Source organism: Notolepis coatsorum (assembly GCF_963971535.1).
Source record: "Notolepis coatsorum genome assembly, chromosome: 7".
NCBI lineage: Eukaryota > Metazoa > Chordata > Actinopteri > Aulopiformes > Paralepididae > Notolepis > Notolepis coatsorum.
Genome location: NC_140171.1, coordinates 143,660,373 through 143,804,551, shown reverse-complemented (window position 1 = coordinate 143,804,551; position 144,179 = coordinate 143,660,373). Strand labels below are relative to the sequence as shown.

General features: G+C 42.9%; 1 protein-coding gene across 1 annotated transcript; it reads left to right on the top strand.

Moving 5' to 3' along the window:
* The first annotated feature begins 55,006 nt into the window (after nucleotides 1–55,006).
* Nucleotides 55,007–100,370, top strand: LOC311232102 (uncharacterized protein). Its single transcript, XM_084318788.1, has 4 exons — nucleotides 55,007–55,087; nucleotides 76,729–76,839; nucleotides 87,493–87,606; nucleotides 99,381–100,370. The coding sequence occupies exons 2-4, from the start codon at nucleotides 76,791–76,793 to the stop codon at nucleotides 100,190–100,192; spliced, it is 975 nt and encodes a 324-aa protein (XP_084174914.1). The 5' UTR covers nucleotides 55,007–55,087; nucleotides 76,729–76,790; the 3' UTR covers nucleotides 100,193–100,370.
* Nucleotides 100,371–144,179: the final 43,809 nt, after the last annotated feature.

Genomic DNA, 144,179 nt, shown 5'->3' with positions numbered 1-144,179 from the left:
AACTACAATTTCGACCGTTTTCGGCTTGCCATTGCTCCGACTGCTTGTTGTTGAATCAAGTAAAATCCTAGGTAAGCATATATTGTGCGTGTGAATGTTGACATGAAAAGAAAAAAGGTTACATTTTTAAATTTTAATTTTTTGGTATCTCACTTGAATCGATACTCGGTAGTACCGACGTGTTTCGGTTAGGTACCTTAAAAGTACCGAATTTGGTACCCATCCCTAGTATTAATGCGGAATTCTGAATTATCGCGGAATGGCGTGGAATTTGCTTAAATTATACATCGGTTTTCATATCAATCAATCTTCACTACGACTCTAAAAACGGTGACACTGCACGGTCAACGGAGTCTCAGAAATGACAGCTACCAAATCCATTCCCGGACTTGCGTCGACCGTAATGCGAGTCTCTTTCTCTCGGAACGCAGTGCGCGCTTACTTGCGTTTCGAGTAACAAGAGTCTCAAGTAGCCAAACGTTACACTATGAAAACTAGCTGGATATTTAGACTGTGCGCCCGTCCCATCTCTGGTCTTTGGAAAGACCAGATGAGGTCAGAGGAGTTTGATAGTATTTACTGAGGATAGCCAGATAATGTTATTTAAACTTAAAAAATTATTATACAGAGAGAAGCTTCAGCAAGTACAAAACGCTGCTGACAGACAAAAGAGAATCCCTCACTGAGAAACACAAAGCGCCTAACCATCACAATGGTGATGTCAGACAAGAGCCTCTATATGGTATAATAAAAAACTAAAGATTGGTAAGAAATCAGTCATATGGGACGATTGGATTAAAAGGGGGATACATGTACTAGGTGATATAGCCGGGGAAGATGGGGTTTTGCCTTTTGAGGATATTGAAGAGGATTTTGATATAGATAATAAAAACTTTTATAAATTCCTACAGATTAGACATTGTATATCGTCATCAATAGGAGGGCCAAAAGTGTGGCCCGATTACTGCAATTCAAGAAATATGCTATAAAGGATGGCGTAGGAAAGGCGGTGCGTCAAGATTTTATGATGTTATAAGAGAATACAATGCACCCAAATTGGCGGGTCTGAGGTTGAGCTGGGAAAACGATGTACGTGAGGATATTACTGAGGAAATGTGGGAGAAACTGGTGTCCAAATGGAGTAAATTCTCTCGTGAGGCGCAATCACAACTTATCTTTTACAAAGTGTTGAACAGAAGCTATTGGACGCCTAGTAAACTGGCCAGACTGAAATTAAGGGACAGTGACATCTGCTGGAGATGTGAGAAGGAGACAGGCACTTTACTGCACATGCTGTACGAATGTGAGAAGGTCCGGAAAATGTGGGATCAAATTGTGATATTCCTAAGTAAGGTTCTGAATGTGAAGATAAATAACGCCCCAATGGCATGTGTTTTGGGTATAGTACCGAAAGGGATTAAACTGCCTAAATACCGGGGAATGTGGTATAGAATGGCCATGATATCAGGATGTAGAATTGCATTACGACATTGGAAATCACCTGTTGATATTACTTTTAAAGAATGGATGGAACTAATGTTCCGGACAGTATCATATGAAAGGGTGACATATAGAGTCGCAGGAAGAGAGGATATCTTCGCTGAGGTGTGGGACAGTTTTCTACACCTGACTGAACGGTCTGGGGATGAATGATTAAGGTGGGGTTTCAGTATTATCAATGATGAAGGTGAAAAATGGGATCTGACCTGATGGTACCTATACTTTATATTGTATTATATATGTATATGCATTAACGTATATGCATCTTGGTTATATATGCACATATAGTAATGTTTTTTTTTTGTAAGTATTTTTTATAATTTCCATGTCTGTTTTTGGTATGTCTGTATAAGTCTTTTGTATGTTTTATATGTCTATACGAAAAAGAAAAAAAAACAAATCTTGGAATTTGCATATTATGCTGTTGAAATATATCGTTGAATATTTGTAAGATTTGTGCAAAAATATCAAAAAAAAAAAAAAAACAATGGTGATGTCAGCCAGAGATGGAGAGAAGCATGAACCTTTAACTCAATCTGCGGCAACCACGTATATATACGCGTTTGCTCGCCATGCGTTGAACGTCCAGCCTGTGTATATATACGTTATTAGATCTTTTGATCTTTTTCCTTTGATCCTTGCGCCTCGCCCGAAGCGATCTGAATCACTTTGGCACAGCCACATACGCTTAAAATAAATTATTTTGTATTATTTAACTATTTAATTATTATTTAGATATTGCACTGAACTGGGCGGCTACGTGGTGCAGTGGGAAAGGCGCTCACCACGAATACTGGAGACTGGGCTCGAACAGGTACGCCTCCCTGTTCGAGCCCAGCGCTCCACATTGCTTTCAGTTTAGCTGGTCGTCCGCACTAATACACATTGGCAGTATTAGGGGGAGGGAAACTGATGGGTGGTGATCGGGCGTTGTGGACAGCGACTCCTACAGGTCGGTTGGTGCGCCTGCGCAGTAGAATCAGGAAGCGACGGGGGCGGGGCCCCTCCAAAGCCCAGACCCCTGACGCTGAAAGATCGAGCCGTGCAGGTGGAAAGATGCGACTGCTGTTACCTCGAGTATCGGAGGGGACTCGTGCTATGTATGACTTAGTCCACATTGCAGCCGGCTTGTGGGAGGCATGAAACAACGTTCAAAGACAGGGGAGGGTTGAATTGGATGATACGAAAATTGGGATTGGAGAAAAATTGAAAATGGGAGAAAAAGTGGATAATAAAAAAAAAGATATTGCAGTTGAACTGAATTAAAAAAAATCATTTAACTGCACTGGCACTTTTGTACGGCAGATGTACAAAACATAATTTTGTATTGTTAAAATCCAAAGGAAAAAATATTAAATGGAGAAAAATTTAAATTAAAAACCGAGAAATCCGAAAACAGGAAAAGTTTAAATGGATTTCATAGGGCCCTTATTACTGTGCATTTAACTGTATATCTTTGGCTGCTTATTTTATATTTTGGAATGTATATACTGTACACACCAGAATGTATATCCCGGACCGTATTTTATTCATATATTTTTTTTTAAGGTATATTTTTTGCGTTTTCCAGCGTTTTTCATGGTCAGACATGACCAACAGAGGAGGAGAGGGTGAACGGGAGAAGAGGTGGGGAAGACATGCGACAAATTATCCCCCGGGAGCGGGAGGTGAACCCGGGATGGCCGCGTAGTTGTGAGAGGCACTATGCGGTGCGCCCTGAGGGCGCCCCTGTATTTTATTCTTTATTCTTATTTGTGACTTTTTTTTGTTTGAAAAAGAATAAAAATTTTCATCCATAAGTTCCTGTGTTATACCGTGGTGAATAAGTATAGTTATAGCGTGGTCAGGGGTAATTCCTGAAAGGCTGAGCCTTATACGTCAATTCTACTATAAACGTTGCCGTTTCTTGCCTGTACACGCTACTATTCCCAAATCAAATCTATATCATAGGTATTATGTTTCATCATGAAAGGGGGGGGGGTTGTTTTTTGATGCTTTGATCGTCACCAACGGCATACGTTGTGGAGTAACGTTACACACATACGTTGCGATCAAGGTGAAGACATGGTCAATTTTTTTTTTTTTTTTTTTATATCTTTCCCCCCTCTTTTTTCCTCCGATTTTCTCCCATCCCAATGTTAGTCGTTATGCCAATTCCCAATCCCCTTCCTGGTCGCTGCGCACTTACCCCCCACAGCCGGTCTGGGAGAGTGGAGGCTATCACGTGCTTCCTCCGACACACGTCTAGCCAATCAACCGCTTCTTTTCACCTGGCAGCGCGGACTCTCACTGAGAGGGTGTAACGTGTGGAAGGATCACACTACCCCCCTTAGATCCTATCCGCGCTTAGCAGGCGCCCCGACCGAACTGTAGGAGTCGCTGTTTACAACGACCCGGACCCACCCCGCCAGCTTTCCCACCCTCTAATACTGCCAATTGTATTAGTGTGAACGGCCAGCCAAGCTGGTGACAACGCCGGAGCTGTGAGCTGGATTCGAACAGGCGAATCCAGCGTCTCCGGTGTTGGTGACGAACGCAATCTCCACTACGCCACCTGACCGCCCCAGGATCAACGCAGGATTGATATCATATAGCCCTTACCATCACTAGGATGAACCCCAAAAAAAATATTCCAATTATCTGATCGAGTCCCAGTATTGGTGTAGATCGTGTCGCCAACATAATCCACCACACATCATGCATCGGGAGCATTTGCCGCTTCTCAATCCGATCGTTATAACCGCTCCATTCGCCCGACAAAGAAAAGTGCACCCGGTGACATTTGACCGTTGCACAGGCCAAGATACAAGGTTTCAAAGAGTGCTCGATACCGCCTGTAGTGGCCGACTGTCATTCCTGGGTGTGCTGACAGCGTCCACGATGCACCCGCAATTACTTTTTTACTCTGTACCAAAGTTGGATGAAAGAGGAAGTGGATGAAAGTGGATGTTAAATGAGTTGAATGTCCTGAGTTATTGCTGGCACGGTTTACAGGGTTTTATTGTTGTCCAAAGGTGAATGATAGTGAATGATGATGAACAGAACAGTTGTCAATTGTTTGTTTACGGGTAAGCAGTTCCAACAGTGAGACAGGTTTGAAAGTAAATCCTCCGCAGGTGCATGAGATTACAGTGATCACCTAGGATACTTATAGAAGTGGGGCTATAATGGAGGTGGTGAGCCCCCTAGTGTTCAAACATAAATAAGACACTATAGTCTACTCTAAACGATATGATATTCTGATATTCTGACAATACAAATCCACCAAGTCGGTTTCTGCTTCTACACTGCCGTCTAGCTGGATGCAGCCGGTATTGCACTTTGGCGATCTCAGACTCATTCCCTATGGTAACACCAAGGTCCCTGGATGAATAATGAATAAAAACAATCAAATAACGAGTTCAAGCGTCTGCTCCCAATAACGAGTAAACTCGTTGTTGGCGGGGAATGAGTTCATGTTTACTGTGAGCGATCTGTAGTGCCAAATTTCCCTCTGGATTAATAAAGGATTTCTATTCTATAATGTCCACTTATGGGGCTAGGCTGCTAAGCTAGTGATGGCTAAGCCAAGTTAAACTAAGCTAATGATGGGTGACGTTCGACAGAATAAGAGAACAAATGTTAAGTTCCAGAGTTGTCGTGGGAACTATAAGCTAGTGTACCAAGTCTTAAACTTTAAAAACATTAAAGCAGCAATTGAGCAGCCTTTGTAGCATTTATGTAAAAAATAGTAGCGGTAGTGAAAAAAAACAAGCCCCTGGCTGTCCTCTCTGGTAGGTATTCTAGCTCTGGCTTGTCATTTGCGTTCGACATACTATGATGCTTCAGCGTGGGCTGAACGAACAACATCCAACCCTTTGAGCAAGTAAGATTTTTGGAAGGGGGGTTGTCTCATACAAAGGTTGATAATGATGATGTAAAATGCTTTACAGATGTGTCGGTTAACCCATAACTGTATCTGAACCGGGTTGTTGTGAATCCAACCCGTTCAGCATGTGCATTTAGTACAGGTCCCGGGTAGGAGGAACCGAGGAAGTAATAAAGGCGTCTCCAAGTAAATTATATTTATTTATAATAAACAGGGGAATGAAACCCACAAACACAATTGTCACGAGGGAAAGGGAGAACAAAACAGGAATATACAATTTGACGAACAAACAAGGCACCAGGGTAACCCTATAACCAATAACCCCACTTAATTGGCGAAAACAAGGGGAAACACTAACCCAGACACAAGTAATCAAGTGTCACAGGACACAACCCAAAACCCACATAGTTGGTAAACTGGTTGACCACCCAGCACAACAAAACGACACAAGGCTATTACTAATAGCAGGAGTGCCACAAGTCACAATCAAACTTACATGGTAGATACACCAGCAAGAACACAAGGAAGCTACTTAGAGGGCTGTACAGTGCAACATATATGAAAATCGGTCTGTGCGATGAATGAATTTACTGCAGTAGCACACATGCGATAGACATTCATCGATACTCATATCGATACTCTTATTTAGAAAATCCTGTGGCAAGTCTCATTTCCGCCCAAGCGCAGCTCCGGTAGCCCATTGAGCCCAACAACAGCGTGTGTAGATGTTACAGCATAGCTCCAGGGTGTGCATTTTGCGACCAGGAAATAGCTAAGTCCCTGCCTTTTTTCCCCGCAACACGTCCAATGCATCTAACATGCTTTGCATCCTCGCCAAAACTAACGTTAGCTGCTAACGGTAACTAAGCTAAGCTAACCCGGCTCAGAGGCAGAGAAAACGGTTCCATTAGTGAGGAAAGGGAGGAGGGGTAGGGATTTCTGTTTCCCTTCGTGTTGTGCATGCGCTGCCATCTTGGGTCAATAGGAAGGAGGATGTAATTACAGAGGAAATCAGAAACTGGGCAAATACTTTTCCATGCTACTGTAAGTACTTAGTTGCTGTCTCCCTCTGCTCCAGATCCACCCAGCAACCTACTGATGATTAAGAGAGAAGAGGCTCAGGACACACTAGACTCAACCATGGATATTTCCACTGGGCTGAAGGAGGAGCCCACAGACCATCAGGATATCAGTATGTTACTTTTCTTGTTCTTGTCTTTATTTTCTCTTGTTGTCTTTCCTCTGTGTCTATAGCTTTCCCTCTCATTCTTTCCATAAAGCCCCAATTACCATAATAAAGTGAGGTATTTTAACATACATTCTTGAAGAGTCTGATAGATGGAAAATAAAATAATAAATGTGTTTCATTACTCTTTATAAAGGGAATAGCTTTGACTGTCTTGCACTAGCTGGTAGACCCTCCTGTATATGGCCGGTCCCTGGTCAAAGTTGGGAATAAATCCATAGGGAAATCTTTTGGTCCAGAGATTGAAGACTTTGCAACATAGATACAATATTCTTAGGTCTCTAGATGTGTGAGGTTATGAATTGACCCTTGTGGATGGTGTGGAGTGCATGACGGATCGCTACATTATGTTGATCCACCACAATGGAACACATTAAATAGCTTACATAAGTATAACCAGCTAGCACAAACGTTAGCTTTTTTTGTTTAGAAAAAGCTCACGCCAACTTATGAGGCTGTAACTGAGTGGCGAGACTACTAAAACGAAAATGTTTAGACCTCTAGTTGACTAAAACTTGACTAAATGAAAAATAGATAAAGGTGACTAAATATGATCAACGAAAAAGAGCATTTGAGACATGAATAAAATTTAAAATAGCTGACGAAATTAACACTGCTCCCTAGATGCAACACTGAACGGCACAGGAAGTCCTTCATTCCGACAGCCATCAGACTCTATAATGCATCACTGTGCCTCACTGAGCACAGGGCAACGGTACAGTCTGGCATAATCTTCCTGGACACTTTTTACACTTATTTAGGGCCCTATGGAATCCGTGATCGCGGAGGATTTCACGGAATTGAGGTATTAATGTGGAATTCTGAATTATCGCGGAATGGCGTGGAATTTGCTTAAATTATACATAAATCTGTTTTCATATAAATCGATCTTCATTACGACTCTAAAAACGGTGACGCTGCACGGTCTACGGAGACTCAGAAATGACAGCTACCAAATCCATTCCGGGACTTGCATCGACCGTAATGCGAGTCTCTTTCTCTCGGAACGCAGTGCACGCTTACTTGCGTTGCGAGTAACGAGAGTCTCTCAAGTAGCCAAACATTACACTATAAAAACTAGCTGGATATTTAGACTGTGTGTGCATCCGTCCCATCTCTGGTCTTTGGAAAGACCAGATGAGGTCAGAGGAGTTTGATAGTATTTACTGAGGATAGCCGGATAGCCAGATAATGTTATTTAAACTTGAAAAATTATTATACAGAGAGAAGCTTCAGCAAGTACAAAACGCTGCTGACCGACAAAAGAGAATCCCTCACTGAGAAACACAAAGCGCCTAACCATCACAATGGTGATGTCAGCCAGAGATGTAGAGAAGCTCAATCTGCACCAACCACATATATATACGCGTTTGCTCGCCATGCATTGAACGCCAATCCTGTGTATATAATATATATTATACGTTATTAGATCGTTTGATCTTTTTCCTTTGATCCCCGTGCTACAGACTCGCCCGAAGCGATCTGAATCACGTTGGCACAGCCACATACGCTTAAAACTAATTATTTTGTATTATTTAACTATTTAATTATTATTTAGTAGTGCTGTCAGGCGATTACATTTTTTTATCTAATTAATTACAGGATTTGTAATTAATTAATCTAATTAACAACAGTCTCACATAGCCCCCCTTCTGGCGGTCAAGGTGAGAGAGGGTGCTGTGCAGTACTTGGGAGACCGCATCGTCAGTGGACCTGTTTGGCCTGTATGCAAATTGCATAGGGTCAATATCACTGGGGAGGGAGTCACAAATGTGATCCTTGACCAGCCTCTCGAAACATTTCATGGCCACAGAGGTGAGTGCCACCGGTCTGTAGTCAGAGACATGTTGGGGAGGTTTTCTTTGGTACAGGGATGATGGTAGACATCTTGAAGCAGGCGGGGACCACTGACTCCGCCAGGGATCGATTAAATATGGCGGTGAACACAGGGGCTAGCTGATTAGCACAGTACTTAAGTATGCGTCCTGTTATTCCGTCTGGGCCAGCAGCTTTTCTGGTGTTCACCTGCATAAATGCTCTTCTCACACTGTGTACCGACAATGAGAGAGCGTCCCGCCCCCCCGCGGATGCCCCCCCCGCCTCCACAACAGCCGACGCGCCAGTGACGTCACTAGCCGTTGAGCTAGTGGTGCCACTGTCTACACCAAACCGAGCGTAGAAAGAGTTGATTTTGTCCGCGAGAGAGGCGTCGTCGCTCCCCATTGAGGGGGCGCTGACTTTGTAGTCAGTTATTGTTCTCAGTCCCCGCCATAAGCCTCTTGTGTCGTTTTGTGCCATTTGTGTCTCCAGTTTATCAGCATATGTCCATTTTGCAAGTTTTACAGCCTTGCGCAGAGTATAGACTGAAGTAGAGTATAGTACTCTTCCATGTTTCCTGACTCTCTGCCCAGGTTATAGGCATAGGTGCGGGATTTCAGAGCTGCTCTGATAGTACTGTCCACCCACGGTTTCTGGTTTGGGAACACCCGCACCTTCTTTGTGGGTACAATACTATCAGCCAGTGTTGTGATGAAGCAGATAACGCTGTCGGCGAACTCGCTGACGTCACTGGCGCTTCCTTGAAACATATTCCAGTCAACATCCTCGAGCGCGTCCTGAAGCGTGGCCTCTGATTGGTCGGTAAAAAAAAATGCCTCACTGTATGTTCCGCATTGTTCCTAATCCAATCTGCGTGGTGGCCTGGTTAGCTTGTAAGCTAGTTTGTATGTTAGCCTGTAGCTTCTCTGCAGCTACATTCAGCGTCCCGCTAGCTTGTTCTACCTGTTGCATCATTGCCTCGTGTTGAGTCTTTTCCATCGGTGTATTTACTTCACCTGGGGTTCCTTTTCTTTCATTCGTCCTCGTGTTCATTCTTCCTTCTTTCTTTTGTCCTCGAATCTTCACTTTTTATTTCATTTTGAATTGTTTTACTTCCTATTTTTGATATTCATTGACCGGGAGCTCTTTCACTTGGCTGCTCACCAGAACGTTGCAAACCGGAAGTCCCGAATTGATCTTTTTACGTTGCATTGATCCTATTGGATCATTGATAATAGATCGATATTTCAATCTGGATCGATGTATCGTCCCACCCCTAGCGGGCGGTATCTGAGAAGTGGGAAACTGAAGAGGGGATTAATAAAGTGACACTACACCATATTACAAATACCAAACAACTCACCTACCTGACGTTTAACATGTAACTACAATAATAAAAATAAGGTACATAAATACAATAATAATGACCAACCTACATCACAGGGCTGAACTTGGTTTTGAGCAGGTGCGTTCTGTTAGTGGATAAAGTAACGTTGCTTTCGTTCTGTACACGGAGCGTACTGAACCCAAGGTCCTGTGCCGAACGGTTCAGTATTGTGTACCGTTACACCCCTAGTATATACAGAATTATTGTGTCTAAAGCAGCGGGCATTGATTTGGAGATTTGGCCCGATCCATACATGTGTGACTTGGCCATAATAAGATAATTTATAGGCCTGATATTCTATGTTCTATATTCATATTTTAAATTGCATGTGTCCGGATGGCAAAATTCAGTACTGCATCTACAAAACCTCCTGTAAATCATCTGCCTTTTATTCATTTGCATAGATTATTTGTACACGTGTTCTCAAGAATGTGCTGAATGAGCTCAGTCGCACATTTTTCATGTCTGGTCAATCTTAGCATGGTGTTATTTACCATCAAAGAAGAAACATTTATATTCTCCTTTTTGGCTCGTTACAATTTACTCAAGCCTAGTAACGGACACAATATTTCTGACACTGGGAATACATTCCCCGAGATCCATAGATGTCTCTAGATGCCAAGAACATGCAAATGGACCTTGTAGAAGTGGAGCAATCTTCCATTTACTTAGGTATGTATTTTTACACGAATTTCAGAATATGGCTAGGGCTTAACCTCTTTAGCCCCGAGCCCTATTTTCTAAGTGAATGGAAGATTGCTCCACTTCTACAAGGTCCATTTGCATCTTCTTGGTATTTTAATTTTATTTCTTTATTTCGCACCATTTCAGCAAAACACAAACAGTAAAAACATTGACCATGACAGAAAGTGTATAAAGGTGCTGAGTAGAGGCAAGAGACCCTGATGGGCCTATACGGGGCCTCAACTCATTAAATCATTGGATTAAAAAAAAGAAAAAAAAATCTAGTTATCTATTGACCTCAGTGAATGTATTCCCAGTGTCAGAAATATTGTCTATACTAGGCTTGCTTAAATTGCGATGACACGAAGGAGAATATGAATTATGATTTTTCTTTGCATCTTTGCCAGTGAATAACACCATGCTAAAAATGACCAGCCACAAGCTTGTTCAGTACCTTCTTGAGATCACGTGTACAAAAGATCTAAGGAAATTAATAAAGGGAAGGTTTTGTAGATGCAGTACTGAATTCTGCCATCCGGACCCATGCAATTTGAAATATTATTATAGAATGAGGCCTATAAATGACCTTATTATAGCCAACTTGCACATCTATGGATCGGGCCAAATCTACTCTTTCCAATGGCAGAGTTCAATTTGAACCAAGAATGAAATCTACTGTAAATAGTCTGCTTTTAATTTTTGCGACAGGTCCGCCATTTGAATCCGTTTGCAACACTGATTGTTGCTAAATGTTCACAGAAGGTAGACACACTAACTGCACTCCAATCTATGCCAATAACGTTCAGTTTTGTGATATTGTATCCCGAGAAATAAAATAAATTCATACACGTCATTTGTTTGCAGGAGGCTAGAATTCCCTGGGTACTGTAGTCTTTAGAAATGTCAATGCTCATTGAGAGCTCTGGATGCCCTGTGCTCATAATTATGACTACAAATCATCATCATTCGCCGACGGCCACTAATTCAAAATGGCGGATCTCCACGAAAATATTATCACATTTCAAAAACTAAAATCTCACTAATAACACTTTAACCTATTGGTAAACAAATGTATTGCTGAAAATATACACTGACTGCTGTTGTGACATAGTTAGGATGTTTACTCTTGGATATATTTTGGGGGAAAAACGCAACATTATGTCATACAGTCTAGACAGATTGATTTATGACGTGACGTCATCTGCGGTCCGGTACCCGACCGCACGGGTGGAAGAGGTCAAGAGGTTAACCTGTTGAGCCCTAGCTATATTAAAGGACAAAGTGCCTTTAATTTGTATTTAGTTTAAACTTGGGATTATTAAAAACTAGTCCTGAATTATGTGGTTATTTTGTAGACTAATGTTTCATCCAATTTACAGAAAACATACATTGTCATATATATCGTTAAAAAGATATGAAATGTCCCATAGCGTGATATAAGGTTTGATCCATAAGGTGACACTTGAATCTGTCATAACCTGAGACTAAAGGGGCTTTAGTCCCGGACTAAATTAAACTGACCTTAACCATAGCCATGATGTAACCACTCCTGCTCCAGAAACTGGTGCTTGAAACAAAGTGGTTTAAGTCTAGAACTGTACACGACTCTGGACTACACTGTGTTCTTAAACTATAAAATCCACCTACATACCATTTATAAACCTCTTACATGCAGGAGCTGTACGTTAACTTTTTTTGCACATAGCACTGGTGCTACAGAGGTTGATAGTTTTGTAGCACAGACAAAAATCTTGTAGCACAAGTATAAAACGTGTTATATTTGTAACGGTCACAAATGTGCCTATTGTATTTGTGTTATTTAGTTGCAGTGCCATGTTTGGCTGTCATTTTCATGCTGACAAGTTGACGTCACACAGCCAGACACATTACGTGTAAGGAATTATGGGATTTGGTGTTGGGTGTATGGACTCTACTAGGGGTGGGAATCGCCAGTTTCATCACGATACGATATCGATTCTTTGGACAACGATACGATATTAGCCGATATCTGCCACGATACGATGCAGGTGCCTGCAATCGATATGAGACGATATCATAAGCCCATTTAACACAATCGGTAACATTTAGATCAACTCAAAAAAGGTAACTAAAATATAATTTAAAAAAAAATTATTTACCTCTTCCAGACTTTTAAAGGAAAAACAATCTATTGTTTTTAATACGAATATACCTCCTGTTCACTGTAAAGTGCCACATTTTGATATATTGAGCTTTAAACTTTAAGTAAATTTTTTTCGCAACACTCAACCTAAAACCCCTTCCTCTCCCAAGCCGTTCCTGCAATTGTTTTATGTTGCAGGATGATCATGAATACATTTATTATGTATTGTATTTTTTATGTTTAAATATCAACATTATCTGTCCACTCACATTTACTATCAATATAATATACTCGTCTGACTTCATCTGATCTTTTCAAACGCACACACACACAGAAGGGAGAATGCCTGCCCCCCCCCTCCCTCCCTTCCCCAGTCCTCACTCTGCCTGTCTGCTGTTCTCTCTATGGCTCTGAACAGGTAACAACATAGCTTGTTGTTAGCTTACGCTAACGTAACGTTAATTTCGGTCTTTAACACGACGTGGTCATAAAGGAATGACGATGATTGCAAAGCATGTCTGATTCATTTGACCCGTTGTGGAATAAAACGGCAGGGATTTGTTTTGGGTTGCAACATAGGCACACTAGCCTTGCTCTGTTTCAATGTCCGCGTTCCAGACGCTACTGCTACTACTGAGACGAGTACTGCTGTGTGCTGTGGAGCCGAGCGGATACGACTCCACAGGATTTTCAAAATAAGTATCGTTATGAACCGAACGTTGCTAGCTACCGGAGCCATATATATTATGGCTGGAGCTGCGCTAGGGCGGAAATGAGACCTGCCACAGGATTTTCAAAATAAAAGTATCTATGAACCGAATGCCTATCGCACCAGTGATACTGAAGTAAATCCATTCATCGCACAGACCGATGTTGCTGTAGCACGTGCAACATATATCTCGCACTGTTCAACCCTGCTTACGTGGAAATGAAAGCTGTATAAAATCACAATCTCGCCTTCTTCTGACACTCTTCTCCATCCAGATACCTGTCCTGTCAAGCCTGGGAAGAAACCAAGAGGCTTGGGTGGAAGAAAAGGTCTCTGCTGGGACCATTGTGGGAAAAGCTTCAGTTCAAAGTCGAATCTCGATAGACACCAGCGCATTCACACAGGAGAGATGCCCTACTCCTGTGACCAGTGTGAGAAGAGCTTTGGTAAACTGTCTCATCTGACATCACACCAGTTAATTCACACAGGAGCGAAGCCCTACTCCTGTGACCAGTGTGAGAAGAGCTTTAGTCAACTGTCTAATCTGAATTCACACCAGAGAATTCACACAGGAGAGAAGCCCTACTCCTGTGACCAGTGTGAGAAGAGCTTTAGTGAACCGTCTAATCTGAATTCACACCGGAGAATTCACACAGGAGAGAAGCCCTACTCCTGTGACCAGTGTGGAAAGAGCTTCATTCGACGGTCTCATCTGAAAACACACCAGATAATTCACACAGGAGAAAAGCCCTACTTCTGTGACCAGTGTGGGATGAACTTTAGGTGTCAATCTGATCTGCGAAGACACCAGATAATTCACACAGGAGAAAAGCCCTACTCCTGTGACCAGTGTGGGATGAACTTTACGTGTCAATCTGATCTGCAAATACACCAGAGAATTCACACGGGAGAGAAGCCCTACTCCTGTGACCAGTGTGAGAAGAGGTTTAGTCGACTGTCTAATCTGAAAACACACCAGATAATTCACACAGGAGAAAAGCCCTACTCCTGTGACCAGTGTGGGATGAACTTTAGGTCTCAATCTGATCTGCAAAGACACCAGAGAATTCACACAGGAGAGAAGCCCTACTCCTGTGACCAGTGTGAGAAGAGGTTTAGTCGACCGTCTCATCTGAAATCACACCAGAGAATTCACACAGGAGATAAGCCATATCATTGTAGTTTTTGTGATAAGGGATTCAGTAGATTAGCATATTTGAGTAAACATGAGAAAATTCACTTGGGAGGTACCATTTTAACTAATGTAGCAGGCATTTAAAACCATCCAAACTCATAATACACAACACACCGGGAAGAAGGTCTACTATTGTGACCAGTGTGGAAAACACTTCAGTACATCATTACAGCCATCAGGCCATCAACAATCATAACAATAATAGTGGTAGTAATTTTTGGCTGTTCTTTTTAAATGAAAAACTACTACCAAGAGCTTTTGACCTGCACAGAAGCCTCTGTGAGAGAGAAGCAGTACTAGCATAGACACGGTTTTCATTGACAACAACAGTTGTGTTTCTGTCGCTCTGAGGAGTGAGACAGGCATTGTGGATGTTCCTGGGACAATATGTCATGGTATAAGAGTGAACACACATTGGGCCTCATTCATCAATACTCTTATTATTTTTCTTATATTCTTTCTTACCTGTCTGTTAAGAGAAAAATAAGAAAAGCCACCGCAACATTCATCAAGCTGTTCTTAAAGTCCAAATCCGTTCTTACCCAGGTGTGTTGAATGATGAATCCCACCTGTTCTTAAATTGAAATGCGCGTTCACGCTCAATTCATTTGCATACAGACACGCCTCGCCTGCTCCTTATGAGGCGTGTACTAAACAGCTTGAGAGGTTTGGCATTGCATGCTGATCCATTCAACAGGAATTTGTGACTGATCTCAAAATGACATTAGATTCAATCTCATTCGATATACAGCACAAGTACAATACACCAAATAAGAAAACATTGCTGAATCCCAGTCAAGAACAAAATAAGAAGAAATGCTAGTTAACTCTTTCTCTGCCATACCCGACATCTCGCCATGCGTTGAACGCCAAAACCAGAGTTTTTCTGTTTTACCGGACGTAAAACATGCTTGACAAAACGCAATCACAGTTTTGCGTTAAACCCCCCCCCCCCCATGATTTTGTGAATGCACATATGTACATGGTATATACCTTTGATTTGGAGCTTCAGGCGATCAACCATAACGATTTGGGTTTATTGCATATAATGTGTCATCTCGCAATCTATAAAAAAGTACTGGATTAGGGCGGCTAGGTGGTGTAGTGGGCAAGGCACTCGCCACCAATGTGTCGTACGAGGAAGTCAGAGGTAAGCGACAGCTGTGATTGGAGGATCAAGAAAAGAGGGCAGGGTTTTGAGACGGGTCCATTGGCAGTATTAGAGGGTGGGAAACTGATGGGTGGGGATCGGGCGTTGTGGACAGCGACTCCTACAGGTCGGTTGGTGCGCCTGCGCAGTAGAATCAGGAAGTGTCGGGGGCAGCGTGAGCCTCCCACGCGTTACTCCTCGCCACTGAGAGATCGAGCTGCGCAGGTGAAAAGATGCGACTGCTGTTACCTCAAGTACCGGAGGGGACTTGTGCTATGTATGACTTAGTCCACATTGCAGCCGGCTTGTGGGAGGCAAGAAACGGCGTTCGTGACAGGGGAGGGTTGAATTGGATGATACGAAATTGGGATGGGAGAAAAATATAGAAAATGGGAGAAAAAGTGGATAAAAAAAAATAAAGTACTGGATTATTCTGGAAATGGGGCGATGTTTAGCGTGTAACAAACTACAGTGTGTAGAAATTAACTAATTAGTCAGTAATGGACTATGAACAATACCTGTCAAATGAGCCATACTATTGTCTCCATAGCTATAATACAGAACACACGATGGGTCTACAAACATCGCTAAAATTGTCAACTCTGGCGCCATTTAGTAAAGATGGCGAAAGCTTATGGCAGTCAATGAGTTAAGAATGAAATATGTGGGTGGCGCAGCGGGCAACGCGCTTGTCACCAACGCAAGAGACACTGGTATCGAGCCCAGCTGTCAGCGTTGCTTCCGGCTTGGCCGGCCGTCATACTAACACAATTGGCAGTGTTAGAGGGTGGGAAGCCGGTGGGTGGGTCTGGGTCGTTGTGGACAGCGACTCCTACAGTTCGGTCGGGGCGCCTGCACAGCGAGGGAAGGATCGAAGAGAGGTAGTGTGACCTTCCACACGTTACTCTTTCAGTGAGAGTCCGCACTGCCAGGTGAAAAGAAGCGGTGGGCTGACTGGAGGAAGGAAGCATGTGATAGTCTCCGCCCTCCCAGACTGACGGTAGGGGGTAGAGTGCGCAACGAACAGGAAGGGGATTGGGAATTGGCACAACGACTAACAGAAAAAAGGAAAATCAAAAAAAATAAGAAGAATGAAATCTGTTCTTTTATTGCTTCGTGAATGTGAATTGTTCTAGTCACTAAACGAATCTAGTGTTTTAAATACTGGGATCATAGGAACTTTCTGACCTCAGTATGGGGTGACCAGCCAAAAGCCAAGATGGTTAACAAACACACTGTACACACTGGAGGGGGAAACCGCTTCTGTTATGGATTTTTATATTTTAATGTGGACACTTTATTATTTTTTATCTAATGTCACGCATATTATCAGCATTCCTAGTACTACACAAGAAGTGTTTATTCTAGAGTAATGTTCCATGTATTGTCTTCATTGGTATTCTATTATCACATTCGGGCCATTGGGACTAGACGGGGCCCACTCTATACGGCCAGCATATCAAAACAAACTTTCATCGTGCGTGAGGCTGTTTGTAGAGCTAAATCTATACTTTATATTATTGCTATCTGTCATTGTCAATTGACACTATAACCCGTCCCTTCAATATGCCTTAAATAAATATTTTTTTCATCAATACGTTCCCATTTTATAGCGTCGTGAATATGAACGTTATAGCAGAATGTTCTGGGGTATTTCCTGGAACGCGAGATATAGGGTGCTAAGTTAATAACGCTCAATCGAATGGCGTTTCGGCTATAGACAAGCTAGAGCTAAAACTCAAAATGCATATTGTCTGTATCATGGTCCACCATGAATGCATGAAAGGGGGGGGGGGGCGGGGGACGTCGTTTCTGATTATTGATTACCAATAACGGCATTAGCCTCAGTAGCCTTATTCGCTGATCGGCTGGTTGGGTATGATAACAAGGCCTGATCAGCATGTAATTTACGTGAAAAAGCTCTTACCTATGGCCGGTTGGACTGCAAAAAGGATTTCCCAGTTATCGATCGCCATCTGGTAGATCCATATGTCCATTGGCTGATGATATATTCCTTTACTGCATACTGAATTCAGCGTCCCAAAAACGATTCCAGGCCATCGGCTACACGCATAGCTTTAGGCTAACAGAAAAGCCCATTCATACTAAAAAAAAACACCGGTCTGTAACATGGAACACTGCATTATCGAGACAGCGCCCCTACGAGGGTCTGGCCGGTAATGCACTTTTCCAAATTCCAAGAGTAGGGTAAATCTGCAGTGCCGCTCGGTGACATTGAGTAGGATATTACAATGGAATAAAAGCCAAAACAACCTTACCACGTATATATACGTGGTTGGCCGTCAAGCGTTGGATCCGAAACACGTCTATTCTTTTACCAACGGATTTCCAGTTCGCGTTCTCCGATCTGATTGGCCACTGACGTTTCTGGTGCGATCTGATTGGCCACTGACGTTTCTGGTCATGTGACATGTGCGCCCAATCGCGTGACGCGCCCATTTCCGCCTCGAACAGCAGCAAACTACCTAACGCCTAGTTTATCACTGGTTAAGCTTAGGCGACTCTTTCGAAGTTTGTTAAGGTTAGAGTATGGAATCAGGGCTGGTGTTCTATCGCCCTGCTTTAAGACAAACTCTAACCTTAACCAACTTCGAAAGAGTGCCTAAGCTTAACCGGTGAAAGAAACAGGCGTCACACGATTGGCGCGACCAGAAATGTCAGTGGCCAATCAGAGCGCAGAACGCGAACGCGGAACTGGAAATCCGTTGTTAAAAGTATTCAGGCATCCGAAACACGTATATATACGCGGTTGGCCCCGAATGTGTTAAAGGAATGGATGTCATTTTGACATTTTGGGAACCCTGGAGTTGGACAAGAAGATGCATACCTTTTTCTTCTCTGTGCATGCAGTAGGAGTAGGAAGACGTTGGGAACTAGGCTAATGGAGGAACCTACTTCCAGTGACTGACACTAAGCTAGGCTAACGGTGCGTGTCTTCCTACTCCTACTGCAATGACAGAGAAAAAGGTATGTATCTTCTTGTCTAACTCAAGGGTAGATGGCAAATAAGCGAATTTCCCAAAATGTTGGAGTCATTCAGTCTTAAAAATACAGTGTTAAAAACAACGATGCATCTCAAGTTAAACTCAACCCATGTACACTCTTTAACCCCTTTTATGCACATTTAGCATAAAATGCCTGACGAACTACATTCAGTTTCAGTTGTCTTTTTTATTCATGATCATGTTCACTTGTCGCTTGTGTGAAACGACTCATGTCTCAATAGCGGTGACTTGCAGCCTGACGTTAGTTTCCTAATTGGTGAAACGAACTTCCCATACCGCAACAATTCTTTTACCAAAAAATCATCGCTAATAAACGGTGGAATGTTTGATACCGTTAATCTTGTTGATGGTGTGTTGAGTGGCAATACCAAGACAAACCTGTCATCGATAACACATGCTTCAACCACTCTATTCACTTTATCAACGTTATCCACAAAAATCACCATGTACCATTCATTCTAGCAGCCGATTTAATGCTGCCATGACTAACAACTTTTCCGACTGCCAAACTGCAATCTTCCACTGAACAAGGAAAATCAGGCGCAACTTTAAAACCATGTTTCCTAGTGAGTTTGGCAAATTCCAACTCAGCGTCAGCCCGCCGACCAGCACAGACTGCCCGCACACACAATAACAACGCTCTTTAATTAACACTATGTACCTATACCGTGCAACAACTAAACAACGTTTACAGCATCTATACAAATAAACGTTAGAAAGATAGAAATATAGAGAGAGAGATCAGCCTGTAGTTTAAACAGCCTGGCATGATGTTGACTTGTAGGCGCTACAGGCCATCATTTCACTGATCTCTTGTAATGTTGAGAAACTTAGCTCTGTGCTGCATCCTCTCACCAGGCTCCACCAATGGGGCAAGTGTTTTAGCCTTCAAAAACCAGGATACATGTCATTTTCCAAGACAGGAAGTTAACTAATCCGATGTGTCTTTGTATGTTCTACTGAGGATATGGTTTGTAAGTACAATGTATCAGAAATGACGAGTGTCAGAGGCCAGTTACATGTGTTCATTGTATTTCAGCAATTGATCTGTTTTAGATTAGGATTAGGTGTAACATTGATTGATTGATTGATTGTAAACGTTATTAACAGATTGCAGAATGGGTACAATACAGTATGGCTCAATACACACAATTGTTAAGGGGATGCAGACCAGAGAAAGACCTTCGTCTTGTTTACATCAGGGTCCCCCATTTTCAATTCATCATCAGCCCCCCCATTGAGTGCCCACGACGACAAATATAGTTTTATTTTTTTATTAGCGATCTGAATTCATATTTCATCAACCAAGTCTCCCGTTGGTACACCAGCCCCTACAGGAGCTCAGATTGGAAAAAAGCGCCCCTATCGTCTATCTCTGTGTAACTGTCTAAGCGACTGACCTGGGATCTGTAAATCTGTAGAGGTGGAGCCAACTGGCTCCTTGTGCTGTTGAGCAGTCTGCTCAAGAGGGATGGAAATCAGCCTGGAATATATATTTACAGCAGCCAATAATCAATCAATAAGCGTGATCGATTCAATAATCTTTTTGGATAACATCTGATCTCGGGTAAGGAATCTATTTGACCAGTCTTAGGATAATCAGACCTGTTTTCACGGAGATTTCAGCGTTTGCCCTATGTGTGATTTGGCTGTGATCGCTGATGAGGAAATAAGATAATCGATTTTTCAGATCGCCTCTATAGCGTGCATACATACGTACACATATACTATCGATAATCTAGCGTTTATTTGAAAACTATTCATAAATAGGCTGAAAAATTACAACGTTTTTGTGTATTCTAGAATATTCCAGTAAATGTCTTATCACGGAATCTTTATATTTTCCTTAAACGAGGGCTTTTCAAAATGCTATAAAACGAAAATGAACCGATAAAAAAACAATCCTTTTCGACAATGCCATAATTTAAAACATAGATTAGGAGTTTTTAACGCTAACATTGAAGTGGGTGGCGGCATTCAAGGAGGTTCCGGGGCACCGAGCTCCGGCACGGAAAGTGTTAAGAGACAGAGATCCTAAAAGAAAATATATTCATTCGAGGGGGAAGAAACTGTACATTGGAGGGGGTTGGGTCGGTGGGTGGTTGGGGGGTTAGGACATTTACCGGGGCTAGTTTAGAATCACAGCCTCCCCGTAAGTGCTCTTTGAGGGTGGTTTTGAAAAAAAAATCTACCATCTAACTGCTTGTGAGCAACCTTTTGCACAAGTAACTAACTATTTTGTCATTGTGTGTATATTGACAGTAATGGCCGTACTATTGAATGATGAAACTATCAAAACGTTATAGGGTTGGAATACATTTTTTAATTAGAAAGTTAATTGATCCAAACTTTGAAACATTCTCATTAGAATGTATGATATGCTAATAATATGGATGAGTTGTAAGCGTCGACCTACTTTGTATGAAAGGCTTCATCCAAGTGCAACAATGATCATTTTTAGAAAATCTTCTGTTGCCGCGTATCATGGAACTGTTCAAATGTACAAGCACACCCTTCCCATTTAAGTCTCGTATTTTTTTTTTTATTCTTGAAGCGCATGTGAACTCATATAATTTATGTTTTGGCAACATTTTGGCTAAATATGCTTCGTTTTGTATGCGTGTATACAGAAACCATTCCGTTGCTTTTGTTGATAATCATTCATTTCATTAGTGCTGTAATTTCAATTTCTAATAAATATGCATGATCAAGTTCAACAAAGTATTTTATTTTGATATTCCACATTGAAATTACGCGATACATTAACACATTGGGTGCTAACCCGCCGTGCGTTGGTTGCCAATAACGAGATTTCTCGTTATTTAATCGTTATTTCTTTTATTAGCGATAACTATTCATTTTTCATCTGTCCAGCCTGATATTATCATTGGGAATGGCTCTTGAGCTCAAAGGGCAAATACCGCCCCCTATCGTCTCCCGGATGGTAATGCACATCATTGGATTGGAGTCGATGGGAAAATGCATCAGAAAAAAACTCCGCCCCAGCGTTTTTTTTCATCCGAAAATTTACTTTCTCCCCCCCCCCTCCTTTTTCCGTTTTTCTCCCATCCCAATGTTAGTCGTTTAGTCTAGTACAGGGGTGCCTTGAGATTTAATTTTATTTAATTTTTTTTTTATACTTTTTAGATTACAGAAAATTATCACTAAAGTGCTGTCTGTTGCAGCTGCACTGTTTTCCATGAAAATACCATATTTGGATAAGTTTGACTATTTCTCAAAATCTGAAAATCATTATTTAATAAAACACAAAAGGATCACCAAGTTACTCTGGATAAAAAAAAAACTTTATAGACAACATTGAGACAAAGCTTCCTGACACATCTCCATCCAAACTCTTGGAAGAACTCATTGAAATCTCATCTGATACCACCTGGAGAGCTAGTTTCAGAGTGGTGTTGAGTACCAAGTATCTCATGATGTTAAGGTGTTGATACCATTCAGCACCACATATCTGTGTGAAGCTGGCTTTTCATCCATGACCGCTCTGAAAACAAAATATAGGGCCAAGTTGAGCCTTGAGGATGACATGCGTGTTGCCTTGTCAAAGATCTCTCCACGTATTGACCGTATTATTAGCCAGCAGCAGACCTCTCATTGAGCTAGAAATGTCCACGGAGTGAACGAGTGCTTATTTTCTGTATTTATTTATATTTTTTGAGAAATGGTAACTTGGTGGTGATTCTTTTCTTTTAAAAAAAATACATGATTTTCTGTTTTTGAGAAATGGTCACACTTATCCAAATATGCTATTTTTATGGAAAAGTGTGCAGCTGCAACAGATAGCACGTTAGTGATAATTTTCTGTAATTTTATTTAAAGAAATATGCTATTTGATTTACTACTACAAGCAGTGTAATGTCAACAGTACTAAGCCATTTAGACCTGAAACACCTGTTAATAATGCATTATATAGCCTGCATATACACACAAATGTGTTTCCCGGTTTCTTAACACTTTGAGTGCCACTCACGGCTTTTCTCTGGTTTACGCCCCGACCGTTGAATGCCACGGTCACGAGTATTCTCGGGTATTTATTTGTATTTTTTTATTAGCGATCTGAAATCATATTGCATCACGCATACCGTTGAAGATCCAGGGGCCGCCGGCGCTCAGATGTGAAAAAAGCGCCCCCTATCGTCTCCCAGATGGTAAATCACCCTTTTGGAATGGACTCAATGAAAGTGAATGGGAGAACGGATTTCTGACTCCACATTTTACTTCTCACTGATGCAGCCGGGGTCTACCAGAGTTCATTCTGGAGCCTCTGAGCCACGGCGAATATGGGTTATACTGTACACACGATGGATCAATACATTTATCGATTTTTTCTAATGGCGATCGGAAATTGGAATAAACCATTTGGATACCATCTGACCTCAGGTAAGGAATCTATGTTATCAGTGTTAGGATTATCAGACTCGTTTTCACGGATATATAAGAGTTTATGTGATATGGCTGTTTTGACTGTAAAAGCCATGAGGAAATAAGAGCAGCGATTATCACACATATATGTGTATATCTTTGACCCTCAACATGGGTCTAGACACCTCATTTGTTCAGTTATCTGCAATATTGGCTGAGAATCATGAAACAATTTTTTGCGATTTACATTATACACATATACTATCGATCATCTAGCGTTTATTTGAAAACTATTCATAAATAGGCCGACAAATGACAACGTTCTGGAATATTCCAGTAAAAGGCGATTATCATAGACATGGGTTGTTTTTCCCCGGAAAACGGGTGATTTTCAAAATGCTATCAAACGGAAATGAAGCGATAAAAATACAATCTGCCTTGCCAATGTTGACTGGAAAATGAGTCTTTGATAAGCGATGGGCAGATAAGACACATAGCCATAATTTAAAACATAGATTAGGCGATATTAACGTTAACATTGGCCGTGGATGGTGGCATTCAACGGGGTAAAAAGGAAAACACTGCCGGCACTGAAAGTGTTAAATAAACATTATTTTTTAAAGCAAGCACTTTTGTCATCATTGTAGCAAAAAAGACGGGACCGGAAAAGTCTTTATCGTATGTAGGGGGTGCCCTGGAATATTTTATTGAACACATGGGTGCCGAGAACCCCTGGTCTAGTAGATAGAGGGGGGTATCATGCATCCCCCGGAAATATACTTCTAACCAGACTTTCTAGAATGGAAAAAAGGTGAAAGAAATTATAGGCTATGTTAACAAGTTGTCAAGAGTGTCCCATGTATCATTTATATGCAAATTAAGGACTCAATTATCAAAAAATCGCAAAAAATAGTTTCATGATTCTCAGCCAATATTGCAGATAACTGAACAAATGAGGTGTCTAGACCCATGTTTTGAGGGTCAAAGATCACAATAACACTATCCCTAGAGTGATCACATGTATTTGTGGTCTGACAGTGCAATGGGCTTCAAGTCAACGTCAAAATTATCGAACAGCCTAGGGGAGGAGAAGACATAATCAATTCTGGAGAAAGTTTTATGTCTCCCGGAGAAGAACGAGTAGTCTCGCGAGGTTGGGTTGAGTACCCGCCACATATCCATAACCCTGTGTCTTTAGACCAGCCACGTAGGGCCGCGGACGCCTGCTTTTGATCGTGGGTTACAGCATCTCCGGATTTATCAATCAGTGGATCCCACATGGCATTGAAATCAGCATCTCTGTAGTGAGTGCAGTATAAAATTGTGCGTCATACACATTAGGGGCGTATGCAGCTATAAGAGCAATTTTCCTGTTAGTGTATTCGATTTTCGCTATAGTGATTCGTCCTTCAGCATCCGACCACACGTACAATAGTTTAATATTCAGTTTCCGCTTAGCCACTATGGCTACCCCCCGGGATCTAGTGCTAAAAGAGGAGGAGCCTATATTATAATATTCGTTTGCAAGTTTAGCACTGTCAGCCTTTAAAAGATGCGTTTCACTCCGCAAAGCCACATCGACCTCCTGTCTTTTCATCCATGTAAGTACACTTGTGTGCTTATGTTGAATATTCAGCCCCCCTGAATTCGAGATCAAGATGTTTAAGTTAGCCATAGTCCAACCAGGTTGCAGTATGATTGAACGTTATTCCCCTGAAGTAGAGCACATATATACACAACCCCCGTTGAGGACCTGTTGGGCGAGAGCAGACATACAATAGAGCGAGCAAAAATAAATAAAAAAAACAAAAAACCCTGTGTGTCCCCCCCCCCCCCTCAAATATCTTGTCCGATGTCGATCAAACAGCAACCAGGACCACATTATGTAACTTTACCATTCTAACCAGAATTGTATATTGTAACAAATTTGGAATATGGGGATTCCCCCGTCTCTCAACAGAGTATCAATCTACGTCAGGGGTAGGCAACCCTAGGCACGCGTGCCTGCATAGGCACGCGGGGGCATTTTCATAGGCACAGAGGGCAACATTAAAAAGAACTATTATTATTTTTTTATTTTTTTTGCTTTAAAATATTATAGTGAAATATTTTGCACTGTTGTCTCATTTATCTTGTTGAAATCCTCCCACAGGTTCTTTTTACTACCACATATTTAATTGAGACCCTTTATTTGTTTATTATTTCAATTTAGCTGGAAATACATTGCTACATCATTCAGTAACATTTGCAGAGCCTTATAACAAAAACATTATTACGGTCACCATTGTGACCAGTGGGATTAATCAACAAATTGTATTATTTATTTTTCTATTTCATTGAACATTGCACATGTTAAAAGCTATTTTTTTACTCAAAATGTGAGTATTAACAAGTCAACTTGTGTTCTTAAAACAATGACAATAAACATAGTTTTATTAGGTTGAAATAATGTGGTTGTGTACTTATTTTTCTGTTAACTTATTATGGATTGAAAACTGAACCTTAATGCACAGTAACTGAACTCAATATTTTTAAGTTCTGGTAACTTATTATTATAAATTTTCTTACAGTGTAGTCTTGCGATCAATCAAACTTATTTACACGATATACCTCACATTCACCCTCCATTCACATCCTGGTGTTCTCCTGGTGTTCTCCATTAGGCCTGTAGGTGGAGCTATGACAGTATTAATATTGTTAATAACAACAATAACAATGATGTAATAATGTAAAGATTATCATTAAAAATACCTGATTATAAGAAGAAAATAATTACGATGCATGGAATATTGTTGAGGCACACTAGTTACAACTATATTTCAAACAGGCACTCCATGTCAAAAAGGTTGCTGACCCCTGATCTACATCTATATAGAATTCAGTGCATAGAATATTATTCATACGAAAAAGGCACATGAAACATAGTTAGTCCGAACTGAACTTGATTAAAGTGACGTACTCTTAACACATGTCGAAATAACACCATTGTGGAAACAAACCCCGATCATTACCGTGCTGTCCACGTTGAGGCGGCGCCGGCGACATACTTGTATTCTGTTATGACAAGAAGGAGAGTTAAATGCATAACATTGTCCTCGGCGGTAGGATTGCCTCGACCTGCCACTCGCATACAGTTCGTTGCAAAGGGGAACAATCCCCTCGAATGGACGGATCATAAGCATATTCAGTCTGTTTGAGTGAAGACTGTGATCTTCATCCCGCCCGGTTAGAGTCTAATAAAGATAATAAACAAACGTAACAGTCCTCACGCCGTTTACTGGACAGCTCAAGTGTTGGATGATAAAAAGGGCCAGAGATAAATAATAATGAAAAAACTGATAAAGAGTATAGGGCGTCTGAATTACATTCAATTAGGCCGTAATCATGTTCATGATTGCAACAGTACCGTATAGAGAAGTCAGGTATTACCGTCTTGAAGGATGAGTAAGCAGCGGATGAAAGTGACTACCACAATGCTGGGCTGGCTAGCTAGCCGGTGTGCTAAAAGCACATGTGCAGTGAGGACTGTAGCTTGGTTAGCTTTATGCTAGCCGCCCACACGTGGAATCAGCTCCGCTCCTATAGGGATGCTAGCCTGGATAGCTAGCATGTTAGCACGCCACGCGTGAAGGCCGCCTCAGGTACGCGCTCCAGCACCTCACTACCCATCGCTCGGCACATGCTCCACCGCGCCCTGTCCGCTCCCCCCCGTCGGAACGACCGTGCTGCTTCTTCGGATGTAGTCCTCCGCCTCAGATGGTGACTTGAACAGCCGGTTGCACGACACCTCTCCCCGACCGTCTTTACCTTTAGTGTTGCTGGGAATAGCAGAAACACCTCCACAGCTCGCTCTCGTGCCAGATCCATAGCACCTGCGAATGCTCTTCGCAGTTTAGCTGTGTAATCGCTAACGTCAGCGGCGAATCTCAATGTACAGCCATTCACAACCGGGGGCTTCTGTCTGGCCTCTCTCAGTATTTGCTGTCTCGTCTGGAATCTCAGGCAGCAGAAAATGAATGTGCGAAGGTTTGCACGTCCTCCCTTCAACTGGGTGGCGGGTCTAAAAATCCTATGCGCTCTTTCGATCTCAGGACGAGCTAGCTTTGGAAACCATTTTGTGACCATTTCCCCAATGTACCCTATCGGTTCGTCATCCTCCATTTCATCAGGCAGTCCATAAATTCTCACATTGCATCTCCTCCCACGGTCCTCCAGGTCTGCCGCCTTCAACTCACAATCACGTAGCCTGTCCTCCAAGTTTAATATTCCCGCGACGTTGGTTTCAGCCGACTGCACGACCGCGGACATATCTTCCTCCGCCACGGTTAATCAAGTGCTTATTTCAGTCACCTCCTCCTGCAATGCATCCACCCTGCCCGCTAGCTTAGCCAAGATAGCGTCCGTTTCCTCTCGGAATATCGACCTGATGAGATCCCTATCCACTTGGTTCAGGGTTCCCAACTTGCTCTGCGTATGTTTAGACATAATTCCAACTTCTGGAAAATCAAATGGTTTAAAAATAAAACGTATTCAGGGATAATGTGGCCCGGTTGCAGAGCACCGAAAAATCAGCCAGCCATGTGCTGTGGAGCGGAACCGGAAACCCTGACATTTACGTTTTCTAAGCAAATATACTCTTTTTGCCGAACCACTCCTCTCTGGGCTCAGTGATTTCACGTCACCAGTGCTACTTTCTATCTAACGTGAGGCCAGTGTTTGTTTACATTTTCATTTCATTCAAAGGATCCCAACCGAGGGTGGATACGTGGTGCAGTGGGAAAGGCGCTCACCACGAATGCTTGAGACGCTGGGTTCGCCTGTTCTAGCCCAGCGCTCCACATTGCTTTCAGTTTAGCTGGTCGTCCGTACTAATACACATTGGCAGTATTAGGGGGAGGGAAACTGATGGGTGGGGATCGGGCGTTGTGGACAGCGACTCCTACAGGTCGGTTGGTGCGCCTGCGCAGTAGAATCAGGAAGCGATGGGGGTGGGGCCCCTCCAAAGCCCAGACCCCTGACGCTGAAAGATCACGCCGCGCAGGTGGAAAGATGCGACTGCTGTTACCTCGAGTATCGGAGGGGACTCGTGCTATGTATGACTTAGTCCACATTGCAGCCGGCTTGTGGGAGGCAAGAAACAGCGTTCGAGACAGGGGAGGGTTGAATTGGATGATACGAAATTGGGATGGGAGAAAAATAGAAAATGGGAGAAAAAGTGGACAAAAAAAAAAAAGGATCCGAACCGATTGAAGTTTATAGATACCATGACTGTGGTAAGTTTTAAGGGGCTAGCGTTACACAATAAATGAGTTATAATAATACCACGAGTGTGGATCCACTCGCCCAAACCCTATAGCCATGCATCGCAGTCATGAAAGGGGATAACTAGGTTGATAGTCCAGCAACGTTGTGACTGTCCTATTCATCAATCTCACAATATTCGCTAACGTTAGACAGATGGAATACAGCCTTCCATCTAAAAACATAAATGAAAACTTACCACAGTCATGGTATCCATAAACTTCAATCGGTTCGGAATCCATTGAATGAAATGAAAATGTAAACAAACACTGGCCTCACGTTGGATAGAAAGTAGCACTGGTGATGTGAAATCACTGAGCCCAGAGAGGAGTGGTTCGGCAAAAAATAGTTCAGAGTATATTTGCTTAGAAAACGTAAATGTCGAATTCAATTATTTTTTATTTCTCCACGTGGTAAATACACAGGTCACAACAGGAGTTGTATTTGGAGTGTATTTCGTGACTGTAGGGAACTTCAGGGTAAAGGTCTGACCCACTTCCAGTGATGAAGCTAAGCTATGCTAACGGTGCGGGCGTTTCCTAAGCCTAATGCATGCAGAGAGACAAAAAAGGTATGTATCTTCTTGTCTAACTCCAGGGAAGATGTTAAATAAGCTAATTTCCCAAAATGTTGGAGTTTTCCTTTAAGGAAGGAACTGATTTAAGTGATATAGGGGTAATGGAGCTAACTAGGGGAGTGAGGAAGGTTTGTGGGGAAGTAGAGTGTGAGGGCTGGGCCAGCACTGCACGCTTCCCAACGGAGACGAGCCAAACAATCAGCTTCATGCACCTGAGAAGAATTGCAATCAGCTCGTCGGGAGAGTTCAAGGATGCCGACTGCCTTCCACTTGTTGCTAGTTTGTGCTGTGTACTGCCGTGAGATGCATCGTGTCGCTCCCCTGCTTTCCCGTGGATGATTCCTGTGCGTTCTCTTTTCCTTCCGTGCTTCCTTGTTTTTTTTATTTCCCGTCTGCAGTTGCCCTGGTGAGACTGTACTCTGTTGACATTATTCCGCTGACTCTGTTTTTTCATCGCCTTCGGGTTGTTTGAACATTACGTCACAGGCCTCCGTCTTTTTTGCCTACGGGTTCGCTTTAGTTTTTCCATTAAAGGGACAGTAAGACATTTTATTACTAGATGCTGTTTTTTCGCCTACGGGTTGTTTTACTTTGGACCTGAAAGAAGAAGTGTTGTCTTTTCTGTTTTGTAAAATAAATACGCGCCTTTTTTGGCTAATGCTGAATACCTGTCTTGTGTTGTGCTGTTGGGGTCGCATACAAACCATAACAGTACGAACTAGCCAAGTCGACAACCCCAGCCGGCACAGACAGTGTAAGAGCAGCCCTGGTCGATCAGATCCAGCTGACAAACGCCCACACCCAGCAGCTAGAGGCGGCCGCGGTTGCTGTGCAGGGCCTCCGGGCCCAAGTCCAGCCACTCCAGACCTCTATGGATTCCCTAACCGCCCAGCAGGCTGCGCAGGGGGATCAACAGGCAGAGATCCTGCAGCAGGTGCAGGCTCTCACGGCGGCGCTTAACACCCTACTGTCAGGCCAACCTGTTGCTGGAGCCCCAGTTAACCTGTCGCAGCTGACCCCGCTCCTCCCAACCCAGCTCCCCGAGAGCCCCATCTCTCTAGCCCACGACTGTTTGATGGTAACTTTGAGAACTGTGCCACGTTCATCATGCAGTGTGAGCTTGTCTTCACTCATCAACCCAGCATGTTCACGGTGGAGGCTACCCGGGTGGCTTACATGATAAACCTGCTCACAGGCCGAGCAATAATAATAATGCAGGACCTCTTTAGAGGTCTTTATTCGGCATGCAGCAAACTGGACAGTGGGCCACTGCTTCCTGGTCCATGAGGGCCAGTTTCTGTTTCTCCTACATAGACTTTGTGGCGGAGCTCCGGAGGGTATTCCACCATCCAGCTTGTGGCCAGGAGGCCCAGGACCCTGGAGTTCGGCTGGGCAGTTTCCAGCAGGGCAGTGTCAGTGTCACTGACTACTCGCTGGAGTTCAGGCTGGCCGCAGCCGAGAGCGGTTGGAACGACCAGGCGTTCGCGTCACATTCCGGAAGGGCCTCAGCGAGACTGAGGGATCAGTTCGCCACCCGGGATGAGCCCGCCTTGCTCGAGGACCTAATCAGCCTCGCCATCCGCATCGATGGACGCCTCCGGGAGAGGAGGCGTGAGCGAGCCCGACATGGACCCCCAACCATTGCCCAATTTTCCAGCACTCGTGACTGGACTGCTGCTCGTCCTGCCGCTCCTGCGGCTTGTATGTCCTTCACCTTCCAGCCCGTGACCCATGCAGCTGGGGCGCACACGCCTTAATCCGGCCTTATGGGACATCGACTCAACAGTTGTCCTACCCGGCCAAAAGACTAGGCTCGCTGGGACCCCGGGAGATCCTGGTGAGCTGCCACCCTGCTCCACTGAACCATCTGATGAGCGTTACCCTGGCCTGAGCGGACCAGCGGCTCATGGTGGGTGCACTCGTCGACTCGGGGGCTGATGAGTGTTTCCTGGATTCTGAGTTTGCCACCCAGGCTAACATTCCGCTTGAGACACTCGAGAAGCCCTTGGAGGCCTTCGCGCTGGACGAGCGCCACCTGGCCAACATCACCCAGCGCACCTGCCCTGTCTCCCTCACCATAGCAGGTAACCATGTGGAGAGACTCCAGTTTTTTATTACCAAGTCCCCATTAGTCCCAGTAATTCTGGGTCATCCCTGGCTCACGCAGCATGAGCCAAACATCGCCTGGTCCTCCGGCACCATCATGGAGTGGAGCTCCTCTTGTCATGCCCAGTGTCTTCAGGCTGCAGCTCCTTCTCACATCTGCAGCTCCTTCTCCCAACCCCCACCCATTCCAAATGCTGAATCGAGAACCTCATCCTTCACTCTGTCATCTTTCTCTCTCATTACAGAAGCAGAGACCCTGAGACTGGTAACGTCGAACCGTCCGACTACTTGCCAGCTGGACCAGCTACCCTCCCCACTCCTCCAGACCATAGCACCAGACATCCTCCCATTCCTAACGGCAACCATCAACTCCTCACTCAACTCGGGGGTGGTCCCCACCTCCCTAAAACAAGCCAGAGTCACGCCGCTCATAAAAAAAACCAACCCTGAACCCTACCATCATAGGCAACTACCGTCCTGTCTCTCTTCTCTCCTTCCTTTCTAAAACACTTGAACGTGCTGTATCCAACCAACTTACTGCTTATCTCTTACAGAATGACCTCCTAGACCCTAATCAGTCAGGCTTCAGGACTGGTCACTCCACAGAGACAGCCCTCATTGCGGTCACAGAGGCACTTCACTTAGCAAAAGCGAAAGGCCTCTCCTCTGTCCTGATTCTCCTAGATCTATCTGCAGCCTTCGACAGTCAACCACCAGATCCTCCTTGCGGCCCTCGCAGGAATGGGAGTGGCTGGCTCTGCGCTGACATGGCTGTCATCATACCTCAATGACCGCTCCTACCAAGTGTCATGGAGAGGGACCCTGTCGGCCACCCGCCCCCTGCGGACGGGTGTCCCCCAGGGCTCGGTTTTAGGACCCCTTCTCTTCTCCCTCTACACTAAATCACTGGGTAACATTATCACCTCTCATGGCTTCTCCTACCATTGTTATGCCGACGATACTCAACTCTTCCTCTCCTTCCCTCCCTCAGATATCCACGTCTCTGAGCGGATCTCGGCCTGTCTGTCCGACATCTCCGCCTGGATGACGACCAACCACCTCAAACTGAACCTAAGCAAAACAGAATTGCTCCACCTGCCGGCCAAATTCTCCCCCCTAACCGACCTTTCAATCACAGTCGAGAATGCAGCTGTGACTGTGTCCCCGACCGCCAAGAACCTTGGTGTTGTCCTCGACGACCAGTTGAACTTCTCTGCTCATATCGCAGCGACGACCAGAGCCTGCCGATTCCTCCTGAGCAACGTCAGAAGGATCCGCCCCTTCCTGACGAAAGAAGCCACCCAACTCCTCGTCCAATCAACAGTCATCTCCCGCCTCGACTACTGCAACGCTCTGCTTGCTGGCCTCCCGGCCACTGCCACTAAGCCTCTTCAACTCATTCAGAACGCAGCCTGATCTCAAACCTACCGAAGTCGGCCCATGTCACCCCACTTCTTAGGGACCTGCACTGGCTCCCCATTGCTGCACGAATCCGCTTCAAGGCCCTCCGACCTAGCATACCGTGCGGCAAAGGGAACCGCTCCCGCCTACCTCCGGTCAATGGTCTCTAACTACACACCCTCAAGACCCCTACGCTCTGCATCTTCTGGCTGCCTCAGACCTACTCCTTTCCAAGCTCCGGGAGGGTCATCAAATAGAAGTCGCCTATTCTCAGTCCTTGCCCCACAATGGTGGAATGAACTACCCACCCCAGTTAGGACAGCCGAATCACGTCCAATTTTTCGCCGTCGACTAAAGACACACTTCTTCAACCATTATCTGAATTAAAAAAATATAAATAAAAGATATCTAACCCTAACTAACCGTACTGTCATGCACTTGTCCTAATAAACTAACCTACACTGTAGCACTCAACACTTTGATGAACATTGTTGCTCAGCTGATAGAGTTGTGCCCTTCCTGATGGCTTGTCGTACAGAACTTGTAAGTCGCTTTGGATAAAAGCGTCAGCTAAATGACTAAATGTAAATGTAAATGGATACTGGATTGGGGGCTATCCTGTCTCAGCGGTCAGCGTCGGACCAGAAGATCCATCCATGTGCCTTCTTCTCTCGCCGGTTCCTTCCTGCTGAGAAGAACTATGACATCGGGAACCGGGAGCTGTTGTCAGTGCCTTGGAGGAGTGGTGCCATTGGCTGGAGAGGGCAGAAGAACCATTCACCATTTGGACTGATCACAAGAACTTGACATTCATCCGCGCATCCAAGAGCCTCAACGGTCGGCAGGCACAGTGGGCCAGCTTCCTCAGTCGGGTCGACTTCTCGCTGACTTACCGTCCTGGGTCTCGCAACACTAAGGCCGATTCCCTGTCCCGGCTACACACTAAGTAGGATCCAACTACCGGGGATCCGACTCCCATCCTCCCTGAGGCCAGAGGGGCATCGAGACCGTGGTCAAACGTGCCTTGCGCTTCCATTCTGCTCCAAGCAACGTACCTTATCGTCGCCTGTTCGTCCCTGACTCTGTCCAGTCCTGGGTTCTTCAATGGGGCCACACCAGCCGCTTTGCCTGCCACCCAGGTGTCCACCGCACCTTCTCCTTCCTGGCTCATCGGTTCTGGTGGTCCACCATGAGGAACGACGTCAGGGAGTTTGTGATGGCCTGCACAGTCGGCGCCCGCAGCAAGGCCTCTCACCAAGCACCCGCCGGGCTGCTGCAGCCACTCCCCATTCCGAGCCGACCCTGGTCCCATGTGGCGTTGGACTTCGTCTCTGGTCTGCCTCCCTCCCAGGGGAACACAGTCCTTCTAACGGTGGTGGATCGTTTCAGCAAGGGGGTCCATCTGGTGGCCCTTCCCAAGCTTCCATCGGCTCCTGAGACGGCGGACCTCCTGACGAGCCACATGTTCCGCCTCCATAGCCTTACCCAGGATGTCGTCTCGGACCGGCGGCCAGGGGTGGATTTAGGATTGTAGGAGATCCGGGGCTTAGCCCAGATAGGTGCCCGCGTTAGCAAGCACGGATTTTTTTTACTTCGACACCACAACCTTTAACTTATACCACCACCTTAAAGCGGACAAAAGGCACTAGAGAACACTTAAATTCACACCCTTTAATTAATGAAGCAAACTATAATAATTTATAATAATAATAATAATAATAATAATAATAATACACTGTTTGTATAGCACCTTTCATACAAGAATTGCAGCTCAAAGTGCTTCACAGCAGTACAAAAAGACAGGCATAAAATGAGCACAACATTGGCAGATCAAGAGCAATGCATAAAGTGCAGACATAAAGCATAAAATAGATAGCAGCAAAATAGACAAAGTCAAGGTAAGACATAGAACATTAAATCACATCATTTTTCATATTAGGATCTAAGATCTAGGGTTAACTCGCCGAACGTTGAGCGCCAGGACCCCCAAAAACCAGAGTATAGTCGGGTTTTCATCGTTGTTTCTTTTATTCGATATTTCCATTCATAAAGACATTCTGGCAGCCTGTGTTATCACTGGGGATGGGTCTGAGATCTCAAAAGTCCAATACTGCCACCTAACACCTATTGCTATTGCACTCCATTTGAAACAATGTGGCTTGGTGTCTGTCATTTTGGAAATGACACCAGACCACCCTGAAACTACTCATATTCATGAAGGTATAAAACGGAAATGTATGGATGGAAAAATGATCAGTTTTTTGCATCTTGACCGGAAGAAACTCAATGACAATCGACTATATTAGATCCATAGCTATAATATATAATATTGCTTTAGGCCTACAAACACAGCCACGTATCCCCATGTTAAAAGGCGCTGGCCTTTCAACAGTAACAGTAAACGGCGCCATCTGGCGCTGAAAGTGTTAATAGGCGTCTTTACGGTTTGATTATCACTGATACAAAGTAAAATGGTGCAGTGCAATAAAATTGTTAGTAAAATAGAATAAAATAATGCAATAGTGCTTTGCAATAAAATAGTTATCATCGTATTTTTTCGGGAGGCCGGTAAGGAGTGCATTACAGTAGTCGAGTCGGCTTGAGATAAAGGCATGGATCTGGTTTTCAGCGTCCTTTTGATTTATAAATGGCCGTACTTTAGCTATGTTTCTAAGGTGGAAGAATTATGTTTTTGTCAATTGTTGATTGTGATTTAAAGCTTAGGTCTGAGTCTACCATAACACCAAGACTTAACTCCCTCAAATACAGTTAGCAGCTGGATAGACTACAGATGGAAATTAGCTTCTGCTAAATCTGGTGCAAACATATTTTCATGTAACAATGATTCATTGTCAAAAAAAAAAAAAAAATTTAAATAGATTCTGGGCTTTTCAGAAAACATTCAGGGCTTGAGCCCAAGTAGCCACCCCCTAACCCCGCCCCTGCCGGGGGCCCCAGTTCACTTCCCAGGTATGGCTGGCTTTTTGTAAGGGATTGGGGGCCTCTGTTAGTCTATCCTCTGGTTATCACCCACAGACTAACGGGCAGACGGAGAGGATGAACCAGAGCGTGGAGTCTGCTCTCCGGTGTGTTGCCGCCAAGAAGCCTGCATCGTGGAGCCGGTTCCTCCCCTGGGTAGAGTACGCCATCAACGCCCTGGTTAGTTCTGCCACCAGCCTCTCGCCATTCAAGGTATTTCTGGGCTACCAACCCCCTCTCTTCATGGCGCAGGAGTCGGAGGTGGCAGTTCCCTCCGTGCAGATCCATCTCGACCGGTGTCGACGCGTCTAGGAGGTCACCAGGGCTGCTCTGCTCCAGGCATTGGAGCATGCCAGTCGGGGAGCTAACCGACGCCGGACTCCAAAGGTTTGTCACAAATAGGGAGTCCACACGTGATACCAAGTTAAACAAACAATAATTGAATATACAACAGAATGTGGGTTTCGGAATTGTCAAAGGATTCCCAGTTGAGTGTTGATACAACCTGTCCTGGGAGATGGGAAAAGCAGACAGAGGGGTTAGACAGGGGAAACATATATACTGTGAGTGTGCAGGCAGCTCTCTGAATAATACCATTCAACAGGGTAATTGGGTTAACGACCTACCCACTCTATCATGCTCTCTGAGTCAGAAGACTCCCCATTTGCAGGTAGAGTGGGGGTCGTCACACCCTCCCCCTAAAGAAAGGGGTTCTACCCTATTACCAAATTACTTTTTACCAACAAGCTAACCCATCCCAAATGTAACAATAATATTTTTATTCAAGAGGTGTTCTAACCCTAAATACAAATCAAATTAAGCAATTTAAGAGAGCAGGAGACAGTAGGGATTACTTACTTACGCCTGCTACCCCTTCTGGGGCATAGGCCGTCAACAAGTGATCTCCAAGCATCTCTGTCTTGAGCTGTTCTCTCCAGTTGGTTCCAGGTCATCTTCATGGTCTTGGTGTCTGCCTCCAGGTCTCTGCGCCAGGTGTTTCTCGGGCGGCCCCTTTTTCGCTTGCCCTGCGGGTTCCATGTTAGGGCTTGTCTGGTGATGGTACTTGCGGGCTTTCGCAGGGTGTGGCCTATCCAGCTCCATCTGCGTTTCTTAATTTCTTCTTCAGCAGGCAGCTGGTTTGTTCTCTGCCAGAGTTCGCAGTTGCTGATGGTGTCTGGCCATCGGATGTTGATGATCTTCCGCAGGCAGCTGTTATTGAAGACCTGCACTTTCCTGATGGTTGCAGCTGTAGTTCTCCACGTCTCTGCTCCATATAGTAGGACTGCCTTGACGTTGGTGTTAAAGAATCTGACTTTGGTGTTGGAAGTCAGTTCTTTTGAGCTCCAGATGTTCCGTAATTGCACGAATGCTGTACGTGCTTTTCTTATTCGTGCTCTAATGTCAGCATCTGTGCCGCCCTGCTTGTCAATAACACTGCCAAGGTAGGTAAAGGCTTCAACTTCTTCCAAAGCCTCGCCATCCAGCATGATTGCGTTGGTGTTGTTTGCTGCATTGGTCTTGAGGATCTTAGTCTTGCCTTTGTGGATGTTGAGTCCCACTTGCGCGGAAGTGGATGCCACGTTGTTGGTCTTCTCCTGCATCTGTTGTTGGGTGTGCGACAGTAGTGCCAAATCGTCAGCATAGTCCAAGTCGTCAAGTTGCGTCCAAGGTGTCCACTGAATCCCGTACCTTCTCTGTGCTGTGGAGGTCTTCATTATCCAGTCAATGGCCAGCAGGAAGAGGAAGGGCGAGAGCAGACAACCTTGTCTGACCCCGGTCCTCATTTGGAATGCCTCTGTGAGCTGCCCTCCGTGGACCACCTTGCATGTCAGTCCCTCATAGGAGTTCCTGATGATGGAAACAATCTTGGTCGGCACCCCGTAATGTCGGAGAAGCTTCCAGAGGGTCTCTCTGTCTAGGCTGTCAAAGGCTTTCTCATAGTCCACAAAGTTTATGTACAGGGGCGAGTTCCACTCTATCGACTGCTCCACGATGATGCGCAGCACTGCAATTTGGTCTGTGCAGGATCGGTCCTTGCGGAAACCAGCTTGCTCATCGCGGAGTTGTCCATCGATGAGGTCCTTCATCCTGTTCAAGATTACTCTGTTAAAAAACGTTCCCTGGCACTGATAGCAGTGTGATCCCTCTGTAATTTGCGCAATTGCTAAGGTCGCCTTTCTTTGGGATCTTGATGAGATAGCCCTCTTTCCAATCTCCTGGCACATCTTCTTCCTCCCATATCTTCATGAAGAGTGGGTGGAGCATCTTCACCGTGGTTTCTATATCTGACTTCAGTGCCTCCGCAGGGATGTTGTCTGGTCCTGCAGCCTTTCCGTTCCTCAGCTGCTTGATAGCCTTCCTAATTTCTTCCCTGGTTGGTGCGTTGCAGGCTATGGGTAGGTCTGTGTCAGCCTGTGCGATGTCTGGTGGGTTCTGTGGTGCTGGCCGGTTTAGAAGTTCTTCAAAATACTCCATCCATCTGTTCTTTTGTTGCTCCTCTCCCGTTGTTATCGGTCTTCCCTCTTTGTCCTTCACAGGTCGTTCTGGTTTGCTGTACTTTCCTGCCAGCTTCTTGGTGATGTTGTACAGTTCTCTCATATTCCCTTCTCTTGCTGCTTGCTCTGCCTCTGTTGCCAGGTCACCCATATACCTTCGCTTGTCTGCTCTGATGCTCTTCTTTACTAGCTTGTAGGGATTAGGGAACAGACAAAACAAGAGTTGCATATTAGATGAGCACATACAAATTCCAAAATTCTACAATCAAACACATGGTCCAAAAATGGATATTTTTATCTACAGAGCTAAATGGTGTTTCCAACCAAACTATCATGGATACCCCACATACGGAATTCTACATTATCCACTTGGTTTAAGAGTTTAAGCCTCTTCGTGTATTATGAAATTAGTCCTATGCTTATACAGCAGTCAATGAATTAAGGCCAACAGGTAAATGGATAATACACCACACAATGAAACGCCATCAAATCAAACAAAGCAACACAATTTCAGACGCAAATCATCTCCAACACCCCTGCTGACCGGTCACCCTTTTGGGGAACAAACGAGACGAGAAGAACACAGGATGTTAAAAGATGATCTGCACTTCAAACCAATGGAGTCAACCCTATAATTTAAATGGTCAACCACGCCCAGACGCATGTCATCAGGTGCTGGAAAGTTGCGGGCACAACAACATCATCCATCTCGGCACAACAACTTTTTTTCCCTTCTCTTTCTCTTTCCAGTTCTCTTTTTCTTTCTTTTTTCCCATTTTCATTTTCTCCTTCCCAACCATCTCACTCTGAATAGTCTCATCCTGAACAGCATTGGGACCACCAACTTTTTGACCAAACCTCAGGTCGTTAGGGCTAAACCCTGTGATCTCCTGGGCGACCTCTCTGGAAGCCAGTAGGAGCCATGGTAGTCCCTTCTCAGGAACGGATACTGGAGAAGTGGAACAGAGCGAAACATTATTCTATTCCCTATTATAAACCCCCCCCCCCCCTTTAGATGGGCAAAAGTTGGTTGGTCTTAGGAGGTCCACATGAAATGTTACTGCTTTCTTGCCTTTGGCAATAACATTTGTCTCACTTATTCTTTCAAGTGGCACAGCGTTAACTAATAGCTCTTGTAAAGCCGGATCAATATCCCGCTCTTTAACCGAATCAGTCTGCGCCACGGACTGTAACGGGTCAGGCAGAATCAAACTAACATGAACAGCCTCAACATCCGCGCCCCTGGGTAGCACCCTGCGCATCACACGTTGCTGTCATTTCCTATGTCACAGCACAGGCTGGATGACCCAACGACAACATTTGATATGTCGTCTAACCTAGGACTAGGAGAGACTTGGGTGACTACATTTTGGAGAGGCCCCTCGGCCCACACCCCGGCAAGACCGTTATCCGGGATGATGTCCACACCATCAACAGGCAACTCTGCGTGAAACGAGATAAATAATTTTAGCAGACCAGTGTGTGAGGGAACTGGCCAGAAGAGCAGGTTTGACCTTGACAAACCTTGGACGACGAGAAAACAAAAGGTCTAGCTCCCTATGCTGCAGATCTAATTTGGCAAGCTCAGCCTTTTGCTTAATCTCCTCCAAAGCTAACACTTGCTCTTCTAAGACCAACTGTTGTCTGTGCTTTGCCTCTTCTAAAGCCAACTCTTGTCTCTGCAAAGCCAACTGCCGTTTCAGAAGATCTCTCTGTTGCTCAAAACTGAGTGCCATAGTGCACTATTGGCCTAAACAAAGTGTGCCACACTCAAACAAAGTGCCATACGTCACTGTTGGCCTACAAACAAACAAAACGTATGCTGGGACAATGAAGCGTGAATACCAAGAAAAAAAACAGTCTGACCAAATGAACCCCCCCCCCCCCCCTGACTAACTACTGAACCTAACTAACTAACTAACTAACTACCTACCTCAAACCTCACTCTTCGTGCTACTACTTGTAGGGGGTAATTATGCACTGAAACTCTCTGGGCAGAAGAAGTACCTGTTATACAGCCACTCCTGTGTGCCAGAGACATGCTCCCGAGAGGACACAAGCAGTGGTGCAGTCGTAATATGGGAACTGGTAACACGCCACGCACGCCGGACCGCCGGTACGTGCATGCGCACAGAACAGATTTTTTTTTTTTTTTTAAATAGCGAAGCTGAAAAAGGTAGCAGGAACATTAGAACAGAGAACATTAGAACATATACAATTAGTCAACTGAATGCTTTGTATCTTGTTTGCTAATTCAGGTTAAAGACAGCCGATTTAACCAGCATATTAAGAGAGCAAGACTGTCTATCTGGTGTATGTTATGATTAATTGAAAATGGGGGACCCTGATGTAAACAAGACGAAAGTCTTGGTCTGCATCCCCTTAACAATTGTATGCATGTATTGAGCTGTACTGTACTGTACCCGGGCGTTGGAGGTCGTGCAGGTATAGCGAAACTAAGTTTGCTTTGGATAAGCTGATTCTGAAGCTGCAACTTTCTTCTCTTGGGGAGCGGCGGTGGCATCGTTGGTTCAGGTTGCGTTGCAGGTAGGAACATGATACTGTTGTCAAATGATCTGTTTATATCGGTTTGTATTTGCGGGCGGGGGCGTGGTTGAAGACGCGCTTTTGTTATGGGTGGCCGGGTGTACTCAAATGATGTGTTTATATCGGTTTGTATTTGCGGGCGGGGGCGTGGTTGAAGACGCGCTTTTGTTATGGGTGGCCACTGGCCGGGTACTTAGCGCACAACAAATGGATAGAGCGCATCTTTGTGCGCGCGTACTTCTGCCTCAGTGATCATCTAGTAACACGGCGTGTAACCGCGTGTGACCACGACTGCACCACTGGACACAACCGCCTAAAGGTCACACAAGACAAGTCCCCCTATTGGGAACCTGCAATCTTTGCCTACCTGGGGATTAGTGGTTTCCAAAACATACAGACTGTCATTAAGGTATCAAACTCCAAAGCCTCAACACAAGCAATAACAAACAAATTAACAAATCTCTATACCACAAGAAACCTGCACAAAAACAAACTGCTACTTTCCCCAAATCCCAAACTATCAAACACCCCAAGAACAAAGATCAAATCACATGTGCTTACTCCCTAAAGGTGCTCCCATAGTCGAGCGGACTGTACGCGGACTGGACTCCGCGGAGGTCCACTGGACTCATTGAGCTTTCATAGTTGATCGGACCTCCACGGAGCAATTTCCTACATGTCTCGCGCCAGTTTACTACATTTAGTTTTTACCACAAGATGGCGATGGCGTCGAGGGCTAATCTCAAACTCTCCTCGCGCGGTGTCACATTTAATGCAGGTCATGGTCAACAAAGACCCCGAGCAGCGTTTTGTGTGACACCAAGTGGGCGCCGCGGACGTCCGCGCGTCAGAAAATAGTAGCTTCGCACTTGGACTCTGCTTTGGGTCTGCTTTGAGTACCCTTTGGGTCCGCTTTGAGCCCGCAGGAGTCTGCTCCGTGTACGGTCCGCTCGACTATGGGAAGGGCTTAACACTGGCATGCAAATAATTAGGCCACAAACAAATTCTAGCCAACGGGCTACAAATACTAGCTGCAAACCCTCAGGTCACAGACACCAGTCCAATTAAGTAGCCTAAGTACTTTTCAAATTAGCCCTCCTGTACTCAGACAGAGCCCAAACAAAGTGTCCCAACAGGAACCAAAATACAAATGCCAGCCAAATTCCAAATGCTAGAAAAATTATCAAGCACAAATACCAATTTCACCACACTAGGCCAAATTACAAACAAAGTCAATGTCTAATTACCACAAAAGGTCCTCCAAATAGCACTAGCCCCCATATATGACAAACCAGAGGTTTGTCACAAATAGGGGGTCCACACGTGATACCAAGTTAACAAAATAATTTATTAAACCTATCTAAACGAACAATAATTGAATATACAACAGAATGTGGGTATCAGAATTGTCAAAGGATTCCCAGTTGAGTGTTGATACAACCTGTCCTGGGAGATGGGAAAAGCAGACAGAGGGGTTAGACAGGGGAAACATATATACTGTGAGTGTGCAGGCATCTCTCTGCACTGCACAGGTGAGGGTAATTGGGTTAACGACCTACCCACTCTACCATGCTCTCTGAGTCAGAAGACTCCCCATTTGCAGGTAGAGTGGGGGTTGTCACAGCCGGCATACCAACCAGGGCAGAGGGTGTGGCTGTCCTCCAAGGATCTCCCACTTCAGTCCACCGCCAAGAAGTTGAACCCCCGGTTTGTCGGGCCCTTTGAGATCAGGAGGGTGCTCAGTCCCACGGCGGTGAGTCTAAGGCTTCCAGCCTCCATGAAGATCCATCCTGTTTTTCATGTGTCCCGTGTCAAACCTGTCTCCCTCAGTCCCCTGATGTCTCCAGCCCCAGATCCGACTCCTCCCGAGATGGTGGATGGACACCCCCAGTGGAAGGTTTGCCGGCTTATGGACGTCCGACGCCGAGGACGGGGGTTCCAGTACCTGGTGGACTGGGAGGGGTACAGCCCCGAGGAATGTAGCTGGGTCTCCCGCCAGCTCATCATGTACCCTGCCCTGATCACAGAGTTTCACCATTCCCATCCGGACAAGCCAAGGCCAGGCAGGTCGCCAGGTGTCTCCCATGGAGGCGGGGGGGGGGGTACTGTGAGTGCTGGGCCAGCACTGCGCGCTTCCCAATGGGGGTGAGCCAAACAATCACCTTCACGCACCTGAGAAGAATTGCAATCAGCTCGTCAGGAGAGTTCAAGTATGCCGACTGCCTTCCACTCGTTGCTAGTTCGTGCCGTGTACTGCCGTGAGATGCATCGTGTCGCTCCCCTGCTTACCCGTGGATGATTCCTGTGCGTTCTCTTTTCCTAACGTGCTTCCTTGTTTTTTTAATTGCCCGTCAGCAGTTGCCCTGGTGAGTCTTTAACGGACTATACTCTGAACATTGACATTATTCTGCTGACTCTGTTTTTTCATCGCCTTCGGGTTGTTTTGCTTTTGCCCTGAGAGGATACGTTTGAACATTACGTCATGGGCCTCCGTCTTTTTCGCCTACGGGTTTGCTTTTGTTTTTCCCTTAAAGGGACAGTAAGACATTTTATTACTAGATGCTGTTTTTTCGCCTACGGGTTGTTATATAGCGTATTGGATCGTGCTCTGCCCCCCCCCCCCCTTTCCCAATACAATATAATTTTGTTGAAATAAAGGGTCCCTTCTTTGAGGGACGGTTTTTTGTTAGAACAAAACGTGTGTTTATTCACTATTTTGCGTATGGGTGCGAAACGAGCAATACAGAGCCTGCAGCTAAAGTGCTGTCTGGCAGCGTTCTTGTATGAGTTATGCAAATTCATATGGTGAACATGTTTTTTGAACAAACATATCCTCTGAAATCTGCGTTGGTTGCTATTTTGTTAACTTGCAACACTTGTACGTTTAGCACGTAGCTAAGGGCTTACTCCACCGGTATTCTCTTTACGTGGGAAAGGTAAACATGGCGGTTTCCTTGTATAATGAGAGTTGTGCAATTCATGTGGTAACACGTTTTTTGAGCAAACGTAGCCTCTGAGTCTGCAACTGGTGTGCTATTGTGGTAGCTTGCAAAGCTTGTACATATAGTATATAGCCAAGGGCTCCAAGTCCCTCTCTTCACTCCGGTATTTCTCTTTACTTGGTAAAGGTAAAACTAGCGGGTGGCAAGTTATTCGCACGTGAGCCAGAGCTGTGGATAAAATCCGTCTTTTACACAGACAAGGTTAACGGCTGTGCTTGGCGTGCAAAATGTGAAGCGAATACGCTAAAAGTGTATGTGCTTTCATTTATGACACACTGTATGGCTGGTGCCACGTCTCTGTCTTCAAGTCAAGTTAAGAGTTTTATTTGTCACGGCATACAAGCATACAGTGAAATGCGGGCGGTCATGCCTGCAGCGATGTGCAACACAAGTAATAAGACGGGAATGAGAATAGGACATTTGTGCAATAATACAATGTGCAATAATACAATGCAATAATACAAGTAATAATAATAACAGGTATATGTACATAAAGTTTACAAGAGCATGGTAAGACATGCTAAGGTCCTGCGATGCAATACACAGTTATCTATGGATGAGGCACTGGGTCTTATGTACACTACTATACAATGCTAAGCTATACAATCTACAGTTATACTATGTGTCCTTATGCTAGCTTGCTATATCCTTCTGTGCAGCATGTGTGTGTGTGTGTGTGTGTTCATGCTAAAGTGACTGCTTAGTGTGTGAGCGTATACAGTGTGTGTGTTGTGTGTGTGCTTGTGTGTGGAGAGTTCAGTGTTCAAGACTCTGATGGCCTGGGGGAAGAAGCTGAGCCGAAGTCTCTCTGTCCTAGTTGTTGGTGTTTGCAGACGTTTGCCTGACCGCAGCAGCTTGAACAGGCTGTTGTTGGGGTGATGAGGGTCTTTCCTTATTATGATTTGCACCTCTTGTTATATAAGGCCTCTAGTGACGAAGGGCATTTTTTTTACTTTTTTTTTTCTTTTTTTAGGCCCCTCGTCACTAGAGGCCTTTTGGAGGCCCCTCGTCACTAGAGGCCCCACATTTTATTAAATTTGTTTTCTTATTTTGGAGATCGATGTCATACTGTGACACTGAAATGAAAACATATTTCATCAACTAAAATATTTAGTCAACAAAAATATTTCATCAACTAAAATATACAGTACGTCACACCCTGCCGTCTGCAAGTGGCTAATCTTGAGTATTTTTTTCTCCTTCAATAAAAAAAATCTCCACATCCCAGCCTCGACGCCTGAATACTTTTACCAACGGATTTCCAGTTCCGCGTTCGCGTTCTGCGCTCTGATTGGCCACTGATGTTTCTGGTAGCGCCAATCGTGTAACGCCTATTTCTTTCACCGGTTAAGCTTAGGCACTCTTTCGAAGTTGGTTAAGGTTAGAGTTTCTCTTAGAGCAGGGCGATAGAACACCAGCCCTGATTCCATACTCTAACCTTAACCAACTTCGAAAGAGTCTCCTAAGAAACGTCAGTGGCCAATCAGATCGCACCAGAAACGTCAGTGGCCAATCAGATCGCAGAACGCGAACTGGAAATCCGTTGGTAAAAGAATAGACGCAGCCCCGACACGAATGAGGCAGATTGGGATCATTATTCATGACAGACAGCAGAGACACGCCGGTGCTGATAGCGGATATCATCAAGCTCCCCCTAGTGACTAGGGGCCTCCACTACACACTAGTAAAAAAAATAAAAGAAATACGAAAAGAAAATATATATAATCAGATCCTCATCCAGCGTTTACTTTCACAGCATCTATAATGACTACTAGTATCATCTCATCTCTTCTCTATCTATTTTTATTAAATTTTTTGTATTGCAAATAAAAATATGATTGATTGTTTGATAATGAGAGACGTTGAGTCTACGTGACACTGACGTCCAGGTCCAGGGGTCACTGTCGGGTCAGGTCAGGTGACCACTGACCGCAAGAATTGTACTTGCAAGTTGATCAAGTAGGCTAAGACTCGAGTAGTACTGTATGATCATATGAGACAAAAAAAACATGGATAAAAAAGTTAAACGGTGGGAAAGCGGAGCTGCTAAGTTAAAATCTAAACAGGAAAAGGACAGAGAGCGCGTTACTTCGGCAAAGCATACAGACTATCTCTACTATTTTCACCCCGTCAGGTAAGGAGGAGGATAGCCCCCTGGCTAGCACTAGTAGTAGCAGCAACGTTAAAGAGGCTGAGCCAGGCGCCGCGGGCAGAGAGGACGAGAATGCTAACGTTATTATTATTGATGCTAGCGACAGATGCTAGCTAGTTCAGCCGGCCCACCACCACCAGTGGCTGCCACCTGTTCGTATACGCCCGCCGCATCTCCACAGCCCAGCTCCAACACCAACACGAATGGCTCTGACTCTGAGGCAGACCGCGATGATGACAGCCCGCCGCCGGCGGTGCTTGAACGTGAAAACCAGGAGGATTGGTTGGACAATGTTACGTCTTTTTTTTTTTTTTTTTTTTTTTACGTGTCATATAAAAACGCCACTGTGTGGGTGGGGGGGCCTCCACAAGAATCTGGCCCGGGGGCCTCTGAATTCTTAATCTGGCCTTGTCTATGTGTGTTTTTTGTGTGTCCATGTCAGGTCCTCTGAGATGTGGACCCCCAGGTACTTGAAGCTGCTCACCCTGTCCACGATTGCCCCGTTTATCCGCAGTGGTGTGTGTGTCCCCTGCTGTGTTCTCCTAAAATCCACGATCAGCTCCTTGGTTTTACCAATGTTCAGGAGCAGGCTGTTCTCCTGGCACCAGCGTTCCAGTACCTCAACCTCCTCCCGGTAGGCCTTCTCGTCATTGTCAGAGATCAGCCCCACCACCACTGTGTCGTCCGCAAACTTCACTATGGAGTTGGAGCTGAACTTGGCCACACAAGTTCAAGTAAACACTTCATTTATTGCTTCGTATCAATGTGGGGTGGTTGAGGGGGGGTGAACAATAACCCCCCCCCCCCCCCCGGGATATGATTATATCCCTTACAAAACTGACTTTGGACCGGGAGGTTGTGGTTCAAAATCGAACGCTCCTCTCTTGCTGAAAGCAGGGCTTGTCAGTTTCCTTGACGTGCGTATCCTCACTCGTCACAGGGGGAGGGGGGGGGCGGATTCCCTGCTTCCCACACCAACTTAGGATAGTGGGTGGGACTAAGGGTTCCCCGGCCATTGAAGACGTCACAGGCTTCACGTTTTCTTATTGGCCGAGAGATGTATCCGTGAGTTACAGAATGTGCACTGCAGGCCACTGACATTGAAAATGAGAGATAAAGCGATGCAGCTGTTGTCCTTCTGATCGGCTTCCTCTTAACGGTTGTATGTATTGGGCTGTTATGCCCATTCTGCAATCTGTTAAATAAACCTTTTTCATTTATTTCACTCACGTTTGAGGTCTCTCTGGGATTAACCCGGCGTCTTCCCCTCTCACATAGAGAGCGGAATTGACAGGGTTTTCTTTCCCAGGCTCTGTATATAGAATCCCGTGTCAGTGTCTTTCGGAACCGACTGCCTCCTGGTCGTCCCAGACAGTGGGGAGAGACGTTGTAAAGGGCTTTTTCTTGTTAGAAATTCGCCACCACCATTCTCGAGTCTACACGCTGTTCATAAATCAGCGCTTGGTTTTACTGGACCGATATCGGCGCTGGCCCAGGCGTGTTTTTCAAATGTTTGATTTCGCCTTTGGGACCGGCGCGCCCTGGTTTGACCAACGACATAAAACGGCGTTTTTTATGCGGTCGACCGGGAAGGGGGTCTTTTATCTCTACCGAGCGCCAGTACACTAGGCTAGCTCGATGGCTCGCGCGCATCTCCGGGGGGAGATGACCGGGTAGGTCAAACATCGGCGGGGGGGTTTCACGTGCGTTGGGTGGGCCACCGGGAGCTGTGCGCTTGCGTGCAGACAGTCTTGGTGGCGCCCCCTGTGATGTTTTTTTATCGAAACGTGTACCTAACCCCCTCTCCTTGGAGAGGTGCGGCAGCGTGTAAGGACACAGGACTAATCCTGGTCACGCCGGACCGGATCAGTTTAACCCGTTGCCCGCCGGGTCGCAGATACGTTCTGATTAACCCGAAGGGCCTTGAGCTTTTCCGGGGGGGAAATGACAAGGCGGGCCGGATGCCACGGGGGTTGATGTCATGAATGTTGTGTGTCATAGAAATGCCACTACGAGTTAAAAATGGGGGACCCCGATGTAGACGAGACTAACGTCTTCCTCTAAGGGGGATCTACATCCTCTTAATAGTTGTATGCATTGGTCCATTCTATGTTGTACCTTTTTTGCAAAACTGTTATGTGGGTTTTGTCCTTTCTCCATTCATTTCACCCCTCCCTCCCTGCTCGACCGGGGGGTGGGAGGGGGCCATCGGGGCGCTGCTTATTATCAGTCAACTCCTCTGTGCACCCCTGTGTAGTTCCCGGTCCTCCAGGCACAGGTCAGGCCTTGCCCTCGTTACCTGTTGGCCTGGGTTAACCCGTTTTAAGCCTGGAATGCCTTGAACTGCATTGTATAGCCTGTGTATACGCGCAGTTGTGTTTTCCGGTTTTTAATGGGTTAAGGGAGCAACCCTTTTCTGTTGGAATGGTTGTCTTCCCGGTATGCCGGTATCGGAGTCAACTCTCTGGTAGAGCCTGGGTTTGACCCCGGCTCCCCGAGGGTATGCCCCCGCATGTTTTATGACGTCTGCCAATTGTGTCGAACTCTTTCTCTGAACCCCGACCCGCAGGATTAATAAATTGGCGGGATCAGGGTTTGTGGCGAGGTTAGTTTACTGGCGGAGTCAGTATCCCGACCCCTCAGAATGCCTCATGGGTAGCGTCGGGGTCTAGATGACCCCAACCGCACGAGGTGTGGGAGCTGTGACGCGGGCTTATGTTTTCACGTACGTTCCCTGGTAGCGTGCGGGGCGCGCAACCGAGTAGTCGCGGGCCCTTCTGTCCCGCGGTCTGCTCACCCTGTGCGTTTGTTGGGTGCTGTTCCCTCTTCGCACAGTCAGTGTCCTGTCCCCCTCCCACCCTTCACTAGGGGGGGTGGGGCGGCCCGGACCCTCCCCGGTATTCTGATGGTTGTGGGGGACCTCAGCAGGTACATTTGTCGGGCTCTTAAAGCTCTGCTCCGCTCTTGTATTCCAAAAGTGAGCAGAGCACGATCCAATACGCTATATAACGAAGGTTATCCTATAACCCTAGTTATGAGTATTGGTGAGTGCTCTGCTCTTCACTCACTGAGGACCCCTATTGGTCTTCCGTTTTAACGGTGAAAGACTAGGGAAAGAGCAGGACTGCGTCCACACCCCTCACTTATATTCGTGAGCGGATGTGGGCGTGGCCGGACAGGTGTAGGTGCATTGTTGCTGAAAGTTTTCAAAATCACAGAATGTGATGGGGAACATTCCAAAAGTGAGCAGAGCACTCACCAATACTCATATAACTAGGGTTATAGGATAACCTTCGTTTTACTTTGGACCTGAAAGAAGAAGTGTTGTCTTTTCTGTTTTGTAAAATAAATACACCCCTTTTTTGGCTAACGCTGAATACCTGTCTTGTGTTGTGCTGTTGGGGTCACATACAAACCATAACATAGAGATTGCAAAGGTGTTAAGAGATGGAAGGCTGTTGGTAAAGTGTAAGGACGGAGCACAGAAGGATAAAATGATGAAAGAGAAAATTATTTGCGGGTGTGGGATAGAGGAAGTGCGAGTGTTTGGTGAGCGAGGCGCAAGAGGGGTTATTTCAGGGGTGGCCCTGGGAGAAGACAGGGAATTTTTTTAAAGAGCTATTAAGGCGAGACACGCCAGGTGAATAGGCAAAAGAAATATTTGAATAGATATCACTATGGAAATGTCCCAGTTTGTTATGTACATAACAACTAAGAGAAAATGTATGCACATTTTCTTATGTTTATATATGCAAAATAGGCGTTACCTAATTAAATATGCACTAATTTGCATATGACATTAGGGTATAAATACCAACATTGGATGATGCCAGATTAAAAAAATTTGTTTCACATAACATTGTTGACACATAACACAGTGAACTTTGTCCAGAAGGGATTGTGGCTATGTCTTTTTATCATCCCATAAATCAGGAAATGCTGTCTACAGTCATAAAAAAAAAAGATTCGCCAGGTTTTTTGGTATAAATGTACTATAAATCAGGCTATGAATGATATATCAACAAACCCCTCTGGACAAAGATGCAGGGTATATATAGGAAGAAATGTGGAAAGTATGGTGTGTGTAGGTGCTAGGGAAATGGTCGTTGTTTACCCAAGCATGTAAGAAAAACGCATAACTCATTTTTGGGAAACCGCCTTCAAAGTTCTGTATTGTAAAATGCCATACATTTTTATTTGAAACAGCTATTTACAAACACAATGCCTAATCAAACCATTAGTAATAGACAACCTAAACACGGCGGCGGCGGCGCACCGGTCTAAATCACATTGCATGCATGCACAACAAAGGATAATAGTGATGATCTAGCGTTGATTTTCAGGAAGATCCGATCAGGCGAAAAATGACCGTGTTTATTGAATTACACAAACGCTGTTTTCGTGTATTTTCCCTGGAATTGCTCAGAAGCGGCTGGACTATGTTCATATTCAAAACGGTATAAAACAGAAATGTACGGATGAGAAAATAATCTGTTTTTTGCACATTGACCAGAAGCAGCTCAAGGAGACTCAACGGCGTTATTAGACCCATAGCTATACTATAAAATATAGGTTTAGCTCTACAAAGTACAACTATGTTTATATGGGGTTAATGGACGGCAAGGCCAGGTCACTTCCCGGAAGGGGCGTGGCACTCAATGTGTTAAATATGTGCAAATTTATGGTTGCAATCAGGCTAAATGAAGTAAAATAAACAACTAAATGTGTGTTATTGACGTTTTATTGTCACTAGTTTCATAGAAGACATGTTTAGGAAGCAAAATATAACAATCTCAAAATCAACAAATAATTATATTTGCCTATTCACCTGGGGTGTCTCGCCTTAACACATTGAATGCCCATCACGAGATTTCTCGGGTTATCAGCCCGCGGGTTGAATGCCCATCACGAGAATTCTCGGATTTTTTTTAATTAGCGATCTGAATTCATATTTCATCAACCGAGTCTACCGTTGGTAATCCTGCCCCGCCAGGCGCTCAGATGTGAAAAAAGCGCCCCCTATCGTCTCCCAGATGGTAATGCACCATTTTGGATTGGACTCGATGAAAATGGATGAGAAAAAAAACTCCGGAATCCACATTTTACTTCTCACGCATGTAACCGGAGCCGATCAGATTCATTCTGGACCCTCGGCACAGCGTGTAATATGTGTTTTACAGTATACGCGTGGGATCAATAAAAGGATCGATTTTTGGAATGGCGAACAGGAATTGGAATAATCCATTTGGATACCATCTGATCTCGGGTAAGGAATCTATTTTACCAGTCTTAGGATAATCAGACCCGTTTTCACAGAGATATAAGCTTTTCCCCTATAATGTGATATGGCTGTTTGACTGTAAGATCGATCAGGATCTGAGAGAATCGATTTTCAGCGCGCGGCACCAGCGGCACATGTACACATATACTATCGATAATTTAGCGTTTATTTGAAAACTATTCATAAATAGGCTGAAAAATGACAACGTTCTAGAATATTACAGTACAGGGCGATTATCATGGAATCTTACATTTTTCCGTGAAACGAGGGCTTTTCAAAATGCTATAAAACGGAAATGAACCGATAAAAAAACAATCCGCTTCGACAATGTTGACTGGACATGAGTCATTGATAATGCAACGGGCAAATTAGACACATAACCATAATTTAAAACATAGATTAGGCGATATTAATGCTAACATTGCAGTGGATGGTGGGCATTCAAGCACTAAATGTGCGCCCCCTGCTGGGCACTGAAAGTGTTAAAGGAGGAACAGTTGTGGATATGAAAAGACTAATGGCAAAGCGAGATGGGGTGAAAGTGGAAAGTAAGTCGGTGATGGTGGCATTTAGAGATAGAACGTTGCCAGAGAGAGTAATGATAGGGTTCATGAGTTTCACAGTACGTGAATATATCCCTCAGCCTATTAGATGCTTCAAATGTCAGAGGTTTGGCCATGTGGCCGCAGTTTATAAAGGTACTAGACAGAGTGGTGGAAAGTGTGGGGGGGGACCATGAATATGGACTGTGTGGAGAGGGTGCAGTGAGGAAATGCTGTAATTGTGGTGGGGACCATACAGCTGGCTATGGTGGCTGTCCTGTCAGTAAAAAGGCGGTGGTAGTACAACAGTCAACAGGTGAAAGAAGCTAAAAACATGTCATATGCTGAGGCTGTGCAAATAGTGGATCTAGAGAATAAAAAGGAAAGCAGTAATCGGGGAAACCAACAGGGGCAAGAAGTGATTCATTCAGAGAGGCTGCTGGATCAAGTGGTGATTAATTCAGAGAATTTGGTGCTTTTCATACCATATGTAATCAATTGTGCTGAGCAGGCTAAAAATATAACTGAGAAAATCTAAATCATTGTGAAAGCTGCTGGTAAATTCCTAAACATGAGTAACCTGTCTTGGGAAAAGATAAATAATGACCTCAATAGAATGGGCGAAACTCCGGAGTCTACCTCTCTGCCATCATCGATAGGTCTAAGTCAACCCTAGTGGCAGTGGTGCGTTGGTGATTTCATACCTGGTTGCACTGTGTTTTAATGATGCCACGTGCACACACGCTCCCGGGCACGTGTGCGCGCTCCCGCGCATGCGCATAAATGTTCCCTCACGTGCGCACAGAATAAAGACAATGCAGGTCCTGGGCGATTTCTCTGACCAGGCGCTGGAAAGGCAACTTGCAGATCAGCAACTCGGTGGACTTCAGTGCAGCCAACAGGCTCTTGCAGCTTCGGCCTATCATGTTTATCCCGTTAGCAACATCAGGTCACCGTATAATTAGATTTAGCTATCTTGTTAAGACCCATTTATAATACTATGGTGTATTGAACATATTATCCTTGATAGGCCTACGTGCGAATCTGTTGCACCATCTATCTACATTCTACACCCTCACACAACTCTGTTGCTTTTTCGGGAGTAGCGGGGAACATAGGACCTTTTTTTTTTAGTCGTGACGTGTACGTTTGAGAGAATGAAGCAAGCTGACATGGTCGGCCCTCACACAACTCGGTCGCTTTTTCGGGAGCGGGTAGCGGGAGCAGGGAACATAGAACCCAGGGAATATAGGACCCTTTTTATCGCGAGCGGGGAACATAGAACCCGGGGAACATAGACATGTTCCCGAAACAAGCAAGAAGAGGACATTTTTACAAGAATGAGGTTGAGACATACAGGGTTGAACAGTACGTTAGTAAAGTAAAAAAAAAAAAAAAAGCATACCGCTATGTGAGTGCGGTGTTAGTCAAGAAAAGGTAGAACATGTCATAGAACAGTGTCCATTATATCATTTTCATTTTATTTATTTTCATTTCGTTTGTGTTTAGGTTTTATTTTTTATTTTTATTAGGTTTGTATATGGTGGTGATGTTAGGGTTGGGTATTTTGTGTTTTTTATTTTTTATTATTTGTTTCTTTTCTTTGCTGGGTCCTTGCCTTATCCGCTCCAGTTGCCGGGTTGTACAGTAGGTGGCGGTATGCGCCTTTCTGTGGTTGCGACCCACCATTAAGCCCATAGAAGAAGAAGAAGAAGAAGATTCATTACACAGACGTGGACAGGTCTCTACAATTCGTAGCCGCATTTCTGCAGACCCCTCTCTGATTGGTTGAGCTCCATTTCTGCAGACCCCTCTCTGATTGGTTGAGCGAAGCCCCTCTCTGATTGGAAATGTACTACCAGATTCGCGTATAAAGTTATTTCGTGTGACTTCGCGGTTTATTCATAACGTTATGCACATTTCACAACACAGCCAGCTGTCAGAAACTGTACATTGTAACGTTGTTATTTCGCGGCCTGCCCATTTGATGTTCCCAAATAATATTCAGAAAGTATCACAGAGACTTCTATTGACCAAGGAATTAGTTATTATTAGTAAGACATATTTCCGTAGCAATTGACCACCAGACTCTTTCTCTTAAAACTTTGAATCTGAGAGAGCTCTGGTCAGCGAAGCCGGCGAGCGATTATTATTGGTTTTTAATGACAAACCCGAAGACACTCTGATGTCACGAGACCGCCGCCATCTTGGTATAGGGGGACCATACGGATTTCTACCATCAAATCCATGCATTGAGCTCCGTTTTTATTACATGTTTTATCACATTCTTGTTCATTTCATAACATTTTCATACGAAAATATTGAGGCCAACATGGCATTTCACTATTTCGAAAGCCTTTCTGGTGAGATATGAGTCAAAGAAACTCCCCCCGATTACCACGACCACAACATCAGAGCGAGTTAGCCGAACGATAGCCACCAGCCACTTTTTCCTCTGTGATGGTATAAAACTTCCGATTTGGATTTCTGTTTTTGTCATTAGTATAACGCGTAACACAGCAGCTCTTTGGCATTGTGAAGGACTGAAGAAAAGTCTGCTTGATTGTCTTTAATTTGCCGCTTTAACTATCCGTTTCTCCACTAAATAGTGTACACAATGTACCAGGCGGGGCAGTTTCCCCCCACGCTGCAGTTGCGTAGCAATAACAGACAGGAAGTTGACTTCGAGAAAGGCACACACAACATATTCCAGTTAACGGTATATTTTTTTAATGATTCGTTATGGCGTAATCAATACTTCCATGCGTATAAATTGCGTTCGCGACCTCCATGTTTTGGGGCTATTCGTCAGAAAACTCGGATCCGGGATTCGGCTCCCATCCGTCGGGCAACATTCCTGATGAATTGAAAATGGGGGATTGATTGATTGATTGATTGATTGATTGATTGAAAAGTTTATTAACAGATTGCAGAATGGGTACAGTACAGTACAGCTCAATACATACAATTGTTAAGAGGATGCAGACCTGAGAAAGACTTTCGTCTTGTTTCCATCAGGGTCCCCCATTTTCAATTCATCATATGACACACATGACATACAGATAGACAGTACTGCTACATCTATACATTTATGACATACCAGATTTTCAAATACAGTACTGTTTGTGATACTAAAAAAATCCAGAAGAAGAGTATATACATTTGACATAGAAACTGTGCATTGGGGGAGGTTGGGTAGGTGGGGTGGGGCTGTACATTGGAGGTGGGGGGGGGGGGACCCTGATGTAAACAAGATGAAAGTCTTTCTCTGGTCTGCATCCCCTTAACAATTGTGTGTATTGAGCTGTACTGTATTGTACCCATTCTGCAATCTGTTAATAAAGTTTTCAATCAATCAATCAATCTAAAACAACTGTGGGTTTTCAGCCTCTCTCTCTGGAGCTTAACGGAGTTTCGACTCCTGGCTAGAGGAGCTTGTCGCGGCTCATGCGCATGCGCGCGCTCTGCCAATCAGAGAGGGTCTGCAGAAATGGCATCAACCAATCAGAGAGAGGGGTCTGCAGAAATGCGGCTACGAATTGTAGAGACGCGACGTGGACGAGAGCAGCAGCGCGTCCTGTGTACAGTGTTTGATTGATTCTTCACTTCTATGCAGGTAAGAATGTGGACAATTGGGTTTTCGTTTGGTTGCTATTGTTATTGCTTTTTACATGTTGCAGTGTTTGTGAAAATGCCAATGACTTGCTCATTTCAATGTAAAAGCGAGTTGCCTGGTTGGATAGCATAACAGTTAGCCGTCGATGTTAGCTAGCGAGCATACCGGCCTATAATACTAGTCTAGACGAAGGATACAGGTTGTCCAGCTGCTGCTGTTCCACATTGCAATTCGTACTTGTGTGTAAGGTAGTGTCATAATGAAGCCAATAAAGTAATTTCATGTCTTTTTACATTACTTCGCGCCCGATTTGTTTTCTGGCCTGTGGTATTATGAGGTCAGGTTTACCAGCTAGTAGCTGCTATGCTATTGCTAATGGTACCCTATGCTGTTGCTAATGGTAGCCTATGCTATTGCTAATGGTAGCCTATGCTATGCTAATGGTAGCCTATGCTATTGCTAATGGTACCCTATGCTATTGCTAATTGTAACCTATGCTATTGCTAATTGTAACCTATGCTATTGCTAATGGTAGCCTATGCTATGCTAATCGTAGCCTATGCTATGCTAATCGTAGCCTATGCTATTGCTAATGGATGCCTATGCTATTGCTAATGGTAGCCTATGCTAATGGTAGCCTATGATATTGCTAATGGTAGCCTATGCTAGCCCATTGTATTGGCACAGCAGAAGGGAAGCTATGCTGACCTCGGTAACAGTGGCTGAAAGTAAGTGAACTTTTGTCGAACAACAAATCTATTTGGAAACATAAAATCTGTTGGAAACCTCACATAAAACATGTCCAATCTAAACTCTCACGAAGCATTTCAGTCATGAGTAAAGTAAAGCACATTCTGGATAGAAAAATCACTCTACATTCTCTACTGTTCACTTGTTTTACCATATTTAAATTACTGTGCTGAAGTCTGGGGAAACAATTATAAGTCTACACTACAACCACTTTTTATACTCTAAAAGGGCCATAAGGATAGTTCACATTGCAGGTTATCGTGATCACACTAACATATTGTTTTTGGAGTCAAAGACATTGAAGTTAAATGATCTTGTGGAATTTAAAACGGCACAATGAATGTATAAAGCAAAAAGTCATGCACTTCCAAGAAACATTCAAGAATTGTTCTTTGATAGGGAGGGGGGTTATAATCTGAGGGGAGAACACAATTTAAAAGTGCTAAATGTACGCACTACCATGAGAAGACACTGCATCTCGATATGTGGAGTGAAACTGTGGAACAGTCTAAATGTGGTGCTAAAGAAATGTCCAAACATGAGACAATTCAAACTGATGTATAAGGAAATTATGTTCACAAGGTACAGGGATGAGGAAGGGACTTGATATTCAGTGTTTACATTTTTATTTTCTTTCATGTTTTACATATATATTTTTTGTTTTGCATATATATATTTTTTTTTCTTATGTTTTAAAATAGTACTCATTTGAGTAGTGGAAAATGGGTAGGATTAAATAAGTGTATACTTCTTCCTACTCCTTTTCGAACATGTAGATTTGTGTTTAGCTTTTGTTGTTTGTATTCATTGCATGTTTGAAAAATAAAGATTTCAAATCAAATTTGTTGTTGTAAATCTAAAATCTAAAATTCAGTTTAGTTTCACTCAGTGACACTGTCTCTGCTAATTGAGCTGAGTCAGAGGCAAGTCTTTGTGTTTAAAAGCAGCTCTTTCTGTGTGGAGAATTCAGTTTTGTATCGACACAGCAGAAGCCAATACTTTGGTTGAACAACATTGAATCCTACTGCATGCTACCAGTTTGTGAAAAAACTAAAACTTAAACATTTAAACTACCTAGAAATGCTACCTACTGTATATAGGAAGCTTCCTTGCATTTGAGACACAGGGATTGAAGGGTATGCACTACAATTACCTAGGCAAAGGGGACATGAATAAATAACTTAAATGTTTCATGATCTATAAACATGAATAATAAAATAAGTTCTGTACATTATTATGAAACGATCTTATAAACACAAACAACCAATGTAATTGGCATAATGTTGTTTGTGCGACAGCAAAAAGCACTGACAACATTGCATTAATAAGAGTTTAACATTCTCAACATAAACTAACCGGCCCATATTTCTTGGGTTTCAAGGTTTTGATAATCCAGCCAGATCACGCAAACAAGTAGGCCATTTGCTGAGCTACAATTAACCATTTTTAGTTGTTAAAACAAACCAATGTATTAAGTCACAACATGCTCATCACAGACAAGCTGGATGTGGCCAATGTTTTTTTTTTCTTTTTTTTTAAGTCTACTCTTTATAGCATATAGCCTGCCTCTAGTCTAAATGTCTATCTTTAGAGGATGACATGAATATTGTTTGGGATTCGTCAAGCACGCATTCATTATTGAAAGTGAAACACAGACAATAGGCTACTGAACACTGTTTATTGACGCTTGCAACTGGCAAGAACACAGAACAAATTGTTCTTGAAACAGTTTAGCCATTGCCAGCCCAATTCCCCCACTGCTGCAATAATATTTGCCCCATTATCGGTAGTAATACAAGTCAGTTTGCTCTCATCCAGAGACCACTCTTGGAATGAGCAGCGAAGGGTTTCGGCCAGATATTCTTTTGTATGGCTTTCTGGTGTGAAAACGGTCTCCAAGCACAGGGCTTTCAGTTCCCAGTCGGAAGTGAGCCAGTGCACCGTGAGGCTCATGTAGGGCAGTGTTTCCCAACCGGGGGTACGCATACCCCTAGGGGTACGTGGGTGGTCCCCAGGGGGTACATGAAAAGATTAAAAAAAATATATATATATATATATATATTGTTTTTTTACCAACTTTTTTTTTTTTTTTAAGTTCTGAGGAAAGAGACATTCACATCAGCATTTCCTATTAATTCCCACAGTGGCATAAAAAAGTGTCTTTTCAGTATATAGATTGTCCGTCAGTATAGTCATATACTGTGTAGCCTGCCTGCTTGCAGTTGTGATTTTTTAGAGATGAATCATCGTTTAATAATAATGTGTGGCAAACAAGGTATGTTTATCTCCGTTATATTAGTGAGAAATAATGCAACCTTGGCCCAAAAAGCGAGTACTCCTGGACATTCCCACATCATATGTATGTATGTTCCTATGACTTTTTGCGGACATAAAGCACATAGGGGCCTTTGTAAAAATTTTATTTGACAAGAGTTTACTGGGTGACAGATAAAATCTTCAGTTTGTAATGAGTTAATTGATTATTATAATTACGAGAGGTTAACGGAATATTATCCCATACATTTTTTTTTTTTTCTTTTTCACAGTTTCTTTATTTTCCCTTCAACATGAAACAAGACAATACAATACAATAACAATACTAATAAACAAGACATCACAGGACAATAACAGTAATAATAATAATAATAACGACAATGACAAGACCAGTTAAATCAGAATAATGAAAAAAAAAATAGTCATGTATAAATTAAATATATAAATTAATAAGAATATATATATATACATACATATACATACACACATACACATATATACATATATACATGCATATACCCACATGTATGTACCATAAGGCGAGATTACTTGAGCACCCGTCATCTCCAGTATCGACAACCAAGGTCCCTACCCTGTGAGGACCCCAAATCCGGCACCCCAGCGAGCCAGAGCATCATGCCTCTTTAACACTCCGACTCACCAAGACCTCGAATCAGGGGCCCCCACCAGTCCGAGACCGCGTCTTGTTTGCTTTTCTCATATTTTTATATTCAGAGTTAATGATATTGTTTACACTGTTCATTTTTTCTCATACGTATTTTTAAATAAACAATAATAAATAATAACAACAATGACAACAACAACATCATTGTTATACAATAGACAGGCCTCTTACGCGTCTGTTGTACAACTTCTTCCACTAGGGAAACCCACCTCCAAAAAATACACAACCGGGGATAGACATCCCAAGACCCCCGGCCCCCACCCCTCCCCCAACCAAACAGCAAAACCACCAATCGACACGGCCAGCGACAGCATGCGGATATATTCACATACCGCCACTAGCCGTATCAATCAACAGCCCCTCTGCTCAATCGAGAAAACAGCGGAGACCAAAGGTCCCGGAAGATCCACCCCCGGCCGCGCTCCTCCAAGGTCAATCTCTCCAATGGAAGAAGCTGGGATATCTGATCTTGAAACATCTCAAAAGTGGGCGAAGAGTCATTTTTCCAAAACAGGAGAATACATTTCTTGGCAAAGTATGTTATAACAATCAGCAGTCTATATTTTTTTTGATCCATCTGGATCTCTGGTAATTCATTAAGTAAATAGGCACATGGGGACAAGTCAAATTCCGTTTCTAATACAGATTTTGTAAATAAATGAATACAATTCCAGAATCGTTTTAGTTTATCACAGTGCCAAAACATGTGTAGAAATGTTCCTTCGTTAGTTTTACATCTAGGACAGTTTATTGAATTATCTCTAGACATTTTATGCATTTTTATTGGAGTTAAATACAATTTATGGATACATTTAAAATTTGCTTCTTTGATTTTGTTACTTGTAAATGGAAAGTGTATTCTATCACAAATATTTAGCCATGTATTTTCTGCAAATTTCATGGTTAGGTCTGTCTCCCAGATCCTCAACAAAGGCAAAAAAGATGAGTGACATTCTTTGGAGAAGATGTCATACAATTCACTAATTTTACCTTTAATTGTGGTCGATGACATTAGTATTTCTTCTATTTCATGTAATTCTAGTCTTAGTTTATTTTCTCTTCTCAGTATGTGTATAATGTTTCTCATTTGTAAATATTTAAAGAAATCAGTATTTGGGATGGCATATTCTGTTCTTAAATCCATAAATGATTTTAACTGCATATTTGTATGAAACAGGTCTTTGAATTGACTTATCCCCAACTGAGCCCATTTGAGTATATTAATTGATCTTAGATGTTTATCTAGATCAGGATTGTGATAGATAGGAGAGTATGGAGGTACAATTGGTGATACCCAGTTTTTTTGAGCAGTCCTTCCAAGCACATAGTGTGTTAAAGACAGTGAAGCAATTACCTATGTTTCTTATCTTTTTAAATTGTTTTATAAATGAGAGTCCAATGGTAACGCCAACGGGTCAACAAATTTAGCTTCTAACTGAAACCACTGTGAGTCCCGTCTTCCCAACGACCATGACAGTACATTTCTTAATTGGGCTGACCAAAAATAATGTTGGAGGTTGGGGAGACCGAGACCTCCCATGGATTCTGGTTTCATAAGTGTCAATAACTTTATCCTAGGCATTTTGTTGCACCAAATAAATTTTGAGATGGGTCTATTCATAGATTTGAAAAATTCTGTAGATAAGTAACATGGTAACATTTGAAAAAGGAAATTTAGTCTTAGAAGGACGTTCATTCTTATTACATTTATTCTTCCCAGCAGAGATAATGGGAGTGTGGACCATTTACACAAATCAGTTTTTATCTTTTCTATTAGAGGACAATAGTTTTCCCTGTACAAGTTCTCTAGTTGCGGTGTAATGTTTATTCCCAAATATTTAAACCCTTCTGGAGACCAATTAAAAGGATATGTTTTATACATCGTTTCAGTTGGGGTCATATGCAGGAGACAAGCATTTGATTTATTAAAGTTTAACTTATATCCAGAGTATTTTCCAAATTGTTCTATTTCGTTATATAAGTGTGATAAGGACTGTTCTGGGTCTTTTATGTATAAAATAATGTCATCTGCGTATAAGGATATTTTATGTTCCTCCTTATTCATTTTCAGTCCTTTAATGCAGGCATTAAAGCGTTCCGTCTTGGGACGGATATCCGTCCATTTGATTTGGAGATTCCGTCATTTGATTTGGAGTCGTGACGGATTTTAACCTGAGCCAATCAGAGGCGTCAAATATCCTTTTTTCCCCTACCGCGGCCGCACCAAACAGTCATTTGCGAGCAATCGGCAAATTCTCAGGCAAATGCAACCAACCAGAAGGCGAGATTGTTCTGAGTTTACAGCCCTTTCACCCGCCTCCGCTGTGCTCAGCACCAATGGGAAGCGCCCATTTTGAGACTCTCTAGCGTCTAGCTCTACTCGCGAGTAAACTTGACTCATCAACACCATGCGGCAACTTTTTACGAGACCGTAAGTTCATTTGACTTATTCTAGTCTAAAGAAACATATATATTACTATTGCTATTGATAAATCTAGGTAACGTGAATGCCACAAAACGAATGCCTTTTGTTAATCAGAACGTTATTTACGCAACAAGCAGTGTGTTGTTGTCGTTGTTGTTGTTGTTGGTGGTGTTTCGTGTGTGTGCTTGCGCCGCTCGCTTTCTGATAAATGTATGAATGTTGATAAATCTAGATAACGTTAATGCCACAAAACGAATGACTTTGTTAATCAGAACGTTATTTGCGGTATCAATTGTTTTTAAGCTCAATAAACGTCTTTCTCCCATTTGTCCGGGAGATCTCTGGGTAACAGTACTGTATATTTGCATATCATATATGTCACAAATGTAACATTACTATATACCTGTATGTCATGTATGTCACTATGAATTGAAAACGGGGGACCCTGATGTAAACAAGACGAACGTCTTTCTCTGGTCTGCATCCCCTTAACAATTGTGTGTATTGAGCTGTACTGTATTGTACCCATTCTGCAATCTGTTAAATATTGATTGATTGTTATTAACAGATTGCAGAATGGGTACAGTACAGCTCAATACACACAATTGTTAAGGGGATGCAGACCAGAGAAAGACTTACGTCTTGTTTACATCAGGGTCCCCCATTTTCAGTTCATCATAACATATATGACACACATGACATACAGATAGACAATACTGCTACATCTATACATTTATGACATACCAGATTTACAAATACAGTAGCCTATTGTTTGTTTGTGATACAAAAATAGTCTAAAAAGAGTATATACATTTGACGAAGAAACTGTACATTGGAGGTGGTTGGGTGGGATGGGGGGGGGGTTGTAACTATACATTGGATTATCGACAAAACCTTACTTGGTCCCAAGAAGAGGGTCTCGTGTATTAAATAAAGTTTTCATTCATTCATTCACTCTGGATCTTGTAAATCCAGTAGCAATACACACAATTGTTAAGGGGATATAGACCAGAGAAAGGCGTTTGTCTTGTTTACATCATCAGGGTCCCCCATTTTCAATTCATAGTGACATTTATGACATACACAACATACACATGACATCATGACATTTATGACATAGGGACATACATGCCTTACAGGTATATAGTAATAGTACTGTTACATTTGTCACATATACGATATGCAAATATACAGTACTGTTACCCAGAGATCCTAACAGTAAATATATACATATGATGAGGAAGAGACTGTACATTAGGAGGGGGTGAGTGAGTGGGTGGTAAATAAATATATACAAACGGTGGGGAGGAGACTGTCCATTGTTGTTGTGGCATAATTGCGAAACGTGTTTAGTCCCTTGTTTGTATGATAACAAGCCATTTAGTTCATGGTTCAAAGTGGGGAGGGGTGCTAGCTCGCCATCAATCAGAAGCTAGCCACAAGACTTGCATTCACGCTCTCCAGCACACAACAGTAGGGTCTCTATAGTCACAGTCAGGACAGTAGGCTCGCTCTACAAGTAGGCTCCCTTAAAACGCTAACACTATTAAAAAAAAAATACAGTAGAGGTTAAAATAAGAATATGACTTGGCCAGAAAAAAAGTTCAGTCAGGAGATTTTTTTTTGCTTTAATCCCTGCCTTTAATGTGAATATTGTCTCGTACACATGACGCCAGCAATTCAATCACCATCGCGAAGAGTGAACTCGACAGTGGGCATCCTTGTCTTGTCCCTCTCGTTAGTGTAAAAAAAATCAGAGGAAGCTCCATTGGTAATGACAGCTGCTTTAGGATTTTTATAGATTGCTTTAATCCAAGCGATAAAGTTTGGTCCCATATTAAGCTTGTCAAGTATAGAAAAAAGAAAGTTCCATTCAACCCTATCGAAGGCCTTCTCTGCGTCCAGTGATAGGAGCAGAGAAGGGCTCCGACTGGTGTCCAAATGGTTTATTACATTTAAAAGTCTCCTTATATTGTCAGCAGAATATCTCCCTTTTATGAAACCTGATTGGTCTGGATTAATCAATTTAGGCAAAATATCTTCTAGTCTTTTTGCTAATAATTTGGTTATAATCTTGTAATCGTGATCTAAAAGACTAATAGGTCTATATGATGAACAATTTAAAGGATCTTTGCCACTTTTGTGCAATACTGTGATATGTGCTAAATTCATTGATTGAGGGAGTATTCTATTGTGACAGAAATTATACATCATTGCCATAAAAATGGGATGAAGTTCAGTCCAAAATTCTTTATAAAATTCAGCAGAAAAACCATCTGTTCCTGGGCTTTTATTTATGGGCATTAACTTAATTGTGGCCAGAACCTCTTCTTTTGTAAATGATGAGTTAAGGTATTGCTGGTCTAATTCAGACAATTTTGACAATTTCTTATTTTGTAAGTACTGGTCCAGTTGTTCTTGTGAATGAGAACTTTGAGATTTGTAAAGTGTATTGTAGAATTCAAAGAAAGCTTGATTAATCTCTTTAGGTTGATATGTTATATTATCATTGAGATTAATTGCTTTAATAGTTCTTTCAGTTTGTTCTTTCTTTAATTGATGGGCCAGTAATTTACTTGGTTTATTGCCAAATTCGTAATGCTTTTGTCTAACGTAATTCATTTTTGTTGTAATTTCGTTTGAAATATTAAGGTTTAATTTGGCCCTGGCCACAATTAATTGTCTCCAATTGTCCTCTGTAGACGCTGTCTTATGAAGTGCTTCACATCTTATTACTTCTCTCTCAAGTTCTTGTGCTTGTGCTCTTTTTACTCTCTTTTTAAATGAACCATATGAAATTATTAGTCCTCTTAAAGTGGCTTTTGCAGCCTCCCAGATAATGTTAGGGTCAATGAGGGGGTCATTATTTTCCTTTATGTAGTTTGTAATCCATGTTCGCGTTTTTACTTTAAATTCTTCATCTTGGAGTAATGAATTATCAAATTTCCATTGTTTGGTGAACGAGTTGTTCCTATTAAACTGAATAGTCATGCATATTCTGGCATGATCTGATAAAATGATTGGGCTAATTTCACATTCCTTTATCATGTATATATATTTTGAGTAAATAAAGGCATAGTCTATTCTACTATATGAGTTATGTACATTTGAGAAGAAGCTGTAGTCTTTAATGCCTGGATGTAATTCACGCCAGACATCAATTAGGCCACTTTCTGCACATAACCCTTGAAGAACTTTTGAGGATTTGGAGCTATGGTTAGTTTGACTAGACTTATCCAATGCTGTCATTGTCAGATTAAAATCTCCCGCCATCACTCCAAAACCTTTACAGTTTTCATTGAACAGCAACACCATGTCAGACATAAATGTGGGTTCATCGGCATTGGGGGCATAAATGTTCAAAAAAGTAATGGATGTTCCCCAAATGCAGCCTGACACCAAGACAAACCGTCCGTTTGGGTCTGTAATTGTTTTTTCTACTGTAAATGGTATTGTTTTGTTAATCAAAATAGCCGTTCCCCTGCTATGACTTTTACATTCTGCCAATTTATGCAGGCATTGTAATCCTTTACATCTATGTTCCAGACAGGGGTATTACCTGTAGTTATGTTTAGTTTTCCTTGTATTTAACATTTATGCCACTCACTATAATCATTAAAGGATGAACTGGTAACAGGGTTCGTACGGGTGCTGGAAATCCTTGAAAATGCTTGTATTTCAATGTGCTGTTTTCAAGGTTTTAAATGTGCTTGAATTGTGTATAAAGTGCTGGAAAGTTATTGAAATTGTAATTGCACTTTATACTTTCATAATAAATCGGGATCTAACTGAATAGTTTGTTTTTTAGACAAAGAAATAAAATAAGTCGGAGCGACTCGAGCGAGCCGATTTTGCGTTCGCCTTTCACGCTAAATGAAATGTGGCTGGGCTTGACCCGTAGTGTTTTTTTACCTGTGCCGTCTGAGAACAGCGCGCGCAACATATGCAGAAAGGACTTGCAGATCTTTACCATCTTTCGAGCCACATGAAAGGTGAGCCAATGAGCATGGATGTTATTAACGTGTCTCGGCCTGGCTCGCCGAGTTTGAGACTACAAGACTCCACACCTGTCTCCGTAAATGTTTGTTATAAAAAGACCACTTCAATAATCGAAATAGTCAAGTAACAGGCAGAATACACAATTGGAATTACAAACTCGAGCAATGGGCTAACGTTAGCTGCTAACCAAGTTATCCATGAGGACTATGCTAAGCTAACTAGCGTTAGCTGCTAACCCTGGAAAATGCTCAAAGCGGACTCCACAACACTAGTTCCATTCTTGAGAAAAGGGGGAGGGTTATATTGACAACGCTTGACAACAGAAGTTTAAACATAACTTCATATTTATTGGTTATTAGTTTCTTTATATCATCCAGTTTGCATCTCCGTGTGTTAAACTCTTCCTGTTTACATTCGAGTGTGACATCATCACCTACGGCAGCTTAGACCAGTGGTTCCCAAAGTCGGGGTCGCGACCCAAAGGTGGGCCGCGAGCAGCCACGGGAGGGCCGCGAGATGATTTATAAAAAAAAAAAAAAAAAAAAAAATTGTCAGGCCACTGAACTTAGAAGCAGGCCAGGACAGTGTTTCTAGTTGTATTCTAAAATTCTATTCTATTGTATTCTAAAATGTGACTATGTGGTTTTATATTAACTTAATAAATAAACAAACGAAAAATCTACTTATTTCAATGAACATTTCAAACTAAATAACAGATTATGCACATAAAACGCTGAAAACAACCGAAGCAACAATAGTATTTTAACACTTTGGCTGCCTAAGATTAAATTCATGATATACCATAGATTGCCAGCGCTATTTGTCTATGGAGAAAGTCCCCTTCTTTGCAGGGCTATAACTTTTTAAATTCTATTGCTACATTGCCATTATTAGGGCCCATTCAAAGTCCTATATGTATTGTTCATTGTGTAGCAACGTTAAACTTTTTCATTCACATATTCATAGTAAAGTATGGTCTAATGTATAAGTATGTTTTCATCTCTTTCTGCAGCTTTCTCCAGAACGTGATATATAGCCCCAAATGCATTATATTGATGATGAAATACAGTTTGATGGCAATCAGCGCGATATAAAAAATTCCAACTAGACGTACTTCTAGAAGTTACTACACGTCATCTGATGTTGACCGGATGGGCGAGGGGGCGTTTATAATTCCGTGGGCAGCGTTATACCAATCATCTAATGTGGGTCAAATGTTGATAATAGCAGTTAGTATCGAAGACGGTAACGTTACACGCTGAAACTCACCCCAGTCTCCGCGCGCCGTTGGGCGATCATCGTCGAGTAGAAATCTTATCATTATGGGATATATTTTTACCCGGTCCATCTCCAGCTTGTATAATGGTATATACGTCCAAATCATGTTGTTTATCGAGTTATTGCCAATCGATCACCGTGTAGCGTGACGAGCCAGAGTCCCATGAACTATAGCGAGCGCCCGGAAGTACTACGGTCGTCATGACAACCTCTATTCAACATCCTGTTTGGCGATTGCGCCGATCGGCCACCAGATGGCGCTCCTGAACCGCCAGAGAGCTCAGTGGGTCCTGCTGGTGGATCTCAGGCCAGCGGAGGGGACATATGAATCCGATCGCAGATTTTTGAAATATTGATATAAGGACGACGTAACGCGTCCTCCGGCAACTTTAGCATGGCCAGCAAAGACGTCTAAAGACGGGTCCCGGCACTCAAAATGTTAATGAGGCTATTATCATTATTATTTTGCAACAAGTTAGCCCTCTCATAAATAGCACATATAAATGAATAACTAACTTGAACTAACTTAATAGGATTGAAGAGATATTTGGCTTAAAAAATCGGTCGCCTGGCAAAAAAAGAAAAAAAGCCTGACGATGTGCATTGGGCCGCAGCTCTCTGACGCCTTATTTTCTGGGTCCCGGCCTGAAAAGTTTGGGAACCCCTGGCTTAGACGATCAAAACGCAAACCTAGAACAAAACCCGAGGGGGGGGGGGGGCTCTCTCGTGCGTTCTCGCCCTCGCTCTCTCTACATTCAATGATTTAGCCAAACGTTACAGTATAAATTACTAACTGGATAGTTGATGATATAAACATTTAATTTCATTATCTGAAATATTCTAAAATCATTAAGTCTGCTATAAGCCATTATCCCTTTGTGTGTGATTATTATTTTCTCACAGTAGTGTATATATATGTGTTTGGCTAAAGTGGATAGAAAACACAGTACTGTGCAAAAGTCTTAGGCACCCAAGAGTTTTTATATAAATGGTCTTAGATGTAAATAATTTTTATTAGTGTCAGTAGACTACTCTTAGTACATTTTCATTAAATTTTTTTTAAGCATCTTCATGGTTTAATAATGCAAACATATGTTGCAGGGACTTATTATAATCATCATATTGGCGTGACTGTATGCATCAAAGGGTTAAATCAAGCATTTTTTTTAAGTGCTTTGGAGGAAATGTCAAAATATCGCGATATCATTTAGAGGCCATATCGCCCAGCCCTACATCAGGGTCCCCCATGTTCAATTCATCATGACATTTATAACATACACGACATACAGCTATACAGTACGTTACTGCATAACATATCGGCTCAGCCAGGTTATATTTGATGCCAAGTCTACATCATTCTGGTTGTTTATAGCACAATAACATCTGATTTAATGTGATGGAAGAAGTGAAATAATCATTTTGAGTAAATATTTAATTTACCACAGCCGCATAAGATGCTGGAAAACCTTGAAAAGTGCTTGCATTTTGCCTTGGAAAAGGTGTACAAACCCTGTAAATGATATAATCTTAGAAATTAAGTAAAGTTAATAGTAGGGATGCCCCGATCACGTTTTGCCACCGATCGTCGTGAGCCATATCGGCCGATACCGATCCGATACGATCGTTTTTGATTAAAAGAAATTAAAATTAATTAAATTTTTTTTTTTTATAAAATATATATATTATATAATTAGACTTGTACTTGTATTATCTGCGAGACATCGCCACCACGCAACAAGCTCCACTGTCTGTCTGTACTGTACTCTAGTAGCCTCCAGCTATGGCCAGGATTCTCCGGAGCTGCAGCTGGACCTATACTCGAGTAGCCTCGAGCTACGGCCAGAATTCTCCGGCGCTGCACCTGGACCCTATTGGTATAACGTTACTTAACTGTGCTCAGCAAGCCCTCAGCTCGAATACGCATCGAATCAGTGTTATAAGACATTGATATCAGGAGCCATCTGTAGCTACTGCTAGCCGGATATATAACGTTAATACAACGCCTCAGTGAATTATTTAGTTCAATGGGACATTTCGTTTTGAACAGTGAACTAACTTGCGCTAACGTGAGCTAACAGCTAACAGGTATCATACACATCTCTACTATACTTGCTGGAGCGTTTGTTGATATCAGGAGCTATCGGTAGCTGGCCGGCTAGATACCGTTCGGTTAGACAATGCCTCATCATGTATTAAACTAAAAATGAATAGTTGACTGGGTCATTTTGTAACGGTAGCTAAGCTAACGTTAGCTCAGGGAGACGCCGTCCTCCCGTGTCCCGTCCCACTAGACTAGAGTAGACCCGTGTTTACATGCGTGCGGGAGGGGCTGGAGGGATGAGCAGACGCCGCACAGCTCCCGGTGTCTGAGACAGAACTCAGCGACAGCGAGTGAGATCGGGTTTGACGATCGGCGAAAATAAAGCATTATCACCGATCGCATATTTATACTGATTATCGGCTGATAATCGATCGGGGCATCCCTAGTTAATAGTACTGCGTGTTAAGCATAACAGATTGATTGATTGCAAATTGTATTAACAGATTGCAGAATGGGTACAGTACAGCTCAATACACACTTGTTAACACATCCACCACCAAAAACGGCTTACGACGGGTTTCAAGGTCATGCGAATTCCGCCATTCCACGGCGTACGACGTTATTGAGATATTTAATTTTTTATTCATAATTCCCTCACCCAGCCTCTGCTGAGACAGTGGGACTCGGCACAACCGTGCAACGCTTCAATACCGCCGCCTGGTGGATGATCGGGCAAGTTACAACCGGAAATGGATCTCTGGTGATCTCTGTGCATCTGGGAAATGCGTCCGGCAGGCACATATTGTTGCAGGACTCTAGATACACATCCGTGTATATGGATCGCTGCCATAACTCAATAATCTATATGATTTGGGCGTTTATTTCGCCATACAAAGCGGAAATGGATCTAGTAGATCGCGTCAAATAAGTGGGATCTTTTTACTCCGGTCTCATCGGTGAACGGTAAGAGGACAGTAACCTTACTCTCAGCGTGATTGTTTATTATTAATGCAAACTGCTCTGATCAATATATCACCCATACTACATAAAGCATTTACTGACTATCACGGAATTATAAACGACCCCCCCCCGTTCATCCGCGCATGATGAGTCATAACGTTTAGGATCATGTACAGTTGAAATGTTTAATATAGCGTGTATCGGCAACAAACGGCAGTTGATAATCTATATATGCGTTTATGCCTATAACTCACGTTCTAGGAATTACTGCAGAAAACGATAAAAACATATTTATATTCTAGACGGTATTTTCGTATGAATCTATGAATGAAAAAGTAACGTTCCTACATCCTGAACGATAGATCGATGTTGAATGGGCCATAGTAATTAGGGCTGGGCGATATAACGATAACGATAAATATCGCGATATATTTTAATAATCGATATCGAATATCGAAATTAAAAAAAAAAACGAAAAATCGTTTTTTTTTTTTTTATATAATTTTTTATTTTTTTTTACCTGCAACAGGGCAGTTTTAAAACCAGAGGCAGTGGACAGACTTGTCTTTCTTGCCTGCAACTTAAAGTAATGGCTTTGCTTGTCCAAATGACAATACTGACCAAATTAAGATTTCTTTTTCTCTTGTCCATTTATTTTGTTTGCTTTCTAATTTAAAATACATTTTGAAACCGTCTGTACACAGTAGGCTATGTGTGCTAGCAGAACTAGACTCCAGTCACGAGTCACAGTGCACATGTCCACCAAAAAAGCGCCAAAAGATCGAAAATAAACTAGCAGAGCCAGAACTGTTCAACTCCTCTGGAGCCACAGCCAGCAGAGAAGCCGGTTTACTTTAGCTTTTAAACCAGCTGCAGCCTGAGAACTGGAGTGTGAGGGGATGTAACACTAAAGATGGCGGCAATGACAAAGAATTGCTGCAAAATAAACATACATCTGTTGTTAAAAAAAAAAAAAAAAAAAAAAATTATACTTATAACAATTCGATAATTATCGATATCGAAAAATAAAATTATCATATCGTTATCGCGATATGATTTTTTTCCATATCGCCCAGCCCTAATAGTAATGTCAATTTAGCAATACAATTTAAAAAGTTATAGCTCTGCAAAGAAGGTGAACATCTCCATAGGCTTAGAGTGGTGTCAGAGAGCGGTATGAGAGGGGCAAACTGCGTGGCAGTTAATGTGTTAAGGGGATGCAGACCAGAGAGAGACTTTTGTCTTGTTTACATCAGGGTCCCCCATTTTCAATTCATCATAAAAATTTTTTTTTATCGAATTTCATTTATTACATTTTTTCAATTGCAAAGTAAAACTTTGTCAACATGTTTTATCTAATAAAATAAAGTTCAGTCTGTTCATCTCACTTCAATCTTTTTTTTTGCAGAACATGGTATTTTCTCAAGCAGACTGATGTAAACACTGTAATCTGTGTTGCATGTACCTGACAAACCGAACTGTTTGTATTAGTCATATTCCAACTTAACTGAATGCACATGTGTGTTGACTACTGTACTATTACAGGTATTGAAATGAACAATGCAACTTCCTTCTACGCGCGGTTTTGTGCAAACAGTGGCACTGCTAGCTCAACGGCTAGTGACGTCACTGGTGCGCCGGCTGTTGTGGAGGGGGGGGGGCATCCGCGGGGGGGCGGGGACGCTCTCTCATTGACGGTACACAGTGTGAGAAGAGCATTTATGCAGGTGAACACCAGGAAGGCGGCTGGCCCAGATGGAATAACAGGACGCATACTCAAGTCCTGTGCTAACCAGCTAGCCCCTGTGTTCACCACCATATTTAATCGATCCCTGAAGGAGTCGGTGGTCCCTGCCTGCTTCAAGATGTCTATCATTAACCCGGTACCAAAGAAACCCTCCCCAGCAGGTCTCAATGACTACAGACCGGTGGCACTCACCTCTGTGGCCATGAAATGTTTCGAGAGGCTGGTCAAGGATCATATTTGTGCCTCCCTCCCCAGCGATATGGACCCTATGCAATTTGCATACAGGCCAAACGGGTCCACTGACGATGCGGTCTCCCAAGTACTGCACAGCACCCTCTCTCACCTGGACCGTCAGAAGGGGGGCTATGTGAGACTGTTGTTCATTGACTACAGCTCAGCGTTCAACACCATAGTCCCCACCAGACTGGTGGACAAGCTGATCGAGCTGGGTCTGAGCGCCTGGGTATTGGACTTTCTGAGTGAAAGACCCCAGGCGGTCAGGGTGGGGGGTCAGACCTCCAACACCATCACCCTGAGCATCGGGTCCCCCCAGGGCTGTGTTCTGAGCCCCCTGCTGTACTCACTATACACACACGACTGTGTGGCCAAGTTCAGCTCCAACTCCATAGTGAAGTTCGCAGACGACACGGTGGTGGTGGTGGGGCTGATCTCGGACAACGACGAGAAGGCCTACCGGGAGGAGGTTGAGGTACTGGAACGCTGGTGCCAGGACAACAGCCTGCTCCTGAACATTGGTAAAACCAAGGAGCTGATTGTGGATTATAGGAGAGGACAGCAGGAGACACACACACCACTGAGGATAAACGGGGCCACCGTGGACAGGGTGAGCAGCTTTAAGTACCTGGGGGTCCACATCTCAGAGGATCTGACATGGTCAACACACATAGACACAGTTGTAAAAAAGGCGAAGCAGCGCCTCTACCACCTGAGACAGTTAAGGAAGTTCAGAGTATCGGAAGATACTCCAGTCCTTCTACTCCGGAGCTGTAGAGAGCATCTTGACTGGAAACATCACTGCCTGGTATGGTAACAGCACGGCACAGGACAAGAAGGCCCTACAGAGAGTGGTGCTCTCTGCCGAGCGTACCACGGGTATTGCACTACCTCCCCTGCAGGTTCTATACAACAAGAGGTGCAAATCCAGAGCCTGCAGAATAATGAAAGACCCTCACCACCCCAATAACAGCCTGTTCCAGCTGCTGAGGTCAGGCAGACGCCTGCGAACACCAGCTACTAGGACAGAGAGGCTTCGGCTCAGCTTCTTCCCCCAGGCCATCAGAGCCTTGAACAATGAACACTGAGGGTCACAGAACAAACACTGAACCCTACACACACAAGCACACACATGACACACACGCTGTGCACGCTCGCACACTAGCAGCCACTTTAACATGAGAAAGCACTCACTCATGCTGCACACGCCCACACTTATGGCCACAAAGAAAGGTCACTTTAAAAATAGTATAGTAACAGTGTATTGCACTACCTAGGGACCTAGCATGTCCTTCATGCTCTGTAAATAACTATGTACAAATACCGTGATGTCCCACTATGTTACCTGTTTATTGCACAATGTTGTCTATTGGATTCTATTATATGTTGTACTACTGTATTGCACATCGTTGCGGGCAAGACCACCCGCATTTCATTGTATACTTGTATGCCGTGACAAATAAAACTCTTGACTTGACTTGACTTATACAAAAAAAAAATATATATATTTTTTATGAATAATTAAATATCGATATTGCGGGAAATGAGTATTGAAACCATTTTAAATATTCAGAATCGATATGTATCGAAAAATCGATATTTTTGACAACACTACTGTATACTGTATATATACTGTAGGGATTAGGGGTGGGACGGTTCACAAAATGGACGGTTCGGTTCGTATCACGGTTTTGGGGTCACTGTTTTTGGTTCGGTTCGATATACGTACATTTTTACAAAAAAAATGTAACACTCAAATCTAAACATGCTTCTCATTTATTAAAAAAAAAGTGTTAGTGTTTACAGCCTTAAATAATGTTTGGCACACAAAGACCTAACTGACTGAAAAATATAGGCTACATTTGTCAAAGTATTAACTTAGTGCAAACAAACAATATGCTCAGCCAGCACTAGACTTTCCTTTCTTTAATATAAACACAAAAAACAATGTCAACCATGTTTAAATTCCCTGATTGTCAGTTCTTAATGGAAATATTAGTTTTCGGCTTGAAATTAAAGTGCAGTATTTGAAATACAATGAAAGGAATATGGCTGGATTTCTTATAAAAGGGAAAAGTGTCAGTTATTTAAAATAAATAAATAAACAAATTAGAAGGCCATCAATATACATGGCAGCATACATCAAACTAACACACACCCACTGTACTGTTTAAAAACAACACTGCTCTGTTCATTCTATTTTTAAAATACGTACATTATCTGTCTACATTTATTTAGACTAACATTATTTAAATATTGAGTGCAACTGTGGTGGATTACGTAATTCGGTGAGTTGGAACTATATGGGTTGGCGGGTCCCCACGGACATTTTAGCGTGTGGGACCTTCAGCTCCGGTAACGTTGGGAGGAGTTCATAACATCAACAAGCAGCACGAAAGCGGCAATAGTCCCGGTTGGAGTTAGTAAAACACAGTTGTATGTTAGCCTTCTTGGATGTTTAATAAACGCCTATCATTGTCTTTAAACACCCCGCCTCTCAGACTCCCATTTCCTCCTCTGCTAGCTAGTAGCTACGGTAACATTTCATTGACTGTATTAGCTGGCGGGCTACCATAGTTAAAACGTGCGTTGTGTTGTACAAACTGCTAACGCTATGGCAAGATGTGTGTAGGCCTATGTAATGTTAATGGCTATGTTTTTAAAGTCATAATGAAGATTGATTTATATTGTGCTTGCCATTTTTACACAAACTGACTAGCACCTGATTTTTTTTATTTGCGCGTCATCTGAACCGTACGATACACAGACGCCCCGAACCGTGGGGGTCGTACCGTACGGTACACGGTTCGAATGCGTATCGTCCCACCCCTAGTAGGGATGTAACATCATCAGCTTAAAAAAATTAACCGATAGGCTACTGCTTATGACCGCAAGTGGGTGTTTCTTTATATAAGAAAAATACGTAAATGTAATTAAACCTTGGCATTAAAAGGTCTTAATCTGAATTTACTAATGCCTGTAGACACAAAAAATCCGGTTGTGGGAGGGATCTGGGGTCACGTGGAGTGTGTTATACGAAATAACAACGGCTAACTTGACTGTTTCAGAATCAAGATATTTGCATTGTATAAAATGTATTATTGCTAGGGATGTCCCGATCAATTTTTTTTGCTCCCGATCATGTGATTTTGAGTATCTACCGATACCAATCTTTCCCGATCCGATCTAAATTTTTTTTTTAAATGTAAATAATTTCTTTCTTCCATCCCAATTTCCCCTCACCAATTCTTCCTTCAATTCTCCCCTCCCTCGAACGTTGCTAGACTATGCCTCCCAGGCTCCCACTGGTCGGCTGCAGTGAGGACCAAGCCTTGCATCACGTGTCCCCTCCGGTACATGAGGAGGCAGCTGTCGCATCTTTTCACCTGAACAGCGCAATCTCTCAGTGGCAAGGAGTAATGCGTGGGAGGCTCACGCTGCCCCCGATACTTCCTGATTCTGCAGTACAGGCGCACCAACCGACCTGTAGGAGTCGCTGTCCACAACGTCCAATCCCCACCCACTGGCTTTCCCACCCCTAACACTGCCAATGGACCCATCTCAAACCCTGCCCTCTTTTCTTGATCCTCCAATCACAACTGTCGAAGCGACAGTTGTGATTGGAGGATCAAGAAAAGAGGGCAAGGTTTGAGATGGGTCTATTGTGTTAGTATGAACGACCAGCCAAGCCAGTAGCAATGCCGAGAGCTGGGCTCGAACCCAGCATCTCCTGCGTTAGTGGCGAGCGCCTTGCCATTAGTAACCGATTTGACGCATTTGTCAGAAACTGGTGAAGCGAGACCGTTGCCTCAATAGTCCCTCGAGGGGCTCGAGGTGGCTCGAGCGCCGGTGGCTCACATTACATTCACCCTGAATGTTGACGTTATCCAGGTGAAAAGTTAACTTCATTCAAACGAGGCATTGCAACCGGAGTAATCTAACAACTGAACTGAAACTAAGGCCTCAGTATGAGTTTAAGACGTGAACATGGTCATGTTTGTTTATATAAAAAAAAATCCAGATTAAAAATAAATAAATAATAATAATTCTATCCCGATTTTCTGAAAATCACCGGATCGGGACATCCCTAATTAATTTATTTTTTTTATCTTTAAAAAAATTATAAAAAATGTATCATCTGGTGATCCCCACTTTGGGAACCACTGCTGTATATGGCCGGTCCCTGGTCAAAGTTGGGAATACATCCATAGGGAAATCTTTTGGTCCAGAGATTGAATACTTTGCAACATAGATACAATATTCTTAGGTCTCTAGATGTGTGAGGTTATGAATTTACGCTTGTGGATGGTGTGGAGTGCATGACGGATCGCTACATTATGTTGATCCACCACAATGGAACACATTAAATAGCTTACATAAGTATAACCAGCTAGCACAAACGTTTGCTTTTTTTTTGTTTAGAAAAAGCTCACACCAACTTATGAGGCTGTAACTGAGTGGCAAGACTACTAAAACGAAAATGCTCAGACTTGTAGTTGACTAAAACTTGACTAAACGAAAAATAGATAAAGGTGACTAAATATGATAAACGAAAAAGAGCATTTGAGACATGACTAAAATAAAAAATAGCTGACGAAATTAACACTGCTCCCTAGATGCAACACTGAACGGCACAGGTTCTTCATTCCGACAGCCATCAGACTCTATAATGCATCACTGTGCCTCACTGAGCACAGGGCAACGGTACAGTCTGGCATAATCTTCCTGGACACTTTTTACACTTATTTAGGGCCCTATGGAATCCGCGATCGCAGAGGATTTCACGGAATTGAGGTAGGCGAGACAGCACCCCCTAATAGGGAAAATAAATACTTGAATAGATATCACTATGAAACTTTCCCAGTTTCATATAAACTAAGAAAAAAAATATTAAAAAAAATATTAAAAAAGAGTAGCAATAATTAGGGATGATCCGATCAGGGCCGATCGCGTGATCGGATCGGGACATCCCTAATTATTGCTAATCTTTTTGTCTAATGACTCCAAAATGATTGTCCCTGTCTATACTGTGGAGACGGAAATAGAATCGAACCAGGAACCTTCTGATTACCAGACGACCGTTCTACCTCCTGAGCCCCTGAGCGCTTGCTGTTTCCCTTTGTGTTGTGCATGCGCCGCCATCTTGGGTCAATAGGAAGGAGGATGTAATTACAGAGGAAATCAGAAAGTGGGCAAATACTTTTCCATGCTACTGTAAGTACTTAGTTGCTGTCTCCCTCTGCTCCAGATCCACCCAGCGACCTACTGATAAATAAGAGAGAAGAGGCCCAGGACACACTAGACCCAACCATGGATATTTCCACTGGGCTGAAGGAGGAGCCCACAGATCAGGATATCAGTATGTTACTTTTCTTGTTCTTGTCTTTATTTTCTCTTGTTGTCTTTCCTCTGTTGCAGCACAGTTGTCTGTGTCCATAGCTTTCCCTCCTCTCATTCTTTCCATAAAGCCCCAATCTGTGATTTTCCTTTACCATAATAAAGTGAGGTATTTTAACATACATTCTTGAAGAGTCTGATAGATGGAAAATAAAATAATAAATGTGTTTCATTACTCTTTACAAAGGGAATAGCTTTGACTGTCTTGCACTAGCCGGTAGACCCTCCTGTATATCAGGGGTTCCCAAAGTTTTCAGGCCGTGACCCAGAGCCACGACCCCCACTATTATGGGAGGTAAAAAAAATATATATTTATTTTGTAATTTTTGTTTTTATAAATGGAAATGTATGGTTGAAACATGCAAACGTTCAAACTAGGGGTGGGAATCACCAGTTTCATCACGATACGATACAATATCGATTCTTTGGACAACGATACGATATTATCCGATATCACACAGTCTGCCACGATACGATACGATTAGATTCAGGTGCCTGCGATTGATATGAGACGATATTATATGCCCATTTAACACAATAAGTAACATTTAAATCACCAAAAAAAAGGCAATGGAAATATCATTTGACATTTTTATTTTTGAGCTCTTCCAGACATTTAAATGAAAAACAATATTGTTTTCCTCCTGTTCACTGTTTTTGGTTAGTTTTTCTTTTTTTTCGATATTAATATCCTATTCACTGTCAGAGCTGTATTAAGGTGCAGTACCGGCCAGATCCTGTTAGTGGGGCTATCCCGAGAATGCACCCTCCTTCCCAGTGCCCACTTCTCTCTGCCTATGGCTCTGGGTTAGCTTGTTAGCTTAGGCTAACGTAACGTTATCTTCGATCTTTAACGCGACGTGGGCATAATGGAGTGGCGAGGATTGCAAAGCAGGTTAGATGCATTGGACCCGTTGCAGAATAAAACAGCAGGGACATGTTTTGGGTCACAGAATAGGCACACTAGTCTTGCTCTAGTGACGCTCTAGACGCTACTGCTGTTGATGTTAAACGGAGTTTCACAACACTGGGCGCGGGGCGATGACGTCACCATCGCCGGATTTTCAAAATAAGAGTATCGCAATATGAATCGATCTTTTTACGTTGCATCGATCCTATTTGATTATTGATAATAGATCGATCTGGATCGATGTATTGTCCCACCCCTAGTTCAAACACACACACACTAATAAGCATTGGAGGCTTTTAACCAGGGCCCGACTGGGGAAATCATTCGGGCCAGGAAATATAGTGCGAAATATAGCCCCAGTCAGGCCACTTTTTAAGCAGGGGGTCTGGGGGTCCCCCACCAGGAAATTTTTTGTTACAAAGACTTAATTTTTCTGCATTCTGGTGTAGGAATCTTTTTATTTGTACCCTTTAAATGCCAGTGTTTGTGATGGCATCACAAATTATTGTTAAAAAAACAGGCTAGCAACAAGTGCCTGCGATCGATATGAGACGATATTATATGCCCATTTAACACAATCAGTAACATTTAAATCAACAAAAAAAAGGCAATGGAAATATCATTTGACATTTTTATTTTTGAGCTCTTCCAGACATTTAAATGAAAAACAATCTATTGTTTTTAATACAAATAGACCTCCTGTTCACTGTTTTTGGTTTGTTTTTCTTTTTTTTCTCTATTATCTTATTCACTGTCACAGAGCTGTATTTTGGCTGGAAAAGCCGTCCAGATCCTGTTAGTGGGGCTATCACGAGAATGCACCCTCCTTCCCAGTCCCCACTTCTCTCTGCCTATGGCTCTGGGTTAGCTTGTTAGCTTACGCTAATGTAACGTTATCTTCGATCTTTAACGCGACGTGGGCATAATGGAGTGGCAAGGATTGCAAAGCAGGTTAGATGCATTGGACCCGTTGCGGAATAAAACAGCAGGGACATGTTTTGGGTCACAGAATAGGCACAATAGTCTTGCTCTAGTGACGCTCTGTGTGCTGTTGATGTTAAACAGAGTTTCACAACACTGGCCGCGGGGGCGATGTCGCCGGATTTTCAAAATAAGAGTATCGCAATATGAATCGATCTTTTTACGTGGCATCGATCCTATTTGATTATTGATAATAGATCGATATATCGATCTGGATCGATGTATCGTCCCACCCCTAGCAACAACACTGATTTAGATGGATTTTCAGTTTTTTTGTAATGTCAGATTGAAAATAATACTCACTCTTACCATACGGGACTAAATTGTCCTCTTTAACACTTTGGTTGCCATGGGTTAAATTCATGATATACCATAGGTTGCCGGCTCTATTTGTCTATGGAGAAGTACCCCTTCTTTGCATGGCTATAACTTTTTAAATTCTATTGCTACATTGCCATTATTAGGGCCCATTCAAAGTCCTATATGTATTGTTCATTGTGTAGCAACGTTAAACTTTTTCATTCACATATTCATAGAGTATGGTCTAATGTATAAGTATGTTTTCATCTCTTTCTGCAGCTTTCTCCAGAACGTGATCTATAGCCCCAAATACATTATATTGATGATGCAATACAGTTTTATGGCAATCAGCGCGATATAAAAAATTCCAACTAGACGTACTTCTAGAAGTTACTACACGTCATCTGATGTTGACCGGATGGGCTAGGGGGCGTTTATAATTCCGTGGGCAGCGTTATACCAATCATCTAATGTGGGTCAAATGTTGATAATATCGAAGACGGTAACTTTACACGCTAAAACTCACCCCAGTCTCCGCGCGCCGTTGGGCGATCATCGTAGAGTAGAAATTTTATCATTATGGGATGTCGATTTACCCGGTCCATCTCCAGCTTGTATAATGGTATATACGCCCAAATCATGTTTATCGAGTTATTGGCAATTGATCGCTGTGTATTGTGACGAGCTAGAATGCCGGGACCTATAGCGAGTGCCCGGAAGTAATACGGCCGTCCAGCACAACCTCTATGGCACTTCCTGTTAAGCGATTGCGCCGATCGGCCACCAGATGGCGCTCCTGAACCGCCAGAGAGCTCAGTGGGTCCTCCTGGTGGATCTCAGGCCAGCGGAGGGGAAATATGAATCCGGTCCCAGATTTTTTAAATATTGATATCAAAGACGCTGTAAAGCGTCTTCGGCAACTTGAGCATGGCCGGGAATGACGTGTTTAAGCGTTTCCCGGCACCCAAAGTGTTAAAAACGCCATTAAAAATATTACTATATGTTGAAATGCCACTTTTTCTTTCATAAATCTTTTAATCAACTTCAGCCCTGATACTTTAAATGCCAGTGTGTGTTATGGCATATATTTGCAATATATCAAATGCAAAGTAGATTTTTCTGGGGGGGATTATTACAGGCTAGCATGTGTCGATGATTAGCAACAACACTGATTTTGATGGATTTTGTTTTTTGTAAGGGTCCCGCCTCCACCAATCGCATGCGGCTCCCTTTGTGTTTGTGTGTGTGTGAGCGAGAGAGAGATAGTTCTCCAACTTGTGTGAGTTGCAGTGATCTCCTGGTTGTTCCCCACCTAGGTTATATAACTATTGCGCCGCTGCAACTAGAAACACTGGCCTGGCCTGCTTCTAAGTTTAGTGGCCTGACTGCATTTTTTTTTTTTTTTTTTTTTTATATCTTTAAAAATAAAATAATTATTATCATCTGGTGACCCCCACTTTGGGAACCACTGCTGTATATGGCCGGTCCCTGGTCAAAGTTGGGAATAAATCCATAGGGAAATCTTTTGATCCAGAGATTGAATACTTTGCAACATAGATACAATATTCTTGGGTCTCTAGATGTGAGGTTATGAATTTACCCTTGTGGATGGTGTGGAGTGCATGACGGATCGCTACATTATGTTGATCCACCACAATGGAACACATTAAATGGCTCACATAAGTATAACCAGCTAGCACAAACGTTACCTTTTTTTGTTTAGAAAAAGCTCACGCCAACTTATGAGGCTGTAACTGAGTGGCAAGACTACTAAAACGAAAATGCTCAGACTTGTAGTTGACAAAAACTTGACTAAACGAAAAATAGATAAAGGTGACTAAATATGATAAACGAAAAAGAGCATTTGAGACATGACTAAAATAAAAAATAGCTGACGAAATTAACACTGCTCCCTAGATGCAACACTGAACGGCACAGGTTCTTCATTCCGACAGCCATCAGACTCTATAATGCAGTGCTTCTCAAACTTTTTCTGTCAGGCCCCCCTTTGGCGGACCAAAATATTTTGGGCCCCCCCCCTCGCCACAACAAAATAGTCATGAAATGGGCCATGTTTAAATGTATTGAAATAACACCAATATCGTGACCTTTCAAATTGACAACACCTTCCCTCGCGAGAGCCACCTTGCATCGCTGTGAAACAGCACTGCAGAATGGTCAGCTCCCATCTCCTCACACAGCGCAGAGAACAGGCGCGCTTTCAGGGGTCGGGTTTTGATGAAATTTACCATGTTTATAACTTCTGTCAAAACCTCATTCAGCTCAGGGCTAAGCTGTCTTGACGCTGGCGCCTCTGTGATTTTACAGTGCGTCCATTGCGCGTTTGGCGAGACCCCCTTGATGAGCGCCTGTAGCCCCCTCCTTTTCCCTGCGCACCGTCAGAGCAAAAGCCCACACAGTTCTCCCATTTCAGTCCATGTTCTGTCAGGTAACGGTCAATAATTTTTAAGAGCTCATCAGCTGTCGCTCTGTTTTTGACATATTTGCAAAACAGCAGATCTTCACTCAGTGACTGGGAATTTACAAAGCGAACATAGGAAATAAGCAAACAGTCTTTATTGCTGTCAGTCTTTGACAAGGCAACACGCATGTCATCCTCAAGGCTCAACTTGGCAACACCTTAACTGCTGCATCATGAGATACTTGGTACTCGGAGAGAGAGAGAGAAATGTTCGCGCTTTTCCTCGAACCACTTGCTATCGCACTAAGGACTAACCAGGACATCAAAGGGGTAATAGCGGGACAGGTGGAACTATTTTTATATGCTGATGATATCTTATTGGTATCCAGCAATCCCCAAACAGCAGCTGGGGTCATTGGAACTGTTATCGAGTCCTTCTCAGAAATATCTGGATACACAATCAACTGGAGCAAATCAGAAGCAATGCCTCTCTCTAAATGCTGCCCCTCTGATATCAGGAGGGGATGGCAGTTCAGGTGGATGCCGTCAGGGTTGATATATTTAGGAATAAAGCTGATCCCAGGTCTGAAAGAGATAGTACAAGCCAATATTGCCCCTATAATCGAACACGTTAGTGCTCTTACCCAGAATTGGGCCAAGATGAATATGTCCCTCCTTGGGAAGGTAAACTTAGTAAAAATAATATTGGCTCCCAAATTAAATTATATCCTATATATGCTGCCGCTAACCCTCCCAACTCAGTTACTCAAACAATATGACAAGATAATTAATGTATATTTGTGGGGGGGCAAAATGCCGCCATTTGGTCGGGCCAAAATGTATGCAGCAAAGGAAGATGGCGGCTTATCCCTGCCTAAGCTAGACTGGTATCACTATGCGTTCTCACTCTCCCAGCTCTTCAAATTGAACCACTCGACTGAAGAGGCACCTGCTTGGGTCAAGATGGAGGAGGAAATGGTATATCCCTCATCTCTGGAATCCTTCCTGACACAATCAGACGGACTTATACCTTTTAAGAACCCTCTACTGCCATTTGCCAGGGAAACTTGGAATCAATCGCACAGGCTGACTAGTGATAACTCATATCGAACTACACGAGCCTCTATATGGTTTAATAAAAAACTAAAGATTGGTAAGAAATCAGTCATATGGGAGGACTGGATTAAAAGGGGGATACATGTACTAGGTGATATAGCCGGGGAAGATGGGGTATTACCTTTTGAGGATATTAGAAAGGACTTTGGCATAGATAATAAAAACTTCTATAGATTCCTGCAGATTAGACATTGTATATCGTCATCAATGGTTGGGGCAAAATGTGGCCCGATTACTGCAATTCAAGAAATATTTTATAAAGGATGGCGTAGGAAAGGCGGTGCGTCAAGATTCTATGATGTTATAAGGGAACACAATGCACCCAAATTGGTGGGTCTGAGGTTGAGCTGGGAGACCGATGTACGTGAGGATATTACTGAGGAAATATGGGAGAAGCTGGTGTCCAAATGGGGTAAATTCTCGCGGGAGGCACAATCACAACTTATCCTTTACAAAGTTTTAAACAGAAGCTATTGGACGCCTAGTAAACTGGCCAGACTAAAATTAAGAAACAGTGACATCTGCTGGAGATGTGAGAAGGAGACATGTACTCTACTACATATGTTATACGAATGTGAGAGAGTTCGGAAAATGTGGGATCAAATTGTGATATTCCTAAGTAAAGTTTTGAATGTAAAGGTGAATAACTCCCCAATGGAATGTGTTTTGGGTATAGTACCGAAAGAGATTAAACTGTCGAAGTACCAAGGAATGTGGTATAGAATGGCCATGATATCAGGTTGTAGAATTGCCTTACGACATTGGAAATCACCCATTGATATTACTTTTAAAGAATTGATGGAACTAATGTTCCGGACAGCATCATATGAAAGGGTAACATATAGAGTCGCAGGGAGAGAGGATATCTTTGCTGAGGTATGGGACAATTTTCTACACCTGACTGAACGGTCTGGGGATGAATGATTAAGGTGGGGTTTCAGTATTATCAATGATGAAGGTGAAAAATAGGATCTGACCTGATGGTATCTATACTTTATATTGTATTATGTATGTATATACATATATTGTATGTCCGAATGGTGTATCTATGGAATGGCCACTTTCTCTATCACACTCTCACATACGCATATCTAGCCGCATACGCATGTCTAGGACACACATACTCGTATGTGTACATAACTGAATTACACACACTCATATGCACATGGCTGAGATATACATGTCAGAGGCACACATACATGCATATACTCACATGTAGGAAGCAGGCATATACACACGTACTTATTAGAGTTGTTCCGATACCAGTATCGGAAATGCCGCCGATACTGCCTAAAATGCTGGTATCGGCGAGTACCCTCTAATAATGCGCTCCGATACCATATGACGTAATTTATCAACAACACTGCGGTCTGCTGAGTGAGCATTATAAAACAAACGTGTTTTTAACCGACCGTGAATTAAAGTGTCAATGCTGTTTGTCATTTTAACAGCAGATACTTTCTTAAATGCCATCCTCCCGACAGAGCGGTGTTGACGGGGAGCTCTGATGCGTTCGCTTGGTGGTGTTATTAGCATTGAACAGCTAATCGAAAGCTAGCGTTAACTACGAAAAAGAAAAAGACAAATCTTGGATGTTGCATATTATGCTGTTGAAAGATGTCTCGTGAATATTTGGAAGATTTGTGCAAAAATATCAAAATAAATCAAAATAAAGTCTATTCAGCTATGCACAGTTCACGCAGGAGGCAAATGTATTCCTAATACCATTATTTATTGTTAACTTTTGTCAGACACAGCCACAATGTACAAAGGGGTAGCACTAGAACTAGCAAACTCTTCCACACAACTCATACAATGCAAGGGGCATTGAGAACATAATAACTAACATTCTCAGAAAATTAAGCAAATGTACTTAATTCACACTCGCACTCTCTTCTCTCTCACACTCACTCTCTCACACTCGCTCTCTCACACACACACACACACACATACACAGCAAGCAATTGTCCTTCATTCTCTCTCTCTCACACACTCCCTCACACACACACACACAGCATGTTGCTGTCCATTGACAACTCGCATAAGCAGGGCCGGACTGGGGAAATAATTCAGGCTGGGAGATATAGTGTGAAATATAGCCCCAGTCAGGCCACTTTCTAAGTGTGGGTCCCCACCAGGAATTATTTTGTTACAAAGACTTAATTTCCTGCATTCTGGTGCAGGAATTTTAGAAATGTTACCCTCTAAATGCCAGTGTTTGTGATGGGCATCACAAATTATTGTTAAAAAAAAAAAAAACATATTCAATAGATTTTCTAAATGTCAGTTTGTGTGATGGCATCACAAATTATTGTTAAAAAAACACAAAGTAAAATATTTTCAATATATCAAATGCAAAGTACATTTTTCTGGGGCGGATTATTACAGGCTAGGCATGTGTCAATGATTAGCAACAACACAGATTTAGATGGATTTAGTTTTTTGTAATGTCAGATTTAACAACTCTTTTCAGAAAAGTGGGGAGTATTTCATTTTTTATCTGACATTACAAAAAATCAAAAAATAAAAATGGTTATGATCAGGGCTGAAGTTGAATAAAAGATTTATGACTTAAGACTGCATTACTCTCTGTCACAGTGATCTCCTGGTTGTTCCCCACTTAGGTTATCTAACTATCGTGCAGCCGCAACTAGAAACACTGGCCTGGCCTGCTTCTTTTTTTTGTATCCACTTTTTCTCCTATTTTCTGTATTTTCCTCCCATCCCAATTTAGTCATTATGCCAATTCCCCCATCCCCTTCCTGGTTGTTGCACGCATGTGCCCCCCACTGGTCGGTCTAGGGAGCCCTGAAGTCCATCACATGCTTCCTCCGATACATAGGAGACAGCCAGCAGCCTCTTTTCACCTGACAGTGCTGACTCTCATTGGTGAAGTGTAACGCGTGGGAGGTCACACTACCTTCACCATTTCCCTCCCTTGCTGTGCAGGCGCCCTGACTGACCTGTAGGAGTTGCTGTTTACAACGACCAGATTACCACCCACCGGCTTCCCTCCCGCTGACTCTGCCAATTGAGCCAGTATGCCGACCGGCCAAGCCGGAGGCAACGCTGACAGCCGGATTCGATACCAGTGTCTCTGCAGTGGTAGACAGACACTTGGTCCGCTGTGCTACCCGGCCGCCCTTTGGCCTGGCCTGCTTCTAAGTTCAGTGGCCTGACTGATTTTAAATTTTCTAAAATTTATTTTATTTATATATATTTATTTTTAATTTTTCAAGTACCACCAAGTACCACCAGTGGTACGCGTACCACAGTTTGAGAACCACTGCCATAGACGGTTCCGTGTGTGAATTACATTAATCCACCACCGTTTCACAATTACTGTGTTGCACTCGATATTTAAATAATGTTAGTCTAAATGTAGACAGACAATGTACGTATTTAAAATAGAATGAACAGAGTAGTGTTGTTTTGAAACAAGAGGCCTACAGTGTGTGTTAGTTTGATTTATGCTGCATTTTATATTGATGGCCTAGGGCTGGGCGATATAACTATAACGATATATATCGTGATATATTTTAATAATCGATATCGAATATAGAATTTTATTTATTTAAAAAAAAAAAATTACCTGCAACAGGGCAGTTTTAAAACCAGAGACAGTGGACAGACTTGTCTTTCTTGCCTGCAACTTAAAGTAATGGCTTTGCTTGTCCAAATGACAACACTGACCAAATTGAGATTTATTTTTCTCTTGTCCATTTATTTTGTTTGCTTTCTAATTTAAAATACAGTTTGAAACCGTCTGTACACAGTAGGCTATGTGTGCTAGCAGAGCTAGACTCCAGTCACGAGTCACGGTGCACATGTGCGGTGGGTTGTCCACCAAAAAAGCGCCAAAAGATCGAAAAGAAACTAGCAGAGCCAGAACGGTTCAACTCCCCTGGAGCCACAGCCAGCAGAGAAGCCGGTTTACTTTAGCTTTTAAACCAGCTGCATCCTGAGAACTGGAGTGTGAGGGGATGTAACACTAAAGATGGCGTCAACGACAAAGAATTGCTGCAAAATAAACATACATCTGTTGTTTAAAAAGATTTATTTTATTTTATTTTTTAACTTATAACATTTTCGATAATTATCGATATCGAGTGATATGATAACATTATCATATCGTTATCGCGATATGATTTTTTGCCATATCACCCAGCCCTATGATGGCCTTCTAATTGTTTGTTTATTTATTTTAAATAACAGTGACACTTTTCCTTTTGATAAGAAATCCAGCCAAATTGTATTTCAAATACTGCACTTTAATTTCAAGCGGAAAACTAATCTTTCCATTAAGAACTGTATGTATATCGAACCGAACCGAAAACCGTCACCACAAAACCGTGATACGAACCGAACCGTGTATTTTGTGAACCGTTCCACCCCTAATATCAGTATGTTACCTTTCTTTCTCTTATCTTGATTCTGTCTTCTCCTTCCTCTGCTCTATCATATTTGTATGTCTCCATAGCTTTGTCTCTCATTCTTTCATTTCATCAAACTCTGTTCACATGTAGCCTAACTATTTGGTGCACTTTATTTTGCTGTCTCCCTCTGCCCCAGATCTACCCTCAAATTCATATCTGCTACCAAGAAACATGTCTAACATGCCAGAAATCAAAGCAAAGTGACTTGATTTGCTGCATTTCTCACATGTTAAAATGTATTATATTGCTAATCTTTTTGTCTAATGACTCCAAAATGATGGTCCCTGTCTATACTGTGGAGACAGAAATAGATTCGAACCAGGAACCTTCTGATTACCAGATGACCGTTCTACCTCCTGAGGAGGATGTAATTACAGAGGAAATCAGAAAGTGGGCAAATACTTTTCCATGCTACTGTAAGTACTTAGTTGCTGTCTCCCTCTGCTCCAGATCCACCCAGCGACCTACTGATGATTAAGAGAGAAGAGGCCCAGGACACACTAGACCCAACCATGGATATTTCCACTGGGCTGAAGGAGGAGCCCACAGACCATCAGGATATCAGTATGTTACCTTTCTTTTTATTGTCTTTATTTTCTCTTGTCGTCTTTTCTCTGTTGCAGCGCAGTTGTCTGTCTCTGTCTGTGTCCATAGCTTTCCCTCCTCCCATTCTTTCCATAAAGCCCCAATCTGTGATTTTCCTTTACCATAATAAAGTGAGGTATTTTAACATACATTCTTGAAGAGTCTGATAGATGGAAAATAAAATAATAAATGTGTTTCATTACTCTTTATAAAGGGAATAGCTTTGACTGTCTTGCACTAGCCGGTAGACCCTCCTGTATATGGCCGGTCCCTGGTCAAAGTTGGGAATAAATCCATAGGGAAATCTTTTGGTCCATAGATTGAAGACTTTGCAACATAGATAATATTCGTAGGTCTCTCTAGATGTGTGAGGTTATGAATTTACCCTTGTGGATGGTGTGGAGTGCATGACGGATCGCTACATTATGTTGATCCACCACAATGGAACACATTAAATAGCTTACATAACGTTCGCTTTTTTTGTTTAGAAAAAGCTCACGCCAACTTATAAGGCTGTAACTGAGTGGCAAGACTACCAAAACAAAAATGCTCAGACCTGTAGTTGACTAAAACTTGACTAAACGAAAAATAGATAACTGTGACTAAATATGATAAACGAAAAAGAGAATTTGAGACATGACAAAAATTTTAAATAGCTGACGAAATTAACACTGCTCCCTAGATGCAACACTGAACGGCACAGGAAGTCCTTCATTCCGACAGCCATCAGACTCTATAATGCATCACTGTGCGGCTGTGCCTCACTGAGCACAGGGTGACGGTGCAGTCTGGCATAATCTTCCTGGACACTTTTTACACTTATTTAGGGCCCTATGGAATCCACGATCACTGAGGATTTCACGGAATTGAGATATTAACACAGAATTCTAAATTATCGCGGAATGGTGTGGAAATTGCTTAAATTATACATAAATCGGTTTTCATATAAATAAAACTTCACTACGACTAAAAACTGTGACTGCACGGTCTACGGAGAGGCAGAAATGACAGCTACCAAGTCCATTCCGGGACTTGCGTCGACCGTAATGCGAGTCTCTTTCTCTCGGAACGCAGTGCGCGCTTACTTGCGTCGCGCTTACTTGCGTCTCGCTTACTTGCGTCTTTGGAATGACCAGATGAGGTCAGAGGAGTTTGATAGTATTTACTGAGGATAGCCAGATAATGTTATTTAAACTTAAAAAATTATTATACAGAGAGAAGCTTCAGCAAGTACAAAACGCTGCTGACCGACAAAAGAGAATCCCTCACTGAGGAAAACACAAAGCGCCTAACCATCACAATGGTCATGTCAGCCATAGATGGAGAGAAGCATGAACCTTTAACTCAATCTGCGCCAACCACGTATATATACGTGTTTGCTCGCCATGCGTTGAACGGCAATCACATATATACACGTTATTAGATCGTTTGATATTTTTCCTTTAAAGTGCCACTTGCAGGTTAAACCCTACTCTTCAATTATGGGTAGTTTACATCATTGGTATCTAATTTCATTATAATTTTTTTCCCATTTGACGCCGGAAATGCCACTCCGAAAGGGTTAAAAAGGTCCACGCACGAATAACATGTACGGAGCAAATGAAAAAGCTTATCAGACGCTAGCAGGGCCGTGACGTCACTCCAGGCAACTTATGCCTTATGCCCGTCCGGGTCAAAGTACTACTGGCTATCTTTATCTGGCTAACGTTACCCCGCTAACGTTAGCATTATGGCTACTGTCGTGACCATTTTAAATCGGGCATGTAAAAGAGTTTTGGGAACATGTAAAATGAGCAGGTCCTCTTCTCAGACCTGTGGGGCAAAGCACTGCACACGCATCATGCCGGCTAGCAAGCTACACGTCACGGCATGTTGATACGATAGCAGCCCCTCGAATAGCACTCTGTGCATCACAGTCACGAAACGGGCTACCACGATAGCGATTAGCTAACTAACTAACGTTAACGTTACAAGCTCAAACACCTTTTAACTACTACTATTGTCGTGTCCATAAGTTCCCTGGTAGAATACTTGTGAGGACAAAGGTAAAAGAAGAGAGAACCATTTTAAATCGGGCATGTTAGGAGTTTCGAGAATGCTGGGTACCAAGCTAGCTAACTTAGCTACTAACGTTATATACACACAATATGTACAACGACACAATGATTTACATTATTACAAATATGGTAACGTGGTTGTGGCTTTTACAAATAGTGGTTAGCTTTAGAGATGAATGGCTATGATCACGGAGCAATAGTGTTAGGTGAAACAGATACATTTTCATTCATTCACTCCTCGGCTAGTAGTAGCAAGGCTCTCTGCTTCCTGCCACTACCTGCCTGTGACTCTCAGAGTCCCTGCTGCCCTGCACCTGGTGTGACGTCATCATTAAGATGACACACTCACGTTATGAACCATGGATTAAAATATGGACGTGCGTGGTGGTTGTGTTTGAGTCGACAAAAAATGTTTGATTAAAAATGCTAAAACTGGGTAAATTTCGATTTTTTTTCCCCTCTTCATGAAAGTCACCGTTGGCCTAGTCTACATTTTTTATTGAACAAAAATACAACCTGCAAGTTGGCCTTTAATCCCCGCGCTACAGACTTGCCCGAAGCGATCTGAATCACTTTGGCACAGCCACATACGCTTAAAACGAATTATTTTGTATTATTTAACTTTCATTATTATTTAGATATTGCACTGCACTGGCAGTTGAACTGCATTGAACTGAATTAAAAAAAATCATTGCACTGCACTGGCACTTTTGTACGGCAGATATACAAAACATAATTTTGTATTGTTTCTTTTTGGTCAAACTTAAATCCAAAGGAAAAAATATTAAACAGAGAAATCCGAAAACAGGAAAATTAAAAACTGAGAAATCCGAAAAGATGGAATGGATTTCATAGGGCCCTACACTTATTACTAGGGATGCACCGAAATTTCGGCCGCCGAAAGAGTTTTTTTCACCGAAAATATATCACCGAAACAGAAACAACCTGTAACCTAACGCGTGTTGTTGTGATGATGTCATCAAAACGCGGATTCAGTCATTACATGTGCAATGTGAGCTCTTCAGTCCTGAGTTCTGCAGCTTGTGATAACTCCTCTTGGGACTCGGGAGTCGCGCTGTTTCTATGTAAACTCTGCGGCAACGAGTCCAATAAATGCGTCTTTAACATGCTTTATATCCTTATTTACTATATGCCCGTCGCGGTTAATCACTGAGTGATCTAATATGCATATTATTCAGAGCGAGAGGGGGAGGGATTGTGTTTCTCACATTGACGCTGTCTGTCGTGCGTCTACTGTGCCAAAGTCAAGAGAGCACATTCATCTGGGGACTAGAAATGTGCGCTCAGTAGAGCACAGATGTCCGCCATTCTCTCTCTCTCCCTCTCTTTCTCTTTCTCTCTCTCTCTCTCTCTCTCTCTCTCTCTCTCTCTCTCTCTCTCTCTCTTTTTCTCTCTCTCTTATTCTCATTTTCGGTTTTCGGCCAACTGTTTCCTATTTTCGGTTTCGACCAACTGTTTCCCATTCGGTGCATCCCTACTTATTACTGTGCATTTTACTGTATATCTTCGGCTGATTATTTAATATTTTGGAATGTATATACTGTAGGGCTGGGCGATATGGCCTAAATATGATATCATGATATTTTCTGACCTTTCGGCGATACACATCACAATGTTTTTCATTTTTTCCCCAAACAATAATTTTTTTTATGAAACTACTCCATATTTGTATGTCTCTAAATGTTTTGATGAATTGAAAATGGAGGACTCTTATGTAAAAAAGCCGAAAGTCTTTTTCTGGTCTTCATCCTCCAGTCCACTGTTGTTGTATTGAGCTGTACTGTATTGCACCCATTCTGAAATCTGTTAATAAAGTTTTCAATCAATCAGACAAATGTATAGAAAAGCTTTTATTATAACCATATAACAAAAAATTATATTTATGAAAATGTTTTAGCCCTATGCTTGACTTTATTATTTTAGGCATGGCAACAAATAAAATCATAATAATCACCGATATGAACATAGGCCTATTTACTTACTTAAAAAAAGGAAACATCAAGAAATATGTTTCCACCATGCCATGTGTGTTTTTATTTTATAATGCTCATGAGTCATGATTATTGCTGAAGTCTGAGTCATACAATACTCACTGGCTTTCATAACCTAACAGACTAACTTGTCTTGCTCAAGACTTGTTTATGAGTTTTAATAAGAGAGCACTATCTCTCTCAACCAAAGCAATGCATGGTAGACTGCAACAGAATTTTTTGTATTGACAGTCGATTCTGCCAATTACGTCACACCGCTTGCACCCCTCTGCTGTTCTTACCACCAATCGGCAATCGCTTATTCGTTGTTTTACTTCCGGGAAGTCCGCCATTGATCTACACAAGTATCAATAACGTTAGCTCCCCGCCACCCACGAGTAGACTACCAGCGCTCCGCAGGAGTACCAAACAAGGCACGATGATTTTACTGCAACGAATGTTATAATAAAAGCTTTTCTATACATTTGTTTGATTGAAAACTTTTAACAGATTGCAGAATGTTCAGTACTCTGAGCAAAGGAAATAACTGAGATATGAATGACCAACAATGCTAGCTATGGTCGGGTAAATATGCTGATGTTATTGAACATGTAACTATTAGTGCTGTCAATCGATAAAAATATTTAACTCTATTAATCGCATGATTGTCCATAGTTAACTCGCGATTAATCGCAAATTAATAAATTTTTTTTAAATGTTTTACCTTAAACAGATCTTTTTCAAGTTCCAAGTTTTTATACTCTTATCAACATGCGAGTCAACAAATGCTTGCTTTATGTAGCCATTTAACACAAAAGGATGACCCTCATGCATTGCAAATTATGCATCAAATTCAAAACAGTGATGCACAAAATAACTTAGAAAATAATAATTTAAAACAATGAATAAAGTGTGCATGAAATAATAGGGGAAATAAAACGTTAGGAACTTGTTACATTCACCCACACAAGGGCTGATTAATCACACACCCCCCTCTCTCTCTCTCACACACACTCTCCCAGCTCTCTTTCTCTCTTGCCCCTTCCTCATCTCTCTCACCCCCCCCCTCTCTCTATTTCACACACACACACACACACTTCAGAAACAAACATAGTATCAATGAGAGCATCAATAATACACCTGAGTGAAGTCTAAATATTAGTATTTTTTGTGTGTTAATCTTGAGTTAAAAAAAATAGTGGTAACTCATTAATATCGCGTTAACTTTGACAGCCTTAGTAAATCGTTAATGAACTGTACCCGATATTTATATAATATCGTCATATCGCCCAGCCCTAATATACTGTACATACCAGAATGTATATCCCGGACCGTATTTTATTCTTTTTTTATTTAATTTTTTTTAACTTTCCAGCGTTTTTCATGGTCAGACATGACCGACAGAGGAGGAGAGGGTGAACGGGAGAAGAGGTTGGGAAGACATGCGACACATGTGACAAATTATCCCCCAGGAGCGGGAAGCTAACCTGGGGCGGTTATTTGTGACTTTTCAATTTGAATACCTTAACTCATTGGCTTCCAGCCATTAGACGGGCCCCGTGGTAGCACTGCCACGCTTTAAAAGATAGGAGTGTGTCACCTTGTTTGTAGAGCTATTGTGGAAGTCAATAAATGAGACGAGCAGACGGAGTATCGAGTCTCTGAACTTTACTTCCAAACAAATCCAACAGAACCACGGTACACTGTACAGCCACACCCACACCCTTAAGGGCCCGCGTCCATTTACTGCATTTTTATGGCCGCAAGCGTCTTTTTTCAATTGATCCCAATGGGGACAGAGCGTATGCGGCCGCATGCTGCAGCCTATAGGAAATGCGCTGCAGTCTGCTTCTTTTTTCAGCGCCTTTCAGCTTTTTCTTGTGGCCGCACCCAGCGTTTAAAGTTGAACCTTTCTGAACTTTTCAGAGCGATGCGCTGAGCTCATTTTCAGACAACCAATCACAGCCATTCATATCTACCACTCTGTTTGTAACCTGACACCGGAGCTGCCAGCCTGTCTTGGCTGTCTACCCACAAGAGACGGGCCATTGAGATTTGCGACAAAGCACAAATACTCTAATAACTACACGAATACACTACTAAAAAGCTAATAAAAAGCAAAGGGCGAACTGTGGTGTCAGGCAATAACTATATATATAATTAATATACAATAAAGTGTATTAAAATATGCTATGTGCAAAACCGCGGCAGTAAAATAGGTTAAAATTATTATTACAAGATGGCTGTCATGTAGTTGTCGCTAGAGTTCTTTCTCTCTCGTCATCAGGTAGGTTGGTGACTGACAGCTCGTTGCCATAGCTACAAAAGGCTCGCGCTGCGTTTTTTTTTCTCACCGCAAGCGCTCCACCCCAGCACTACCGGCGCACTGCCAGCGTTTTTCAGCTGGAAATGTGAGCTAGGTGGACGCATGCCCTAAGTCAACTCCTCCTTACCACCCAATCAGTGTCCATTCTGAGGTGAGACACCTTCATCTAGTGTCCACCACACTATAACTATATTCTATATTATAGCTATGGATACAATAATATGGCCCATTTGACATCACCTATCTATCTTTCAATATGTGAAAAAAAAAGAAAAAAATCATCCATATGTTCCTGTGTTATACCGTGGTGGATATAAGTATAGTTATAGCGTGGTCTGGGGTAATTCCCGAAAGGCTGAGTAATAGCCTTATTAGGGCTGGGCGATTCTTGCTAAAATGTGAATCACGATTTTTCTCTAACAATTGAGATCACGATTTTCACGATTCTTATTTTTTTCAGTGCTGTACAGTGCAACATATATGAAAAATCGGTCTGTGCGATGAATGAATTTACTGCAGTAGCACACATGGGATAGACGTTCGGTTCATATCGATACTCTTATTTTGAAAATCCTGTGGCAAGTCTCATTTCCGCCCAAGCGCAGCTCCGGCAGCCCATTGACCCCAACAACAACAGCATGTGTAGATGTTACAGCATAGCTCCAGAGTGCGCATTTTGCGACCAGGAAATAGCTAAGTCCCTGCCTTTTTTTTACGCAACATGTCCAATGCATCTAACATGCTTTACATCTTCACCAAAACTAACGTTAGCTGCTAACGGTAACTAAGCTAAGCTAACCTGGCTCAGAGGCAGAGAAAACGGTTCCATTAGTGAGGAAAGGGAGGGGGGGGGAAGCCTCAGGCTCTCTGTCCCTCTCTCTACGTTCAATGATTTTAAGTAGGTGAGGTCAGAGGAGTTTGATAGTATTTACTGAGGATGGCCAAATAATGTTGATATTTAAACATAAAAAATATAATACATAATAAATGTATACATGATCATGCAACATAAAAAAAATCGTAGGAACGGTTTGGGAGCAATGTTCCCCCTAAGGTGTGTGTGTGCGCGCGCGCACATGGCCAAATGCTCCCGCGCACATCTGAAATATGTCGCGCACTGAAACGTTTGTGTAAAAAAAAATAACGTTTGTTTGGATGCACGTAAATCACATGTTCTGGGTTGGCTAGCTCTTGGATACGATCCAACCTATTGCGTGGCACCACAGAGAGACGCTTTAGTATTGGCGTCTGTGATTTACCTACACTTGACACAACACGCAACCACATTTTCACAACTTTTATTTAAAGGGGAACTATTTTTTTAACTTTTTTTTTTTTAGCGTTTATCGCTTTTCTGGTCAAGTATGACCGACAGAAACAGGTTGAAACGGGATGTAGAGCAGGGGAAGACATTCTGAGAAATGACGGCGGGTCCGGGAATCGAACTCGTGTCCCCCAGATCCGTGACGAGCACGGTTTTCCCCGACGCAGAAATAGCGCTGAGATATGCGGTGAGCTACTGGAGCTCCCCAAAGGGGAACTATTTTACTATTTCTTTCACTATTTGGGCACTTTTACACAATTCCTGTGGGTTTATGGAACACCTCTGTAATTTTTTTTTTTTTTAATTCATTGTTTTGTATTTCTAATCAAGTACTCAAAAACAGCATTTTTCTACCTCAAGATCTTAAGCCGTTTTGAGCCTGGGCTCCAACCACAGTGGGCACTGTGTGGAAACTCAGCTGATTATCATGTAGCGGTGTCTCTCTGACATCACAAATCAGCACATTTTCAGATGACTCAGTTCAGTGAGGGTGAATATTGTGAGAGGAGAATTGGAAGAATGCGCCAATATGAGAATTAGAGACATAGATCATATTAATATAAGTCCACATAGCTAGGAAACAATGCTAAACACTGAAAAAGGCCATTTATAAGATAGTTCCCCTTTAACTACATTGCAAAAGTAGTATACTTTTCAAAAAAAGTGCTTCATTTATGTGCCACATCTGCAACATCTCCTGCAAAAAGTGCTTCATTTATGACTGTGCAACAACTGCAACATCTCCTCTTCAACATTTCAATATAAAAATAAAATAAAAAACAAACAAGTGCATGATGTGCATCTGAACATTCTAACATCAACACTTGAACAAAAAACACATTTATAGTGCAGCTGAGCTTATGAAAAAGTGCTTCATGTCTGTGCAACAACAGCAAATCACAGCATCTTATTAGCACTTATTGTCGACTCTTAACTCTCAAACATCAGGGGGGTGGGGGGCAGACAGGCCTAGCCTACATACACACATCTAATGAGAGCGATTGCACTTCTTTGACTGGGCAATGGCAGAGAAAGAGGGTTCATAGGAAGTGAGGGCTACCCGCAAACAGTGATGCAAATGCTCATTTGTCAAGGTGGCATGGTTGCTTGTTTTAATGGCATTCATGTGAGAGAAACTGGATTCACAGGTGTATGTTGAGCCAAACATTGTTAGCACAGATATTGCCAGCGTTTTTATTTTGGGGAATGTCTTGACATGAATACACTTTATCCAAAATGTTGTGGTGGATTCATTCTCAAGTACCTGCTTCAGAGCAGATGATGCTTGCATGTCAATTATTTCAAGTTGCAGGAGACCTTCATCAATGTGAAGTGATGCAAGGAACTCTTGTCCTTTTGTGGAAATAGCAGCTACATTACATTGGCAAATGGGTTGCTCACAAAATGCATCAATTCTCTGGACATGTCAAATTCATCAAATCGACTTGCAAAGTTTTCCCTCAATTTATCAATGAAATCTGTCATTAATTGAGTGACTTTTGGCTCAATTGTGCGTGTTAACATTGACATGAAAAGAAAAAAGTTTAAAATTTTTTTATTTTTTTTATATTATCATGTAATCTTTGGCGGGCCGGTCAGAATCATCCCGCGGGCCGGATCTGGCCCGCGGGCCGCCAGTTGAATAGCCCTGCAGTAGATTGTGTGTGTGTGTGGGGGACGGCAGGCGTTGTGTGTGTGTGAGAACTTTTTTTTTTTTGCCTTTTGACGCTACACAAATTGATGGGCATTTATCGGCGACTGCTATCGGCACATTTGAGCTTATCGGCCGATAGGCCGATAGCAGTCAACAAGGCACTTATCGGCCGATACCGATACCCGACCGATATATCGGTGCACCCCTACCTAAAACCCCTTCCTCGCCCAAACCTTTCCTGCAATTGTTTTTATGTTGCATGATGATCATGAATACATTTATTATGTATTGTATTTTTTATGTTTAAATATCAACATTATCTGTCCATCCTCAGTACACTTACTATAAATATACTATACATCTGATCTTTCCAAACGCGCGCACACACACAGAAACAGAGAATGCCTACCCCCCCCCCCCTCCTTCCCAGTCCCCACTCTGCTGTTCTCTCTGTCTATGGCTCTGAACAGGGTTAGCTTGTTGTTAGCTTACGCTAATCTAACGTTAATTTCGGTCTTTAACACGACGTGGTCATAAAGGAATGGCGAGGATTGCAAAGCATGTTGGATGCATTTGACCCATTGCGGAATAAAACAGCAGGGATTTGTTTTGGGTTGCAAAATAGGCACACTAGCCTTGCTATGTTGCAATGGCCGTGTTGCTGTTGAGCCGAGCGCATACGAATCCACGGAATTTTCTAAATAAGAGTATTGCAATATGAATCTATCTTTTTACGTTGCATCGATCCTATTGGATCATTGATAATAGATCGATATATCGATCTGGATCGATGTATCGTCCCACCCCTAGCGGGCGGTACCTGAGAAGTGGGAAACGGAAGAGGGGATTAATAAGGTGACACTACACCATATTACAAATACCAAACAACTCACCTACCTGACGTTTAACATGTAACTACAATAATAATAATAATAATAAGGTACATAAATACAATAATAATGACCAACCTACGTCACAGGGGTGAACTTAGTTTTGAGCAGGTGCCTTCCGTTAGTGGATAAAGCAATGTTGCTTTCGTTCTGTACACGGAGCGTACTGAACCCAAGGTCCTGTGCCGAACGGTTCAGTATGTGTATATACAGAATTATTTTGTCTAAAGCAGCGGGCATTGATTTGGAGATTTGGCCCGATCCATACATGTGTGACTTGGCCATAATAAGATAATTTATAGGCCTGATATTCTATGTTCTATATTCATATTTTAAATTGCATGTGTCCGGATGGCAAAATTCAGTACTGCATCTACAAAACCTCCTGTAAATCATCTGCCCTTTATTCATTTGCATAGATTATTTGTACACATGATCTCAAGAATGTGCTGAATGAGCTCTGTCGCAAATTTTTCATGTCTGGTCAATCTTAGCATGGTGTTATTTACCATCAACCATTGGTTCGTTACAATTTACTCAAGCCTAGTAACAGACACAATATTTCTGACACTGGGAATACATTCCCTGAGATCCATAGATGTCCCTAGATACCAAGAACATGCAAATGGACCTTGTAGAAGTGGAGCAATCTTCCATTTACCGTGTCCCTCTCCCTCTCTCTCTCTCTCGCTCTCTCTCTTCCCCCCGCCAGTCGCAGACTGTGGGTAACTCTCACTCAAAGCGCTTATGGAAAGAGCCCATCCAAAAATAGCCTGATCATAAAATATAAAACAATGAATTCTTTTGACTCTCAGGAATTGTGTAAAGTTGCCCAAATAGTGCAAGGAATAGCAATGCATGTCCCCTTTAAGTCTAGAACTGTAGACTACTCTGGACTACACTGTGTTCTTAAACTATAAAACCCATTTATAAACCTCTTACATGGAAATGAAAGCTGTATAAAATCACAATCTCTGTCTCCTTCTTTTTTTTTTGATCCACTTTTTCTCCATTTTCTATATTTTCTCCCATCCCAATTTCGTATCATCCAATTCAACCCTCCCCTGTCACGAACGCTGTTTCTTGCCTCCCACAAGCCGGCTGCAGTGAGGACTAAGTCATACATAGCACAAGTCCCCTCCGGTACTTGAGGTAACAGCAGTCGCATCTTTTCACCTGCGCAGCTCGACCTCTCAGTGTCGAGGAGTAACGCGTGGGAGGCTCACGCTGCCCCCGACACTTCCTGATTCTACTGCGCAGGCGCACCAACCGACTTGTAGGAGTCGCTTGTTCACAACGTTCGATCCCCACCCTTCAGTTTTTCCCTCCCCGTAATACGGCCAATGTGTATTACTGCGGACGACCAGCCAAACTGAAAAACAATGTGGAGAGCTGGATTCGAACACGCGAATCCTAGCGTCTCCACACTGGTGGCGAGTGCCTTAGACCACTACGCCACCTAGCCGCCCTATAATCTCTGTCTCCTTCTTATGACACTCTTCTCCATCCAGATAGCTGTCCTGTCAGGCGAGAAGAGAAGCCCTACTCCTGTGACCAGTGTGAGAAGAGCTTTAGTAAACCGTCTTATCTGACATCACACCAGATAATTCACACAGGAGAGAAGCCCTACTCCTGTGACCAGTGTGAGAAGAGCTTTGGTCAACTGTCTAATCTGACATCACACCAGAGAATTCACACAGGAGAGAAGCCCTACTCCTGTGACCAGTGTGAGAAGAGCTTTATTCGACTGTCGCAACTGAAAAGACACCAGATAATTCACACAGGAGAGAAGCCCTACTCCTGTGACCAGTGTGAGATGAACTTTAGTAGTCAATCTTATCTGCGAAGACACCAGCTAATTCACAGAGAGAAGCCCTACTCTTGTGACCAGTGTGGGAAGAGCTTTGTTCAACTGTCTAATCTGAAAACACACCAGATAATTCACACAGGAGAAAAGCCCCACTCCTGTGACCAGTGTGAGATGACCTTTAGGTGTCAACCTGATCTGCGTCGACACCAGAGAATTCACACAGGAGAGAAGCCCTACTCCTGTGACCAGTGTGAGAAGAGGTTTAGTCGACTGTCTCATCTGAAAACACACCAGAGAATTCACACAGGAGAGAAGCCCTACTCCTGTGACCAGTGTGAGAAAAGCTTTAGTCGACTTGACCATCTTAAATTACACCAGATAATTCACACAGGAGAGAAGCCATATCATTGTAGTTTTTGTGATAAGGGATTCAGTAGATTACCATATTTGAGTGAACATGAGAAAATTCACTTGGGAGAGAAAGTAAAAAGAAAAAGAAAAACGACAAAATAATAAATGCTAGTTAACTCTTTCTCTGCCATACCCGACATCTCGCCATGCGTTGAACGCCAAAACCAGAGTTTTGTGTTTTACCGGACGTAAAACATGCTCGACAAACGCAATCACAGTTTTGAGTTAAAAAGCTTTTGTGAATGCACATACCGGTATGTACATGGTCAGGGATGTGATTTTTTCGTTTTTTAACCGGATTTCCGGTTTTTCTGACCTAAAATAAAAATTGTATGAAAAAAAGATTCATAAAAATTTTTTATTGTAAAAAAGAAATGTAATTTTTTTTTATTTTTCCACCTGGTCTAAGTGAAACGCGAAAGCAACATTTATCAGACCTGCTATTCTTGCATAACAGATTTTCATTGGCTATCGATAATGTTAGCGGTTTTGAGTGGCGCGAGATGCTGTAAAGACATCAACACACTAGGAAACACTGGATTGCTTTTGTAAAACTGACCAACCAGGGAAGGTTACTTGCAAGCAGTGCCACAGTCTGCCACTCAACACTACAGCTCTGTAGAAACATCAAACTCTTAAGCATGAGGTACAGAAGCCAACCTAGACATAACCAAGAAGCTGAGATTAAGACATGTCACCACCTTCATTCTCAAAATCAACCTGAAAGCAAAAGAAAAGCAAAATAGTCCATTAGTCCAACTGCAGGTAGGCAAGACTTCGAGAGGAGGCGGTTACAGGTGTTGCACAATCTGGTTGCAAAGAAGAAAAGATAAGGTCCTAACATTAGTGTTTGAGCCAGGATGACTTGGGAGGGGTCAAGACGACCCCCTTTAAACATTTTAGGGGGACACTGATATATTTGATTCATTTTCTTTGTCCCTTTCCTCTCCAACCTTCCTCTTCCCTGTGAACAGTTCAATATATACAAATAAAATGTGTTCATTCATTCAAATGGAGTGTTTATAAAAAAATATATATATCATTTAGAAAATGTTCAGGTTTTTTTTCATAAAGCGCAATCACATCCCTGATGGTATATATACGATATACCTTTTGATTTGGAGCTTCGGGCGATCAACCAGAACGATTTGGGCTTATTGCATATAATGTGTCATATCTCGCGATCTATGGAAAAATACTGGATTATTCTGGAAATAGGGCGATGTTTAGCATGTAACAAACTACAGTGTGTAGAAATTAACTAATTAGTCAGTAATGGACTATGAACAATGCCTGTCAAATGAGCCATACTATTGTCTCCATAGCTATAATACAAAACACACGATGGGTCTACAAACATCACTAAAATTGTCGACGCTGGCGCCATTTAGTAAACATGGCGAAAGCTTATGGCAGTCGATGAGTTAAGAATGAAATCTGTTCTTATATTGCTTCGTGAATGTGGCCCATTGTTCTAGTCACTACACGAATCTAGTGTTTTAAATACTGGGATCATAGGAACTTTCTGACCTCAGTATGGGGTGACCAGCCAAAAGCCAAGATGGTTAACGCATTCGGCGCCAGACCCGAGATATCCCGGGTTAACTCGCCAAGCGTTGGGTAGTTTATTCCTTTATTCGATATTTGTATTCATTATTCATCCAGGGACCTCTGTGTTACCATAGGGAATGAGTCTGAGGTCGCCAAAGTGCAATACCGGCCGCATCCAGCTAGACGGCGGTATCGAGCACCCTTTGTAACCTTGTATCTTGGCCTGTGTAATGGCCAAATGTCTCCGGTAAAATTTGTCCTTGTCGGGCGACGGGAGCGGTTCTCCCGGTTCCATTGAAGCGCGTCAAATATCCCCGATCCATATGTTGTGGATTATTCCGTGGGCCAAATGGACATTAGATGTACCAGATGGCGATCAAACAATTGGAATATTATTTTTGGAATACTCACGATCACAGGTAAGAACGATCTGACATAAATGTTAGCTTGATCCTGCAATGCTTATCGGGCTGAAACGACCGCCCCCCCTTTCATGCATTCATGATGGAACATAATACCTACAGTATGATATAGATTTGATTTCGGAATAATAGCGTGTACAGGCAAGAAACTGCAACGTCTATAGTGGAATTGACGTATATGGCTATAACTCAGCATTTCATGAATTACCCTAAACCGCTCTAAAACCATACTTATATTCACCACGGTATAACACGGGAATGTATGGATGGACGGACAAATTAATTCTTTTTCACATATTGAATGATAGATGGTGATGTCAAATGGGCCATAGTATAGTATCCATAGCTATAATATAGAATATAGTTATAGCTCTACAAACAAGGTCACGCACTCCTATCGTTTAAAGCGCGGCCTAGCTACAGCAGGCCCCGACTAATAGCTGGCGCCGAGTGAGTTAACAAACACTTTGTACACACTGGAGGGGGAAACCGCTTCTGGTATGGATTTTTATATTTTAATGTGGACGCTTTATTTTTTTTATCTAATGTCACAAATATTGTCAACATTCTTAGTACTACACAAGAAGTGTTTATTTTAGAGTAATGTTCCATGTATTGTCTTCATTGGTATTCTATTAAAGGAATGGATGTCATGATCATCTTTAGTGGTTTTTCTACCATCTAACTGCTTGTGAGCAACCTTTTGCACAAGTAACTAACTATTTTGTCATTGTGTGTATATTGAGTAATGGCCGTACTATTGAATGATGAAACTATCAAAACGTTATAGGGTTGGAATCAATTCACTTTAAATTCAATCAATTAAAAATTAAACAAATTGTTTACTTTATGATAGAACATCCATTCACATTTACTTGTCATTAGGTTGTATAGTAAAACCTTTTCATGACGGAACTTGTACAATATTTAAAATAAAATATACATCTTATTAAAAAGTGAATTGATCCAAACTTTGAAACATTCTCATTATAATGTATGATATGCTAATAATATGGATGAGTTGTAAGCATCAACCTACTTTGTATGAAAGGCTTCATCTAAGTGCAACAATGATCATTTTTAGAAAATCTTCTGTTGCCGCGTATCATGGAACTGTTCAAATGTACAAGCACACCCTTCCCATTAAGTCTAGTTTTTTTTATTCTTGAAAAGCGCATGTGAACTCATTTAATTTTTTGGCAAAATTTTGGCTAAATATGCCTAGTTTTGTATGTGTGTGTGTATACAGAAACCATTCCGTTGCTTTTGATAATATTCATTCATTTTATTGATAACAGTGCTGTAATTTCAATTTCTAATAAATATGCATGATCAAGTTCAATAACGTGTTCTTTTATTTTGATATTCCACGTTGAAATTATGCGATACATTAAGTGTGGGCTCGCCAAAAAAAAATCCTAAATGAAATGGGGTCGTGGTATAAAAAGGTTTGAGAACCCCTGGTCTATACCATTACAGTAGCACACATACAACTCCAGCATGGTGAGTGCCCCCCAGTGGCCAGTTAGTGCCATGCTTCACCCATGCTTCACCCATGCACTACAGGGGACATGTTCTGTTCTGTTACAATTATTTATTTGCCTATTTCTTCATACTGTGTGGTCCCTAGACAGTCTTGGAATTATATATTAATTATATTATATTGGAAATTACTGTAAACCTGAGACTCTTAGAGATCTTGTGGATCCATAGTAGCCATTTCAATGTATTGACCACTTTTTTAAAGTATAAGTATTTGTCATCAGATTAACACATGCGACCCACAGGAACACATGCACTGAGTCGCTGACGAAATGTTCTCTGCACTGTAGTCCTGATCTGCCATCTACTGTCAATATTTATGAACCAGCAGTCATACCAAAATCAGTCACTGAGATAGAGGTTGCAAATATAATTACATCCCTCAAATCCTCAAGAGCTAAGGATATATATGGCATGGACACACTCATGCTGAAAGAGAAACTCCTCTATAGTGAAGTCACTGACCCATATAATCAATATGGGTTTCAATCAAGGAAGTTTTCCTAACCCATGGAAGCCTGCAGTTGTGGTCCCTTTATTTAAAAGTGGTGACCCTCTCATGACATCCAATTACAGACCCATCAGTATTCTACCCATAGTGTCCAATGTGTTTAAAAAACTGATTGCCAAACAGGTCACTGATCATCTCAATAACAGCTCCTTCCCACTGCACCCAATGCAATTTGGATTCAGGGCTAACCATTCAACAGAAACAGCAACATGCTTCAGAGAGAGGATACAGATTGACATCGTGTCACATTATGCAAAACACTTGATTGATTGTAACCACGCCCCCTTTTGGGCCCTCTGATTGGTCGAGAGGTTTAAGGAGGCGGGACTTACAGGTATGTCATACCTTATAAGGGCATATAGCCAAGTTTGATGGATTGTAACCACGCCCCCTTTCTGAGATGATTTATGACCCCTTAGGGCTTCTCTGATTGGTCGAGAGGTTCAAGGAGGGGAGGGACATCTGGTTACGGAAGGGGAGGAGTTTTCAGAATTCTTTTTCAAAATAAAAGTTTTTTTTTAATTTTTTTTCAAAATAAAAGTTCTTCAAAATAAAATATTCAAAAATACGTTTTTTTTATTGTCAGAAATAAAAGATTCAAACGTTTTTTTTTTTCAGATTGTATTTGTGTATTCCAAGGTTTTCAGATTAAACATTTCACAATATGTTTTTGTGTATCTTAAGAATAAGTATTTGTGTATCTTAAGAATAAGTATTTGTGTATTCCAAGGTCTTAAGAAAAATACAATATCATCACAATATGTATTTGTAGGGAATTAAGAATAGGTGTATGTATCTTCAGAATAAACATTTCAAATGTGTGTGTATCTTAAGAATATGTGTATATCTTCAGAATAAATGTGTGTGTATGTGTGTGAGTGTGTTCAGACACTTGTGTGTGAGAATTAAGAATAATACAATGTGTCTGTTTAAGTAGAGAATGCTTTCTTCCAAATGGTATGGTTTGAGCAGAAAGCATTCTCCCCTATTGGAGAATTATCCGACGTTTTTCCCAATATATTTATCATTATTATCCTTCATTATTATCATGAGTAACATTTATTGTATACATTTATTGCATGAGTTAATTATTATCTGGTGCCGCCTAGTGGATGCACTTTGGAGTACATATTGCGACTCTGAGCAGGTAAGCTGTCTCTGCGCCGGCGCGTCACGCTATTTAAGTGACACTCTCAGCCTAGACTGTAAGGTGAAAAGCCCTGTGGGCGAACTCTTGACTGGCCAACGGTACGTAGAATTATATGCGCCGTTAATATCCGCATTTCTCTTTAATTCATATATCTAGTTATTAATTAATGCCGTTTATTTCCTTTCCTTTGTATAGGTAAATAATCTGACTACATGCTGACTAGTGTTGGAATGAACACTGACTATAGACCAGGGGTCTCAAACTCGCGGCCCGCGGGCCATTTGCGGCCCGCGGGATGATATTTTGCGGCCCCCTACTTGACGTCAAAGTGTAGTGTTAATGCGGCCCGCACGCAACTGTTTGCTGAGTCGTTGCGCGAGAGTTGGACGTTTTATGGGGCTGCGGCACTGCAGATATACCCTACTCCAATGATCCGCACGGACATTAGACGGTGTTGCACTCGCTACTCAGTCTGTAGCAGTCGCAGAGACTCTGGCTAGTAGTGACATTCTCTTTTGAGACTCCGCCTCAGAGACTCTTATCCTTTGGCACTTGGAACTTGCTGTACTTTGCTTGCAGGTCTGCAGCCATTATTGCTGGATAATGAATAGCACCAACTTTAGCCACGGGACCGTTGTCAAGCTAAGCTAGCTGACCTAGCTCGTCTTCCCCGCAAGGTTTTCACATTGACATTTGATAACGTTAGTCAGCTAACGCTAGTCAGTAGCTACTTGACTTAAATACGATTCACCGTGGGTGCATTATTGTTGATAGACGGACAGAGTGTCAGGTCCTGGAGAAAGGACAGGCCATCATCTGATTTGATGTAACGTAGCTAACGCTAGCTTTTCAGCTAATGCTATAATAACACCAAGCAAAACACATCCCGTCCGAGCTCCCCGTCACACGCTCTGTCGGGGACAATGGCATTTAAGAAAGTGTATCTGCTGTTAAAATGACAAACAGCATCACACTTTAAAACACGTTCATTTTATAATCCTCACTCCGCAGGAGATAAATGACGTCATGGGATCGGAGGCTAGAATTGACATGTATTGATTGATTGATTGATTGATTGATTGATTGAAAACTATTAACAGATTGCAGAATGGGTACAATACAGTACAGCTCAATACACACAATTGTTAAGGGGATGCAGACCAGAGAAAGACTTTCGTCTTGTTTACATCAGGGTCCCCCATTTTCAATTCATCAGGACATATATGACATACAGATACCAAGTCCTCACTCAGTGGCAAGAAGCCATTCTCTCTCTGATGCATACATAATAAAATAATGTATGACTGAAGTGATGGAGACCATGTTTGAAGGCAAACAAAAGCAAATCCCCCTCAGATCGCACAGCAACCAGAATAAACAGCTTTGTGATAGAATAAAAAAAATGCACAGTGCATTTCCATAGCTGTGGATGAGTCCACTGACACCACTGAGAAGCCTATGTTCTGAAGAACCGTTCATGTTCTGAAGAACTGTTCATGTTCTGAATTGTTATTGCTAAAGATTGAGACGATTGGATCAGTTGTACTTTTTTTTGGAATACTTGAAACCCTTTTTTTGTGGAATATTTGATGCGGCCCAGCCTCACCCAGACTCTACCTCCAGCGGCCCCCAGGTAAATTGAGTTTGAGACCCCTGCTATAGACTGACTAACGTCTGATTGTATGCTGACTGACTAAACGCTGACTGAATGTACATGCTGACTATAGACCAACTACATGCAGACCAACTAATGTCTGGCTACACTATCAAGTACCGGTTGCTAAATTGCAACCTAACTATCAACAAACTATCATCAGAGACGACTTGGTTGAACATTATCCACTAATGCTTGGATGTAAGCTACTACTGACTATCAGCTACAAGCTAACCACTTGTTTAATTGACCACCTGGTGATTATTATAACAAGGATGAATTGGATGCTGGACATCAAAGTCCTAATAAACGAACATTCTTATAAAGTCCGAATTGTTTCAATGGTTTAAGTAGAGTCATTTCATCCAAACCCTTCCAAGGGGGACATCTAGTTGACTCATTGACTGAGACTGCTAGATAATTGGACAATTATTTACCGCACGCGCCCGCTACGAGACGGGACGGACGGAACGCAGAAGGAAGTGCCGCGTGGGATACCCCTCAACGTCAAGGTGGAACCAGGACGGAGCGGATACACACGCCGGGGCACATTGGAGAGGACGCGGTCAGCTCAAGGGAAGTGAAACGTTGATGTTGACTGCTTATTGGGTTGGAATCGCCGTATACCGCCCACATGCTGGTTGCTTGAAGTAGTGGGGTCGGCGAACACCATCAAATGTTAATGCTTAACGCTAGCCATTAGCCAACCAATGCTAATACTGCTAGCCACCAATGCTAACGCTGTTAGCCAAAGACTGCTAACACTGCTAGCTGCCAATGCTTAATGCTAGCCATTAGCCAACCAATGCTAATACTGCTAGCCACCAATGCTAACGCTGTTAGCCAAAGACTGCTAACACTGCTAGCTGCCAATGCTTAATGCTAGCCATTAGCCAACCAATGCTAATACTGCTAGCCACCAATGCTAACGCTGTTAGCCAAAGACTCTATCGCCCTCCAGGTCCCCTCGATCACTTCATAGATGAGCTGGACATGCTTCTAAGCTCCTTACCGGAAGATGGTACCCCGCTCCTTCTATTGGGCGACTTCAACCTGCCTGACTCATCTCAGTCGGTCCCAGTGGTCTCCCTCCTACAACAATTTGACCTGACTCCCACTGCCATGCCTCCCACCCACAAAGCAGGCAACTCCTTGGATCTCATATTTTCCCGTAACTCCAGCATCATTAACACCACGGTAACTCCCCTACATGTATCTGACCATTCCTTCATATCCTTCTCACTAACTCTCATGCTTAACCGAAAGGTCTTCACCCCAACTCAAACCGTCTCACTCAGACGTAACCTGGCCTCCCTATCCCCCTCCACCCTCTCCTCTGACATAATATCCGCTCTACCTTTGAGTGACACCTTCTCTGCTCTCCCCACAGAGATGGCAACCTCCACCCTCCTCTCAGCCCTTGCAACCTCCTTTGACAAGCTCTGTCCCCTCGTTGAGAAACCTGCCCGCCGTTCCCCACCCAGTCCATGGCTGACGGATGCAGTGAGAGAACAAAGACAGGTCCTGAGAGCGGCTGAGAGGAAGTATAGAAAGTCACGCCTCACTGCTGACATCGACACATATCACAACCTCTTGTTAACATTCTCCAAAACCATTACTAATGCCAAAGCTTCTTTCTTTCACCATAGGATCGAGGCCTCTGCCAAGAATCTACGCAAACTGCATGCTACCATGTCCTCCCTCCTCACTCCCCCCCCACCCCCTCCTCCCTCATCTTTTTCTGCCGAAGACTTTGCGATCTTCTTTGAGGAAAAAGTGGAGAACATCCGCAGCGCCTTCTCCCAACCCCCACCCATTCCAAACGCTGAATCGAGAACCTCATCCTTCACTCTGTCATCTTTCTCCCCCATTACAGAAGCCGAGACCCTGACACTGGTAACCGTCCGACTACATGCCAGCTGGACCAGCTACCCTCCCCACTCCTCCAGACCATAGCACCGGACATCCTCCCATTCCTAACTGCAACCATCAACTCCTCACTCAACTCGGGGGTGGTCCCCACCTCCCTAAAACAAGCCAGAGTCACGCCCCTCATAAAAAAACCAACCATGAACCCCACCGTCATAGCCAACTATCGTCCTGTCTCTCTTCTCTCCTTTCTTTCTAAAACACTTGAACGTGCTGTATCCAACCAACTTACTGCTTATCTCTTACAGAATGACCTCCTAGACCCCAATCAGTCTGGCTTCCGGACTGGCCACTCCACAGAAACGGCCCTCATTGCGGTCACAGAGGCACTTCACTTAGCAAAAGCGAAAGGCCTCTCCTCTGTCCTGATTCTCCTAGATCTATCTGCAGCCTTCGACACAGTCAACCATCAGATCCTCCTCGCGGCCCTCGCAGGAATGGGAGTGGCTGGATCTGCGCTGACATGGCTGACATCATACCTCAACGACCGCTCCTACCAAGTGTCATGGAGAGGGACTCTGTCGGCCACTTGCCCCCTCCGGACGGGTGTCCCCCAGGGCTCGGTCCTAGGACCCCTTCTCTTCTCCCTCTACACTAAATCACTGGGTAACATTATCACGTCTCATGGCTTCTCATATCATTGTTATGCCGATGATACTCAACTCTTCCTCTCCTTCCCTCCCTCAGATATCCACGTCTCTGAGCGGATCTCGGCCTGTCTGTCCGACATCTCCGCCTGGATGACGACCAACCACCTCAAACTGAACCTAAGCAAAACAGAATTGCTCCACCTGCCGGCCAAATCCTCCCCCCTGACCGACCTCTCCATCAACAGTCATCTCCCGCCTCGACTACTGCAACGCACTGCTAGCTGGCCTCCCGGTCACTGCCACCAAGCCTCTTCAACTCATTCAAAACGCAGCGGCCCGCCTGATCTCAAACCTACCGAAGTCGGCCCATGTCACCCCACTTCTTAGGGACCTGCACTGGCTCCCCATTGCTGCACGTATCTGCTTCAAGGCCCTCGACCTAGCATACCGTGCGGCAAAGGGAACCGCTCCCGCCTACCTCCGGTCAATGGTCTCTAACTACACACCCTCAAGACCCCTACGCTCTGCATCTTCTGGCCGCCTCAGACCTGCTCCTATCCAAGCTCCCGGAGGGTCATCAAAGAGAAGCCGCCTATTCTCAGTCCTTGCCCCACAATGGTGGAATGAACTACCCATCCCAGTTAGGACAGCCGAATCCCGTCCAATCTTTCGCCGTCGACTAAAGACTCACTTCTTCAACCATTATCTGAAATGATTAATAAAAAAAATAAAAAAAAATATCTAACCCTGACTAACCTTACTGTCATGCACTTGTCCTAATAAACTAACCTACACTGTAACACGCAACACTTTGATGAACATTGTTACTCAGCTGATAGAGTTGTACCCTTCTTGCTGTCTTGTCGTACAGAACTTGTAAGTCGCTTTGGATAAAAGCGTCAGCTAAATGACTAAATGTAAATGTAAATGTAAAAGACTGCTAACACAGATTTTTATCATCAATTACTAACGGCCTCGTATGAAACCCTCCACCTAGACTCTATTTGGAGGAGGGATATACCAGACCTGGAAATAGACTTTGAGTGGCAAGAAGCCTGGGCAAATGTTCGACTTGCATCAAGGAACCCGGACCATCAACAAATCAATCTTAAAGGACATACTTGACTCCTATAAGACTGAACAGAATGGGTCTTAAACAAGACTCCAAATGCTCCTTATGTACAAATGGGGATGAGGGGACATTTATGCACATGTACTGGGACTGCCCACCAGTTAAGATATTCTGGAAAGAAGTGACCCAGCAATTATCAAATCTCTTAATTCTGAATATACCTGTACACCCCTCTGTATTACTGCTGAATGATGTTTTTGAGTATGCAGAACATCCACAGCGAAAGAGATTGGTTTTATCTGGTATCACAGTGGCTAAAAAGCTGATAGCATCACGATGGTTTCAACCGGAAAAAATGTGCCGGAAGGTCTGGATTCTTACATATCTCGATGTGATTTATCAAGAAATATCTACAGCAAGAATTTTGGGTCTTAATGAATCCAAAATGACAATGTGGTTAGAAGTGGTGGAGAGAATAAAAGCTAGCATATAATGGTAGTGTATGGTTAGGAACAAGTTATAATGGTTGGATTATCCAATGGGGGGTCCGGGAGGGGGGGGTACGAGCTAGAGCATATGTGTATAGGTTTTTAGATAACAGGTATTAGGGGTATATCCTGTATAAGACAATTAACTAAATGGTGATTTCATTGGATGTGCACTGTCAACTAATGCTTGTATATCTTATCGTGTGTTGTCATGTTTGTTTATGTGTTTGTTTAAAAAATAATAAAAAAATAAAATACAAAAAAAAGACTGCTAACACTGCTAGCTGCCAATGCTTAATGCTAGCCATTAGCCAACCAATGCTAATACTGCTAGCCACCAATGCTAACGCTGTTAGCCAAAGACTGCTAACATTGCTAGCCAAAGAATGCTAACACTGCTGGCCACCAATGCTAGCTAAAGAACATTTCATTGACACCCATGCCGTGGCTGTGTTGAACCAAGCAACTACGTTGTTGCTCCAAACGCTGTGAACATTATCATTGACACCCATGCCGTGGCTGTGTTGAACCAAGCAACTACGTTGTTGCTCCAAACGCTGTGAACATTATCATTGACACCTATGCCTTGGTTGTGTTGAACTAAGCAACTACATTGTTGCTCCAAACGCTGTGAACATTATCATTGACACCCATGCCTTGGCTGTGTTGAACCAAGCAACTACGTTGTTGCTCCAAACGCTGTGAACATTATCATTGACACTTATGCCTTGGTTGTGTTGAACTAAGCAACTACATTGTTGCTCCAAACGCTGTGAACATTATCATTGACACCCATTCCTTGGCTGTGTTGAACCAAGCAACTACGTTGTTGCTCCAAACGCTGTGAACATTATCATTGACACCCATGCCTTGGCTGTGTTGAACCAAGCAACTACGTTGTTGCTCCAAACGCTGTGAACATTATCATTGACACCTATGCCTTGGTTGTGTTGAACTAAGCAACTACATTGTTGCTCCAAACGCTGTGAACATTATCATTGACACCCATGCCTTGGCTGTGTTGAACCAAGCAACTACGTTGTTGCTCCAAACGCTGTGAACATTATCATTGACACCTATGCCTTGGTTGTGTTGAACTAAGCAACTACATTGTTGCTCCAAATGCTGTGAACATTATCATTGACACCCATGCCTTGGCTGTGTTGAACCAAGCAACTACGTTGTTGCTCCAAACGCTGTGAACATTATCATTGACACCCATGCCTTGGCTGTGTTGAACCAAGCAACTACGTTGTTGCTCCAAACGCTGTGAACATTATCATTGACACCTATGCCTTGGTTGTGTTGAACTAAGCAACTACATTGTTGCTCCAAACGCTGTGAACATTATCATTGACACCCATGCCTTGGCTGTGTTGAACCAAGCAACTACGTTGTTGCTCCAAACGCTGTGAACATTATCATTGACACGCCTATGCCTTGGCTGTGTTGAACGGTGCAAATACATTGTTGCTCCAAACGCTGTGAACATTATCATTGACACCCCTATGCCTTGGCTGTGTTGAACGGTGCAAATACATTGTTGCTCCAAACGCTGTGAACATTATCATTGACACTCCTAAGCCTTGGATGTGTTGAACGGTGCAAATACGTTGTTGCTCCAGATGCCGTAAACTATACTATGAATGGACTAACCAAAGGCTGAAACGGTGCTCATTTACTCTATCCTACTTGTTCACTCTCATTGTGGCCATTACCAGGTTTCAAGTGAGTGAAGAAGCTGTAGCAGTGCTCACCAACTCTATCCTATTTGTTCACTCTCATTGTGGCCATTACCAGGTTCAAGTGAGTGAAGTGAAACTACGTTGACCCACTATACGGTCCCGTCGTTATCTCCTGCTTGGAGCAGTGTCATTGTAATCACACTGCTACACGCCAACTGTACGAACTGTGCTTCTGACTGTTAACCCCATTGTTTACTACTGCCTGCGACCAGCAACTCAGCCGCAAAAGGAGCTCCAGTTGGGGCAACGGCTGACTGGGACAAGATGGAAGGTGTAGATGTGGAAGAGCTAAAGAAGAGGCGTACTGCGGCGCAAACAGCTTTCACAAGGAGAGCCAACCAAGTAGCTGACAATGTTGACACTGCATCGCTAGCGGAGCTCGTCAATGACAAGAAAGCTCTTCAGATAGAGTTTGCGAAGCTCGTTGACACGACGGGGGACTATGTTGGAGCATTGGAGGAGGCCGACGGAACTGCGCATGCTACCGTGATGGCCGACGCCACAGCAAAGAAAGATGGAAGCAAGCAGAGGAAAATGGCACTAGAGAGGAAGATCTTCTCGGAGGTATGGTCCCGCTTCGTTCAAAATTAGGCCCCCTTGAAGCAGAGTTTAAGGAGGCCTTGGAAGAGGCAAAGAGGCTCAGCACCCAATGGGCACCCCAAGACAAGAGAGCGTTGGAGGGGAACAAATTGGAGAGAAGACTTCGAACAAATGATGAGAGAGTGGAGATACCTTCTTCCAACTCCCAACATATCTGAATTAGAGAAGCGGTACAGGCACTTGGACGAGGAAAGAGCAGCACTGATGGACAAGTGGTCGACCCTCCTAGAGCCTGGAGGAAAGGGTGACACTGGATGTACTTATGAGGGTGAAGAGGATATGAGGACACACAACATTGAAAGGGGCGGTGAAGTAACCAGCCCACTTGATATTTCAAACGAGGTTCTGCAACGTGCCGCGGAAGCTAAACCTTCCCCGTCCACCAACGGCAAAAGTGAAGTCCTTCACATCCACTCGTCATCTCCTCAGCTTGACAGTAGTCAATCAGAGGGCGCTTCCAAAGACTCTCCCTTACCTTTCGGGAGCCACGAGGGGACCCCGAAAGCAACCCATCTCCAGCTTGGAGCAAAGACCACAAGAAGTGGACCTCATGAGTATACCGACAGGAGTTCGCTCCCACGGGTAAGACAACCCGGCAGCGAACCCTATCTTTACCAGAGCGCTGACCTCGCTATCATGCCTCAGTTATGAGGTGACCACACCACGCCATCAGGCGATGAGGGCGCAACGCGGGAAGGTCTCGCTCACCACAGAGCCCACCAGGGGGCCCGACCAAAGATAAAGCTCGCCGCCATCAATCTGCCCAGATTCTGTGGCGACAGAAGGACCTATTGGCGCTGGCGGGATAATTGGGAGGACCTCCAGGCTTTGGCCGAACCATCAGGATTGCCTGTATGTAAATTATATCACCTTCTTGACAGCGTAGAAGAACCACTGAGAAAAGAACTCGGGCTGGATCGCTGCAGAACAGCGGACAACGTTTTCAGGCTCCTGGACAACCGCTTTGGAGACAGGAGCACAACCGCAAGTCTGATCCTCAAAGGTCTGGAAGAAGTGCCTCCAGTACGGAGTAACCAGCCTAGGCCAATGATTGACCTGGTCCAGGCAGTGGAAACCGCACTGTACGACTTAAAAGACCTTGGGATGGAGGACGTGATCAAAAACCACCTAACTGTTGCCACCATAGAGAGAAAACTGCCTATAGGCATGAGAGAGAAGTGGATCTCCTATGAGCGTGACCCCGCGAATGGCGTCACTCCCGCAAGTTACTTTGACAGACTCTTGTCATTTCTGAAAGGACAAGAAAGGATCCTCGAGAGGCTAGCACAGTTGGAGATCGGAGCCACCCACGCTGGCGAAAGACCAACCCAGCGTGAAAGGCTGAGCGACAGGGGAGGTGATAGACGGTCATTTACAAGAACGACAGCGAGCGAAGTAAGAAGGGAGCCCCAGAGGGACTCGTGCACCATGTGTGGAGAGGAAGCACATGGGAAAAGACTGTACTTCTGCCCGGCCTTCAAGAAGGCTAAACTACTGGAAAAACGAGCCCAGGTGAAGAAAGCTGGAGCTTGCATCAAATGCCTCGCTTATCACGGGGCCAACGGCCTATGCGAGAAAAGGTTCCTCTGTAAAAAAGATGAGTGTGTAAAGGGGGTCAACCATCATTTTCTCCTCTGCTCCAAGACACAGAGCAGGAACGAAACAACCAATGAGCCCAGCGCTCGTAAAGGGCTCCGAGGCCTTACGGCTGAGCAGGAGAAGGTGGTCACAGAGTTAAAATTGTCAACGCTCCAAATGGAAGCATTCAAGAAAGCCTTCACGAACAAAGCGACCTCCCAAGTGTACGCCAGCAAGAGCCTGTTGGACAAGAGTGGCATAAAAGAATACCCAGTCCTCATGATGCTCATGGACGTCACGACAAGAGGAGGAGACTGTGTTGGAGCGTTGATGGACCTCGCCTCCGACACCAACTATATCACACACAGAGCCGCCAAGAGGCTCGGGCTGGCCGGCGAACCTATCACACTGGTCGTGTACGGTGTTGGGAAGATGGCAGTCAGAGTCGATACCAAGAGGTATGTGGTGGCAATAAAAGTATGGACCCCGAAGGGGACCTTGAGAGCCCACGAAATGCTCTGCTACGGCCTTGAGGACATCGCCAAAGTAGACAGAGTGGTGAACTCCGAGAGACTAGAAAAGTTTTTCCCATGTGTCAAGCTGGGAGAATTGACCCGGCCTGATACCATTGATCTGCTCATTAGCACCCGGGAAGGTCGCCTGGCCCCACAAAGAATGGAGAGAGCCGGTGATCTGGTGCTATGGGACGGCCCACTGGGCAAAACTGTGAGCGGTGCGCATCCGGACCTCTTCGAAGAAGTAAAAATGACCACGCGTCATTCGTTGACCCACTTCGCACGCTCCATGGGAACAACCATCACGAGAGAATGCAAAAACATCACGGTAGACTTAACCAAGAGGAAAAGCATGAAAGAAGCAGTAACTGCCACAAGCAACAAGGAAGTCTTCGACTGGCTGAAATGGGACAGCATCGGAGCAGCCTGTGACCCCGTCTGTGGGGGATGTCGCTGTGGCAACTGTCCTCCTGGAGGAAAGGAGATGACACTGGCTGACGAGCGGGAGCTAGAGATCATCAAGGCTGGCTTGACCTTCAAGGAGAAAGACTCACACTGTGGGGACTCCCACTGGGATGCAAAATACCCCTGGAAGGAACAACCAGCATCTCTCCCTAACAATCGCCGAGCTGTGGAGTCGACCTTCCTCAGGACAGAGAAGCGCCTTGAGAAGGATCTTTCATGGAAAGTAGCCTATACCAGGCAAATCCACGAAATGGTGGAGAGAGGAGCTGCCGTGAAACTAACTAGGTCTATGATGGACCAATGGAAAGGAGCAGTATGGTACGTGAGTCACTTGACCGCACCGAACCCCCACTCCGTCACCACTCCAGTACGAATCGTCTGGGACAGCAGCCAAGAATACAGAGGTGTAAGCATGAACAATATCCTACTGAAAGGTCCTGATGTGCTGAACCAAATCCGTGCAGTACAGTAGAACATGCAGCCATCGGTGACATCAAAAAGATGTATAACTCAGTGTGGCTTGAAGAGGAGGAGGTTCATGTACACCGTTTTCTATGGAGAGACTCACCGCAAGACGAGATAGAAGATTACGCCGTCGTCAGGGTGAACATGGGAGACAAGCCGGCCGGATGTATTGCCCAAGTCGCTATGCGAGAGACCGCATACCTCCCTCGGTTCTCCCATCTAACAGAGGAAAGATCTGTCATCGTGGACAACAGCTACGGAGACCAAGGCACAGACACTAGTTCTACCGAACCAACTTAAGGATGAAGATAACAAGGCTTTGGGAGTCGGCTACCTTGTTCAGGAAGATAAGCTCTTCATAATGGCATCCATCAACTTTTCCCGGAGAAGGCAAAAGATGAGGATGGAAGCAGATCTAGCCGAAGAAAATATCAGAGAGGACGCCTAACCCTCTGACTCGCCGAGTCCTACTCAGCCAAGTCGCAGGACTGTATGATCCGATTGGTCTCGCAACTCCACTCAAGCAGAAGGGAGTGATCCTAGTGAGAAGAGCATTCCAGGAGGCTGGAAAAATTACCAAGGACACTTGGGACCAGCCACTATCAGAGGAGCTCCGAGAGAAAGCAGTGGAGTTGTTCAAGGAATATGCTCGCATGAGCCGCGTCACATTCCCAAGAAGTATCACGCCCGCCGGCTGGTTGGGCAAGCCATGGGGGATCACGTTCTCAGACGGGCTGTGATTCCTATGGCGCAGTACTGTATCTACGATGGGAGACGTCTGGGGGAGCAGTTGCCCGGCCAGTGGAGTCAAAAGCGAAGCTGGCCCCTCTTGACCTTAGAGGTGATCCAGTAAAGGCGGAAATCTGCGGGCGGTGTTCGCATCCCATCTAAAAAAGTATGTGCTTAAACATGGAAGAATCAAAATCGAAAGATGGTTCCACTTTGTCGACAGTCAGACAGTGCTGGGAGCCATCCAAAGAGAAAGCTATGGCTTTCAGACATTCTTCGCGAATTGGGTCGGAGAGATCCAGAAGGCTGGTCCCATCACTGATTGGTGGTGGGTACCAGGAGAACGCAATATTGCTGACCTGGTCACAAGAGGCCACTGCTCCCCAGAGCTACTCGGAGAGGATTCTGCGTGGCAGTGCGGCCCTGACTTCCTCGCCTACCCCGAAGAGGAATGGCCAAAGAAATCAGCCTCAGAGGTATCTACCGCTGAGAGCAACGCAGTAAGTAGGCTTCAAAGAAAGGCCTTCACAGTTGCTATCACAAGAGCGCAAGCAAAGACAATGCTTCCCCTTGCCAGCTCAGGGGAAGAGAAGAAAACAGCCACAAAAGAAAAATCAGATATCATTATCTCGCCAAACAGAAGCCCCAACAAACTTTGGGGCGGGGCTCTCGTAGGCCAGATAAACCCAAGGAGATACAGTTCTCTCAAGACACTCTGCAACGTCGTCGGCTTCATCCGAAGGGCACTAAAGTTCTGGTCGACAGTAAAAACCCGGAAGGCCCAAACGACGAAAGCACGTTTGCCAACCCACACATTGTTAAAGTGGGAGGCATTAACTGTAAATGAACTGCAAAGCGCAATTCCCCGTGACCACACTAGACAGACTTGTGGTCCACAAAGAGGAGGACTCCAAACTCTTGCTGTGCCACGGCAGAGTTCAAGCCATGGCCAAAGAATGGCCTGGGGTGCCCTTACTTCCCTACAGGGAATGGGTGAGCATCCTCCTGGCAGAGGAAGCTCACAGGGCAAACCATGAGGGCATTGCAGGAACCCTCTTGCGCATGAGAGAGAAAGCCTGGGTTGTGCAAGGGCCAAGAGTAGCCCGAAGCACAATTGACTCGTGTATACACTGCCAAAAGAACAAGGCAAAAATGTGCCGTCAAATCATGAGCGAACTCCCCCCGGAGCGCACAGAGCCGGCCGCACCATTCGAGTATACCACGTTGGACCTCTTTGGTCCCTACACGATCAAAGACTCAGTGAAAAAGAGAACAAGTAAGAAAGCCTGGGGCTTAGTTTTCTACTGCATGGCATCCAGAGCAATACATGCCGACATAGTGGAAGACCTCTCGACTGAAGGTTTCCTAAAAACATTCCAACGCTTCACTGCATTGAGAGGCCATCCTAAGAAGCTCTGGTCCGATAAAGGGACTAATTTCGTGGGAGCAAAGCCAGTGCTGGAAGAACTTTATAAGTTCCTAGCAAATATCAACAATAACAAAGTACAGAAGAAAGCCGCAGAGTCTGGTACAGATTGGACTTGGGTGTTCCACCCCGCTGACTCTCCTCATAGGAATGGTGCGGCTGAAGCAGCTGTGCGAGTATTGAAAAGAGCACTAAGCAGCATAGGCTAAGAAGGGAGCCTTACGGCCCTGGAGTTCCAAACCCTCCTATACCTAGCTGCCAATCTATCAAATGAGAGGCCTATTGGCGCCAATGCCCAGCTTCGGGATGGCACCATTGAGGTCATCACCCCCAACACTCTCCTACTGGGACGTGCAAGGCCCCGTGGAGACCCCAGAGGTTTCGAGTCCGCTAGCTACCCCTTCGTCCGTCTGAGAGAGCAATCCAGATTGAAGTGGACAGGTTCTGGAAACGATGGAGCCAGCTGGCGGGACCAGAACTCTTTGTCCGAAAAAAGTGGCACATTCCCGCTAGGAATGTCACTGAAGGAGACCTGGTCTGGCTTGCAGACCAGAACGCACTCAGAGGCCAGTTTCGACTGGGCCGAGTGATAAAGACTCACCCTGACCCAAAGGGTGTCATCAGGGACGTGGAAGTAAGGACTTGCCATAGCCTTCCCGTTACCGCCGGTCATCCCAAGCGTGATCGTCACGTCGGGGTGTGCCCCACCACCGTCCTCCACAGGGACGTCAGGAGGTTGGTGGTACTTCTACCATTCGAGGAACAATGACCAAAAAAGGACGTCGAAAGTCGCCTGTTTCTGGCACAAAGGACGTCGAAAGTCGCCTGTTTCTGGCACAAAGAAGGACGTCGAAAGTCGCCTGTTTCTGGCGCAAAGGACATAGAAAATGTCGCCTGTTTCTGGCACAAAGAAGGACGTCGAAAGTCGCCTGTTTCTGGCACAAAGAAGGACGTCGAAAGTCGCCTGTTTCTGGCAGGATTGAGGACGTGAAGAATCACCCGATGCCGATGGAACCTGAGTAGTTTTCGCGGGAGCCACTTGTGCTACCACCGTAAATGCGGCATAGTTTAATTCTTCGTGCCCCTGTAAAGAAATAATTATAAAGGCAATCATACGAACCACAGTTGCCTTGAGGCTCCAGGTAATGCGTTGTTAGTCCGACACGCTCCGAATTGCAATCCAAAAAGAAAAGATGACGCTGGTCCAATGTACTTTCAAAACAAACAGGATTTATTGGGAAGCGAGTCACAACAGCCCCAATAGCTGCCTACCACTATAAAACAAACAAAAGGGGTTATGTACATGAACTTAAACTGTCAATCAAATGCGAATTGAGTGCGGTCAAAAACTATATGGTACCGCTCCACCTGGGCCTGCATGAACTCTAAATTACCTGCCATGTTATAGGAGTGGTTAGGGGGAACGTGGGAAAAAAGTGGAGTTGACCAGGTCTCCATCTTGGAATTCATTGACAAATATTAATAAACACAAAGCATGAATACCACACTAAACTATATTTCTAAGGGGGCAATAAAGATACAATTTATCATCATAGGATTTGGCTCCTACATACCGGCCTCTAATTGTTCTTGTAGGCAAACGAAACAATTACAACTTTCAAAATATAAAAAAAGAGCCAAAATGTATAGTCCATTAAAAATTCAAAATCCAAGCAAAAAAATCTTCCATCTTCCAAGTTATCAGTAAGAGTGTATTAGTGAACAGGGGGGGGGGTGTGTGTGTGTATGTGTGTGTGTTCTATGTAGGAGCCTCGAGCAGCAGGCACAACTTTGTGATCGGTCTGCGAAGAGTGGTAGTCTGGGTTCTCACTTGAACCTGTCTAACCAGTCCTCTGGAGTTGGGCATGGTTTGTATGACCCGCCCCAGGATCCAGGAGTTGCGGGGGGCAGTATCATCAATGATGAGAACAATATCTCCGGTATCAAAGTTCCTTTTCCGTATCCATTTTTGGCGTTCCTGTAACTCGGGCAGGTACTCCTTTGTCCATCTCTTCCAAAAAAGGTCGGCCATATATTGTACCTGCCGCCATCTGCGTCTAGGGTAGCAGTCCTCTGGTGTGAACACTCCAGGTGGTATAGAAGGTTTAGTGTTCATCAGAAGTAGGTGGTTGGGTGTGAGAGGTTCTAGGTCGTTAGGGTCATTAGAGGCTGTGGTGATGGGCCTGTCGTTGATGATTGATTCTACCTCACATAACAAGGTCTGCAGACTCTCTTCGTCAAGTGTCTGTTGCTGTAGAATAGCGCTGAGGACCCTTCTGACTGTCCGGATTTGTCTCTCCCAAACACCACCATGGTGGGAACCGGAAGGGGGGTTAAAAACCCATGTGATGCCCCTTTTAAGCAGAGTGTCTTTAATGTGGACCTCGTCAAGGCCCTGGATGGCCTCTCTAAGTTCCCGCTCTGCTCTAACTAGGTTGGTTCCATTATCGGAGCGCATGAACTTGACTTGACCTCTCCTAGCAGTGAACCTTCGGATGGCATTTATACAAGAGTGTGTGTCCAATGAATGTGCCACTTCCAGATGCACCGCTCGTATGTTTAGACATGTAAAGATGACTCCATAGCGTTTAACGGTTTTTCTACCACACTTGGTCGCAAACGGTCCAAAGTAATCGACACCAACATTGGTGAAAGGTGGTTCATCTGGGGTGACTCTCTCCATAGGCAGATCTGCCATGTGCTGCTCACCTTTACTTCCACTCAATCTTCTGCAGGTGACACACTTAGCTATTAACTTCCTTATGGCTGCATTAGCACATGGGACCCAGTACTGTTGCCTGAGACGAGAAAGAAGATAATTCCTTCCACCGTGTCCAGTATCCTCATGTATCTGCCTGATGATGAGTTGGGTAACATGATGGTCCTTAGGCAGAATAGCAGGGTGTTTAGCTTGTGCTGGCATGGCTGACCTGCTTAATCTTCCCCCTACTCTCAACACGTCGTCCTGAAGAACTGGACACAGTTTATGAAGGTGGCTGCTACTTTTCACCGTGGAACCCCTTCTCAGTGCCATAATCTCTTCTGGAAAGGCTTTTTGCTGGCAAAACTTTATGATTTCCACTTCTGATTGCTGGAGTTCCTTTACAGAGAGTGATCCTTGGTTCGATTCTCCCTTCTGATTTTTCGGTTCATCTTTCCTTATTTTCTCATTTTTCTCATCCACTTTGGCTGTTTTTACCATTGCTCTTTTCTCACACTTTTGTTTTAGTGCATCTTTGATCTTGAGCATCCAGGCAATTGCTTTTTTGAGTCTGTGCCACTCGGAATAGTGAGAGATGAGCCTGCTAACAGTTTCCAGGTCCTGCTTTACAGATGTAGTATTCACAACTGCAGCTCTCTTGACCTCTGGATCATCTGCAGCAAGGGCTTGATCTGGCATGTCTGGCCAGTTAATCTCTGGCTGCATTAAGAAGCCTGGCCCTGAGATCCATGTTCTATTTTTTAGGAACATGCTTGTTGAGATGCCTCTTGATGCACAATCGGCAGGATTCAGTGCAGTACTTATATGTCTCCATTGGGAAACCTCAGAAGCTGCTCGGATGGCTGTGACTCTATTCGCAACGAAAGTGTGAAATCTGGTAGTTTCATTCTTAATGTATTTCAACACTGATGTGCTATCTGTCCAGAATACGGAGCTCCCAAGTGGGACTTCCAGTTCAGCTTGCATCATCTTGTCCATACGAGCGGCTACTGTAGCTGCCGTTAGTTCCATTCGTGGTATGGTGACTGACTTCAGTGGTGCGACCCGGGCCTTACCCATGATGAAGGAACAGTGGATTTGATGTTCAATGTTTTCCAACAACAGGTAGGTAACAGTGCCATAACCGGTCTCACATGCATCGGAAAAGTGATGGAGCTGAGCTGAAACCACGTTTCCAAAACCCTGGGGTTTGATGCATCTCTTGACCTTGTAGTCTGATAGATGGTGTAGATCCATTAACCAGTGGTGCCATTTCTGAGCAAGGACCACTGGAATGCTTTCGTCCCACGCAAGCTTCATCCTGCTTAGCTCTTGCAGTAACTGCTTTGCCGGAAGGATGACGGGTGCCAGAACTCCCAGGGGGTCGTAGACGGAACTAACCATAGAAAGGATACCCCTTCTAGTAAGTGGTCTGTCTTGGATGGCTATCTTGAACTGCAGTGAGTCTGATTCAATGCACCACTGGATACCGAGTGCCCTTTCGACTGGCAACACGTCCTGATCCAAATCAAGGTATTTTATTTCCTTAGCTCTCTCCTCTTCAGGAATTGAGGCTATAACAACGCGACTGTTGCTGACCCACTTGTTTAGTTTGAAGCCTCCTTTTGCACACAAGGCTGTGAGGTCTTGAGCAAGCGTCAGAGCTTGATCTTCCGTTGCCACTGACTTTAGACAGTCGTCTACGTAAAAATTCCTCAGCACTGTGTGTATGACTTCTGGTGTGAAGTCTTCTCTATGGTCCTTTGCACACTGCTTCAGAGCGTAACTGGCACAGCTTGAAGCTCCATCCAGATCTCCGTTTGGCCACCAAAGAAACCTCATCAGGTCTGAATCCTTGTCTGGGACTTTAACCTGGTAGAACATGGCTTCAATGTCTGCTATAAAGGCTACGGGTTCCTGTCGGAATCTGGATAAAACGCCAATGAGACTGTTTGTCAAGTCTGGGCCTTGTAAAAGCTGGGCGTTCAGTGAGGTTCCTTGGTAAGAAGCACCACAGTCAAATACCACCCTTAGCTTCTTTTTCTTGGGGTGGTAAACTCCATGGTGCGGGATATACCAAGTCCTTTTGCTGATGTCCTGTGAGCCTTTTTCCACTTTTATGGCATAGCCTTTATCCAAGATGTCGGCCATGAACTTGACGTAGTCCCTATGTAACTGAGGAGACTTGCTAAGCTTCCTTTTCAGGCCGAGGGCCCGCTGTTGTGCCACACAGCGATTATTGGGAAATTCAGCATCCTCCTTCCTAAGTGGTAGGCCTATGTTATAGTGACCATCCACCAGTTTGGCTGACTGGGAGACACGCTCTATGAAGATGTGGTCCTCTCTAGACATTTCAAGCTGCTCCTCCCTCTGTCGTTCGGGGAAATCGTACTTGATTTGTTGCTGCAGAATCTCATCTAGCTGTACAACCGAAATTCTGTGTGCCATTACAGTCGACTGTCCACAGGGGGAGACAGAACCTTTTTTTAGGGGTCCATTGACGGTCCAACCCAACATTGTTTTAACGGCGTATGGACCATCTCTCTGGCTGTTGATAACCATCCATGGTTCCATGGCCTTTGGTACATTGGTTCCGATTAACAGGCCAATGTCAGCATCAATGTGACGGAGATGTACCTGCTGCAAATATGGCCACTGATCCACGTATTCCTGAGTGGGAATATGGTCTTTGGTCACAGGTATTTTCTTCTGCGTGTAGACAGCGGGGAGTTCCACTAGTGTGTTGTCGTCCATGCCACATACCTCCATTCCACAGACCACGGAGGTACTAACGACTTCCTCTTTATTCATGGTTTTGAGAAGGATGTCTGTACTTCTTCCTGAAACCTTGAGGTCTCGGAGAAGAGCTTCTGTACAGAAGGTGCCGGTGCTTCCTGAGTCCAGAAAGGCATAAGTTTGTATCATGCGATTACCTTTCTTCATTTTCACCCTCACTGGCACTATGGATAACATGCAGTCAGGCTCCCCGGCCCCTGTGTGGGTCTCGCCGTCTCCAGTTATAAATGCACTGGTAACAGTCTGTTCCCTATTTTTATTTTCTTTACCACCGTCGACCTGCTTATGTATGTGGAGTATGGTAGGGTGCCTAAGTGAACACACTCGACAAGTCACTTTCTGTGTGCATCCCTTGCTCATGTGTCCATATGACAGACAGCCAAAGCACACTCCTTTGCTTTTCAAGAAATCCAACTTTTCCTTTTGTGGCTTCTTGTCCAGTTCTCTGCAAAGGTCCAAACTGTGCTCTCCCTGACAGAACAGACATGGCTTGAGGGCGGCTGGTGAGGGCCTTCCAGTAACTCTCTTAACGGGTGAGACGCTGGTAGTAAAACCACTCTTCCTCTCCCTTGGTGTACTTGGTCGATATGGAAGTGGTCCTGATGTTCTTCCTGAAGAGGTGGGTGTTTCCTTTAGGTTCCCAAACAAAGGATGTGACATGATTCTAGCTTGGTGATCAATGAAATTAACTAGATCATTAAATCTAGCTCTCCGTCCACTTTTCTCTTGTAGGTCACATGCCAAGCCTCTCCACCTCTCTTTCATTTTGTATGGCAATTTAGAGAGAATGGCTCTCATTGTGGTTGGATTATCCATCTTCTCCATGTACTCAATGCTGTCCATCGTTTTACAGCATCCAGTTAGAAAAACTGAATATGCTTGTAGGGCTTCAGCATCTTCAGCTTTGACTGTTGGCCAGTTGAGGGCTTTATCAATGTGAGCTGTTGCAATCTGGTACTCGTTGCCATAATACTTCTTTAGGAGCCTTTTGGCCTCCGTGTATCCTATTGAAGCGTCCATATGTTGGCAGCTCCGTACCACTTCTCGGGGTTGCCCCATGGTAAACTGCTCCAGGAAATACAGTCTGTCCTTGCAGTTTTCAGTTCTATCCTCAATACCATGCTTGAATGCACGTATAAAGAACCTGTATTCTAATGGATCCCCTTTAAACGTGGGTACGCTGAGAGGTGGTAAGGATGATAGTCTTTGCTGTTTCACCAGTACTTCGGTTATACTATTCTGATGTTGCATGACGTCGACGATCCTGCCCATGTTGGGTGTTTCCCTGTATCCTTCTAGAGTGACAGCACCATCATGTCTGACGGCTCCATTTTCATGCTGTTTTGCAGATCCTCCATGGCTGACCCTTAAAGCAGACATTCCAATTTGGGGCTGTTGTGACGTTTCCTTTCGTCTTACAACAGGCTCCCCTCCTATGTTGCTTGGTCTTGGGTAAACAGGGTGATATACAGTTTGAACACTTTCTGGTAACAGGCTGCTGTGTCTGTTCAACTGTGCAAGCTGAGCAGATGGAGTAAGAGGCTGGAATTCCACATCATACACATCTGAATTTGTGATGGGTAATGTTGTGATGACATCAGTGGGGGTGGGCATCATTGCCTCCTGAACAACCTTTTGTGAGGCTTCCTTAGACCTTTCCATTTCATCTAAATATTCGTTCATTCCATCGCCTGGTCTATTGTCCATCTCATGAATGTTCTCATATTCTGTGAAAACGTTCAGTTTAGCACTGGTGGCTTGTATTTCAGTTTGCAGTTCCAACTGCTCCCTTTTGGCCTTTAGTTCAGCCTCCTCCTTGTCCAGTGCTTGTTTCTTTATTAATGCTTCTGCTTTGATCAGTAAAACTGCCTTCTCAGCTTGTAGTTTGAGTCGGGTTGAGGATGTAGAGGAGTAATCAGAGTGCCTACTACCTTTTGATGACCTCCTTGAACGCCTTGAAGAGGTGTTTGAAACACTGTCCTTTGGGTGGATCTCTTCTTCACCTTTGTCATATTCAATCTGTGGTTGTGCCGCTTCAGTCCACGTTTGAACATGGGCAGCAAATGCATGCAGTGATGCTGCTTTAGGCTCGTACCATTCTGCTTGGTCCTCTTCTGTTTCCTCTATGGATATTTTGGTTAGCAAACCCTTTACAGCTGTATTGAGTTCATGTAACTCGCCACACAACTTGGAGAAATCTGTAATTTTTGTGTGAACCAATTCCACATTTCCATGATTTCCAGTTCAGTGATTTCATTCCTTTTTTTAGTAAGTGCACCCAGTTTTGCACTTCTTGATCCTTTTAATTTTTGTAAAGGATCCTCAAAAATACCACTCTCCAATTCCGCCATAATGTGGGCAGCTAACGAAAACCTCTTAATTCAGATGAGCAGCGGCGTTGTATGCATTTAAAACAGAACAGTGTTTTATGAATGAAGCAGCTAGGGCGTGGGAAACAGCGCACTTGGCAAATGCTGCGCGTGACGTCATCCACTCTCAAACGCACACACCAACCCGCTGTCAGCCACACAGAGACAGAGTCCGTATCGCTGTCAACCACAGAGACAGAGTCCGTATTATATTTTCCTCTTCACCAGCACAAGACACCTTCAAACAATAAAGACGGCCACGCCGTTTATGTTCATCACATCCACTCCACTCAGACGCAACATCTTCGATCCAAAACGAACATCCACTCTTTACTTTACCTCCTTCCTTGTTGCGCTTTGAAGTTGTCTGTCGGCTTTGTCAGCGGTAGTTTTTGACAATATAAAGGCAATCATACGAACCACAGTTGCCTTGAGGCTCCAGGTAATGCGTTGTTAGTCCGACACGCTCCGAATTGCAATCCAAAAAGAAAAGATGACGCTGGTCCAATGTACTTTCAAAACAAACGGGATTTATTGGGAAGCGAGTCACAACAGCCCCAATAGCTGCCTACCACTATAAAACAAACAAAAAGGGTTATGTACATGAACTTAAACTGTCAATCAAATGCGAATTGAGTGCGGTCAAAAACTATATGGTACCGCTCCACCTGGGCCTGCATGAACTCTAAATTACCTGCCATGTTATAGGAGTGGTTAGGGGGAACGTGGGAAAAAAGGGGAGTTGACCAGGTAAGTCTCCATCTTGGAATTCATTGACAAATATTAATAAACACAAAGCATGAATACCACACTAAACTATATTTCTAAGGGGGCAATAAAGATACAATTTATCATCATAGGATTTGGCTCCTACAATAATATAGACCGGGATCACTTGTATAGTTTGAATAGTTTTATGAGCCTGACGTTCAGAAAACTAAGTGGGAGGTGGAGAATTATCCGACGTTTTTCCCAATATATTTATCATTATTATCCTTCATTATTATCATGAGTAACATTTATTGTATACATTTATTGCATGAGGTAATTATTATCTGGTGCCGCCTAGTGGACGCACTTTGGAGTACATATTGCGACTCTGAGCAGGTAAGCTGTCTCTGCGCCGGCGCGTCGCGCTATTTAAGTGACACTCTCAGCCTAGACTGTAAGGTGAAAAGCCCTGTGGGCGAATTCTGACTGGCCAACGGTACGTTGCATTATATGCGCCGTTAATATCCGCATTTCTCTTTCATTCATATATCTAGTTATTAATTAATGCCGTTTATTTCCTTTCCTTTGTATAGGTAAATAATCTGACTACATGCTGACTAGTGTTGGAATGAACACTGACTATAGACTGACTAACGTCTGATTGTATGCTGACTGACTAAACGCTGACTGAATGTACATGCTGACTATAGACCAACTACATGCAGACCAACTAATGTCTGGCTACACTATCAAGTACCGGTTGCTAAATTGCAACCTAACTATCAATGAACTATCATCAGAGACGACTTGGTTGAACATTACCAATACCATATCGACCTCTACTAACATTATCCACTAATGCTTGGATGTAAGCTACTACTGACTATCAGCTACAAGCTAACCACTTGTTTAATTGACCACCTGGTGATTATTATAACAAGGATGAATTGGATGCTGGACATCAAAGTCCTAATAAACGAACATTCTTATAAAGTCTGAATTGTTTCAATGGTTTAAGTAAAGTCATTTCGCCCACACCCTTCCAAGGGGGACATCTAGTTGACTCATTGACTGAGACTGCTAGATAATTGGACACCTATGTTTCTGTCTACCTCTCAGTAGACTGAATATCTCTCCCTCTCAGTAGACTGTCTCCACTCCGTAGGCTGAAATGATATACAGAAACACTAGAGTGATTCTGACACTCCTCCAGCGCTATGACATCCCCCTGCGTTGTCGTGAAGGAGGGTGTTTAACGATAGCGAATGGGATGGCTTGAAAGTACTGGATTCAGCTTCTGTCATTTCCAAAAGATTTACGACGTGTCTTACTTCTCCTTTCTGTAGAAAAAACTTGCGGCCCCCAAGGTGTGGCTGTGCGTGTTTGTGTCTATTCTTGGATAAAGCCAAATGCATGTTAGGTGATTATTTTTTAAAGAAAATACAATGTCACAATCTTTAGACATTTGTGTTCAGAAAATACAAATGTAAGCGAATAATAGGCTGATGTTGTTTGAAAAAAGAGTGATAACTTGTAACCACAATAAGTATCTATCTATGTATGTATGTATGTATGTATGTATGTATGTATGTATGTATGTATGTATGTATGTATGTATGTATGTATGTATGTATGTATGTGTATGTATGTATGTATGTATGTATGTATGTATGTATGTAGGTATGTATGTATGTATGTAATATTTAGTGTTTGTGTGTGTGTGTGTCTGTGTGTGTGTGTGGAGGATTGTTTTTTTTTTTAAAGAAAAATACAATGTGTCTATAAAGTGTAGAATATCACAATCTTTAGACACTTGTGTTCGGAAAATATAAGTGTAGATAAACAAAAGTATCATAGAAACCTGTTACAGCATGGTGTAATGCCAACGGGGGACAGGGCTAATGTTTAAGTCATATGCTTGGAGGCTAAGTTCTGCTAGATGGTTGCCTCTCAAGGGTGGGGTTGAGGGGCTGATTACAACCATCCAAGGTGTCATAGTAATTAGATTTCGGTGAAACGTTTTATTTAAAATAGATTCTTTTAAAAAGGATGCATTACATATTTTGTATTATTATTCACATTAATTATTACACATATATTACACTAGTGATAGCTTAAAGAGATGTGCTGAAAATATCTGTCTTTGAGGATCTGTGTGTATGGGGGCGTGAAGTTTAGAGGACATGCAAACACAGAGTAAAACTCTGTAGAACATTATAGTCACATTTACAGTCATCATTCAAATACAAATGGTTTATATCTTTGTAACATGAAAGTTAGTGTACAACATTATACTCATAGCATATTTTTAGTTCACACAATGGAAGGGGTCACATGAACACAATTTAAAACAGGTACTAGAATTAACGGATCAGATCCCAAATCCACTGTAACCTCAAGCCTACTCACAAAGGCTATGGTTAGGTGCGTTCGTCACCAACCCCGGGGTTGTCACCAGCTTGGCTGGCCGTCTGCACTAATACAATTGGCTGTATTAGAGGGTGGGAGAAGCTGGCGGGGTGGGTCCGGGTCGTTGTAAACAGCGACTCCTACAGTTCGGTCGGGGCGCCTGCTAAGCGCGGATAGGACTTGAGGGGGATAGTGTGATCCTCCCACACGCTACGCCCTCTCGATGAGAATCCGCGCTGCCAGGTGAAAAGAAGCGGTGATTGGCTGGACGTGTGTCGGAGGAAGCACGTGGTAGCCTCCACTCTCCCAGATGATCTGACTGTGGGGGGTAAGTGCGCAGCGACCAGGAAGGGACTGGGAATTGGCATACGACTAACATTGGGATGGGAGAAAAATCGGAGGAAAATGGAGGGGGAAAAAGATCAAAAAAAAAAGAAAAAAAAACAAAGGCTATGGTTAATAAAACGTTCTATTATTCTAACCCAGGGGCTCCCAACCTTTTTTCCCCCAGGGACCCCCAAACATCTCTGATGAAATTCCTGGACCCCCCTCCTAATAAAATACCATAAAATACTTATTTTTTTTGTCATTTTAATACTTTCTTTTGTCATTTTAATAACAAACTGCTTATACACAGGCATATGCATCATAATTAGACCCACTATGCTTCTTTGACTTGTGCCTTCAATCAACAAATCTCATCTTGCACCATATGTATTTCAAAATGTTGGCCAATATTCAAATCCTGTATTCATCTTCTCAAATCAGGCCCTAATTGTGAACGGTTTGCATTTATGTTGAATGAAGTAAGAATCCACTGCAGTAAAAATATCCTCACCTCGAGTGGTGGTAGTAAGGTTGACTGACATGAGAATGTCCTGCTTCAGATCCTCATTTTCGATATACTGCACATAAACGATGAGCACAGCCTCGTCTGCGACAGTTGTAGTTTCATCAAGTTATATGGCAAATGGACCCTTTCTAAGCTTTTCTGACAGCTGCTGCTCGCAATCACTTGACATCTTATCAATTCGGTCTTTCACTACATTGTTCGAGAGTGGTACTGATTTTAGTTTATCCGCCACCTGTGGGCCGCACAGTTTCTAAACCATTTTGATGCAGGCTGGTTTGATGAGCTGCTCGCCAATATTGTGCGGTTTGTTTGCTTTTGCAATTAAAAGCGAACACTCAAAGGAGGCTTCGGTAGCCTTCTGTAAATCACTGCCACCCCTGCTCCACGCTACTCTAACATCAACGGGCTTGTTCGCCTTGAGAGACTGTTCTTTCCTCCGAAAAAAGTCCAGATCCTTCCCAACGGTTTCTGGGTGCTTAGACGCCTGATGTCTCTTCAACTTGCTGGGCTTCAGGCTCGAGTTTGCCAACTTTTCTCCACAAATCACATACTCAGGTCGTTTGTCTGGTCCCTCAGTGAAGCCCATGGTGATGTAATTTTCGCGATTGCTGTAGGTCCTAACTTTTTTTGCAGATGAGCTGCCGTCATCACCTTTTCGTTTGTCACACATTTTCGCCTCTGGCGGCTGACTGCAGACAAGCCGAGAAAGTTAACTAGCGTGCTAGGCTAGCTACGGAAAGTGATACAGTCAACTGATTCGTGTTTTAGCGGCTACCCGGTAGCCTACTGTTAATGTTCAAAAATCATGTCTAGATGTTTATTTATTTATCTTTATTTTTTATTGTAGTGGAGAGACTATTCATGCTTCTGATGATACAAATATGCTAATTAAATATTTCTCTGAAAAAAAAAGAAAAAAAAACTCAAATCATCTGTGGTCTGGCGGACCCCCTGCGGACCCCAGGTTGGGAATCACTGTTCTAACCTATATGGGCACTTGTACAATGGACATTCAATTCTATCCATTTAATTCACACAACATATATATCTGAGTTAGGGGGCTAGGGGTTAACGTTTATGAATGTAGCATAAAATCATTAGAATTGTTATCGTGTAGCAATAAAACACAAAGTAGGTTCATGAGAACATGCAGATTATTTATTAATTTCAGATTATTTGACTTGTTCCAAGACCAGATGACATTTGAAGGAAATTCAAGATATTATATAAGATATTTTTAAAAGGGGGAAGGAACTCATTTACTAGAATGAGTCAGACCGGGGTCTGAAGGTGTCCAGGGCTAGGGGTGTCTGTCTGCTGACAGTTTGGGACACGGTGCTTACAGAGAAGCTGTAGTTATTATTTCTTATTTCGTAAAACTAATACAATGTTGACTGGAAAATGAGTCTTTGACAAGGTTAAGAGGTTGCAGATCAGAGAAAGACTTTTGTCTTGTTTACATCAGAGTCACCCATTTTCAATACATCAGGGCCTATATGGCATACAGATAGACAGCAATGCTACATCCAGACATTTAGGACATAGCAGATTACAAATACAGCACTGTTTGTGATAACTTGTAAGGGTCTGTCTGTCCAAGCTGTTTTAACTGTTTCAATAGGGTATTTCATCTGTCTTTAATTAAGACTTATTTTATGGATATAGATCACCTCAAGGCCTGAATGTCCATACACTGTATCAATGCTAAGCCTACATTTATAGGTCAAATACCGCATTTAGCATGGTTCAAACCTTACCACCCCCAATTTATGTCACAGTATCCTGAAATAGCACAGAGTTTGGGTAAAAGGCCTTCTATGCTAGCTAGACCTTCTATGCTAGCTATGTCTGTAAAGGACTTTCAAAAACTTTGAAAATGTAGGCCCTCAATACCTTCCATCCTCTTTTTTACCCCGAAAAACCCATTCAATATAGTTTGCTGTACCTCAAATGTAATGTTCAGAAAATATGTATTTTAAGGTCTTTTGTTGTTGCAGTCAATTAGAGCCACGTCTAGCTAAAAAAGGGGTCGATGATCTCAAATGACTACATGGTAAACAACTTTCGTGAAAGAATTTTAACTATATTGTGGTACACACGAGTAAAACAGCCATAATATTTGCAAACACTATAGTTCTAAACAGTGTATTACAAAATCTTTGTATCTAATGTAGACAATATGCAGTTATATCATTGCCACCTGAATACATATTGCAGGATATTTAGCTGAAACTATGGTAAATGTGTTTTGGTGCATGTAAAAACATGAGTTTCAAGTTTCTTTAATAGTTGTCATACAGATGTACAGAATACTTTTATACAAAATGCTTCTATCTGTTTGTTACGCTTTCTGTTATTTTATGAAATAAAATAGTATAGTGTGTAAAACTAGAAGTCACGTAGACACAATGTTCGATGCAGAATAGAAGTAAATCCATTACCAATAAATATAAAGTGTGTTTAGGTATTCTAAAGTGTGGAGAGTGGGTGCTGCATTGGGTTGTTAGTTTAAAGTGAGTGAGTGCGTTTGGATGTGTGTGTTGTGAGTGCATTAGATGGTTGTTGCATAGTGTTATTCTTCCTTATATGATAACACATAATCCTATTGAATTCTGAATTTTCTGTTTAATGTCAATGATACACTTAAAATAGACATCTAAAATCATGAAACAACAATTTTGACTAGATTTAATCAATAGTCAGAAGGATAATGTTAATTTGTCAAGGGGTTGACATATATCACCCCCATGACACATCCCTACTTTGTAAGACAAGCAGTTTGATGTTGTAATTACAGTGATTAGGCTAGTTTGCCTGTCTTCATTTTTATCAATCTGCTTTTTTTGTGTATTTTTAGGTGTTTGGTTATGTTTTATCAGTCATTTGGACCAGATCTAACTAAAAGAGGGGTCAATGATCTCAAATGACTACTTGGTAAAAGGTTTAGCACCTTTCGTGAAAGAATTGGAACTATATTGTGGTACACATGAGTAATTCAGCCATAATATTTGCAAACAGCATTGTTCTAAACAGTGTATTACAATATATTTGTATCTACTATAGACAATATGCAATTATATCAATGTCATATGAAAACATATTGCAGGATATTTAGCAGAAACTATGGTAAATGTAAAGAACATCATATCACATAATCCTAGTGAATTCTGATTTTTTATTGAGTGTCAATTATAAACATATCAAATCATGAAACTGACCGATACAGCTAAAATAGACGTTTACACAATGATGAGGTAAAAAACAATACAAATGTATTTTTAGAAATCTAGTACGCTCAACCCCCAAAGGTATTTTCTTTAACCTGATCTAAGGTATACAACAAATACATTTCTGAATTACTTTGCAGTGTCTAGTTTTTTAGCCACACTAAATATTTGTGTAATATACTCAATATTTCGATATACATTAAATCCTACAGTTACACACGATAGGAAATATTCAAACAGCTCAAAGATGATAGTTCTAAGACAAATACATTTTAACTCACTCACCATAGTTAGTGTATAGTATGGCTAACATGTATGAAAGTAACATAAAGCCATTATTAGAGTTGTTGATACAATATTATAATTCATAATAATTTTGCAGAAAAAAAGCTAAATACAGAGTATTACCGGCGAGGTTGTTTGATCTCTGTCCCGATGATTGAAGGAAATTCACTTTAAGAACCATTTAGCATGAAACATCTTAAAACAAAGAGGTATTTTTATTCATTATAACCATGAAAAATAATGCAATGTTAGGTTTTACCGTGATTATAGTGTTCACAGATAGGAATGTATCCAGGACGGGGTCCTTTATACATCACTAACCCTGGACAGACTTGTGAAGTCAGAGTTAGGAATGTATCATACACATTCAATTATCCAAATATACAGGATGTGTCAGATGCATGTGTGAAAGTTCCCAGCACTATTCAGGGTTTTACATAGGCTACTAACAAAAATAATTCATATTGTTTCAGTGATGGTCTGGTTGATAGCTACATTGTCGACATGTCTTATTTGTACCTGAAAGTTTTGCTTCATTCGCACAATAAAGATGCTGTTTGTGTAAAAATAATGTATAATATCTGGACTGATTCACTGTGCCCCAGGTACCGATACACTGTACCCCGTTACAGGGGTATAGTGGATCGGTTATATTCTGTATGAAACACCTTAAAACAATGAAGCATTTTATTGATAATATCAAAACATGGAACTCTTATGTAGAATGATGTAAAAAGAGTTCTAGTAATATATTTCACTTTAAAAACGTGTACAGAAAGATAAATATCCGACCCCTGCTATGGGAAGTACGCCTTTTTCTATACATAGCAAATGTTATGGTATGTTTTATTGTAACTGTTTGACTGTTTGGTTGTTTTAGTGCAAGACTGTTGCATCATCTAAGAAGGGTCTGAGGTGCATTTTCGTCCTATCGATAGGTTTTTACATACCTTTGCAAGGATATGTATGACTGTGTTGCATTTCAATGCAATTCAAATTTGTTGGACTTTATGGTATTTATGGTTTATTTATGATTTATTGTGGTACTTCTTCATGAATTGTTTAAAGAAGATGTGTTTGACCCGAGGGGACATTAATGTATTGTAGGACCTTACAAATAAATATGATTTGATCATGATCCTAACAAATGTTAAAATGTTTGCATGCATTACATTTAACAGACAGTGGTGACATTTCGAAGTTTTAAAGGGATCACATTCACATAGCTGAAGATAGTTAGACAACTGGATAATATTTGTATTATTACTAGGAGGAACTTAAAATCATTCAAAACAATTATTACATCTTGAGGTAGAATGAAACGCAGTTGGGTATATTATAAAAAGTTTATTAAAGAATATTGCAGATCATGCTGTAACCTTTTTTTATCAATAATATAAGCGTGGATAACAACGATAATGTGATTAATATCTAAAGTTTCTAAACACTTATGATTTTTCAGCTTAAAAGCACACCATTTTGAGACTTCCGGTATGAGAGCAGACGGGTAACACGCATGCGGTGGAGCTCCTGGTCAAAAGAGTGAAAAACGGATAAAAAAGGACCCGAAAAGTGAATAAAAATGAAGATGCAAACAAGAAGGAAGGAGGAAAAAACAATTGTGAAGGAGAGAGAAATGGAAGACTCACGGGAAGAGGAGAGTTTGATGGAGCAGAGCCCCCGAAGCGAGACCGAGAAGGGACAGGCGGAGGAAGGAGGAGGGTCGGCTGGGACAAACACGGGAATGCCAGGATGGGCCGTGGTCATGCAGGCCGGGATATTGGCGACCATAACAGCGACCATAAAACTGAACACGGACACGATAAGGAACGATATTGGGAAGTTACGGGAGGAATTGAGGAAGGAACAGGAGGACTTCAGAGGTGAAATAAATACAGAACTCAAAATGGTGGAGGGGAAGATGGCGGAGCAGGACAGAAACGTAACCGAGTTACAAACAAGAATGGCGCAAGCAGAAGAATGGAACACGGAGATACACGAGGTATTAACAAGTGCGATTCAACAACAAGAAAAGATGGAGACAAAGATGTCGGACATGGAGGGGAGGTCACGGAGAAATAACATCAGAATATGGGGATTGAAAGAAGGAACCCAATATGTGGAAAAGCTTATCAAAGAACAACTGAAGGAGACGGGACTGGAAAAAATGGAGATACAGAGGGCCCACAGGGCGTTGGCTCCGAGACCACAACCGGACAGACCACCGAGGGCGGTGATTATTAACTTAGATTCGAGGTTAAGGAATTGGTACTCAGAACCGCGTGGACCAAGAAGATAGAAATTGAGGGGAAAAGACTGTCGTTTGATCACGATTACTCGACAGCGGTGGCAATAACACGCAGGTCTTACGCGGGACTGAAGAGAATTCTTAAAGAAAACGGAATGAAATTCCAATCACCCATGACCTCGCTAAGGATTCACTGGAAGGAAGGGACGGTGCGGCGGGGGAGATGAGGCGACGGGGGATGCAGATGGCGGAGGACGGAGAAGGAAGGAGACAGGAGGACCAGATGCTGAGCCTGCAGCAGAGATTGGAGAAAGCACGCAGGTGGTCCAGAGTAGGAGACCGAAACCCGGGAGAGGAGGGAGGAGAGAGGAGAAGGCAGAGGTGAGACGTGACAGACCGAAGGCGGAGACAGACGAGGAGGCCAGAGACGGAGAAGGAGGGGAGAGGAGGCGGGAGGAGACGAACGGATGAGTACACGCACAAGAGATTGAAAAAACTATCCAAATAGAGACAAAATATAGAAACTGAAATAACATATACATGAACACACATTCCCAGGTAGAGGCAGGATATAGGAACAAACATAACATAAACATGGACACATAATACACATACTGATGAAGGAAATAAATGGAAATATAATTAGGTATAATAGACGGAACGCAGAACATATTGAAACAAATACATAGACACACGCTGCGAGTGACACAGTTGGAAGGAATTAAGGGGATAAATAAACATCACATAGAAAATAGAGGGGAGGAAAAGAAAGTAAGAGGGGTACACAGAGGACACCACACACGTGTTTAGGAGGAAGGAGAGACATTGGAACATATGAGCCACATTGAGAGGGACCTAGGAAATGGGGATCTTTGAACAGAATGAAAGACGGAGCGCTTTTGACCAGGAGCTCGACAGCACTAAAAACAGTAAGAAGGCTGGACAAATATGACGAGCGGATGGGGGCAAGGGTTTCAGACCCCCAAGCCGTCAGGAGGAGGCCTCTCAATAGGAGAGCAGTTACTCCTCACCCACCAGCAGGGGACAGGGGGGGACAAAGGAACCTCCCGAACGCCTTGGGAGCACTTTATGTAAAGTTTATGTTTTTTATTTATGTTAATCATTATATGTATTCGGTGAAGAGAGCGGAGGCTACAACCGGAGGGGGGAATAACTGGGACATGGGGGGGACTAACAGACGAAAGAAGAAGAAAGATGACAAAGGTTAAAGGGATAAAAATGATGTCGTTAAACGTTAATGGAATGAATAATACGATAAAGAGGGGCAAAGTGATGTTGAAGTGTAAAAAAAGTGAGATGGAAGTGATTTTTTTGCAGGAGACACATTTGATAGCACAGGATCATGAGAAACTGAAAAGATTTGGATATGAAAATGCATACTATAGTTCCTTTAAACGGACCCTGAGGAGAGGAGTAATTACGTTAATCAAAAACACAGTCAAATTTGAATTGATCAAGGAAGGAGGAGACAAGGAGGGAAGATTTGTTCTGGTGAAGGGGAACATTAGTGAATGTGTATGCACCACCGGAGAGTGAGAGGGAGCTATATGAGAACATTTTTGATATGATAGTGATGGAACTAGAAGGGATATTGATATGCGCAGGAGATTTTAATGTGGTACTGAATCACGACATAGACACCACGAGTACTAAGAAGAGACGGACACAAATCAGCAGATATATGAATATTCAAATGACGGAAATGGGAATTACGGACGTTTGGAGGGGGATGCACGCCATTGTAACAAGCTTGATAATAATAAACAAACCTGTTCAGCTATAAAGAATGAGAGTACTGGAACAGTGTTAAATTCAAAGTGTTGTATTAACCAAAAAGAGGATCAAAATAAATGGGGCACCCCATAGCAACGTATGGTACAACAAAATCATCTCAAACCAATAAGAACGGTCCTGTCAGCTTTACAGTCCATTAGCCCCAACATAAATGTTTACCGTGTATAATGTTACCATGCCTATGTTACCATGTATGTTTACCATGTATGTTTACCATGTATAATGTACCGTGTATGATGTTACCATGTATGTTTACCATGTATGTTTACCATGTATAATGTACCGTGTATGATGTTACCATGTATGTTTACCATGTATGTTTACCATGTATAATGTACCGTGTATGATGTTACCATGTATGTTTACCATGTATGTTTACCATGTATAATGTACCGTGTGTGATGTTACCATGTATGTTTACCATGCATGTTTACCGTGTATAATGTTACCATGCCTATGTTACCATGTATGTTTACCATGTTTACCATGTATAATGTACCATGTGTGATGTTACCATGTATGTTTACCATGTATGTTTACCGTGTATAATGTTACCATGCCTATGTTACCATGTATGTTTACCATGTACCATGTATGTTTACCATGTATGTTTACCGTGTATAATGTTCAGGCCTACCAGACCATGCAGCCTGCATGGTAGTTAGTAGTGTCCAATAACACTCAAACCTTTGAGTGTCCAAAAGGTGATAAGTCCTGGGTTGATCCACATCTTAGAAAAGGAAAGGAAAAAGAAGTAATCCACTGGGAAGCACCACTGCAGCTGACCTGTCCTTGGTTACTGAAGAATCTTTTAGGAGGCCTGGCAAAATCCCTCCTTCCTCTCACAATAGCAGTAGCAAACAAAACTCCATGAGGCCATGATTCCAATCCAAGATGGCCCCCTGATGGTTGGGACCGCCCCTAACCATACCCATACCTGGAATCTTAAAGGTCAAGTGACCCAAATATGCTGACATTGGCATATCCTAACATATTGGGCCCACACTTCATTTATCAACACATTGACATCTTCTTCATAAAGTAACGCATGTTACACATCCCCCCCACCAAGCGTAGTACCACCGCCATAAAACATCTTCATGTTCTCAACATGCAGGGTTTCATGGGTGGTGGGACTGCTATCCATGGCTACTCTGTAGTTCACTGACCCTAAATGTCTGAGAACTGTGGCTGGCCCTCTCCACTTTGGAGCAAGTTTTGCCATAAACATGGCCTTGGCATCAGACTGTGGGTGCAGCTTAACCCATACCTTCTCTCCTACTTGGTATGTGACAGGAGACCTCCTTCTATTGTAGCTTCGATCTTGATGCTCCTGGGCCTGAGCCACATTTTGCTGAACTTGTTGCAGGCAAGTAACAGAACAGAGAGAAAATATAGTCTAACAGGAACAGAACATGTCCCCTGTAGTGCATGGGTGAAGCATGGCACTAACTGGCCGCTGGGGGGCACTCACCATGCTGGAGCTGTATGTGAGCTACTGTAATGGTATAGACCAGGGGTTCTCAAACCTTTTTATACCACGACCCCATTTCATTTAGATTTTTTTTTTGGCGAGCCCACACTTAACACATTGGGTGCCAACAACGAGATTTCTCGTTATTTAATCGTTATTTCTTTTATTAGCGATATCAATTCATTTTTCATCCGTCCAGCCTGACATTATCATTGGGAATGGCTCCGAGCTCGAAAAGGGCAAATACCGCCCCCTATCGTCTCCCGGATGGTAATGCACATCATTGGATTCGAGTCGATGGATCAGATGCATCCGAAAAAACATGCCCCAGGGTTTCCCCACCTCTGGAAAGCAGTGTCGTGTTACCAGATACACTGGCGAGGCTGGAAGCAGCTTGGATCATGCGTTTCAGACTATAACGTTGGATCAATAAACGCGATCAATATTTGGAATGGCGATCAGGAATTGGATAAATCTTTTTGCAGAACATCTGATCTGAGGTAAGGAATCTATTTTACCAGTTTTGGGTTAATCAGAGTTGTTTTTCACATATTTCACAACGTGTGTGAGTGTGTGTGTGGCATTAGGCGCTGAGCGCGGCAGGAATAAATGATTTTTCAGCCCGCTTTTGTATCGTGCATAAGAACACAAATACTCAATCTAGCGTTTATTTGAAAACTATTCATAAATCAGCCGGAAAATGACGTGTTTTGTGTATTCCAGTAAATGGCTATTTTCGCGGAATTTATAGAACTCTCCGAAACTATACTCATATTCAAAACGGTATAAAACGGAAATGTACTGATGAAAAAACAATCCGTTTCGTACATGTTGACTGCAAGCAAGTCATTGATAAGCGGCGGGTGTATTAGACACATAGCCATAATGTAAGATATAGTTTATGCGTTAGCAAATGTGCTCGTCCTCCCATTCATTAATGTGGTGGCATCCAAGCGATAAATCACCATATCCGGCTGGCAACCAATGTGTTAATGTATCGCGTAATTTCAACGTGGAATATCAAAATAAAAGAACACATTGCTGAACTTGATCATGCATATTTATTAGAAATTGAAATTACAGCACTAATGAAATGAATGAATATTATCAACAAAAGCAACGGAATGGTTGCTGTATACACACACACACAAAACGAGGCATATTTAACCAAAATGTTGCCAAAACATAAAAAATAAAATGCATTCACAAGAATAAAAAATAAAAACAAGACTTAAAGGGTGTGCTTGTACATTTGAACAGTTCCATGATACGCGGCAACAGACGATTTAAAAAAATTATCATTGTTGCACTTAGATGAAGCCTTTCATACAAAGTAGTAAGTACCGTACTTTTCGGACTATAAGCCGCGGCTTTTTTCCCCATTTTTCGACCCTGCGGCTTATATAACGGTGCGGCTTATATGTGGACCAAACCTGAAAATATTGCTTTTTTTACTGCATTGAAATGTTATTTATCGGTTCCCTTATTTGCTAAACTTAATACAACTTGTAAATGAGTTAATTCTTGTTATTTGTCCGACAGTATTGTGACAATCCCCTCTGTGCACGAACCCTTACATATGGTAATTAAACATTAAAACACCTGCGGCTTATAGTCCAGTGCGGCTTATATATGTACACATCATTCAATTTAGCTGCTGCGGCTTATAGTCGGGTGCGGCTTATAGTGCGAAAAGTGCGGTAGGTTGATGCTTACAACTCATCCATATTATTAGCATATCATACATTCTAATGAGAATGTTTCAAAGTTTGGATCAATTCACTTTTTAATTCAAGATGTATATTTTATTTTAAATATTGTACAAGTTCTGTCATGAAAAGGTTTTACTATACAATGTAATGACAAGTAAATGTGAATGGATGTTCTATCATAAAGTAAACAATTTGTTACATTTTTTATTGATTGAATTTAAAGTGAATTGATTCCAACCTTATAACGTTTTGATAGTTTCATCATTCAATAGTACGGCCATTACTCTTGTCAATATACACACAATGACAAAATAGTTAGTTACTTGTGCAAAAGGTTGCTCACAAGCAGTTAGATGGTAGAAAAACCACTAAAGATGATCATGACATCCATTCCTTTAACCCTTGTGTCTGAAAAAAAAGTGTTACTCTTACCATTAACACATTCGGGACGGGCCACGGATTTATCCGTGTTTCGATTCCACCCGTTGTGGACAGAAGCACAGATATATCCGTGGCAAGTTGTTATTGCTTTTATTCCATATTAATAACCTATTCAAGGTCGCCGAGCTGCACTGCAGATTTACCCTACTCTTTGAATTCGACAAAGTGCAATACCGGCCAGATCCTCTTAGGGGCGCTATCGCGATAATGCAGTGTGCCCTGTGGCTGAACGGATCATTATTTTTTTTGACTTTCAATGGAGATTTCAGTTAGCAGGATTCTGGATGTGCAGCATGTAGCTTGGATTACGTTTTGCATAGCAGATTTCACCATGCAATAAGGGGATTTATCATCAGCCAATGGACGTATCGATCTACCAGATGGCGATCGATAACGGGGAAATGCTCGGGGGGATCCCACCGGACCACAGTAAGATCTTTTTCACGTAAAGTACAGCCCAATCGGGAATTGTTATGATACTCAACCAGGCGTTCGGCCTATGAGGCTAACGCGGTTATTGGTAATCAATAATCAGAAACGACGTCCCCCGCCCCCTTTCATGCATACATGCTTGAGGATCGTGCCGATCATATGCAGTTTGAGTTTTAACTGTAGCGTATCTATAACCGAAATGCCATTGGATTTAACGCTATTAGCCCTTTATCTCGCCTCCCAGGAAATATACTAGACAAAATCTGGTATAACGCTTATATTCACGGCGCTATAAAATGAGAACGCATTGATGAAACTTTTTTTCTTTAAGCCATTTTGAAGGGACGGTTTATGGTCTCAATTGACAATGAGAATGGACAGATAGCAATACTATAAAGTATAGATTTTGCTCTACAAACAGCCCCACGTCTGTTTACATTTCCTGGTCCTCTTGAGACCTCTTAGACTCATCCCAGTGGCCACGATTGTGTTAAGGGACAAAATTGTCCTCTTGAAAAACGCAATAAAAATATTATATGTTGAAATAATTTCCCACTTCTTTTTTTCATACATCTTTTAATCAACTTCAGCCCTGATCATAACCACCAAAATCTGTATTAATTTAAAAAGATTTACCCTTTAAATGCCAGTGTGTGTGATGGCATCACAAATTATTGTAAAAAAAACACACAAATATTAATATTTTCAATATATCAAATGCAAAATAGATTTTTCTGTGGGGGATTATTACAGGCTAGCATATGTCAATGATTAGCAGCAACACAGATTTGTATGGATTTTTTTTTTTAATGTCAGATTGAAAAAAATACTCACACTCTTACCATAAAGGGACAAAATTGTCCCCTTCAAAAACGTCATAAAATTATTATGTTGAAATAATTTTCCACTTTTTTTTTTCATAAATCTTTTATTCAACTACAGCTACAGCCCTGATCATAACCAATCAATCACCGCGCAGATTGATTGAATGAAAATTGTATTAACAGATTGCAGAATGGGTACAATACAGTACGGCTCAATACACACAATTGTTAAGGGGATGCAGACCAGAGAAAGACTTTCGTCTTGTTTACATCAGGGTCCCCCATTTTCAATTCATGATGAATTGTAAGTAAGGGTGCAACTTGCACTGTGCAATCTATTCTTTGTGGATCTAGCCCATGTGTGCAGTGCACAACCAAGAGAAAGAAGGCCACTATCACCTGCTGCAAGTGTAAAATGCACATTTGCAAATACCACACACATACATACTGCCACACCTGTTACAAAGACTGAACTCACTCACACACACGTTTGAGATGTTTTGTTTTTTGTTGAAAAATAAACATGTTCTTGGGGCGGCGTGGCTCAGGGGTAGAGCGGGGCGTCCAATGATCGAAGGGTTGGTGGTTCGAATCCCGCTCAAGCCCATGTCCATCCCATTGCCGTTGTGTCCTTGGGCAAGACACTTAACCTACTTGCCTCGTATGAATGTGTATGCATGTGAATGAATGTTGGTGGTGGTCGGAGGGGCCGTAGGCGTTGATTATTCGCCACGCTTCCGTGAGTCTGCCTCAGGGCAGCTCTGGCTGCAATTGTAGCTTACCACCACCGGTATGACTGTGTATGAACGAATAATGGACTCTGTGAAGCGCTCTGAGTCAGAGCAACAGTCAGTCAGAGAAGAGCGCTATATAAATCCAATCAATTATTATTATTATTATTCAAAGTGATGTTGTATTAATTTCTAGTGTGAAATAAAGTAATAGGACTCTGCACTACAAACTAGCAAAGGGTTAAGAGGTGATGTTATGAGGTCATGGGAGCAGTGGGTTCACATTGACCTCTGTTATCAAGGGGACTTGTATACAGTACCTTTTTACTTTATGAGTAACTTTGGCATAGTTACTCATGGTCTCTACTCTCTAGCTAACACTGGCATTTATTGGCAGAGTATTTTATGTTATCTGATATTACAAAAAAAACAAAAGATCCATCGAAATCAGTGTTGTTGCTAATCATTGACATAGCCTGTAATAATCCCCCCAGAAAAATTTATTTAGCATTTGATATATTGAAAATATTCATATTTCTGTGTTGTTTTTTTACAATATTTGTGATGCCATCACACACACTGGCATTTAAAGGGTACATTTTTGTAAATTAATACAGATTTTGGTGGTT

Bases quoted from the DNA above. Each gene is read 5' to 3' on its own strand.
- LOC311232102 (XM_084318788.1), top strand. From the start codon at position 76,791: ATGGATATTTCCACTGGGCTGAAGGAGGAGCCCACAGATCAGGATATC. The intron at 76,840-87,492 runs GTATGTTACTTT...CCTCTGCTCCAG, and splicing joins GCCCACAGATCAGGATATCA to ATCCACCCAGCGACCTACTG. The intron at 87,607-99,380 runs GTATGTTACCTT...TTCTCCATCCAG, and splicing joins CACAGACCATCAGGATATCA to ATAGCTGTCCTGTCAGGCGA.